The sequence below is a fragment of the Aquarana catesbeiana genome, linkage group LG01, assembly GCF_042186555.1.
Source record: "Aquarana catesbeiana isolate 2022-GZ linkage group LG01, ASM4218655v1, whole genome shotgun sequence".
Taxonomy (NCBI): Eukaryota; Metazoa; Chordata; class Amphibia; order Anura; family Ranidae; genus Aquarana; species Aquarana catesbeiana.
In genome coordinates, this window is record NC_133324.1 from 735,481,567 (window position 1) to 735,625,745 (window position 144,179).

Genomic DNA, 144,179 nt, shown 5'->3' on the forward strand with positions numbered 1-144,179 from the left:
TTAAGGTCAGGAGACTGTGTTGGCCACTCCTGAACCTTCACCTTTTTCTGTTGTAACCAATGCAGAGTCAACTTGGCCTTGTGCCTAGGGTAATTGTCATGCTAGGAAGTCCAAGAGCATCCCATGCACAGCTTTCGTACAGAAGAATGCAAATTGTCTGAGAGTATTTTCTGTTAACATGCTGCATTCATCTTGGCATCAATTTTTATAAGATTCCCCTTGCCTATAGAGCTCACGCACCCCCAAAACATCAGTGAACCACCACCATGATTCACAGTGGGCATGTGACTATTCTAGTCACTTTACGCCTTGTTGACCCCTCTTCAAACATAGCGCTTTTGATTGTGATCATAAAGCTCTATTTTTAGTTTCCTCACTCCAGATTACAGTGTGCCAGAGGCTACAAGGCGTGTCAAAGTGTTGTCGGACATATTGTAACAGGGCTTTTTTGTGGCCCTGGCGCAGTAACGGCTTCTTTCTGGCAACTCGACCATGCAACTAATTTTTGTTCAAGTATCATCGTATTGTCATCTCTGAAACAACCACACAGTCTTTTTCCAGAGCATTTCTCTTGAAGTTTTCTGTGGGTTTTTCTTTGGATCCTGAACAATTCTTCTGACAGTTAAACGAGATGATGTGGGATCCTCCGCTCAAAGAGGGGCTTAAACCAGAGTGCTTGTGTCTCATTACCTCCAGGAAGAGAAGAGCCCCAGATGCTGACTAAATGCTGATGCAAGTAGAAGACCTGGACAGCCGCACACCAGAATGGATAAATTCGTCTTTTTATTCAAAATACAGGATCATAGGGTACACAAAACACGACTGTGGGGTGGAACAAGAATATCTGATGCGTTTCACACTTACACCAAGTACTTACTCATAGCTATGAGTAAGAACTTTTTTCAAGCCAACTACTATTGCTTCCCTTGCTATAGGGATGAGTATGAGGGCTCCTGGGTGGTCTCACAGTTTTCCTCTGAATGAACATTAAAAACAATATCGTCTCTCGTATAAAGGAATCCAGCCAAAAGAACCTTCTGAAGAAAGAAGCTAAAATTGAACCTCTCCAAGTGGGCGTGGCTTAGCTGCTGAAGAAGATGGCAGCTTAACTCCTGAGCTCCCACTGACAGAGCCATTTTTCGGTCTCCTACGGAGGTATTATCCTTTCTTTCTTACCCAAAATAATATGGGAACATCGTCCAGGAGTTCGTCCACCCCAAGGTTACAGTCTCCCCGCGATTTAAGCGGAGGTTTGTCACAAACGATCCCAGCAATGTTCCTGTCACAAGCGGCCAGACGCAGGCGGGATTATCCCTCTCACAGACTCCTCACACGGACATTGTGTTAACGCAACATCAGCACCCCAGCCTTACTGATCTTCATTCAGTGGCAGCAGATATTAAAGAAACTCTAACAGCGGCTATTACTGACCTCCACATTGACATTCAGTCAATCACAGGAAGAATCCAAGAAGTGGAAAAAATACAGGAATTACATTCCACTACAATCCGTAAAGCCCACCAATCTATTGATACACACTCCCTTCAACGCTGGGAACTTAATAGACATATTGATGATCTGGACAATCGTGGCAGACGCCACAATCTGAGACTGAGAGGTCTCCCAGAAACAGTTGATGCTGACCACCTTATGGACAATGTTTTAGGCATTTTTAATAATCTCTTGGATAAACCCAGTGCGACCCCAATAGGGATGGAGAGGATACAACGTGCCCTCAGACCTAGAGGAAAAGACTCAGACCCTCCCAGGGATGTTATATGCCACATAATTGATTATGAGCTTAAAGAAGATATACTGAGAAAGGCACGTACCAAAAACCAAATTTCTTATAATGGTACAGAACTATGTTTATTTCAGGATCTCTCTCATATTACACTTTAGAGACACAGGGTACTTAAACCCATTCTAGAAGTCAATTCTCCGTACAAAAGGAATCACTTATAGGTGGAAATTTCCCTTTTGCCTGTCAGCTTCATCAATGGGACGCACAGCTCTCCTAAGAGTGCTGGAAGACCTGTGCCATTTCTGTGAAACATTGGATATCCAGATAATGGAAGTACCGGAATTGTATGCTGAATTTCGTCCAAAGGCTGCTAAATCTCCAACACCCAGAAGCAAACCGATGGAAACCCAGGAAGTTTGTTTCAGAGGACAAAGATCACCGTTGGAAACACGTCCTGATCGTACCACTTCAACTGCCGGCAGAGGTTCTAATCCCATGAGAGCACCTCAAACCCGTAGAGCTTTTTTTTTTTTTTTCTTTGTTTCAAGGACATATTAGTCCATTATTCTTACTTTAAACATTTAACCTTAGAAGACTTTCAAGGTTTCATAATTGTAAGATTTGGTTTTCTATTTACATTTATTTATACCATATATTTAAATAGATTTAACATCATTTAAACATACTTATCCACTGCACTTTGGAAGCATTATGGTATTATCTATAGTCTCTAAAATTATTTAATATGTATATAGCTATTCTATATTCATTCAAGGTTCTGATAATACTTTGTTCTTGAAGCCCTGTCTATCTTTTGCTTATATGTTAGCATATTACTCAATTAGTAGTTTATATTTTACTATATGCTGGAGAAGATTTTGGGAAATGATCCATAGATGCTTTGACACTCTGCATGTTATTCAATTATATAAATGTTATCTACATTATTTGTTAATTTACACAAACAAGTAACACATTTATCATCTTTATAACAGATGTGTTCTACACCCGACATGCAGTGCTCGTGCCCAATGCTCATATTCCTTCTTTTCATGATGACAAAAGAGTCTTCCTTTATTTATTATAATAAAAACTCGCTTATACATTGAGAGGTTTACTCCTGTGGATCATCTTCCAAAATCATTTCAACAAACAAGTTTACAGTTAATCTATTTAATTCATTTAGATTAATACCTGTTATTCATATTATTATATCACACCTTATCCAGATATTGTATTTTTTTTTGCTGTTTATTACTCATCGCATTCTTCACTTCTCACTAAATATCTTTTTCAGTTATTATATTTGCCTACCTGGAGATGTGATATTATATGGTTTATCCCATACTAAACTATGGGTTATTTTTTCCTCATGAATCTTTATGGTTCTCCATTTGTTCCTTTTTATTTCAATATGGTTGTAATCAATTTATTCCCCTTTTTCTAATTTTTTTTTTTTTTTTTTAAATATTCTGGATAAGGATTATTATACTCTATTAAATATTAAATTTACTGGACATCTTATGAATCTTATGACAAACTACTCTCTCAGTAATAATTGGTATAGTACTCGACATTGTTCCTCACTATACTCTATATTATTCACATCCCGTTAATTATCTCATACAATTTTTTTTTTCTTTTTGGGGAACTTTTCTCAATCTCCATCCTTGAAACAAATGTTTACACTCCTGTTGACACTTTATTAGGCCAAATATTCCCGGTCTTATACTCTCTACCTCCTCTGGTGTTCATTACCTTTTACTCTGTCTAGCGGGTAGCACCTCTTATTCCTATTATTCAAATATTCGATTTCTAGAAATAACTATCCATAACACTGACATTATCCGGCCTCATAGTAGACTTAGTGTCTACAGTTAACGGATTGGCAAGCATGTTCTTGTTAATCACCGTTTTTTCACTTACATTGATATACACTCATTGTGTAACCCTTTATTCCCATTCCATAAATTGTGCATTTATTGACTCCCTGTCCCTTTTGTCTCACCCCATATTCTTTTGTTTTATTTTCGTTAAACCTCCTTCCTTATATAACTACCTTTTTTTCCTATTCCCTATTCTTCCCCTCTATTGACTCCTGAATACTCTAACACACAAATTACCTGTTTTTTGACATAATATTACTACACAAAATGGACCTATCATGTCCTAAGACAATCTTACCCACTATAAAAATCATCTCCTTAAATATCAGAGGTCTTAACATCCCCGAAAAACATTCACAACTACTTTCCTCGATGCATAAAAACAGGGCAGATATAATCTTTTTACAAGAAACGCACTTCAAAACAGATTCCATCCCAAAACTTTCTAATACACGGTACCCGACCTCCATACATGCCACCAACTCGACCTCGAAATCTAAAGGAGTATCAATCTTATTTTCGAAACAATGCCCATTTCAAATTTCAGACACGTGTACGGATCTGAATGGTCATTACCTCTTTTTGAAAGGTTCCCTTCATGGAAAACCAATAACTTTTGCAAATATATATGTACCTAACTCTAAACAAGATCAGTTCTTTAGATCAACATTACGAATACTCTCCAATTTTCAAGAAGGTATCCTGATTTTAGGTGGTGATTTCAACGTTCCCCTTAATCCCCTTCAAGATACTTCTACGGGTACCTCTTCTATACCATACAAAGCATTACGCTCTATTAAAATTCAACTTCAGAACTTATCACTACATGATACCTGGCGTACACTTACCCCACAATGAAAGATTAAAAATTCTAGTCTACCCCACATAAAAGTTATTCCAGACTTAATTACCTTTTCATTTCACAAAGAGACCTGACTTTTCTCAATTCAGCTACCATGTTTTTGTCGGATCATCATCCTATCTCTATTTCCCTTACATTTCCTGACGTCACACCACGCTCCTCAATATGGTGCTTAGATCCTTCCCTTCTTACGGACAACAATAAAGTACCCGAAATTAACAAGCGTTTAAGCCAATACTTCATTGAAAATACTTCACCAGACATATCACCAATGATGTGCTGGGAAGTGCACAAATGCACAATTAGAGGATACTTAATCGCTATCTCCATAAAACGTAAAAGAGAAAGACAGTCCTGCATTACTAAACTGACAACTTGTATCCAAACTTTGGAAAGGGTACATAAATCTACACAAGCAATATCATCCTTACATGAACTTGTTCAAGCTAGGAAAGAACTACTAGAAGAAATAGACAAAAAATCTAAACGGAATTATGTTTTATCTCAAAAACTTTTTTATGAGTATGGGAATAAAGCAGGGAAATTATTAGCCAATTCTCTTCGTTCAAAGAAAGCACGTACAATTATCCATTCTACAGTCAACAGGACGCAAATTGGTTATTATTGATGATATTGCTAACAGATTTGGGGTCTTTATAATTTAGCATCTTCCAATACTCAATCTGGGAAAAGGGCCCGCATTCAATTGATCAATGAATTCTTATCAAAACACACCCCTAAATGACTTTCTGATCAGGAAGCAAATGAACTGACTCATCCTATATCTCCTGAAGAGGTTGATATTGCTCTAAAACAATTGATACCGGGTAAAAGTCCTGGTCCTGATGGCTTAACATCTGGCTATTATAAATCCTTTCAGGAAATAGTTCGCCCACATTTTCTAACAGCTTTTAACTCATTATCACCAGATAACTCTCCGCCCGAGATCTCCTTACAGCTCATATAACGGTTATTCCAAAACCCAATAAAGATTCTTCCTTGGTAACTAATTTGTGACCAATCTCTTTACTAAATGTGGACCTTAAACTTTATGCCAAAATTTTAGCTAATTGTCTTTTACCCCTTTTACCCAAATTAATTTCAAAGGATCAGGTGGGTTTCATACCTGGTAGGGAAGCAAAAGACAATACCACTAAGGCTATTAATCTACATAGATCGTTAACATCCACCCACCAATGCATTTTTTTTCTCTCCCTAGACACGGAGAAGACGTTCAATAGAGAGGCCTGGGACTATATGCTTGAATCCCTTAAAATGACTAAAATGGCTTGCCAGACCGTATGTTACATTTCATCCTGGCTTTATACTCTTCCCCAACGGCAAGGGTCAGAATTAATGGCCACCTAAGGAACGCCTTCCCAATCTCAAATGGTAGGGATGCCCCCTATCTCCTCTAATTTTTGTTCTCACCCTTGAACCCTTACTTCAACGTCTAAGATCTAACCCTGATATCAAGGGTATCACCATTAATCAACGCACCTACAAACTTACGGCCTTTGCCAATGACATTCTATTATTTCTCTCAGAACCTCACATTACTATTCCAAATATACTCAAAGGTTTTGATATGTTCAGGAATTTAGTCAATCTTCAAATTAATTTTAACAAATCAGAGGCATATGCTTCTCTATAACTTGATGAGATTTTTAGCTGCCAGTCTAATTTCCCTTTCAAATGGAGTAAAGAAACAATCACTTATCTAGGTCTCCAATTACCCATTTATTTATCTAAACTCTATTCAATAAACTACATCCCCATTCTTCATAACATCCAAAAATATTTGAAGTCATGGTCTACAGGTATCTTCTCCTGGTTTGGTAGAGTAGCTATAATCAAAATGAATATCCTCCCAAGAATTCTATATATCCTACAAACAGTTCCCATCAAAATACCTCAAGCCTTTTTTATTTTGATTCATACAGCTTGCTCTACATTTATGTGGGGCATGGAGAAACCTAGATTGAGCCATGAAAGACTGACCATACCCAAAATGAAAGGGGGTATAAGTTTTCCAGATATCACCAAATATTACTGGGCTTGCCAGTTGGCAAAAATGATTGATTGGAATGTTCATTTCTCTACCAAAGACTGGGTAAGCATTGAACATTCCTTTTCTCTACACCAACTACCTTGGATTACTCCTACTTACATTCTGCAAAATTGTAAACAACATCCTCTATTTGGTAATACTTTGCAAATATTCCGTAAGTCCTGTCAAAGATTTCAAATTTCCTCTACCCCAGGACCTCTTACACCTATTCTTAACAACCCAGATTTCCCACCAGGCCTTTCGGAAACATTCCTTGCAATATCTTGGCCTCATACCAATATGAGAGCTGCCTAATTTTTTCGAAACAATTCCTTTATGAATTTGACTGATTTATCTTCGCTGAACTCAGACCACCCCTTTCCTCCCTCAATACCACCTAACTGTTGGAGATGCGGAGATGCAGACAGTTCTTTACTACATATAATGTGGCCTTGCCCTCGTATTCAACCCTTCTGGAAGGAAATTCATCGTTTCACTACTCGCATCTCCGCAATTCCAATAGACTTCAGCCCAGCACAAATGCTTTTACACCATTCTCACATTCCAAAATACCGATACCATAAGTCATTGGTTTTGCATTTAATCAATGTAGCTAAAATGTGTATTCCAGCTCTTTGGAAAAAATGTTACTCCCCCCACTATTGGAGATTGGTTTAGTCGCATAAATAGAGTGGTAGATATGGAAGAATTGATTCATCAAGCCAGGGATACGTCTCATATATTCCAGAAGACATGGGCGTGTTGGCGCCTCTTTCAAATATCATCTGAATTCAAACAATTAATCTCCAGGTAATCCTTCAACTTACTTTTAGATCAGGTAGATGGAGGAAAAAGAAGTAATTCCCTCTCCTCATTTTTCTCTCATTACCCTTACTTATCCTTCACTAAAATATAGTTATATCTATAATAAGGTCGTTATTGCAGGACATCCTTAAATGCTTCTATCATCCCCTCTCTATCCCCCTTAGATATAAATATTTCTTCTTAAGCTTTGATCTCCCCCCTATTATACCCTTTACTTATAATTTCTGTTTTCTTGATATCTCCTTAATCATAGAACTAATTTTCCCAATTTGCAGTTGAGACGCATATAATCTTTCAGGTTAGTAAGGATTCGCTAGAGGTCCGGATCCGCAATCCTTTGAGTTCTCTACAATATTTACCATATGTGTCCCTTCATTGTTAAGATTACTTCTAAGCCGACCTATCCTAAGCTTTCATATCATTTATTTATAGTTATTTGGCTAGTTCCAGTACACACAAAATTACTTTATTTAATTTACCAGATTTAAGGTATTATAAAAAAAAAAATATATATATATATATATATATATATATATATATATATATATATTTTACTTGTGTACGATTTCCGCAGCTCATTTAGATTGCGTGAATTGTTATATAAAAGGTATAGGTGAAATTACAAATTTTGCTTTCACTTTTATTATCTTAACGTTATTATCCATAATCTTATTTCTTATAAGCTTTTTATAAGCATACTTTGACTGTTTACAATTTTTCAAAAGATAAGTGTATATTCATTGTATTATTATATGACCTTGTAGTACTGTATACTTTCTGTTCAATATACAATAAAACTCTATTGAAACAAAAATGAACCTCTCTGAGAGGCAGCAGGTGAAATGCTTTGCTGCAGAGATATAAGCGCCACATCAATAAAATACTTTTTGTGTGTCATATAGCATGTCCCCTGCTGTATGATTATCTTCAACCAGTACACCTACGCATCCCAGTCTTGCATATATTACCTAAAATACACTAGGACTGGGGTCGTGTCCAAGATGGTGACCTGTACATTTATTTATCGTCTGTTGAACTACACCGGATGAAGCCTCACGCTTTTAAGGAAGCATCTCTTTGTGGGAACTTGTTTTGTGTGACTAGACTCTGTGTCCCATGTTCCGTTTGTCATACACTGTTCAGGACTCCATTTTGTTATTGACCATGTTTAGTTTTAGGAGTAAGGTGCAACTTGGTTTTAATGGCTCCAAAAGACCGTCAAACCTCAGCGCTCTCTCTGTTGAAGGTAGTAATTTTAACGATGCTGCACTCCTTGAGCGGGGAGACTAGTGCATTACCTTAGACTCCTTAAAAATGTTATTAAAAAAAACCCAAAAGCATACTCACAAACATAAAAGGATAAAACGTATGCCATATACAACTCCAGTATCAAGGAGGACACATCTCTATGGTTGGAAATCGGAAGGCAAGCTCCCTTCCTCAGAGCTAATCCAACATGCTGAGAGCACCATTTTTATATGCTATAAGCATAGATCCATCCCCTCCATAGTATGCACTGGATGAGACCAAACACAAATGAGGTCATGGGGAGACATGTGTCCACCAACAACAAAGGAAAAGAAAGGCTGTCGGTCCTGTTTGGTGCTGGAAATATCCTCACCTTAACAATTACACTTTCCAACTCAACCATCCAGTTTTGGCTAGAGTACAGGAGGTGTCCATTCTTCCACTGGGATTTCAGATCATGCCCCGATGCTCTTGCGAATACGCACATCTGTGGCCTCTGGCATTTGTCATTTGTCTTGCTATTGGATTTCTAACAGCTATATTGAGCTCGTACTGGCCGGAGCTATACAAGAGTACTGACCGAGCAATCAAAATACAGCCAGCCCGGATGGAAAGGCTTAGGTTTGGGGCCAGTATCAGGCAACTATTGGTGTGGCTCGCCAGCAGTCTGAAGTAGCTCTATCTATGGCAGAGAGCATGTCTAGTGAGTTGGAGGCTCATTATTCGGTCGGTGGCAGCAAGGGGATATGTGGGGATTTGCAGATGGCTCTGGGAAGAATTAATGCTCCTTCATGTTGCAATGGTCAAAAAGCAGCTGCTGTACCAGCCTCAGAGGATCTTTGAGCAAGGAGTGAGGACTGGCACCTGCTGTCATGGTTGTCTAAGGAACAATCTGCCTCCACGCATATTGCGACCATCAAGGACACTGATGGGAGGTTGTTGACTGATCCGGAGGCTATCAATGCTCACTTTGCAAATTATTACAATACTCTGTACTCCTCTGCCTCTGCTCATGATTCCAAGAGACTGAACACCTTTATGGAGGTTATCGATTTTCCTGTTTTTTTCAAATCATTCCCGGCAGATGCTTTATGCTCCAATTACCCTGAAGGAGATTAAAAAGGCAATAGGTTCTCTTCAGACAGGAAAAACCCCCAGTGATGATGGTTTATCCCCGGAGTTTTTTCAAACTTACAGTGACTCTCTGGTGATGAAACGCCATGAGGTCTTAGTGTCTTCATTAGATGCTGCCTCTCTTCCGGCATCTATGCTGTGAGCCATTATAGTAGTGGTGCCAAAATCATGTAAGCACCCAGAGCTTTGCTCTTCTCATAGGTCCATCTCCCTCCTGAATATCGATGCCAAAATATTTACCAAAGTACTAGCATCAGCAACACCTTATTGCCACTTTCGGGGCTAGCAGGGACTCACTGAGCAAGCCATATAGTTCTTCACGGGCAGTATTGCTCCACACTATTTGCAGAGGCCCGATTCCAATGGCTTTGGAGGCTCAGACCTTTGCAAAGCCGCATAAAAAGTACTCAACCTATAGTCTAATTCAAAAGGTGTGGAACAAATCCAAGTACCTCCAGAAGGCAGATCGCTATACTGACCATAGTCATATTTGGCTAAATGCCACTTATACTGAACTTGCCAAACTGCAATCCATAGCTAAGTGGAAAGCATATGGGGTTACACACCTTAAGCAAATATTTCATAATGGGGAGCTCCGGACCTTCAATGCCTTACAGGGCATGTATAACTTGCCATCCTCCATGCATTTCCATTACCTACAACTCCAGCATGCAGTTACAGCACAGAGTAAGTCCTCGGAGTGGCATCTATCCTGACCCCAGTGTTTAGTCTCATGAGGGATGCAGACTAATCTAAGGGTTTTATTTCACAGTGCCACGCCATACTATTACAATCTTATTTGAAGCAGCATCCACTGAGAGTGCGGGAAAAATGGGAGAGTGATGTTGGTCAGTTGGATGGGGAGCAATGGGAGGAGGTATTCCAGGTGGTAGGTACCTGCTCAATGTACGTATCACAAATACTTACTCAGTTAAACATATTGTTGCGGATATACTATACTCCTCACAAACTCCAGTTGATGAACTTGCAATCTGAGTCCACATGCACACGTTGTAAATGGAAACGTGATCATGGAGACCTTATCCATCTCTTATGATGGTGCCCCAAACTGCACACATACTGGACTGGAGTGGTGACTACAGTTAATTCAGTATTTAAAGTTTCTCTACCCCTGGACCTGAGAGCTTGTCTGTTGGGTGTATTGGAAGAATATGATTGGGAGGTACACACTAGAAAGGCCATTCATAGAGTTTTATTCCAGGCCCAGAAATTGATTATGATTCATTGGAAATCTGAGAATCCCCCGACATTGGGTGAATGGATTAATAATATTGGAGAGGTGTTAGGAATGGAGAAGCATATCTATCAACATATGGGAAGGGCACTTAAATACGAGAGACTATGGGCACTGTGGTAGGATGTTCCGGGGCTAGCTCCGGTGGGTCTGATCAAGGATAGATTACTCAAATTTAATGCTGGTTGAAAGATAGTCTACAAGGGATAATGTGAACTCTTGGTGGTGATATCTGGTGTTTTTGATCGCTGTTGCTCTGCAATGTAATGTACTGTATTGTAAAGCTGAAACTGTTTGTATACTAATCTTTCAAAATAAAACCCTTTTTGTTGGATTAAAAAAAAAGTACTAGCTTCTTGTTTTAATAAAGTCATACTTTCCCTAAACCATAGAGACCAAATTGGCTTCATGCCTGAAAAGGGATGGATATCAATCTGCTTAGGTTGTTCACTATAATTGCTTATTCTGGGAGTTCTGGGACCCCAGGGGTGGTGGCCTCCCTTGACGCGGAAAAGGCTTTTGACTCGGTGGAGTGGGACTACTTGTGGATGGTGATGTGTAAATTTCGTATTGGTCTGAACTTTATTTCTTGGGTCCAACTTTTATACTCTGCTCCCACAGCTAGAGTAAGGACAAATAATATTCTATTCAAGTCTTTCTCCACTCCGCAGAGGTATGAGACAGGGGTGCCCCCTTTCCCTGGGCCTCTTTGCCCTGGCAATTGAACCCCTGCCGCTACCCTATGATTTCCTATGATCCAAGGTCCATTCTTCTTCTTCTCCAGTGCCACCCTTCACTTCTCTCCCTCCACCACCAGCTTCTCCTCCATATTCCTTCCCCTTTTTTTCCCAGCCCCCCTTCCCCTTTTCCCTCTTACCACTCCTCTACTGATACCTTTTGGGTAATTGATACTACGATACAGTCAGATATGCTTTGGTGACTGCACACATTTCTACTTTAGCCTTTGGTTTGATGTTAAACATTTTGTATAATTATTTAGTATTGCTCCTTCACTACTTGTTTGAGCTCGTTTTACACTGTTCAACCTACGTACTATTTTACATGTATAACGTTGCAAACATTTTAATAAATTATGTCTGTTTAAAAAAATAATACAAAAGGACCCTGTATCACCTCTGGGATGACTGAGCAGAGCTGGTTGTGATCCTATCTTTGTTCCTACATGCCACCTTTTCTAAAAGATATTTGCTTCATTAATATATGAAATTAGGGCATACATCAGAGATACTGGTGACTCCTTGGGAAGTTACACAGTCTCCCAAGGGCAACATAGGTCTCTATATTTCTATTTCTATTTAGTGGGATATCTCCAGTCTATATACCTGCCTGGATACCTCACTAGGAGGGGAGAGAGGCATTTATAAAGTTGATTAAAATTAGTGGTAAATACACTGATGCTCAGGTGGAGCTGTTCAGGAACCTTTTTCATTTGGTCTTGACTAACAACATTGCAGTGAATATTGGTGTTAATTTGACAATATTTTCACCCTGCGATGGGGCGATGTTGGAACCCTATGGAAGTTTCATGGAATGTTAAATGCATCAATTTCTTTCACTGAATTCAAAATGACAATTGATGAAAAATAAATCTCCTTTTTAAACATTTTGGTATTTCTGGAATAGGGACAGCTCAACACTAACATGTATTTAAAACCAACTAATCAAAACAATTTTAAAAATTTTGTAATTTCCACCCTCCAAATGTACTTCCCTCAGTGGTTTGTATTCAGCTATTGAGAGCTAAACAGATGGTTAGTGATAAAAGGAAATGGGAGTATGGCTTTGACAGTTGGTAGTTCAATTTCAGAAGTGAGGGTACCCTCAGGAATCGCTGGATTTTGGAAATGAATAATTAAAATAATGAACATTTTCGAATTACAGGTGGTCCCTATTCTGGCTTTCCATTGCAGCTTTTCTCTAATGTTGCCCATAAATGCTTTGATTTTATTATCTGATCGATGTGCATTTTGATCAAAATGATCAAATCCTCTAACTTTCCTTTTGAACAACTTGAAGAGATTTTATTCAAACTGAGTCCATCAGTCAGGACAGAATGTTATACTTTTTTTTTTACATCAATTGGCAGCATTGAGATACTTTATTCAAGAATACAATTGTATTTCCATTGATCAGATTAAAATGACTGCATAATGAACACAGAGATGCAATCAATAACTTACTATCGTATCTTAGCTATTGATCAAAATCCACCTCCCCATATGTGACATATCAATGATATGGGTTGTCGACTATATGTGGTTTATTCCTATAGGGTGAAATCAATCAGAAAATAAATTGATTCATTATCGAAGCAAGGAAGAGCACCATAACAGATATATTTGTTCAATCTGGTTTTAAGTCCCCCATAGCTAAAGTACCAGAGACATTTCTAGGTGGTAGAAGGACTGTGTCTTTTCCCTGCCTATCCCGCACCCCGTGTTCCCTTCTTTTGAAGAATTCTGAACATTGCTTCAGTCAGGTTACAAGCCTAGTGGATCTGGTTCCCTTTGGCTCCTCCAATCCTGTACAGAATAAAAAAAAAAAAAAAAACAAGAAATGTGGATGTGTGAAAGGTTTAGTTTTTATGTATGTAGCACCCTCCTAATTAGGCTGCTAGGTACATTTTTAGGTTAGGTGGGGCGTGGTGGGTATATGTGGGGGAGGTTAGGTTCACAATGGAAAGCTGTGTATTGTGGTGCTGTTCAATTTTTCAATAAATTACATTTGAGGAGATAACCCCTGGGTGTGCATATATTTTTCATTTTATTTTTTGTGACTGTTTGGTTTTTGTGAACACACCCTACTATTATTTATGGAGGTACACTCATGTTCTTTACCATTTTAGGCTCCCAGTTTGCATTTTTCTTTTACCTTTATATGCCTCCATCACCTGTCACCATCAACCCCTGCCTCCATCACCCCCTGCCACCATCACCCCCTGCCACCATCACCCCCTGTCAACATAACCCCCCTGCCCCCATCACCCCCTGCCTCCATCATCCCCTGCCACCATCACCTTCTGCCACCAACACCCCCTGCCACCATCACCCCCTGCCTACATCACCCCCTGCCAGCCACACCACCAACACCTCCTGCCTCCATCACCGCCTGCCACCATCACCCCCTGCCACCAACACCCCCTGCCTCCATCACAAACTGCCACCCACACCTCCTGCCTCCAACAACCCCTGCCACCATCACGCCCTGCCATCAACACCCCCTGCCTCCATCACAAACTGCCACCAACACCCCCTGCCTCCATCACCCCCTACTTCCATCACCCCCTGCCACCAACACCCCCTGCCACCAACACCTCCTGCCTCCAACACCCCTTGCCACCATCACCCCCTTTTGAAGAATTCTGAACATTGCTTCAGTCAAGTTACAAGCCTAGTGGATATGGTTCCCTTTGGCTGCTCAAAACCTGTACAAAATAAAAAAACAAGAAATGTAGATGTGTAAAAGGTTTAGTTTTTATGTATGTAGCACCCTCCTAATTAGGCAGCTAGGTACATTTTTAGGTTAGGTGGGGCATGGTGGGTATATGTGGGGAAGGTTAGGTTCAGGATGGAAAGCTGTGTATTGTGGTGCTGTTCAATTTTTCAATAAATTACATTTGAGGAGATAACCCCTGGGTGTGCATATATTTTTCATTTTATTTTTTGTGACTGTTTGGTTTTTGTGAACACACCCTACTATTATTTATGGAGGTACACTCATGTTCTTTACCATATTAGGCTCCCAGTTTGCGTTTTTCTTTTTCCTTTATATGCCTCCATCACCTGTCACCATCTACCCCTGCCTCCATCACCCCCTGCCACCAACACCCCCTGCCACCATCACCCCCTGCCACCATCACCCCCCTGCCACCATCACCCTCTGCCTCCATCACCCCCTGCCACCATCACCTCCTGCCACCATCACCCCCTGCCTCCAACATCCCCTGCTACTATCACCCCCTGCTTCCATCACCCCCTGCCAGCAACACCACCAACACCTCCTGCCTCCAACATCCCCTGCCACCATCACCCCCTGCCACCAACACCCCCTGCCTCCATCACAAACTGCCACCAATACCCCCTGCCTCCAACACCCCCTGCCACCATCACCCCCTGCCACCAACATCCCCTAACTCCAACACCTCCTGCCACCAACACCCCCTGCCTCCATCACAAACTGTCACCCACACCCCCTGCCTCCAACAACTCCTACCACCATCACCCCCTGCCCCCTGCCTCCATCACAAACTGCCACCAACACCCCCTGTCTCCATCACCCCCTACCTCCATTACCCTCTTCCACCATCACCCCCTGCCACCATCACCCCCTGCCTCCATCACCCCCTGCCACCAACACCCCCTGCATCCAACACCCCCTTCCACCATCCCCCTCTGCCACCATCACCACCTGCAGCCTGCCACCATCACCTGCTGTCACTATGCCTCCATCACCTGTCACCATCACCCCCTGACTCCATAACCCCCTGCCACCAACATCCCCTGCCACCATCACCCCCTGTCACCATCACCCCCCTGCCACCAACACCCCATCCCCTGCCACCATCACTTGCTGTCACTATGCCTCCATCACCTGTTACCATCAACCCCTGCCTCCAACATCCCCTGCCACCATCACCCCCTGTCACCATCACCCCCTGCCACCATCACCCCCTGCCACCAACACCCCATCCCCTGCCACCATCACTTGCTGTCACTATGCCTCCATCACCTGTTACCATCAACCCCTGCCTCCAACACCCCCTGCCACCATCACCCCCTGTCACCAACAACCCCTGCCACCAACACCCCATCTCCTGCTACCATCACCTCCTGCCACCAACACCCCCTGCCACCATCACCCCCTGCCTCCATCACCCCCTGCCAGCAACACCACCAACACCTCCTGCCTCCAACACCCCTTGCCACCATTACCCCCTGCCTCCAACACCCCCTGCCTCCATCATAAACTGTCACCAATGCCCCCTGCCTACAACACCCCCTGCCACCATCACCCTCTGCCACCAACATCCCCTGCCTCCAACACCTCCTGCCACCAACACCCCCTGCCTCCATCACAAACTGCCATGAAATGTGGATGTGTGAAAGGTTTAGTTTTTATGTATGTAGCACCCTCCTTAGGCTGCTAGGTACATTTTTAGGTTAGGTGGGGCATGGTGGGTATATGTGGGGGAAGTTAGGTTCACGATGGAGAGCTGTGTATCGTGGTATTGTTCAATTTTTCAATAAATTATATTTGAGGAGATAACCCCTGGGTGTGCAAATATTTTTCATTTTATTTTTTGTGACTGTTTGGTTTTTGTGAACACATCCTACTATTATTTATGGAGGTACACTCATGTTGTTTACCATATTAGGCTCCCAGTTTGCATTTTTCTTTTTCCTTTATATGCCTCCATCACCTGTCACCATCAACCCCTGCCTCCATCACCCCCTGCCACCATCACCCCCTGTCACCATCACCCCCCTGCCACCATCACCCCCTGCCACCAACACCCTCTGCCACCAACACCCCATCCCCTTCCACCATCTCCTCCTGCCACCAACACCCCCTGCCACCATCATGCCCTGCCTCCATCACCCCCTGCCAGCAACACCACCAACACTTCCTGCCTCCAACACCCCTTGCCACCATCACCCCCTGCCTCCAACACCCCCTGCCACCATCACCCCCTGCCACCAACACCTCCTGCCTCCAACACCTCCTGCCATCAACCCCTGCCTCCATCACCCCCTGCCACCATCACCCCCTGTCACCATCACCCCCCTGCCACCATCACCCCCTGCCACCAACACCCTCTGCCACCAACACCCCATCCCCTTCCACCATCTCCTCCTGCCACCAACACCCCCTGCCACCATCACGCCCTGCCCCCATCACCCCCTGCCAGCAACACCACCAACACTTCCTGCCTCCAACACCCCTTGCCACCATCACCCCCTGCCTCCAACACCCCCTGCCACCATCACCCCCTGCCACCAACACCTCCTGCCTCCAACACCTCCTGCCACCAACACCCCCTGCCTCCATCACAAACTGCCACCCACACCCCCTGCCTCCAACAACCCCTGCCACCATCACCCCCTGCCTCCATCACAAACTGCCACCAACACCCCCTGCCTCCATCACCCCCTACTTCCATCACCCCTTTCCACCATCACCCCTTGACACCAACACCCCCTGCCTCCATCACCCCCTGCTACCAACAGCCCCTGCCTCCAACACCCCCTTCCACCACCCCCCTCTGCCACCATCACCACCTGCAGCCTGCCACCATCACCTGCTGTCACTATGCCTCCATCACCTGTCACCATCACCCCCTGCTTCTATCACCCCCTGCCACCAACATCCCCTGCCACCATCACCACTTGTCACCATCACCCCCCTGCCACAAACACCCCATCCCCTGCCACCATCATTTGCTGTCACTATGCCTCTATCACCTGTTACCATCAACCCCTGCCTCCAACACCCCCTGCCACCATCACCCCCCCTGCCACCATCACCCCCTGCCACCAACACCCCCTGCCACCAACACCCCATCCCCTGCCACCATCACCCCCTGCCACCAACACCCCCTGCCACCAACACCCCCTGCCACCAACACCCCACCCCCTGCCACCATCACCCCCTGCCACCAACACCCCCTGCCACCATCACCCCCTGCTTCCATCACCCCTGCCTCCATCACCCCCTGCCAGCAACACCACCAACACCTCCTGCCTCCAACACCCCTTGCCACCATCACCCCCTGCCTCCATCACAAACTGCCAAGAAATGTGGATGTGTGAAAGGTTTAGTTTTTATGTATGTAGCACCCTCCTAATTAGGCTGCTAGGTACATTTTTAGGTTAGGTGGGGCGTGGTGGGTATATGTTGGGGAAGTTAGATTCACGATGGAGAGCTGTGTATTGTGGTACTGTTCAATTTTTCAATAAATTATATTTGAGGAGATAACCCCTGGGTGTGCATATATTTTTCATTTTATTTTTTGTGACTGTTTGGTTTTTGTGAACACACCCTACTATTATTTATGGAGGTACCCTCATATTGTTTACCATATTAGGCTCCCAGTTTGCATTTTACTTTTTCCTTTCCTTCCTATATGCCACCATCACCTGTCACCATCAACCCCTGCCACCATTACCCCCTGCCCCATCACCCGCTGCCTCCAACATCCCCTGCCACCATCACCCCCTGCCACCAACACCCCCTGCCACCATCACCCCCTGTCACCATCAACCCCCCTGCCACCATCACCCCCTGCCACCATCACCCCCTGCCACCAACACCCCCTGCCTCCATCACAAACTGCCACCAATACCCCCCACCTCCATCACCCCCTGCCACCAACATCCCTTGCCTCAAACACCTCCTGCCACCAACACCCCCTGCCTCCATCACAAACTGCCACCCACACCCGCTGCTTCCAACAACCCCTGCCACCTTCACCCCCTGCCATCAACACCCCCTGCCTCCATCACAAACTGCCACCAACACCCCCTGCCTCCATCATCCCCTACCTCCATCACCCCCTGCCACCAACACCCCCTGCCTCCATCACCCCCTGCCACCAACAACCTCTGCCTCCAACACCCCCTTCCACCATCCCCCACTGCCACCATCACCACCTGCAACCTGCCACCATCACCTGCTGTCATCGTCGGCTGGGCTGTCACTCCGTCCCCAACTCCCCATGGACTCTCTGTGAGCCTCTGTAAAATCCGCCCCCCCCCGCCGGCCGAATACAGAATCAGCTTGGGCCTGCTCGGCTTGGCAAGCTCCAAAACTGCGCGTGCACAGTTCCAAGCCGAACCAGTCACAGCTATATTTACTCCCAATTTTACGCTATTACTGGCATTTATTGGCGGAGAGAAAAGTGCCTGTTTTTTATGGGCTGCCTGTAAAAATACGGGCAGTTGGCAACACTGCTCCAACTGTGGATGGCTGTACTGTTCCAGCCAGCCTATTTGGGCTGCAAACTATCTTTTTATCTTCAGCTGCAAGAACTCAGATGCTTCCACTCCCTTTTGTGGGCGGCACTGTGGTGTAGTGAGTAGCATTCTCGCCTAGCAGTGAAAAGGGTCGCTGGTTCAAATCCCAACAATGCCTCACATTCAAAATGAATATGGGCACCACATCCCTACAATATACAAGAAAGACACATTTGGGATTTTAAAGGTGCAAACAGGGTGACACAAAAAAAAAAATTTTATGTATAAAATTTTTTACATTTTATTTTGAAAAATTGATAAAAACATGATTGTAAAAAGAGTTTACATGCAATGTACTGAAACAATCTTTAAATAGTGCAACCAAAGGATTAATTTCTCAACATGTTTCACCACATATCGTGACTTCTTCAGGAGAGTAGTATCAATCAGGCACTAAGAGAACAATACAGTAAGTTACAAAACACACAGGAAAGACAAAGAAAAAAACGCTATAAATACAAAGCAAAAAAAATATATATTGTACCGCACATCCAAACTGCCAATACAACATTTAAGCCAAATATGGGATCTGTTTACCTGTATGCAGGTCTTGCAAAAAATTGGAATACTGAATTGAATGCAAACTCAAGTGGTTAAGCTATTAAATCAGGAAGCAAACCCAGCCAGAGGATCGATTGATGACCATAGAGGGTAGGTAAAATCGTGTTTTTAACTGATGAAAGAGATCCTGAAATGTAAGTGGAAAAAGGGAATATAGTGATCTTTGATTTACGTTTCAATTCTAGTGAGACCCGTAGGAGAGAATAGACGGAGGGGATGCATGACTAGGGGAGGAACAGGGGTCAGGGAACGGTCAGTCAGGTCAGTGGTGGGTCACAGGTTCAGCTCTTACCTGATTGGAGGTAGAAGTTGGTGGGGGCTGGATTCAGAGGTTGGGGTCCGGTGTAGGGGGTGGATTCTGCATCACTCGGAGAAGTTTGGAGAGGAGACATCTTCTTGGGACATACGTGCTGGTCACCTGCAGGTAGACAGACAGGGAGATGAGTGAGCTAGAGGCCTTGTTAGCTCAGGTCAGGGCCGCAGCAGTCGAACGGGGCCCTCAGTGGCTGCAGCAGCAGCTGGCTGACGTGCTTGGGGGGTCGGGATCTTCTACTTCACCTGTCCCTTCTTCCCCGGGGAGGAAACGAGCTAGAAAGGTGCGCCCGCCGGAGCGCCTGAGCCCATCTCCTGTCCCTAAGGCTCATCGAGCGAGAAGGAGCCCCTGTCCCAGGGACCCTCCAGGGCTTACTGCGGGGCTGCCTGCTCATGCTTCCGGTGTGGGCCCTGGGAGGAATCCTACCCCACGGCGCTCTTCTACTGCTCGCAGCTCAGGCCGGAGCATGCGGCAGCCCTCCCCCTCCCCCCCCCGTGTAGATGTCCTGTGTGGGAGGGCTGCTCAGCGGGGGAGACGCAGCGGGATGCGCAGTGGGGGGCGTCCCTGCCCCTCAGCTGTCCAGAGAGAGAAGGATGCCCAGGCTTCAGGGAGACTCACTGGGGGGGTGCCGTCATCGTCCCCCGCCAGCCGCCGACACAGGGCTCCGGAGCGTTCGGCTCCCTCTGCCACTGCTGCGCAGAGCGGAGCTCAGCTGGATGAGATTGTAGTCACGAACAGCGGTGGGGTGGGAGCGCCCTCTGCTGGTTCACCATCCACATCGCAGGCGGGACGTCACAGCAGGAAGAGTGTGAAGGCCCAGGCTGGGGGACACCCCCCCTTAAAGAGACAGCGCGTCCCTGCTGCAGCTGGGGGTACTACTGTGCCCAGCAGCTCTTCCATGGAGAGAACTGAGCCCGGGGCTGAAGAGGAGGCTTCCAGGAGCCCTGAAGAGGAGCCGCTTGTGCAAATGAGGCAGGGGACGTCGCCGCGGCAAGATTCTTCGGCTGAGTCCGGTGAGCTCACCAGCGCGGATGAAGACGATCGATCGGTCGGGAGGCGTCCTGCTTTGCGGAGCCAGCTGGGATCCGGAAAAACGGCTAGTCGTGTGGCGGTTCGGCTGCAGCCTGGTAAGTCGCCAATTTTACCTTTACATACTAGTCAGATGGGGGGGGTTAATTTGGGGGTTTCCTCAGAGGTTAGTTCAGTGCCAGGAGTGGTGGGTGGAGATGCGGGTGCTGCGCCGGTTTTGTCCGCATTTTTTGCAGGCTTTCGGGAGTTATTGGCCCGTTTTGATCCGGCGGGGTCTTCTTTAGCATCTCAGGGGCCCGTTGGGGCATGGGCTCCCGCTGCCGCCGGCGTGGACTCTGTAGTTCCTAGCACACCCCCCCCAGCAGAGCCGCTTGCAGTTGCGGTATCCGGGGCGGGGGGGTCCTCCGGGGTTAGCGTGATGTCGGCGTCGCAGACGGAGGTGACTGGGGTGGACGCGAATAAAGGGAAGGAGTCCTCTGAGGATAAGGTGCGGTTGGCGGATGCGGCGAAGTGCGAAATTTATGTGTGCTTTGAGGGCCCACTGGGAGTGCATCTAAAGCAAGATGTACGAGAAAAGATCTGGAAAGGGGAATATGTTGAAATATTCTCTCTTTTGCCGTTAGAGAAATTTAATATCGACAAGGGTAAGGCAGACGAAAGCAAGAAGGAGGAGGAGGAGAAGCGACGCTGGAGGCTTATTCCTCGCACTTTTGGGAATTGGCTTCAGGCGTTTGCCATTTTGGCTAGCGTAATTGGCGAAAAAGCACCAGAGAATTGTTCTCCGCTTTTTTGTTATCTGGATGCCATTGGGGAGGCTTATCGAACTTATGGAGGAATTGCTTGGCTGCGCTATGACGAGCAGTTCCGCCAGCGCAAGGCTTTGCGTCCGGGCTTGCGCTGGGACCATAAGGACATTGGGCTTTGGATGAAGCTTATGTCATATGCGAGGGTTTCGGGACAGCCCTTTCTCGGAGGGGCCGGCGGTTCAGGTGCCGCTGGACAGTCGGCCACACAGCGAAAGGGAATTTGCTGGCAGTTTAACGAGGGGTCGTGCCGTTTTGGCGCAAACTGTCGTTTCCGTCACGAGTGCTCTGGTTGCGGGGGCTCCCACAGTTATGCCAAGTGTTTCAAAAAAGGAAAGTCCCAACCCGTTGAGTCGGCCTCAAAAAGGGAGGACGCCAGTAAACCTTCCCGAGATGGTACCGTATCTAGATAGATATCCACGACGGGAGGCGGCAAGTTTTTTGGCTGATGGTTTTGCCCATGGTTTTAGGATCCCGTGTTCGGGACCTGTGGCCCCGTCTCCGCGGGCTCAAAATTTGAAATCAGCGCGCCAGTTTTCCCAGGTTGTTTCGGACAAACTGGCAAAAGAGGTGGAACTCGGGAGAATGGCCGGACCATTCGCTCAACCCCCCGTTTTGTTTTTACATGTTTCTCCCCTTGGGGTGGTACCCAAAAAGGAACCCAACAAATTCCGGTTAATTCATCATTTGTCGTATCCGAAGGGGACTTCGGTGAATGATGCCATTTCTCCGGAGCTGTCTTCGGTGTCTTACACCTCCTTTGATGCCGCGGTTGGTTGGGTTCAACGGTTTGGCCAAGGTTCATTGATGGCGAAGACGGATATAGAATCCGCTTTTCGTCTGCTGCCGGTACATCCGGACAGTCAACATTTGCTTGGCTGCTGTTGGGAAGGGCAGTTTTATATGGACCGTTGTTTGCCGATGGGCTGTTCCATCTCTTGCGCATATTTTGAGGTGTTTAGCACTTTTGTGGAATGGGTAGTTAGGGAAGAGACTCAGTTGAGGTCGGTGCTGCACTATCTCGACGATTTTCTTTGCATCGGCCCACCGGATTCCTCTGTTTGTTCAGTGCTGTTACACACTTTGGAATCTATTGCGTCACGTTTTGGAATTCCTTTAGCGCCGGGTAAGACGGAAGGTCCTTCTACAGTCATGCAGTTTTTGGGCATTGTCATTGACACGCGTCTGATGGAATGTCGTCTCCCGAACGACAAACTGGAGGACTTGCGTCAAGGGGTGGCGGAGGCTGAGGTGGCGAGGAAGGTCAGGCTTAGGCAGTTGCAGTCGTTATTGGGTAAGCTTAATTTCGCCTGCCGCATCATGCCTATGGGACGCATCTTTAGTCGCCGCTTATGTGCTGCCACTGCGGGAGTACTGAAGCCGCATCACTTCATCAGGCTTTCGCGTGAGCTGAAGGCCGATTTGAGGGTTTGGGGTGAGTTTTTGTCCACATACAATGGCAGGTCTTTATGGATGGCGCCGGTTGTGGCAGCCTCTGACCTGGATATTTTCACTGATGCAGCTGGTAGTTCTGGTTTTGGGGCTTTCTGCCAAGGGGCTTGGTGCGCGGCGGTGTGGCCAGAAGAATGGAGTTCGGCGGGGTTCTTACGTAATTTAGTGTTACTGGAACTATTTCCGATTGTAGTGGCGGTTGAAATCTGGGGCTACAAATTTCGGGATAGGCGGATCTGTTTTCACTGTGACAATTTGGGGGTGGTGGAGGTTATAACGCGCTTGTCCGCTTCTTCTCCGCCAGTGGTGCGCTTGTTGCAGCACTTGGTTTTAAAGTGCTTAAGCTTGAATTGTTTTGTACAAGCTGTTCATGTTCCGGGGGTGTTGAATTCCATTGCCGATTCTTTGTCTCGTTTCCAGTGGGAGAGGTTCCGGAGGTTGGCGCCGGAGTCGGAGCAACTGGGGGTTCCTTGTCCCGACAGGCTGTGGAGACTGGCATTGGAGTAGCTGAGGAGCTGTTACGTCGATCGGTGACTGGGGGTACGTGGGCGGCGTACTCGTCGGTATGGGGTGAGTGGTCTACCCTGGTAAGTTCGGTTGGGGGGGATTTTTCATCACATGATCACGTGGCTTTGTTGCTGTATTTTATTGGGACGGGATTTACACAAGGCAAGTCAGTGTCCAAAATGAACAAGAGTTTAGCTGCCCTGGCTTTTCTATTTAGGATGCAGGGCCTGCAGGACATGACTAAGGATTTCAGGGTGCGTCAGGCCATGAAGGGGTTTCGGCGGGGGAGAGTACTGCCAGATACGAGGCGCCCGGTCTCGTTTGAGTTGCTTCAAGAGTTGGTGGAGCTGTTGCCCGGGGTTTGTACGTCTGTTTATGAGGTGAGGCTTTTCAATGTGGCTTTTGCGTTAGCATTTTTTGGAGCGTTGCGCATTGGGGAACTAGTTAGCAAGAACAGGTGTGGAGTAGGGGGGTTAAGTTTGAAGGACGTGACCCTGTCTGGGGATTGTGTTCGGATTCATATTGGCAAGTCTAAAACTGATCAATTGGGTAAAGGGGTTTCCGTGTCGTTGTTTCGGGTGCTTCCGGAATCGGTTTGCCCGGTTTCTTCGGTGCAACGATATCTTGGGGTTAGGGGGTGGAGGCCGGGAACCTTTTTGATGCACAAGGATGGCTCATCCTTGTCGCGTTTTCAATTTTTGTCAGTTTTTCGACGTTGTTTGGAAAAGGCGGGCAGGGAGGTTTCCCAGTTTAATACTCACTCCTTTCGTGTGGGGGCAGCCACAGAAGCGGCTAGGTGGGGTTTGGGTTCGCAGGTAGTGAGACGCATAGGGAGGTGGGAGTCTGATCGTTTTAAGATTTATGTTCGCCCTCATTTGCTTTGAAGTTGCATTGAGTATGCGGGTGTGGTTTTATGTTCCTTTTATGTTTCTTTCAGATCTTCCTCCTGGCCTGGTCTGGATTCTGGGGGATTCATACGTGTTCTGGGGGGCTGTTAGGGCTGATGTACGTCCTGAAGGGAGGCAACTGGGCATTTCTCGGAGTGAGGCTGTCTTAAAATGGTTGGGTATACGTGGAATGATGTGGGGCCAAGTCCTGCCTGAATTTCACTATTTTTCCAGAATTGACAGGCCCCCAGATGTTCTAGTTTTACAGGCAGGAGGCAATGATTTAGGGGTGCGGGCTGCCAGGGATCTGGTGAGGGATATCAAATTTGATATTTTGCGTCTGCTACGTGATTTTCCTGGCTGTATTATTGTGTGGTCAGATATTGTGGCAAGAAAAGTGTGGCGGTTCGCCCGCTCCGTAAGCAGGGTTAACAAAGCCAGAATTAAGTTGAATAGGGAGGTTGGGAGGTTTGTGGCCCGGCTCGGGGGCATAGTAATTCGACACAGGGAGCTGGAGGATCAGTCTGTTCGCTATTGGCGAGACGACGGTGTTCACTTAAATGCAGTGGGCATAGACATATGGTCCTTGGACCTTCAGGAGGGTGTGGCAAGAGCGTTGCAGGTGTGGAGGGATTCGCTTGAATGAGGTTGTCAATCAAGCTCTCGTGGCGGTTCAAGGGGTCTTTGGGTGTCAATACAAATTTTACATGGTCACAGGAGTAGTGGGGCCCATCTAAGGATGGCGCTTACATTTGTTAGCGGTGGTTCTCCCAGGAGATAAATCCCCTGGGGGAGGGGAATATGGAGTTAGTTGTGATGTCCGAGTGTCCTCGAGCCTGTTGGGGCACAGCTGAGGATGTAGACCGTTTACAGTTATAAAGTGTGCCTTTTTTAAGATACCCAAAGACCTCTTGCTGTTGGACATTATTTTGTTATTTGTTTTCATGTTCTTTTTGTTATTTATTATTTGGTTAATAAAATTGGCTGCTGTGGCCTTATAAAACCCATGTCACGCAGTCTGTGTCTTTAATTTAAGGGTAAGACCCAAGGTTGACGAATCCTTTAGTCAAGTGAGACCCGTAGGAGAGAATAGACGGAGGGGATGCATGACTAGGGGAGGAACAGGGGTCAGGGAACGGTCAGTCAGGTCAGTGGTGGGTCACAGGTTCAGCTCTTACCTGATTGGAGGTAGAAGTTGGTGGGGGCTGGATTCAGAGGTTGGGGTCCGGTGTAGGGGGTGGATTCTGCATCACTCGGAGAAGTTTGGAGAGGAGACATCTTCCCACCCTCCCGCCCTGGTGTTAGGAGTCAGCAGGTTGGATAGGTATGGGTTGTATTGGTATTTTATGAATACGGTTGAAGGGTTTGTGTCATTCAACTTTATTTTCAAAAAAAAAAAAAAAAAAAACAAAATATAATAAGGAAAACAAAGAATAATTAAAAAAAAAAAAAAATAATAATAATAATAATAATAAGTAAAATAAAAAAAAAAAAAAAAAAAAAACAAATAAAATAAAAAAAAAAAAAAAAAAAAAAAAAACAAAAATTTATAATTCTCGTTGTCTACGGTAAAATGTAATGTTGTGGTGTATTTTAAACTTGTCACAGCAGTTGGCGGTTCAAGGGGTCTTTGGGTGTCAATACAAATTTTACATGGTCACAGGAGTAGTGGGGCCCATCTAAGGATGGCGCTTACATTTGTTAGCGGTGGTTCTCCCAGGAGATAAATCCCCTGGGGGAGGGGAATATGGAGTTAGTTGTGATGTCCGAGTGTCCTCGAGCCTGTTGGGGCACAGCTGAGGATGTAGACCGTTTACAGTTATAAAGTGTGCCTTTTTTAAGATACCCAAAGACCTCTTGCTGTTGGACATTATTTTGTTATTTGTTTTCATGTTCTTTTTGTTATTTATTATTTGGTTAATAAAATTGGCTGCTGTGGCCTTATAAAACCCATGTCACGCAGTCTGTGTCTTTAATTTAAGGGTAAGACCCAAGGTTGACGAATCCTTTAGTCATGATTTTACTATATTTATCTTTTAGCTCTCTATTAGTTTTTCTTTTTCTTATTTTATTCCTTATTAAAATATATATATATATATATATATATATATATATATATATATATATATATATATATACATATATATATAAATAATAGAATCTGTACCTGTAAAAAAGGACTGACTTGAAACCAAGGAGTCCAGGTTAAACAAGCTGCTTTAATTCGTGTTCCTTCCAAGACAGAACCCCAAAAAAAGGGGGGAGGAAAAGGACAAACGAAAAAGCCTAGAGACAACAGAAATATTTCAGTCAGGGGACCCAAAATAAAAGCAAGGGTTTCCTCAAAAATTAGTCTAAAATTTCCTCAAAGTAACAAGAAATACCTGGATCAACTGGTAAGTGAGAAAAATGACATCCTCCTCCTCTCAGCCTGGATCTCTATTGAACCACCACCAGTGTTTAAATACCCTCCCCCTCTCCAAATTTGGCGCCATGTATAAAATGTACAAAATTTTATACATAAAAAAAATGTTTGTGTCACCCTGTTTGCACCTTTAAAATCCCACATTTCTCTTTCTTGTATGTTACTACCTGCCTGGAGTTTGCATGTTCTCCCTGTGCCTGCGTGTGTTTCCTCTGGGTATTCCGATTTCCTCCCACACTCCAAAGACATGCTGGTAGGTTAATTGGCTTCTGTCCACATTTGGCCTTAGTATATGAATGTGAGTTGGGGACCTTGGATTGTGGGCTCCTTGGGAGCAATGTATGTGTGGAGTGCTGCGTAAATTGACGGCGCTTGTGGGTACCTTAAATAAATAATGATATAATAGATGAGCATCTTAATGAGACACAATGTACAGGGATAGGGACAATTGTAGACACTCACTCAGGATGGACTGGTGTCTTTATTCAACCTTACTAACTATAACTATAACTAGCTTTCAATCTGCCCCTAATAACTGTCCACACCTATCCTGTAATCATCATCTGCGAAAAACGTAAGCTACTACACTCAACTTACATGCCCTACTCATGCTCTAATATTTTCCTGTCTACAGCTGGGGGTGAAACAATGTGTTGCTACTGCATAGTGGTGAGATGCCTCTGCCAATTATGTGCCTAATATTCTACTGGTCCATAACTGGGAGTGAAAGACTTTGTTGCTATTACCTAGAGAAAGTGTCCTCTACAAAAATTGTGCTTTGACATTTTGGAGTATCCTACACCCCATTGTCCACCCCAGTTACAAGTTATTTAGCAATAAACTTCAAAAATACATTCCCTAGACTGATTACTGACCCAGAGTAAATGGACTGTTGCTGTGTGCCTGGCTGCCTCTGCACTGTTAGCAATGTTCTTCTTTGCTTTTAAAGTGCCACATATATACATTAAATATGTGAAATATGTCTTCACTGCACAAGACTATGGTCAGGCTTCTTTTACAACACTACAGGCTCCTGCCAGCAAATTAAATTACACTACATGCCAATTTTCCTATGTGGTCTAGGTGGTGACCTGTCCTTGTTATCCAATTTATGTAGGGAAGACTACTCAACAAAATCAAAGACTGGGTTTCCCAGTATAAACATTCTATTCTCGAAAAGAATCCAGCATACCAGTTTATTTATTTTTTTTTCTTAAGTACAGTTTCTAAGCATTTTGCAGACAAGGTTTGTTTGGAGACAGATGTCTGCTTCATGGTTCTGGATGATGTGCCCAGACCAAGGAGAGGAGATGATTGTAATGGGACCGTATGCAGAACAATTACGTTTACAATTATAATAATTAATCAATAATAAACCGATACTACAATGGATTTGAATGGCCGGGGCCTTTTATTATTGGTATTATAATTTATTTACCAACTTATAACAATAATAAACATGTCCATTTTCTTTAAAACATAACACTCATTTATTTATACTGTAAACCATCACTATAACTCAGCCATGACAGCTCGAGTTAATACCAAGACATGTTAAACAGTTCCATAACTGTCCCTTTTCTTGAGAAAAGGACCAAACCACATAACAAGGGCCTCGATGATGGGAGGGAGGGTGGGATGCTTCTTCTTCTCAGCTGATCCTCCACAGTCTGTTGTTCCTACGCAGTATTAATTCCTTATATAAGGGTTAGCTCGTGCCACCTTAACATGTGACCTGCCTTTTTAGCCAATAATATTTAAAATATTTATTTAAAAAATTTACTAAATAACTGTCATTTTTTACATGTAGTCTGCCCCGGGCCCCATAGGTGGGCAGGGCAAATTCTTTTGCTCCTCCCTTTTCCTTCTATCACTTAAACAAACAGGAGGTCTGGTGGATTAAATATTAAAATTGTTATACCCAGTTGGATTGAACAGGGATTATTTGTTTCTATAGCATAGAGTGTTTATGTTTTGTATGCTATTATGGGTGGTTACACAACGGGCATGAGAGGACTACTGAGAAACATTGGGGTTGATTTACTAAAGGCAAATAGACTGTGCAGTTTGCAAGTGTAGTTGCACTCTGCAAAGGAATTTGCTCCAGAGTTTAATAAGTGAGGGAAAGCTCTGCTGACTTCCATAATCCAATCATGTGCAAGTAAAAATGCTGTTGAGATTGGGTATTCTTTGCAAGGTGAACTCGTTTACTGAGCTTTGTAGAAAATCCCCTTGCAGAGAACAACTGCACCTGGAAATGCAGTCTATTTGCCTTCAGTAAATCAACTCCACTGTTTTTCCTTTACTCTGCAAATGTGAATAATTTGTATATACAAAGTATCAGTGATAGTTCCAGTATTTAGATGTGTTAATTATTTGCTCTTATATATGCTTCATTCATCAGCATTTATCTTTAAAACTAGTATAACTAGTATAAGCAGGAGGAAGTGATTGAACTGCCGTGATTGTGTGATTTCCGCTTTGCATGTATAATTAACTTGAATTGTTTTTGAAGCCAATTACTTTTTCATCGGATGAAGAGCTGGGAAGCTCACAACTGTTGTGCAGCTTTGTACAGACTGATGGCCTGAAAATAAAGATTGCTGACTATGAGCAAGATATGGGCATAGGAAAACCTGTTTTCTTGATTATGTTATGTTCACAATTGCTTATCTAAAATGCTGGTCTAATTATTCCATTAACATAGTTTATAATTTATTGAGAAAGGAACTTCACAAATAGTTTCCCAAACCTTGGGGAAGTCAGTTGATGTTGGTCAGTAGAGAGCAAAAGACTGTGTGAAAGAAACCTGATAAGTATGTTTTGTGAAGCTAGACAGAAAACTCCAAAGCCTAATACACACAGCAATTTTTCACTCAGCCCATTGGGTTAAACAACAAAAAAGCTCACAGCTGTTCTATTGTGTTCTGACAGAGGAAAGGCCCCCCTCCAGAACACTCCGGTTAGCGCTCTCAGCCATTGGCTGATCAGTAGCCGGTCGGCTTCTGGTTTACTAGCATGCTCATCTGACAGAAGCAGGCCAAACAGCCGGCTTCTTTCAGACCAGCTGTCACACACACGGGTCGAATGTCGGCCGGTTTTTATTGTGTACTAGGTTTCACAGAGATGAATTTGATTGTATACCAAGTACTGGATGGGGGTCTACATGGGCTGATTCATTCAGTTGTATCAGTACAGAGTAGTTAAGAACAGACAGGTAAATGTGTGAGAAGAAACCTGAGCTCCACAGTTTGGTTGTAATTGTAATTATGAAATACCTGCTAAAAAATAAATTATTTTAAACATTTATTTTACCCTTACACTAAATAAATAAATAAACCTCAGTTAGTACAAAAGCACTAAAAATGTGCTTTGAGGAGTATTGTTTTCATTTTTATTGTATCTCTCTTAATGCCCAAATTTATGTAGGGAAATTCGATTGAATATGATTAGATCTTTTAAGGTAATACTGGTTTACTGAGCTATAGAAAACACTATTTAGCAAATAACCTCATCAGTTGCCTATCACAAATTGTTTGGCTTTGGTTTATTTGTTGATGACTCTACATTAACACCTTGATACCTGCAGTCTATACAACAGCATTCTCAACTATGTTTCCCCAAGCTCAGAGGATGTTCATCTATGTTCTATTTTAGAACTAGGAGCATGTCCATATGGTCCACTGGGACCACTAACATCTGGTCTACAGTAAAGATTAAAAACCAATTGGCCTTGTCAACAATCATGTAACTACCGTGACAGCAAATCATAGTGGCTACATGAATTTTGTTTGCAACAAATTTGCCTGTTTCAGCTTTCACTGAGGCACACAGAAACACAGCTGAAGCCGGTAAGCTACAACTGTCACGAAGCCATACAGTGAGCAAAACATTAATTTAAAAAGTTTTTACATTTTGTTTAAAACTGTTATTTGTAAAGTAACCAAAAACGTGTTCTGTTAAACATTTTGTCCATTTGTTGGCTTATGATAAAAAAACATGAGAAGGGTGTATATTAAAACAGTGTACCATTATATGTATCATTATATGTCCTTAAAAATACTGTAAAATGATTTAGGTAGGCAAATTATTCATAGTGTTATTCAGGGGCAGACTGAACATTCGGGCCTCATCTCAGTGGTCAGCCTCAGTAAAACCAGGGACAGTATGTAAAAAATCTGTGCTTTTTTACATCTGTCCCTAAAATGTCCCTTACTGACATACTTTTGATGTAAGAATCCTGAGATTGTAGCTGCCCCGCCTTTCCACTGCCTCCTCAGCCAATGGGAACACAGTGTACCCACCCCCTCCTCTAGCGCGGCTTATTTGAGATATGAGCAAGAGATGCCGACAGCTGTAGGAGAGGAGAGGTGAGGGAGGAGGGAGGGGACACAACCTGCAGTGTGGCGTGCACTGCTGCCTGATAGAAGGTAAGCTAACTGAGCTGAATATATTCTTATCAGTGGTTTACCCTGGTGAGGAGGGGGGAGGATGTGTTTCCTCTAGCAGGGCTCCTCCTGTCTTTGAAGCAGTTAGATCAATTTTCTGTGTGAGGGGAAGTGCACTGCTTCTGGAGGAAAGACATGTTCTGCATTTTTCCAATCTCTGCTACACCTCCCTACTAATTACCTGCCCATCACTACACAGTCCCCCTCCCCTGCATTACCACTTCCTGTGTCTGTGAGCTGCTGCAGTACTACAAATCCCAGCATGCCAGGAGATGGCGGTAGCAATGTGTTCACTCAGGCTGATTTTTGGGTGAAAAGTGCTGGTGTGTGTATACTGTGTGTCTGTGTTGTATACTGTGTATGTATACTGTGTATATTGTGACATTAGGAGATGCTGTCAAGGTGAAATTGATAGTTTGGGGGACACAGGGTATGCACATTTGCTTGGTGCAAGGCTACAGAGCATAAATGTGGACTGGAGAAAACTGCTTTTGCAGCTTTCTCCAGGTTTTGGTATTCGGTCATGGGGCTCTGTAGTTTGGAGATTCCATAGTGTCTTGGGTGGGACGGGATCTCCAACCCTGTGTCCAGACTTTGTAGATTACCAGCAGGGTGTGTGCTCAGGTGAGCACAGCACCTATAATGAGGCTATGGGAAGACCTCATGGCTCCCATTTGGAGACTGATCCACACCCAGAGAGACAGGAGGTCTTCAGGAGTCAGAGGGGCTGCAGGAGGCAGCCAGAACGTGTGACTGCAAGAGGCAGTGGAACGGCCTGAGGACTAAGTCCAAATCGGAGCTGTGGGCTCCAAAGTGAAGACATCCACATTGAGGAATCCTGTGGTCTGTGTGACCAGGATAAAGAGCAGAGGTACTGCTAAAGAGAGCCAGGTGGGCTAGCATTTTCTATTGTGTTTATTTGATGGAGATGAACCCCTGCGTGGGAACCCTTTATGTTACGGACTTTTATTTGCCTTTTTAATAAAAATGGGCTACCATGTCCTTAAATATAGTTCCTGACTGGCTTGAATTACTGATAAACGCATCTGTCCGATATTACAATATGTATACTCTATGTATGTATGTGTGACTTTGTGTGCATCTCTGTGTACTGTGTATGCGTGTGTCTGTGTGCACTGTGCATGCATGCGTGTGTCTGTGTTAGGGTTGTCCCGATACCACTTTTTTAGGACCGAGTACAAGTACCGATACTTTTTTTCAAGTACTCGCCGATACCGATTACCGATACTTTTTTTTAAATGTCACTTGACAGTGTTTTTTTTTTTTTTGCTTTTTTTTTTTTAACAGTGTTTTCTTTTTTTTTTTTTTGGGGGGGGGGGGTGAACGGTGTATGTGTGTGTGTGTGTTTTTTTTTTTTTTTTTTTACAATTTTTATTTTTTACAATAATATTTTTTTTATTCTTTATATGGTGTTTTTTTTTTTTTTTTAATCAGCCCTGTTGGGGGGCTTTGGTGAGATATCAGGGGTCTTAACAGATCTCTGATATCTCCCCCTTGAGACAGAGAAAGAGACGGAGGATAGAGATTCCCCAGTCCCTTTCTCTGCAGCCTCAGCTGCACTGAGAATGAATGGAGAGAAGACAGTGGCTCCTCTCCATTCATAAACTGACACATCGTAATCACAGGAGATTACAATGTTTCAGTTATGTGAATGGACAGAGTCAGCTGACTCTGTCCATTCACACAGCGGAGAGAGACAGCAGAACGGAGGGGACAGAGAAGGAGAGGGGAACGGAGGGGACAGCGGAGAGGCACAGGGAAGGAAAGAGGAACGGAGGGGACAGCGGAGAGACACAGGGAAGGAAAGAGGAATGGAGGGGGACAGCGGAGAGGCACAGGGAAGGAAAGAGGGATGGAGGGGACAGTGGAGAGACACAGGGAAGGAAAGAGGAACGGAGGGGGACAGCGGAGAGGCACAGCAGAACGGAGGGGACAGCGGAGGGGGACAGAAAAGGAGAGAGGAACGGAGGGGGACAGCGGAGAGACACAGGGAAGGGGAGAGGAATGGAGGGGGACAGCGGAGGGGGACAGAGGAACGAGGGGGCAGCGGAGAGACACAGGGAAGGAGAGAGGAACAGAGGGGGACAGCGGAGGGGGACAAAGGAACGGAGGGGGCATGGAGGAGGATGCAGTGACAGTCAGCGGTGAGCGATCACCGCTGTATGTCACTAAAGCTGCTGAAAGCCGCTGGGGGAGAATCTTGTAACTCCCCCACGCGCTGATCACAGCTGTCTTCCAGGTATCGGGTGAAGCATCGGGAGCATTTGCCCGAGTACAAGTACTTGGGCAAATGCTCGGTATCGGTGCCGATACCGATACTCGTATCGGTATCGGGACAACCCTAGTCTGTGTGTACTGTGCATGCGTGTGTGTACTGTGCATGCATGTGTCTGTGTGTACTGTGCATGTGTGTATGTGTGTGTACAGTGCGTGCTTCTGTGTGTAGTGTGCATGCATGTACTGTGCATGCATGTGTGTGTACTGTGCATGCATGTACTGTGCATGCATGCGTGTGTAAACTGTGCATGCGTGTGTATGTATACTGTGCATGCATGTGTGTGTATACTGTGCGTGTGTACTGTGCATGCATGTGTCTGTGTGTACAGTGCATGCTTCTGTGTGTAATGTGCATGCATGTGTGTGTTTGTGTGTACTGTGCATGCATGCGTGTGTAAACTGTGCATGCGTGTGTATGTATACTGTGCATGCATGTGTGTGTATACTGTGCGTGTGTACTGTGCATGCGTGTGTGTGTGTACTGTGCATGTTCATGCTTGTGTATATACTGTATGATCCATGTGTGCCCACTGCCGTTCAACATAAGTCGGTCTAACAATCCTGTGCCTGTGAAAAATGCCCCTGTTGCCATTCAGAGGCAGCTGAATGGTGAACTGCTGAGCTTGACTTCAGATCAGGCAGCAGGGCAGGTCTGGATGCACACCTGTGCAGTCATATTATTATGCACATCAAGCATGGCTTTTATTCACATGCCCCACTGCCTGATCTGAGGCTAACCACAACAGTTCACTATTCTGCTGGCTCAAAGACTGCACATGCGCAGTTCAGAGCCTGAAACATGTGTATTTTTTTTAAAGCCTTTTCCCACCAGCTGCCTACCACACCAAGCACTAAGGTGCAAAGGTGTGTGTAAGAGGATACTGATGGAAGGCGGCACACTGGGGGCTGTGCCGTAGGGTGTCACACTGGGGGCTGTGCTGTAAGGTGCTACTCTGGGGGCTTTGCCATAGGGTGGGACCCTAGAGACTGTGATGTATAGGGAGAATGTTGGGACTTTGATGTAAGGGAAGACTCTGATGTGAACGTGGCACTAATCCTGATTGCTGTACTCTATATGTTGTTTTGTTTGTTACTTACTCCTGACCCACGTACTCTGTACATTATACTGTACATAGACCTGACCAAGGTGTTCAATGTCTTAACAGTTGCTGGTTTTAATTAAGTTCTTCTGTAAATTTGCCTCAGTAAGACAAAAATATCCTTTATATAATATATGGAAATATTTTATTTTAAACACAAATGATCCTGACTGAGATTTATTTATGTCTGTCTGTGAGATTATCAGTTGCGACACAGTAATTAGAATTTTTATGGGTACAAGGTCTGTCGTAGGTTTGCATCGTATACAGCAGGTGCAGATTCTGTTCAATCCTCCTTTAAGACTCTTCCACTGGCCATGCCCATTGTTCGACATGGTGCACTATGCATGCCGCAGGTCATCATCTCCCTAGTAGGGGTCCCAGTGCAGTATTTTGCGCAGAGACCCATGATGTTGATAAGGTGGAACTGCCCATGAGAGGCTCCCGGTGCCTTTACTGGGTCATCAGCTCTAAGTTTCCTGCCACTCTGCATGTCGCTGAGTTTGGTGCCCCTCCCCCAAAAAGGATGGCTGCCGCCATCTGTAAGCCTGGGGGCCCCATAATCTCCTGATGCCTGGGGGCCCCGTACGTTGTCAGTCTGCTCCTGGTGTTATTGTCAAGTGTGCTGATGTATACAAAAACTGCTAAATTTGGTCTGGGCCTCTGGGCTACAATGACCCCTAATCATAAAGGGATTAACAAGTTTTTCTTCTTCTCCACTGTAAAATAGCCTACTTTATGAAAAAATGTAAGAACTTACCTACATTCTCTTCATTAGACAAAACATATTTGATTAAATTACCATGAAAAAAAAAAAAAAAACATTAAACAGGTGTTTCGAAATTCTCCTTTTTCACAATATATTCAGGAGCTGATGTTGACTTGTTGACTCTAAGTTTGAAATTTAAGAATAAAATGTTTTTGCTGATAACTTAACAAAACTATGGACAAGCAGCACAGTTACCCTTAAAGATCATTACAATGCCACAGCAGTGCTAAATTGCACACAAACAACAATTCCACATTATTCAACTCTTCCCAGAATACTGAAATAAAAATAGAATACAACATTTTTAATGGGTACTATTTTTGTAAGTTAGTAGAGCAGGAGTCTTTAAACCTCTTGTGTTCAAATCACACATGCATGCAGCATCCAGCCCGTAGCAAATGCTGTAGTGTAACAAAAGAACGAACATGCAAAAAATATATTCACATTCCACAGAATATGTGTCCGAAATTTTTGGGTAAGCAGAACACCTTTCAACCAAACATACCGTATGCATCTATATGTGTTCTGCACATAATTAGATATAAACCAACTCTCTGAACTACAAGACTGCACCCTTGGTCGGGCAACTAAGGGTGGTAAACAAGATGAAGTATTTAGGAGTATGGTTAACAAGGGACCCAGGTCAGTATATTGAGGATAATCTTGCTCCCCTTGTGCTTAAATTTCAGTGGAAGTGTGATATCTGGAGTGGTCTCCCCTGTCTTCCCTGTCAGCAGCTGGAAGAATTAACCTCATTAAAATGATCTGGATGCCCCAACTCTTGTATCAGCTACATAATTCTCCAGTTTGGATCGGAATGAGATGGTTAAAAAAAAACTGAAACATTGTTCCGGGAACCAATCTGGAAGAAGCGGCAGGCTCGTATTAGCTTACAGATACTGCCGCTACCAATAAAAGAGGGAGGAGCAGCAGTTCCACACCCACGCAGTTATTTTTTGGCTGCCCAGTTGCAGCATCTCAGGGGATGTAATATACCAGGGGAGAGTAATAAAAATGCACAAATGATGCTGCAGGGAGCCTTGCATAGCAGTTTGGTGGAAGTTCTGGAGGCGGACTCCCTACTCACTGGATGCCCCACATTCAAACTAATAACAAAAGTATGGCAGGCGGCCAGGGTAGTAATGGGATACAGGGGGTTAACAGAATATACCCCAATTTGGGACAACAAGCAATTTCCAGATTTGATCCCCTTGGGTAAAATAAATGAGTGGGAGGTTTGTGGTATCAGAAAACTTGCACAACTATATGATAGGAGTACATTGAAATCATTTGAGGAATTGAGGGGTGAGTACGGTATCCCATACCGATCATTCTACCCGTATCTTCAAATTAGACATGCACTGAATGCCCACTTTAAAACACAAAGGGTGGAATGGTGTAAAGTACCTCTTATACAAAAAATAGCTATGACAAATGCCCAAGGTGTCAAGGAATAGGGGATTTGATTCATATGATCTGGAGTTGCCCAAAACTATTCAGGTACTGGACAGAGATAATGGAGGATATTAATAGTACCTTTGGGCTTAAGTTAGACCTGAATGGTGCTATAGGTCTGTTGTGGAAAATAGAGGAAAATACTGTGCCCAAAAATAGTAAAATTACAGTAATAAGATGTTTATCCCAAGCTCGAAAGATAATAGCTCAGAATTGGCAATCAGTGAGACACCCGACATCATTGGACTAAAGTGATGGATGCCACAGTATGGAGGGAAAAAGTGGTATTTGTTAGATGAAGGAAACTGGACAAATTCTTAATGATGTGGAAGCCCTGGTTAGATAAAATGGGATGTCCCCTTTAAAGGGAATGACTAGGGAGAGGAGATCATATTCAAAGACTAGGAGGATATTATTGGGAAAATAAGGGGGGAGTGGAGAGGACAAAGGGAAGTGGCAAATAAGAGTGAGAAGAGAGAAATAAGAATACATAATATATCTGTTATTTAAATAGACACGGTGTATGGAAGGGACAGTTGCACTTTATTAAAAAAAGATTAGGGAGGGAGGAGAAGGGAGGGAGGGGTTACAAAAGGTTAGAGAACCATAGCGGAGAGGGAGCTGAGGTATTGGTAGTAGTTGTGTGTCTTCTAAATGTTCCTTTTTTTTTTTTCCCTTTTAACCACCTCAATACAGTGCACTTACACCCCCTTCCTGCCCAGACCAATTTTCAGCTTTCAGCGCTCTCACGCTTTGAATGACAATTACTCAGTCATGCAACACTGTACCCATATGAAATTTGCGTCCTTTTTTTTCACACAAATAGAGCTTTCTTTTGGTGGTATTTAATCACTAGTTGTTTTTTTATTTTTTGTGCCATAAATAAAAAAGTACGTAAATTTTGTGAAAAAAATGCCCTTTTTCTTTTGTTTCTGTCATAAAATTTTGCAAATTAGTCATTTGTCTTCATACATTTTGGCCAAAATTTATACTGCTACATATCTTTGGTAAAAATAGCCCAAATAAGTGTAAATTATTTGGTCTTTGTGAAAGTTATAGAGGCTACAAACTATGGTGCCAATCACTGAAAATTAATCACATCTGATCACACCTGATGTACTGAAGGCCTATCTTATTTTTTTTAGTTGTAATTTTTTCCCACAATTCTTTGCAAAATTAAGATTATTTTTTATTTTTTTTTTTTTTACAAAATTGTCATATTAACAGGTTATTTCTCTCACAGAGCATATGCATACAACAAATTACACCCCAAAATACATTCTGCTACTCTTCCCGAGTATGGCGATACCATGTGTTATGAGACTTTTACACAGCTTGGCCACATACAAAGGCCCCATATTGAAGTAGCATCTTCAGGCGTTCTACAAGCATAAATAACACATCTCATTTCACAACCACCTATTACACTTTTGAAGGCCCTGAAGCACCAGGACAATGGAATTGCCCCCAAAATTACCCCATTTTGTAAAGCAAACACCCCAATGTATAATCTATGAGGCATAATAAGTCTTTTGAACGGTTCATTTTTTTCCAGAAGTTTTTGGAAAATGTGGAAAAAAAATGAAAAGCATTTTTGTCCATTTATCAGATATTTCCAAAACATAGCATGTGCATAGCAAAGAGGACACCCCAAAATACATTCTGCTATTCCTCCTGAGTATGGCAATACCACATGTGTGAGACTTTCACACAGCCTGGCCACATACAAAGGCCCAACATTGAAGTAGCATCTTCAGGCGTTCTACGAGCATAAATGACACATCTCATTTCTCAACCACCTATTACAATTTTTAAGGCCCTTCATATTTCTAACACATAGCATGTACATACCAAGAATTACAATCCAAGATAAATTATATTGCGGAAAGGGTAAAAAAAAAAAAAGCATTACCTGTTATTTTAGTCGTATCCACAGAGGAGAGCACTGGTCCAGGCAGCAGGCAGGGATGTGCTTAGCGACAGCAATAGTAATTATCCAGGCAGCAGGCAGGAATATTGTCTATGGTCAGCACAAGGATATTGTCAGCACAGCACAGTCCATAGAAATTGTCCAGGCAGAGACATAATATTGGTCCAGGTACACTGTTACCTGCAGACACTCATTGTACCGCTCTCCAGCCCTTCATAAACATACTGCCTCTTGCTACAGCAAATTATTTGCATAGTCCAGGTAGCGGTGTGGTCCATTCATGCGGCAGGCAGAGGCATGATGGCAGTAAGTCAGCAGCAGGCTGAGGGCTGCAATCCGGTAAGACCTGTGCACAGGGGTAGAGGCTTCGACCCACCCAAATCTCTATGAAGCCTCCGGACTCCAGACCCTAATCCAGAAATTCTGAAACCTGGAGAAAACAAAAAAAAAATAGTTTTCTCCATCCGGAAAAACAATTCTGGAGCCCCTCACATATGTGAGACCCCAGTGTACTACAGTAGCAGGGCAACAGATCAGTCCAAGCGGTAGGCAAAAGCATAGACCATAAAACAGGCCAGGGTCAGTTCACGTGCAAGCAGTCCAAGTGGTGGCAGTAGCGTAGTTGATAAAACAGGCCAGGGTCAGTTCACGTGGAGGCAGTTCAAACGTTGGGCAGAGGCATAGTCACAAAACAGGCCAGGGTCAGTTCACGTGGAAGCAGTCCAAATGGTAGGTAGAGGCATAGTCAAAAAACAGGCCAGGGTCAGTTCACGTTGAAGCAGTCCAAATGGTAGGCAGAGGCATAGTCAAAAAACAGGCCAGGGTCAGTTCACGTGGAAGCAGTCCAAACGGTAGGCAGAGGCATAGTCAAAAAACAGGCCAGGGTCAGTTAACGTGGAAGGCAGTGGCATGGTTATTTGGGAAAGCATGGAAAATGGTCAGCACAGATGATGAAAATGGGGAATTGGTTAAAAATATGGGCTAATATTTTAGGGATGTATGATAAAGTTGGAAGCATTCACCAATGCAAAGGCCAGGTTGGGAGGGACACTGGGGACAATGGTAGCTGGTATCTTTTCAAAATCCTCTTTTGGTGCACACGCGACTTTTTTTTTGCTGTCTTCAGCCTGCTTCAGATGGTGGAATGTTGAAGGGGAAGTGGCACTCATGAAGTCGGCAAACAGCCACAGAGCGAAGGTCTTCTAGGGGGGGTCTTTGGTGATAGATGAGGGACCTAACAACTTCTATGAATTGTAGGAAGGGGGGGATTTCAGTGGATTTGGTGTAGACTAAATAGGAATTATAAACGGCCAAATGGATGAGATAAATTGCTACCTTCTTGTACCAGAATCGGGACCTCTTTATCGACAAATAGGGCTGAATCATTTGATCATTGAAATCCACCCCCCATGTAGAGATTATAATCTTGGACACATACTGGCTTTTCAATGGGACCTCTTCTCCTTTGAACCTCAATTGTAGTGTCATCATGGATGGTGGACATCATGTGCATGTCCCTTTTATCCTTCCACCTCAAGGCCAGCACTTTGTTGCATCGAAATGCTGCTCTTTCCCCCCTTCGCAGCTTTTTGTTTGCTAGAGATTGTGGGAAGCCTCTCCTATTTTTTCTAGAGGTTCCACATGCCAGGGTTTTTGCAATGTATAGGTGTTTGAAAAGGGGCAGGCCAGTGTAGAAATTGTCAAGATATATGTGATATCCTTTGTTCAGAAGTGGGTATGCCAAGTCCCATACAATCTTTCCAGTTGTGCCCATGTAGGCCGGGCACTCAGGGGCTGGGAATCTTTTCCTTCATATATGCGGAATGCATACAAATATCCCGTGGCTCTCTCACAGAGCTTGTATAATTTTACTCCATATCTGGCCCTTTTGCTAGGAATATATTGCTTTATTCCTAGCCGGCCTGAAAAGGGTACCAGGGACTCATCAACACATATATTCTGATCGGGGACATAGAGTTCTGCAAATTGTTGGGAAAAGCAATTTATCAGTGGGCAAAGTTTATATAATTTGTCGTAATTTGGATGATTGCGGGGAGGGCCCTGGGTGTTGTCGCTAAAATGAAGAAAGCGCATTATCATTTCGTATCGGGACCTGGCCATTACGGCAGAATAAATGGGCATGTTGTGGATGGGGTTGGTGGACCAGTAGGCATGTCCTTCATTTTTTTTGTAAGCCCCATGTTTAAGGTGAGGCCCATAAACAATTTAAACTCCTCCAAATTCAGATCTCTCCACTCAAATGGACAGGCATAGGATGATTGGGGGTTGTTGGCAATATATGGCTGGGCATATAAATTTGTCTGGTCCACAATGAATTGCAGCAAAGTGTCAGAAAAAACAGATAAAAAAAATCAATCGCTGTGAAATTGGGTGTTGGCCTGCACACCTGGCTGTGCTGTGAATGGGGAAATAATTGGTGATCCCGAGTCGGATGGCAGCCATGTTGGGTTGGCAAGACCATCTGGCATATATGTAGAGGCCCTGGCTCTTGGGGGATGTGACACTCCAGTAGTTGGGGTCTGGGCATTTGTTCCTGGGGCCTATCGCTGGCGGCAGCAACGGTACTGGGTATTTGTTCCCTGGGCCTATCGCTGGCGGCAGCGCTGGTACTGGGCCTGGGAATTTGTTCTTGGGGCCTATTGCTGGTAGCAGCGCTGGTACTGGGCCTTGGAATATATCCTGGTTTCCAGAGTGCCGTGCCCTTTTAGGAGGGACCCACTCTTCCTCTGAATCATTTGCCGATTCACTATTGGGTTTAAATGCCGAATTTGATTCAGAATTGGAATCTGATGAGAACTCCCCGTTGCTCTCATCAGTCATAGAGAGGTTCTGGAACGCCTCCTCAATGGTGTATAATCTTTTGGACATGACGCTGATGGCTGTGTGACAGGTGGCAGGTGACGGTCACTGATGGGCTGTGAGATGGGTGGCAGGTGACGTTTACTGATAGGTGATGACGGTGTGACAGGCGATGGTCACTGATGGGTGATAGGCCACGGATGGTGATGGGTGATGGTCACTGACGGGTGATGTTCAGACGGGTGACAGGCCACGGTCACTGATGGCTGATTGGTGCACCGCTGACGGTCACTGATGGGTGACGGGTAATGGCTGACGTCACTGTTGGGTGATGGGTAATGGCTGATGTCACTGATGAGTGACGGGTAATCGCTGATGTGTGATGGTCACAGATGGGTGACGGGTGACGGCTGACGGGTGACGGCTGACGGTCACTGATGGGTGATGGGTAATAGCTGATGGTCACTGATGGGTGATGGGTAATGGCTGACGGTCACTGATGGGTAATGGCTGATGGTCACTGATAGGTGACAGGTAATGGCTGACGTCACTGATAGGTGACGGGTAATCACTGATGTCACTGATGTGTGATGGCTGATGGTCACTGATGGGTGATGGGTGACGGCTGACGTCACTGATGGGTGATGGGTGATGGCTGATGGTCACTGATGGGTGACAGCTGACAGGTGACGGTTGATGGTCACTGATGGGTGATGGCTGACAGGTGCACCGCTGACAGTCACTGATGGCAATCTTATGTGACAGATGCACTTTATGTGGTGACTGTTGGGTGACAGATGACAATTGTGGGGTGATGGGACAAGTGTTGTACTTGTGCAGTACAATACAGACACAGATCGGTAACTCACTGCTTCTAGCTCTTCTCTCCTCACACTGGAAATGGTGTGTGAGGAGAGAAGAGCTGGTAACAGCTAGTTACCGCTCTGTGTTTACATTTAGTGATCGGCTGTGAAAAGATCACAGCTGATCACGTGGTAAACAGCCGCCGGCCAATGGCTGTTTACCATCGTCAGTGACGAACGGTGTTCCCGGGAACACGCCGCCACCGACGTGCACGCTCACGATCGCGCGCATTCTCTGTTTAAAGGGCAGGGCATATGACGCCCTCCCAGAACGAGAGCCGCACCGCCTGGCCATCATATGACAGACGGCGGGCGGCAAGCAGTTAAAGGAAGTAAATAAGAACTGGGTATATTAATGTATTGAAGGTTATTTAAGTGTGAATTTATACACGACATTGTAAAAATGTTATAATAGTATGTATACGAGGTACCTCTCGATCAGTGGTATATGTTTTTGTAAAAATTTATAAAAATAAATTAGTTAAAAAAAAAAGAAATAAGGTTTGGTTTTGAAGCCACCTTGGGTTCTAGGTAACTCTCACAGTTTTGCAGTTTGGAAAAAATTCTTTATTGACTTTATTGCCTAAAAATAGGTGCTTAAACCGATAATGCCCTGGAAAACCTGGTCAGAGGAGGTCATGTTCTGAAAGAATGGACAAGCCAGATCCCCCATTATAAAAGGGTTGGCTCCCAGCACCTATATTGCTAGAGTGTGTATGAGTTGGTTACAGAAATTTGACAAATGTGTGTAAAGAGATATTTTGTATTACAGTGCTATACAGCGCTATACTGTTTTAGACAGTGCTAAACTGTGCTATAGTGTGCTATACAGTGCTAAACTGTGTGTGACAAGTCGGGTTTTTTTAGCTCAATGGTAGTGCCAAAACAGTGAGCTTACTCCACATCAGATATAGTTTTCAGGGCTTTCCTGCCCTCTTTTATTTAACCACTTCCCGCCCGCCCTATAGCAGATTGACGTCCGGGAAGTGGTTCTGTTATCCTGACTGGACGCCATATGATATCCAGCAGGATAACATGCCGCAGCGCGCCCCCGGGGGCGCGCATCGCGGCGATCGGTGGAGCGGTGTGTCAGTCTGACACACCGCTCCACCGATCTTGGTAAAGAGCCTCCGGCGGAGGCTCTTTACCACGTGATCAGTCGTGTCCAATCACGGCTGATCACGCTGTCAATAGGAAGAGCCGTTGATCGACTCTTCCTCACTCGCGGTTGACAGACGCGAGTAGAGGAGAGACGATCGGTGGCTGTCCGGGCAGGGGGGGTCTGCGCTGATTGTTTATCAGAGCAGCCCCCCCGCAGATCACCACACTGGACCACCAGGGATCTCCACTAGGACCACCAGGGAAGGGGCAACATGTGGATGGCCAGGTATGTACCCCATGGCCATCCACATGTGCCCAGTGTGCCAAATCTGTGCCAATCAGTGCCCACAAATAGGCACTGATTGGCACCATTATGTTGCAGTGATGCCCAGCAATGCCACCCTTAGGGGCATCACTGCAAACAAGCAGTGCCATCAGTGCCACCCATCAGTGTCCATTCATGCCACCTGTCAGTGCCCATCCGTGCCCATCAGTGCCCATCTATCAGTGCCCATCCGTGCCCATCTGTGTCAACTATCAGTGCCACCCATAAGTAACCATCAATGCCACCTATGAGTGCCCATCAATGCCACCTATGAGTGCCCATCAGTGCCGCCCTTTAAGTGCCCATCTGTGCCACCTATGAGTGCCCATCAGTGCTGCATACCAGTGCCACCTATCAGTGCCCATCAATGCCACCTATCAGTGCCCATCAGTGCCGCCTATCAGTGCCCATCATCAGTGCCCGTCAGTGCCACCTCATCAGTGCCACCTCATTGGTGCCACCTCATCAGTGCCCATCAGTGCCGCCGTATCAGTGCCCGTCAGTGCCCGTCAGTGCAGCCATATCAGTGCCCATCATTGAAGAAGAAAATGTACTTATTTACAAAAAGTTTTAACAGAAACAAAGAAAAACTTGTTTTTTTTCAAAATTTTTGGTCTTTTTTTATTTGTTGCGCAAAAAATAAAAACCGCAGAGGTGATCAAATACCACCAAAAGAAAGCTCTATTTGTAGGAACAAAATGATAAAAAATTTGTTTGGGTACAGTGTAGCATGACCGCGCAATCGTCATTCAAATTGCGACAGCGCTGAAAGCTGAAAATTGGTCTGGGCGGGAAGGTGTCTAAGTGCCTGGTATTGAAGTGGTTAAAAGAAAGTCAAAATTCATAAAAATATGTCTTCCCACATAGGGGGTTCTCACCATCACTATGAATCAAACAAAACATTCTGCCTCCTGGCTCTCTTGTGGCAGCTTTAATGCTCCAAGTACCTCTTCAAGGTCTTCCTGACATGTAGTACCTTTTTGGTCCTTCTGACCATGAAAGAAAACCCAATGTTTATGCACAGACATTGCACCTCAGCTCTGTATCTTTCCTTACAGCTTCCTAGCTGTTCTGTCCCTCATGGACTCTCTCTACAGCTTCCTAGCTGCTCTGTCCCTCATAGACTCTCTCTCAGGCTTGGGCCTTGCTCTATCCTGACCTGGACACCATGGTACACACTAGCACCTATCACGGCTCCCTTCACACACTGACTCCTCAGGAGGGGGGTCCTGAGCCCTAATGCCGGCCATACACAGTTTGAATTTCAAAAGAATTTTCTTTCGAAAATTGTATCTAAGAATTTACGTACGAATTTTGCACCATTAGTGGGCTGCAGCAATGGCCGATTTTTGTGTGGCAATCAAATTTGAGGAATCGGACATGTTGCAAATTTTTAGAAAAATTAACAATTTTCTAATCAATGATGGGAGAATCATGTGAGAAATGTAATAAGAAAAGAAAATTTACGGAGAGAAAAGAAGATTCCCGGCCACAAATTCTTTTCTGTAGCAACATGAGGTGAAATTGAAGCTTGGTTGGCTGAATTTCCAAGTGTATCCCCTTTGTTCATGTTCCATAGACCTAACTGTCCTTCTTAGGACTCTTTTTCTGTATAAACAGCAGATGTGCTTGCTTGACATTGTTGTGGTTTTCCTATGCTGCATTTTTTTTCTTTAGTGATTCATAAGGGTTTCTTTTTTTCTCAACCATTTATTTTTTCAGTTTTGTTTCCTGCTAGGGTTAAAAAATATATTTTATTTTTGGTTGTTAGTCTCTCTATCTATCTAATCTATCTATCTAATCTATCTAATCTATCTATCCTCATAAGTTTACATACCCTGGCAGAATTTATGATTTCTTGGTCATTTTTCAGAGAATATGAATGATAACACAAAAACATTTCTTTCACTCATGGTTAGTGTTTGGATGAAGCAATTTATCATCAATCAACTGTGTTTACTTTTTTTAGATCATAATCACAACAGAAACTACCCAAATGAGTGGGTACCCAAACTACCCAAAAAAGTTTACATACCCTAGTGATTTTGGCCTGATAACATGTACACAAGTTGACACAAAGGAGTTTGAATGGCTATTAAAGGTAACCATCCTCACCTGTGACCTATTTGCTTGTAATTAGTGTGTGTGTGTAGGTCAATGAGTTTCTGGACTCCTGACAGACCCTTGCATCTTTCATCCAGTGCCGCGCTGACGTTTCTGGATTCTGAGTCATGGGGAAAGCAAAAGAATTGTCAAAGGATCTGTGAGAAAAGGTAGTTGAACTGTATAAAACAAGAAAGATATATAAAAAGATATCCAAGGAATTGGGAATGCCAATCAGCAGTGTTCAAACTCTAATCAAGAAGTGGAAAATGAGGGGTTCTGTTGAAACTAAACCATGGTCAGGTAGACCAACTAAAATTTCAGCAACAACTGCCAAGAAAATTGTTCGGGATACAAAGAAAACCCCGCAAATAACTTCAGGTAAAAAACAGGACTCTGAAAACATGTGGTGTGGCTGTTTCAAGAAGAGCAATAAGGAGGCACTTGTAGAAAGCACGTTCGAGTCACCAGAAGAAAAATTACTACACAAATGCCACAAAGTATCCCACTTACAATACGCCAAACAGCACAGAGACTAACCTCAAACCTTCTGGCACAAAGTCATTTGGAGTGATGAGACCAAAATTGAGCTTTTTGGCCACAACCATAAACACTACATTTGGAGAGAAGTCAACAAGGCCTATGATAACAAACACTCAACTCCCTAAACAAGGTATTACTACAAACAGCAGACTCAGTGGCGCCAAACCGCAGAACACTCGTCCGCAAAAAAAACTCGAGATGGTTTAATGGCACTCTCACCCTACTCAAGCAAGAACGTAGAAGAGCTCAAAGAGCATGGAGAAGAAATCCTACCAAGGAAAACCATACTAACTACAAAGCACTCACTGTGAAATACCACAAGGCAATCTTCAAAGCCAAAAAAGAACATTTCTCGGACACCATCTCAACTGCCTTAAACCGTCCGTGGGAACTTTTCAAAATAGTCGCTCAGTCAATGAACCCGACCTGCTTAGAGCCCCCAGCAAACGATACTCAAGAATTCTGCAATGAGTTATCAGATTTCTTCATCGACAAAATCAACAACATTCAGAAATCAATTCATCAGAAAATAACAACCAACCTCACTTAACCAAAGCAAAAAGAGGATATCGACACGAACATCATACAACCACCGAATTTCTCTTTGTCCCCAATCACCACTGACACGACTAAAAACATCATCAGAAGCCTTTGAGACAGCACATCACCAAACGACATCATTCCCACTAAACTTCTGAAAGAATGTTCCGACATCTTGGCCCCTACCCTAACACTCCTCATAAATCAATCATTCAAAGAAGGGACTGTGCCAACCTTCCTCAAGCAAGGCATCGTCAAACCCCTGCTAAAGAAACCCAATCTCGACCCTAAGGACCCTAACTGCCACAGACTGATAACAAGCCTCAACACCATCTCCAAGATTATAGAGAAAGCAGTAGTACAGCAGCTACAACGCCACCTGGACACACACCAACTCCTGGACCCTCTGCAATCAGGCTTCCACCCAGGCCATGGCACAGAAACAGCACTTCTCAAAATATGGGACGACGCCCTTGAAGCAGCAGATGACGGAGAATTGTGTGTCCTGGTACTGTTAGACCTCAGCGCAGCATTCGATACAGTGGACCACAATACTTTACTTGTCCGCCTCGCAGAAGTTGCAGGAGCTACAGATTCTGCTCTAAAATGGTTTGCATCCTTCTTAGAGAATCGCTCTCAGATAGTGAAACTAGGAACATTCACCTTGGAAACCCGGGCAATCTCCTGTGGAGTCCCTCAGGGCTCACCCTTGTCACCAACATCTACATCCGCCCACTTCTCAATATCATCAGGAAAACGGACCTCTGCTTCCACTCATACGCTGATGACACCCAACTCTACCTTCACATCACCGGACAAAAAGACCTTCATTAGCAATTCGAGAAATGCCTCACTTTAATAGGTGAATGGATGACCATTAGCTCCCTCAAACTCAACAGATCAAAAACAGAACTTCTTCTCCTACATGCTAACAAAAATTCCAAAATAAAGACTCCGTGGACACCTCCCACCATCCTCGGACAGACCATCTCTCCAAGCACCAAAGCCAAGAGTCTCGGAGTCATCTTTGACTCAGGAATGACAATGGATGCACAAATAGGATGAGTAGTTAGCGGATCCCACCATCTCCTCCGCCTGCTACGTAGACTCATTCCCTTCATCCCAGAAGAGGACAAAGCGGAAGTTGTGGGAACAATCATCAATTCCCAACTCGACTACACAAATTCGCTCTACGTAGGACTACCCAAATATCAGCTTGCGCGCTTGCAACTCATCCAAAACACGGCGGCAAGACTGTTAACAGGAAAAAAACCCTGGGAATCCATTTCCCCATCCCTAAAGAGCCTACACTGGCTAACCGTAAAGAATCGGATCACATTCAAGACCCTCTGCCTCACCCACAAATGCATACAAGGAAACGCTCCGCTATATCTCCGGGAGAAAATAAAACACTACACACCTAATCGCAGTCTTCGATCAGCTAACCAAAACCTCCTCATCATTCCCAAATACCGTTACAAAGCAAAGGGAGAACGAAGATTCGCAGTCCAAGGACCTCGGCTATGGAACGCTCTTCCAACCAACATCCTCATGGAAGAAAACCATCAGACCTTCAGGAAAAAAGTAAAGACCTTCCTTTTCTAAGAAGCTGAAAACAGAGAATGCATCTAGCGCCTTGAGGCGATTCAGTTCGCATTTGCAGTGCTTTACAAATCATTCATGAATTCATTCATTCATTCATTCATGATGAAAGGTGCACCATTCCTACCGTATAAAATCTCCAAAGACACTGCACTTACTCTGTACAATAGCAGCTCACACAACAAACAAGGAAATTTGTAAATAATGCAGGTGTATATAGTGTAGCGCTGATTAGGATAATGATTTTTACAGGTTTCAGAGAAAATCAATATATCAAACAATTGTTCCTAACACCATGTATTCCAAATTGAAAAGGAACTCCAATAAGCATCTATTGGATATAAAGTCTGAAAATAAAATGAAAGTCCCGCACAGGTAATGGAGTTATACACCCCGTGAATACCAAACTGAAAAGAAGTGATATGTAATAAATGGATCCTCCATATGGAAGCAATGCAGGCTTACCGGAACTGTGGGACTCAGAGGGAGGTATGTCACCTGAGTCAATAACGCTTGTATTGCCACCATGCAATGAAGTGGGGTTTCCCAATGGAACGTTATGGAATCCTGATGTTGTTCTAGAACTCTCTGCAAACCTCTTCCATATGTAACCCGATCTCGTAATGGCCCGTATAAGGTAAAAAAAGTGGCCACATAGTGTAATAACGTTTTTTTTTTAAAGTGAATTTATTGAAAAGTAAAACACTTACATTTTCCGTATTAAAAAAGCGCTTATAATAAAATGATGGCAGACAGTGGAGTCTTCCGACGCGTTTCGTCTACTCAGACTTCATCTGGGGTACCCTACCACTGCTGCCATACTCCCCTTTATAGGTATCAGGGCCCCCTATGATGAGAATCCGGATTGTTCCCATTGTTTACATGCACTTCCGGGTATCGCCAAAATGGCGGCCCCGCGTGCGTTCCAGGCCTCTTTCTAATGCCCAATGTGCATTCCAGCACTTCCTTATGGATGTTATAAAAAATAAAAAATAAATAAATAAATCAATTCGCCACAGAATTCCCAAATATTGTGAATAAGAAGTATCTAAATTGGTATGTGTGGTAAAAACCGTGAATAAAAAATATATAAGCTAAAGAGAGATCATCCGGATATTTCCCAAAGAATATGTGTAACAGGATGGTCGCTCCCCGTGACGTAAATGGCGTCATCTTCCACCTCAGTGGAGTGCAAGCTAGGCGGTCGTCTGCCACATGCGCATCACGCCTCGATGTAGTGGAGAACGTGGCGCGATGTCGTCTGACGACACGCCCATCATTGTGCAAGTGATGCGCTGTTATTTGACAGCTGCTGTGTACTATGTGAATCAAGCAATTACGTGTATAGAAATACCAGAATATTATCTGTGTGTATTTTAAAACAGAATGAAGTCCTTAGTTGTGAAACTAGTTGTGATGTAATTAGTAAGTTAAACAATCTATTATGTGCAAAACAAATAATGTTCTAATTATGTGTTGATTGGCTAGACCAATAATTCTGGTGTATATATTTCCACCAAGATACACTAAGTGCAATATGTTTGGACTAAAAAAAAGAAGACAGAAAGAAAGACCGTGGCTATAAACCATGGCTAAAAAATCAAACATAAAAAATATATTCTATGTAAAAAATCACTTATGATTCATGATTCTGGAGGATAAATAGCGAATCCTCAGTAATTCCTGGTCTAGGAGAATATAGGTCCAAGACGAATTCTCAATGGGTGATCGATGTTATACAAAATAGCATATATCATATAAAAAATGACAAAAAATCAAAATACATGTAAAAAAATCATGTGTAAAATACCTCCTTGCTTATAAGCATAAATCAAATCCCGCCAACTCATATGACCCTAAGATTCATTAATAAAGGCGTTAATGTCTAGATCTACATTCACACCCCATGCGTGGAGGGACCGTAACTCATGGATTCAGAACATTTCTAAACGAGAAACGCCTCTGGTTAGGGCCCCGCCTCTCCATGGGGGAGTGTATTTATCAATTATCATAAATAGTGAGCCGGTAGGGTCACTATTATGAAACTCTTTGTAGTGTCTAGGGACACTGTGTTTTGAGTCCCTACTTTTAATGAGACTGATGTGTTCACTCACTCGTATCGTAAAGGTTCTGGTTGTTCGGCCCACATATTGTTTGCCACATGGGAAAACAATTAAGTACACTATATATCTGGTATTGCATGTGCAAAAGGGTTTAATGGTGTATCTCTTCCCTGTGACAGTCGAGGTAAATTCCGTTAATTTTCGTCTTACCGGCACATTATGTCGACAGACGACACACTTTTTACAAGGATAAAACCCCGTCCAATCATGAAAAAAAGATGGACGTACTGGAGGGTTAATGATATTCGGTGCTACGTGTCCCTGTAGGGATGGTGCCCCCCTAAAGATAATCTTAGCTTGTTCCGGTAGTATCTTTTTCAAGATGTTGTCTTGTCTTAGGACCCCCCAGTGTTTTTTCATGATACTCTTAATTTGTTTATGTTGTATTGAGTACGTGGTTGACAATGCCCATTTATGTGTAGTGTCTGGTTCTCTCTCTGGTTTCGTTATTAAAAGAGTATTTCTATCTGTGTTGATCACTCTTTGGAGTTCCATGTCCAGGTCTGTCTGGTTATATCCTTTATCGATAAATCTCTGTCTCAAAACTTCTGCTTGGGTGATAAATGTATCAACATCGGTACAGTTCCTACGGAGCCTTAGGAATTGGCTCCGAGGGACAGCATTAAGCCAGGAGCTTTGATGACAGCTGTCTCTAGGGATAAAACTGTTTCGGTCCGTTGATTTAAAGTAGGTATTAAATTTAAATTGACCATCCACAATTTTAATTTCCAAGTCCAAAAAATGGATCCCTGTTTTGCTGGCTTCATATGTGAGAGAGATCCCTCTGTTGTTGGAATTCAAATCTTCAAAGAAACTTGCCAAAGTCTCAAATGTACCACTCCATAGGAGGAGGATGTTGTCTATATATCTTGCCCACAGCACCAATGATGTGGTGCAGTGGGCATAGACGACATCCTCCTCCCACTTGGCCATAAAGAGGTTCGCAAGGCTTGGAGCGAACTTTGCTCCCATGGCTACACCGCGCTGTTGAATATAATAGCGCTGGTTAAACCAGAAATAGTTATGTTCCGTTGCGAATTCTAGAAGCTCTATCACATAGTCACTCTGAAAGGATGTCAGAGACTGCTCTTGATCTAGGAAATGTTTCACTGCTTCTATACCTCTTTCGTGTGGTATACATGTATACAGAGATGCCACATCTGCCGTCGCTAAGATGTAGCCATCCCGCATACTTACACTCTCCAGGAGTTTAATTGTAGAACCCGTATCCTTTAAGAAGGAAGGTGTTTTCTTAACCACAGGCTGCAAATAAAAATTGATATATTTGTCAATTCGTGAGGTGATGGAGTTAATGCCACTCACGATTGGCCTACCTGGAGGGCAAGTCAGATTTTTGTGGATCTTCGGCAAAAAATAAATAGTGGGAATTCTTGGTGCTTTCAGTATCATGAATGCTTTTTCTTTTTTATTCAAAATTCCACAATCATATCCCTTATTTACCAGTTTTTGAAGTTGCTTTTTGTATATGTTGGTGGGATTATTAGCGAGTTCAGTATAGGTATCTGGATTATTTAAGATCCGGTACATCTCATCCTCATATTTATCTTTATCTAAAATCACTATACCCCCACCTTTGTCTGCCGGGCGGACAACTATATTTTTTCTTGAACATAAAGACTGCAACCCCTCTTTAGAAATTGGGGGGTGTCTAATACACTTCTCAGGTAATTTCGCAAGGTCATCCAATACCAGGTCTCTAAAGATTTTAACGGCAGGTGCCATGGGGACAGGAGGGGTGAAAAGAGAAGGGTTGTAAAGTCTGGAATGTACAGTCCCTGAAGTGGCTGCCGGATAATCCGTCCTCATAGGGTTAGTAACTAGATATCTCTGTATGTTGATTCTCCGTATATACTTATGGACATCTATGTATGTATGGAATTTATTTCGTTTGTTTGGTGGGGCATATTTTAGGCCTTTATCTAATACTGAAATTTCTCCCTGGGTGAGTGGCTGGGTACTTAGATTGAATATACCCTGCCCTACTACATTCTTTTTCTCTTTTCTCCTCTGTAGTTTCCTACCTCCCGGCATCCTCTCTTAGGTCTGGGCCTCGTTTTTTGGTGTGGCGGTCCTCGCGAAAACCCTGATTGCCATAGGCATTGGAATCATATGTATATGAAGGATCCCCATGGTCACCCCTCCTGTCATTAGAGTTATGTGTATCTCTAAGAGGTGAATAGCGGTTATGAGTGGGGAATGGAGAAGAAGGGTAACGATAATAAGAGTTATCTTCATAATAAGGATATTGCCGTGTCCCCTGTCCCCCTGAGGGGCGATGATAAGATTGATTTTCATAGTCCCGGTAAGGCAGATTCTTATAATTACGATGTGAGCGGGTATCAGAGTATTCGGTGTTACCTCTAAAGTTACCCCTATTTCCACGTTTCCCCCTATAGTTGCCCCTACCTCTTGGAGGTCGTCTGGGGGTTTGTGGACTAAAATGTCGTATTCTAGATTGTGATGAGTATGATACCCTTCTTTGTCTTTCTTGGCTTCTTGGTGTTCGATTCCTATTTAAATTAGATGGAGGGACCCGAGTAATTGGGGCTACCTGTGTATGTGATGGTAGATTAACTTCCATGTCACTAACTGAAGGTTCTGTGGAAGAGGTGACATTAAATAATTTCTGCCAATTAAAAACATTATTTGTTTTATAGTCGCCTATGTCCCTAGAATATTTTTTCTGTTTTTTGTGTTTTTGTTCCCTGTCTTCCTTTTCCAAATGATTTAGAAGATTGGAAGACAGCGAACTATATTCTTGGGAGTTTTTATGCATTGATAATTTGTCCTTAAGCTCCTTGATCTCTCTATCAAGAGAGAGGAGTCTATTATTTTTCTTAGAAATAAGGACATTTAAAAAACTGATACCTGCATCGTTAAAGTATTTAAACCATGTATCTAGGTCTGTTTCACCTTGTTGAGGTTGTACCTCCCAACGAAGGCTTCTGGGTACCATCTGTTCTGAAATGTACTGTTGTAAAAAGACCAGATCCCATTGAAGATGAAGTTCAGTTGTCATAACATTTTTCAACCTCAGAAATAGACCCCCTATTTCCATCTCGTTACCAGTAGCTATAAAAACTCCCTCAGTGTTGACCTTATGAGAGGCCCGATATTCAAAAACATCCATCATGAAGGGAAATAATTCAAACAAAATAAAAGCAGCAGCAGTGTGTGTTCCAATATGTCAACAGTATAAAATCTCCAAAGACACTGCGCTTACTCTGTACAATAGCAGCTCACACAACAAACAAGGAAATTTGTAAATAATGCAGGTGTATATAGTGTAGCGCTGATTAGGATAATGATTTTTACAGGTTTCAGAGAAAATCAATATATCAAACAATTGTTCCTAACACCAGGTATTCCAAATTGAAAAGGAACTCCAATAAGCATCTATTGCATATAAAGTCTGAAAATAAAATGAAAGTCCCGCACAGGTAATGGAGTTATACACCCCGTGAATACCAAACTGAAAAGAAGTGATATGTAATAAATGGATCCTCCGTATGGAAGCAATGCAGGCTTACCGGAACTGTTGGACTCAGAGGGATGTATGTCACCTGAGTCAATAACGCCTGTATTGCCACCATGCAATGAAGTGGGGTTTCCCAATGGAACGTTATGGAATCCTGATGTTGTTCTAGGACTCTCGGCAAACCTCTTCCATATGTAACCCGATCTCGTAATGGCCCATATAAAGGTAAAAAAAGTGGCCACATAGTGTAATAACTTTTTTTTTATTAAAAGTGAATTTATTGAAAAGTAAGACACTTACATTTTCCGTATTAAAAAAGCGCTTATAATAAAATGATGGCAGGCAGTGGAGTCTACCGACGCGTTTCGTCTACTCAGACTTCATCTGGGGTACCCTACCACTGCTGCCATACTCCCCTTTATAGGTATCAGGGCCCCCCATGATGAGAATCCGGATTGTTCCCATTGTTTACATGCACTTCCGGGTATCGCCAAAATGGCGGCCCCGCGTGCATTCCAGGCCTCTTTCTAATGCCCAATGTGCGTTCCAGCACTTCCTTATGGATGTTATAAAAAATAAAAAATAAATAAATCAATCAATTCGCCACAGAATTCCCAAATATTGTGAATAAGAAGTACCTAAATTGGTATGTGTGGTAAAAACCGTGAATAAAAAATATATAAGCTAAAGAGAGATCATCCCGATATTTCCCAAAGAATATGTGTAACCGGATGGTCGCTCCCCGTGACGTAAATGGCGTCATCTTCCGCCTCAGTGGAGCGCAAGCTAGGCGGTCGTCTGCCACATGCGCATCACGCCCCGATGTAGTGGAGAACGTGGCACGATGTCGTCATGGGCGCTCCGGTCTGACGACACGCCCATCATTGTGCAAGTGATGCGCTGTTATTTGACAGCTGCTGTGTACTATGTGAATCAAGCAATTACGTGTATAGAAATACCAGAATATTATCTGTGTGTATTTTAAAACAGAATGAAGTCCTTAGTTGTGAAACTAGTTGTGATGTAATTAGTAAGTTAAACAATCTATTATGTGCAAAACAAATAATGTTCTAATTATGTGTTGATTGGCTAGACCAATGATGACTTTTAAAAAAAAAACGTTATTACACTATGTGGCCACTTTTTTTTACCTTATATGGGCCATTACGAGATCGGGTTACATATGGAAGAGGTTTGCCGAGAGTCCTAGAACAACATCAGGATTCCCTAACGTTCCATTGGGAAACCCCACTTCATTGCATGGTGGCAATACAAGCGTTATTGACTCAGGTGACATACGTCCCTCTGAGTCCAACAGTTCCGGTAAGCCTGCATTGCTTCCATTTATTACATATCACTTCTTTTCAGTTTGGTATTCACGGGGTGTATAACTCCATTACCTGTGCGGGACTTTCATTTTATTTTCAGACTTTATATGCAATAGATGCTTATTGGAGTTCCTTTTCAATTTGGAATACATGGTGTTAGGAACAATTGTTTGATATATTGATTTTCTCTGAAACGTGTAAAAATCATTATCCTAATCAGCGCTAAACTATATACACCTGCACCATTCCTACTGTGAAACACTGAGGTGGATCGCTGATGTTTTTGGGATGTGAGCTACAAAGGCCCAGGAAATTTGGTCAAAATTGATGGCAAGATGAATGCAATATGTTATCAAAAAATACTGGAGGAACATTTACATTCATCAGCCAGGAAGCTGCGCATGGGACGTACTTGGACATTCCAACATGACAATGATCCAAAACACAAGGCCAAGTCAACCTGTCATTGGCTACAGCAGAATAAAGTGAAGGTTCTGGAGTGGTCTCCTGACCTGAATATCATTGAGCCACTCTAGGGAGATCTCAAACGTGCAGTTCCTGCAAGACAGCCCAAGAATTTACAGGAACTGGAGGCTTTTTGCCAAGAGGAATGGGCAGCTTTACCATCTGAGAAGATAAAGAGCCTCATCCACAAATACCACAAAAGACTTCAAGCTGTCATTGACGTTAAAGGTGGCAATAAACGGTATTTAGAACTGGGGTGTGTAAACTTTAGATCAGGGTAGTTTCTGTTGTGTTTATGATTTAAAAAGAGTAAACACAGTTGATTGATAATAAATTGCTTCATCCAAACACTAAGTGCTGGTTCACACAGGGGCGACTTGTCAGGCGACCTAGTCGTTCTGTACAATGGAACCGTTCTAATAAGAGCGACGCAAGTCGCTCCGACTTAGAAAAAGGTTCCTGTACTTCTTTTGGGGCGACTTGAGGCAACTTGCATAGACTTCTATACAGAAGTCATTTTGCAAATCGCCGTGGATGTCGTGTGCAGGTGGCCTCGGTGAGGCGACCTGCAAGTCGTGCCGCCCCTAGTGTGAACCGAGCCTAACCATGAGTGAAAGAAAAGTTTTTGTGTTATCATTTATATTCTCTGAAAAATGTTCAAGAAATCATAAATTCTGCCAGGGTATGTAAACTTATGAGCACAACCGTGTGTATATATATATATATATATATATATATATATATATATATATATATATATATATATATATATATATATATATAGGTGCATCTCATAACGTTAGAATATCATCAAAAAGCTAATTTATTTCAGTAATTAGATTAAAAAAGTGAAACTCATATATTATATAGTGGTGTTACACACAGAGTGATATATTTTAAGCATTTCTTTCTTTTCATTTTGATGATTATGGCTTACAGCTAGTGAAAACCCAAAATTCAGTAATCCAAAAAAATTTAATATTACATAATACCAAAAATAAAAGGATTTTTTAATACAGAAATGCTGGCTTACTGACATGGCTCCCCAAATCATCACTGACTGTGGAAACTTCACACTGGACCTCATGCAACTTGGATTCTGTGCCACTGCACTTTTCCTCCAGACTCTGGGACTTTGGTTTTCAAATGGAATGCAACATTTTCCACAATCTGTGTTGATCTGGGGAGCCATGTCATCTGCTGGAGTTGGTTCACTGTGTTTTATCAAGTCCAAAGTCAGCGCAGTTGTTGCGCTCCTTCTCAATAAACTACATTCCTTTGGCCTACGAGATTCTGCTCTATCCTGGTTCTCTGCCTATTTATCACAGCGCTCCTTTAGTGGCACCTACAACTCTGTCTCCTCCTCTCCATTGCCCCTTTTTTTGGGGGTCCCCCAAGGCTCTGTTCTTGGACCCCTTCTCTTCCCTATCTACACCTCCTCCCTTAGTCACTTGGTAACCGCCCACGGCTTCCAATACCACTTATACGCTGACGACACCCATATCTATCTGTCTACTCCTCACCTCACTCCTTCAGTCTCCTCTCGCATTACTAACTTACTAACTGACATATCAGCATGGATGTCGCACCACTTCCTTAAACTCAATCTCTCTAAAACTGAGCTATTAATATTCCCCCCCCCCGCTCGTGTCCCCCTCCATGACTTTTCCATCAAAATCAACAATGCAACCATCAGTCCCTCCCCTCACGTCAGGGTACTAGACTCTGACTTGTCATTTCACTCTCAAATCCAATCGTTGTCAAAAGTTTGTATAATTCACCTCCGTAACATCTCTAAAATTCGCCCCTCTTTAACAAATGAAACCACCAAGCTCCTCATTCACTCCCTTGTTATCTCTCGCCTTGACTATTGCAACTCCCTTCTCATTGGCCTGCCTCTCCATAGCCTATCCCTTCTTCAGTCTATCATGAATGCTGCTGCCAGACTTATCCACCTTACCAACTGCTCAGTGTCTGCCAACCCTCTCCTCCAATCCCTACACTGGCTCCCAATCACCCAGGGAATTAAATTCAAAATACTAACCACAACATACAAAGCCATTCACAACTCTGCCCCGAGCTACATTACCAATCTTGTCTCCAAATATCACCCAAATCGTCCTCTCTGCTCTTCTCAAGCTCTCTCGTCTCCTCCTCCCATGCTCGTCTCCAGGATTTCTCCAGAGCCTCTCCTATCCTCTGGAACTCGCTACCTCCACCTGTCCGGCTATCCCCTTTTGTACCACCTGCCCACCTGTATTATAACTGTATTGTCTCCCTTTTATATTGTAAAGTGCTGCGTAAACTGTTGGCGCTATATAAATCCTGTATAATAATAATTTCCAGCAGGACTTGACACCTGCCCACACTGCCAAAAGTACAAATACCTGGTTTAATGATCATGGTATCACTGTGCTTGATTGGCCAGCAAACTCGTCTGACCTAAACCCATAGAGAATCTGTAGGGCATTGTCAAGAGGAAGGAAAGAGACACCAGACCCAACAATGCAGACGATCTTAAGGCCGCTATCAAAGCAACAGGCTGATTGCCTCCATGCCACGCCGCATTGATGCAGTAATTTATGCAAAAGGAGCCCCGATCAAGTATTGAGTGCATTCTATACTGTACATGGACACACTTTTCAGTGAGCCAACATTTCTGTATTAAAAATCCTTTTTTTTATTGGTCTTATGTAATATTCTAAATTTCTGAGATACTGAATTTTGGGTTTTCACTAGCTGTAAGCCATAATCATCAAAATTAAAAGAAAGAAATGCTCGAAATATATCACTCTGCATGTGACGCATCTATATAAAATATGAGTTTCACTTTTTGAATTGAATTACTGAAATCAATTAACTTTTTGATGATCTAATTTTATAAGATGCACCTGTGTATATATACAGTATCTCATAAAAGTGAGTACACCCCTCACAATTTTGTAAATATTTTATTATATCTTTTCATGTGACAACACTGAAGAAATGACACTTTGCTACAATGTAAAGTAGTGAGTGTACAGCTTGTATAACAGTGTACATTTGCTGTCCCCTCAAAATAACTCAACACACAGCCATTAATGTCTAAACTGCTGTCAACAAAAGTGAGTACACACCTAAGTGAAAATGTCCAAATTGGGTCCAAAGTGTCAATATTTTGTGTGGCCACCATTATTTTCCAGCACGGCCTTAACCCTCTTGGGCATGGAGTTCAACAGAGCTTCAACAGAGCTTGCCACTGGAGTCCTCTTCCACTCCTCCATGACGACATCACCGAGCTGGTGGATGTTAGAGACCTTCCACTCCTCAAGTCTTCCATTTGAGGATGCCTCACAGATGCCCAATAGGGTTTAGGTATGGAAACATGCTTGGCCAGTCCATCATCTTTACCCATAGCTTCTTTATCAAGGCAGTGGTCGTCTTGGAGGTGTGTTTGGGGTCGTTATCATGTTGGAATACTACCCTGCGGCCCAGTCTCCAAAGGGAGGGGATCATGCTCTGCTTCAGTATGTCACAGTACATGTTGGCATTCATGGTTCCCTCAACAAACTGTAGCTCCCCAGTGCCAGCAGCACTCATGCAGCCCAAGACCATGACACTCCCATCACCATGTTTGACTGTAGGCAAGACACACTTGTCTTTGTACTCACCTGGTTGCTGCCACACATGCTTGACACCATCTGAACCAAGTAAGTTTATCTTGGGCTCATCAGACCACAGGACATGGTTCCAGTAATCCATGTCCTTAGTCTGCTTATCTTCAGCAAACTGTTTGTGGGCTTTGTTGTGCATCAACTTCGGAAAAGGCTTACTTCTGGGATGACAGCCATGCAGACCAATTTGATGCGGCGTATGGTCTGAGCACTGACAGTCTGACCCCCCCCCCCCACCCCTTCAACCTCTGCAGCAATGCTGGCAGTAGTCATGCATCTATTTCCCAAAGACAACCTCTGGATATGACGCTGAGCATGTGCACTCAACTTCTTTGGTCAACCATGGCGAGGCCTGAGTGGAACCTATCCTGTTAAACCACTGTATGGTCTTGGTCACCATGCTACAGCTCAGTTTCAGGGTCTTGGCAATCTTTTTATAGCCTAAGCCATCTTTATATAGAGTAACAATTCTTTTTTTCAAATCCTCAGAGAGTTCTTTGCTATGAGGTGCCATGTTGAACTTCCAGTGACCAGTATGAGAGAGTGATAACACCAAATTTAACACACCTGCTCCCCATTCATACCTGAGACTTTGTAACACTAACGAATCACATGACACCGGGGAGGGAAATTGGCTAATTGTGCCCAATTTGGACATTTTCACTTTTGGGTGTACTCACTTTTGTTGCCAGCGGTTTAGACATTAATGGCTGTGTGTTGAGTTGTTTTGAGGGGACAGCAAATATAAACTATTATACAATCTGCACACTCACTACTTTACATTGTAGCAAAGTGTAATTTCTTCAATGTTGTCACATGAAAAGGTATAATAAAATATTTACAAAAATGTGAGGGGTGTAATCACTTTTTGAGATACTGGGGTTGATTTACTAAAGGCAAATAGACTGTGCACTTTGCAGAGGGCAGCAGGTGCAATTGCTCCAGAACTTTGTAAATGAGGTAAGGCTTGACTTTGCAACGAGTACCCAATCCTGTGCAAGGAAAATAAAAAAAGCATTTTTGCTTGCACATGATTGGATGTTGGAAGTCAGCAGAGCTTCTGCTCATTTACTAAGCTCTGGAGCAACTGCTCTTGCAGAGGACAACTGCAATTTGCAAAGTGCACAGTCTTTTTCCCTTTAATAAATCAACCCTTCTGTATATATTTTCTTGGGTGGATGGATATTCTATTTGATTCTCTCTTGCAAGGGCATTTTTTAAGTTTTGGGTGTGCAGCATGCACTTGTTAAAACGTTGTTGGAACTGCCCTTTGCACACAGCATGTTACCTCAATGCTGTGTGGCAACTAGTGTGTACCACTTTAATCCCTTTAATTTTAATAAAGGCTAGGCACTCCATTCACCTCCCAAAAAAATACTACAATAAGGGACAGGTCTAAAATGAAAGGCAGAGGTGCTGCATGTGGTGAGAGTAGGGGGTAAGTAGTTCCTGCAGGACATAGTTCTGGAAAGACCACACAAACTGGAGGTAGGGTACATGAAGGCAAAGGATCCTCCAGGATCCTACCATTGCTGCCAGTCTACTACACATGCCTTGTCCCTCTGCACTGCTCCAGAGAGGCCCGCCAGCCACTAAAGGGAGCCTGTTGTAACTTTACCCAGCATGCAATGAAACTGTATGCTGTACCACAGATGAGAGATAATCACTGTGCACCAGGTATCTTCATAACACAAGGTGTCATTGCAACCCTGCTGGCTGCTCCACAAGTTAAAAAGAGAAAACAGAGAAATAGGCGCCACTTGAGTAAAACTGTATAAATTTAATAGACAAAGTGTATTAAAAGACTCACATAGAAGTATCTTTATGAAAGCACGGTGAAGTCCAGTGAGAGCGTCAGTCTCTGTTTCAGCTGGCAGAACTAAACTCTTGCTGTGGAGCCATGTGAAGCAAAAGCTGGTGTCCTGTCCACCAGGGATCTTCTGGCTCTCGGGCGGGAACCAGAATGAGGTCTGGAGTGCAGTCAGCAGGTCTCAGGAGAGGGCTGGAATGCAGCGTGTGGCAGGATGACGTCACGGACATGATGCAACGCGTTTCAAAACATGCGCAGTGGTGAGATGGTGACACTGTGCACTCCTTTTACAAGCTAATCAGAATAGGCTGAGAACAGCCTTTATATGAGCATCAGTGGAGCGCACAGTGGTGAGATGGTGATACTGCATGCTCCACTGATGCTCATAAACGCATTGCATCACATCCGTCACGTCATCCCACCACACGCTGTGTTCCAGTTCTCTCCTGAGACCTTTTGACTGCGCTCCAGACCTCATTCTGGTTTCAGCCCAAGAGCCGGAAGATCCCCCGTGGACAGGACACCGGCTTTTGCTTCACACGGCTCCACAGGAAGAGTTTAGTGCTTCCAGCTGAAACCGAGACTGACGCTCTCACTGGACTTCACCGTGCCTTCATAAAGATACTTCTGGGTATTGAAGACTGTCATCTCACACAAGAGCGATAAAGCTCAAAGGACTCTTGTATGGACTTACGTTTACATTTGTATACCACAGTTTGCGCCACTACCCCCTGTATTTTATATGCTCCACAAGTTAGAACTGCTGACCAGAGGTTGTCTAACTGAGCTCTGTAAAAGTAATAATACAAAAATAATAAGCTAGTGCTGCATATGTTATTATATTATAAATTGGGAATTTAATTTTAAATGCATAGTTTTATAATAAAATGTTTCATTTGTTTCAAATGTTTCATAAATGTTTCAAATGTTTCATAAAATGCTTATGTTTATGCAAGAGTGAAGTTTGAACCACTGTTTAAATATAGCTCAACCATTGGTTCCCAACCCAGTACCGAGAAGGCAGACTTTGTCTGCAAAAAACACTGAGTAAATATCTGAAACAGTGGTTTTCTAATATGATATAATAGTTATATGTTGGTGGTCATATGACCCTTTGCAGAAAAAATACATAATTGTATACACATGAAAAATTGCTTTTATGGATATAGATCCATGTAATGTTTATTCAGTTTGTCAATAAAACATGGACATATTTTATTTGAAAATGTGTCTTTCTGAGTGCTATACTGTATATAAAGTCCCCCCCCCCTTTTTTTTTTTTTTACCAAGATTTTTATTGTATGTTTTAAACAGCATACAGAGTAGAAATGCAAAAAAAAAAAAAAAAACAGGAAAGAATATCATTCAATGATCAACATGTCATGTACAGTAGCTAAAAGGAAAAAAACAATGCAGCGCCAAACATAAAATTCAGGGATGAGTGATCCATGTAAGTGGATACTGACTACTGGAACACCACCTCTGTGAACCACGTATCACCTTTGAGAAACCTCTCATTCATCCAACATTCATACTATTCACCTTCATTGAACATTCATATGACCATAATGTCCACATTATTGGTCGCTGATATGATCATGGACTCACCATAATATTATATTTGTTTTTTTGCATTTTTCTACATCTAGCTATACACTATCACGTTGCATAGTTGATAGTCACAATTATATGGATCACTCATCCCTGAATTTTATGTTTAGCGCTGCATTGTTTTTTCTTTTTACTGTTCACATTGTCACTACTTTGTTGATGCTGGCTGCTACATGTGTCAATTGACCCTTTTCTACAGTAGCGCAACTACACTGTTATTTTATATCATGTACAGTAGCTGCACGCACAAATGTAATGCTGTGTACACACTGTCAGACTTTTCAGTAACAAAAGTCCGACGGCCTGTCCGACAGACTTTCAATGGACTTTTGGCGGAGTTCCGACGAACTTTCTAAGGAACGGACTTGCCTACAAATGATCACACAAAAGCCTGACAGCCTAGTATGCGGTGACGTACACCAAGTCCGACAAGACTATAAAACGGAAGTTCAATAGCTCCTACGACACCCTTTGGGCTCCTTCTGCTAATCTCATGTTTATCTTGTTAGTAGAAGTTTGGTGAGAGATGATTCGCGCTTGTGAGACTTGTATTTTTCAGATAGTTTAACTGTTGTTCAGTTTGTGCTTGTGAGGTTTGTATCTGCTTTTCAGTGCATGTGGTCAGTTCGCATTGATTCATTCAGTGTCTTATTGTCCGCTCGTTGCTGATTTTGAGCTAGCTCTTCATAGGCCTTGCTGTTCTTCAATGCGTTCTGTTAAGTACGTTCTGACCAGCCGACCGTTTTGAAGCCATGTTGCGTGTACGTACTCGTCGTAGAGTTCATGCTTTGTATGTGCTTGGTGCTGTAGTTCATTCTTCAGCCCAAGCTCAGTCCATGGACAGGGTGAGGAGGAGTTCATGGATGAAGAATTGGTTGCTCCAGTGTGACCAATTCTGTCACATGCCTTTGCTCCGTGAGATCCATGAGAATAATCCTGAGAAATTCAGGAACTTTCTCCAGATGACGGACCCTGTTTTTGACCCTTTGTTGGCATTGCTGACCCCTTATATCAGCAGGCAGGATACCTGCATGAGGCAAGCCATCACTGCGGAGCAGAGGCTAGTAACCTTGTTGCCTTACTTGGCGACAGGGTGACAGGGAGAAGCCTGCAGGACCTTAAGTTCTCGACAGGCATCTCCCCCCAGGCTCTGGGGATCATTATCCCAGAGACCTGTTCTGCCATCATCCAGGTCCTGCAGAAGGACTATATTAAGGTAAGATTTATCCTTTAACATCACATTTTATTGTATTTAATGTTTGCTAATGTAATGTATTTCTTTATTTCAACACTAATTTCCAAGATTGCAATATAGTGTGAATGTCCCCTTTGTCCTCATGCATGCTGTAATTTCTGAATGCTCTTTTTTGCCCTGCATGCATATTTGCCTTCACTAACCTCCCCAGCATGCAATGCTGGGCCCATATCCACCTAGTATATTCAATTTAATGTATTTTGTCAGCTCCATTGTAGTACTTTACCCTAGATTTTATGCAAATGGTCTGTGTGTACTTAAGTTGATTAAGAATCCCCCCCTTAAAATTTATGCACCACCCCATTCGGGGTCATACTATTTTAATTATAAGGGGTTCCATAGTATTGTCTTAATGGCGGTGGTGTCGGCACAATATGAATTTCTGTATGTGGACATGGGGAAGAATGGCCGGATGGAGGAGTCTTCGCCCAGACGGAGTTCTACCAGCGTCTCCAGAGTGGTGGCCTGGGATTGCCACCTGATGTTGATAACATGGAAGGACTCCCCTTTGTTTTCATAGCAGATGAAGCCTTCGGTCTGAGCAAGCACCTCATGAGGCCATTCTCCCAAAGGACCCTCACCCTGGAGAGGAGGGTTTTTAACTTCCGGCTGGCCAGAGCAAGAAGAGTTGTGGAAAATACTTTTGGGATTCTGACTGCCTGTTTCAGACATCTATCCACATGGCGGAATACAAACTCAATCACATTGTTCTAGCGTGCTGCATCCTGCACAATTATTTAAACAAACATTCAACCAATTATATGGTTTCACTTGGGCCTGAGACCAGACTTATGGACAATCCTCTGACAGGCCTGGATACTGGCCATACTGGCTTGGCCCCCAAAGTGCCCGTCAAGTTCGGGATCAATATGTTGATTTTTTTATGGGTAGGGGGGCCATTGTATGTATATATATGTATGTGTGTGTGTGTGTGTGTGTGTGTGTGTGTGTGTGTGTGTGTGTGTGTGTGTATATATATATATATATATATATATATATATATATATATATATATATAGTCCCCTTGCAGTTTGATTGTGGTGTGAAAGTTATGCTCTGCTAGCTGTGTTCCTATTATGCCCTCTTAATTAACTGCCAGATTCTATCCACACCCAACACACAGTATAAAAACAAGGCCTTCTTTACGGGGGAACACATACAGGGGGCTGCACATACAGGGGTTCTTCCAAAGAAGTGGGGTTCTTTAAATAAGTGGCACTTCTGCTCTTGCACTTCAGCGATTTGCACAATACAAACTACAACAGACTGCAGATTACCTCAATACTAAATGATCTCACCTTCCTCTCTGAAACATGCTCTCCTTACCTCTCCTCCTTTTCACAATTGCCGCCTCTCTCCTCAAACTCTCTTTTCTTCACTCCTCTGCTCCACCCCAGAATATGTACATATCACCCTCACTTCTCCCCTCCCCCTATTACTGAACTCATCACCTCTTTCTAACTCTAAGCCCACTTGCTAACAAACCCCCCAGGGTATGAAGCATTTCCCCTCATACAAATCATATTCTCATATTACCTCCCTTACTCTTCTGCTTCTCCTAACCGCTGGAGATATTTCCCCATACCCTGGGCCTCCCTTATTTAACTGTGCCCAACACACCCATCACCCTACGCCCTCTGGCAGTAGTCGCAATCTACACAATTTAGTCTCCATTCGTCTTCTTCCCAACACCAGCCTCCCTCTCTCCTGCGCCCTCTGGAACGCCCGCTCTATCTGCAACAAACTCACTGCTGTTCATGACCTCTTTGTCACTAATTCCTTCAATCTACTTGCTCTCACCGAAACCTGGCTCCACGAATATGACACCCCTTCTCCTGCTTCCCTATCCCAGGGTGGCCTTCACTGGACTCACTCTCCTAGGCCTAATGGACGCAAGGGAGGTGGAGTAAGATTCCTCCTATCCCCCAATGCACCTTCCAGGTTATTCACTCTCCTCCTTCTTTTTCTCTCTCATCATTTGAAGCCCACTGTATACATCTATTCTCTCCTACTTCCCTAAGAATTGCTGTGATCTACCGGGCCCCTGGACCATTATCAACTTTTCTTGATGAGTTTTCTGCCTGGCTACCCTACTTTCTCTCTTCAGAAATTCTCACAATCCTTCTCGGTGATTTCAACATCTCTGCTAATACAAACACTCCTGCTACTTCTAATACAAACACTTCTGCTACTTTCTCCCTCCCCCTGTCTTCCACCACCTTTCCCTCCAATCGCCTAACCATCACCCGTAGAAATTTTCGCAACTTTAACTCCTCTCTCCTCTATTCTGCTACTGACCACCTCTATGACAAAATCTCTCCCCTGTCCTGCCCCAACCAAGCCACGTCCATCTACAATAAATCCCTGTCCTCCACCCTGGACAAGCTCGCTCCCCTCACTACACGCAGAATCAGGCCTCGACCCCTACAACCCTGGCAAACAGGTGACACTAAAATTCTCAAAAAACGTAGTCGCGCTCTTGAGCGTCTGTGGCACAAGACTAAGTCTCTCAAAGACTTCAACCAATACAAATCTGCCCTCCAAAAATACTATTCTTTCCTCCACACTGCCAAGCAAACCTATTTTATAGCTCTTATTAACACCTTATCATCTAGTCCCCGTAAACTCTTCTCTACCTTCAACTCTCTACTTTGTCCTCCACCGCCTCCACCCACTGAATCACTCACTGCCCAGGAGATCGCTAATCACTTCAAAAACAAGATTGATGCAATCCGCAATGAAATCTCTGCTCTACAGGTATCTCCCTCAGCTAACACCCCATGTCAACAGGCACAACTGACACTCCCCCTATTCAAATCTGCTACTACAGACGAAGTTGCAAAACTCCTTTCTATCACCCACCTATCCACCTGTCCCCTGGACCCTATTCCCTCTCATATGCTACAGTCGCCCTCTGACTCCATCCTGCACTCTCTAACCCACATCTTCAATCTCTCCTTTACCTCTAGCGTCTTCCCCAATACTCTAAAACATGCACTGGTCACCCCCATACTTAAAAAGCCGTCCTTGGACCCTACCAATCTTAACAACCTACGCCCTATCTCCTTGCTCCCCTTTTCCTCTAAACTCCTTGAACGCCTGGTTTACAACCAACTGAGTGACCACCTCATTAAAAACAACCTTCTTGATCCCCTTCAATCTGGATTTCGCCCTCAACACTCCACAGAAACTGCTCTTTTAAAACTCACAAATGACCTACTAACTGCAAAAACCAATGGACACTATTCTGCACTCCTACTTCTGGATCTTTCAGCTGCCTTTGACACGGTTGACCACCCCCTCCTCCTCAAAAAACTTTACTCCCTCGGTCTCCGTGACTGTGCTCTTCAGTGGCTCTCATCCTACCTATCCCAACGCACCTTCAGTGTCACTTACAATTCTACTTCCTCCACTCCTCTTCCCTTCTCTGTCGGGGTCCCCCAAGGTTCTGTTCTTGGTCCTCTTTTATTTTCAATCTACACCTCCTCTCTGGGTCAGCTGATAGCCTCTCACAGCTTTCAATATAATTTCTACGCTGACGACACACAAATCTATCTCTCCACCCCTCAACTCACTGCATCAGTCTCCTCACGCATCACTAACTTACTAACTGACATATCTGTATGGATGTCACACCACTTCCTCAAACTCAACTTGTCCAAAACCGAGCTTATAATATTTCCTCCCTCACTTTCCTCTTCCGCTGACTTGTCTGTCAAGAGCAATGGCACAACCATCCACCTGTCCCCGCATGTCAGGGTACTAGGTGTTATCCTGGATTCTGAACTCTCCTTTCGGCCCACATCCAATCATTTTCCAAAGCTTGCCACCTCAACCTCCGCAACATCTCTAAACTACGTCCCTTTCTAACCAACAAAACCACAAAGCTCCTGATTCACTCCCTGGTTATCTCTCGCCTCGACTACTGCAACTCCCTCCTCATTGGCTTACCTTTAAATAGACTATCCCCCCTTCAGTCCATCATGAATGCTGCTGCCAGACTCACAAACCGCTCAGTGTCTGCTACCCCTCTCTGCCAATCCCTCCATTGGCTGCCACTCGCCCAACGAATTAAATTCAAAATACTAACAATAAGTTATAAAGCCATCCACAACTCTGCCCCCAGCTTCATCACTAGCCTAGTCTCAAAATACCAACCTAAATCGCCCTCTTCATTCCTCCCAGGACCTCCTGCTCTCTAGCTCCCTCATCACCTCCTCCCATATCCACCTCCAGGACTTCTTCTGAGCCTCGCCCATCCTCTGGAATTCCCTACCCCAATCTGTCAGACTGTCTCCAAATTTATCCACTTTTAGGCGATCCCTGAAAACTTTCCTCTTCAGAGAAGCCTATCCTGCCTCCATCTAACAACTGCACTATTTTCTCCATTAGCTCATCCCCCACAGCTATTACACTTTTGTATAACTTGACCCTCCCTCCTAAATTGTAAGCTCTAAGGAGCAGGGCCCTCTGATTCCTCCTGTATTGAATTGTATTGTACTTGTACTGTCCTCCCTAATGTTGTAAAGCACTGCGTAAACTGTTGGCGCTATATAAATCCTGTATAATAATGTGTATGTGTGTGTGTGTATATATATATATATATATATATATGTGTGTGTGTGTGTGTGTGTGTGTGTGTGTGTGTGTGTGTGTGTGTATATATATATATATATATATATATATATATATATTTATTTTATATATGTATGTGTGTGTGTGTGTATATGTATAAATACAGTCAGGTCCATAAATGTTGGGACATCAACACAATTCTAATCTTTTTGTTTGGATTTGAAATGAAACGAATAAGATGTGCTTTAACTGCAGACTTTTAGCTTTAATTTGAGGGTATTTATATCCAAATCAGGTGAACGGTGTAGGAATTACAACAGTTTGTATATGTGCCTCCCACTTTTTAAGGGACCAAAAGTAATGGGACAGATTAACAATCAAACTTTGACTTTTTAATACGCTGGGTTTCATCCCTGGTGATGCTCTGGCAGGCCTCTACTGCAACTATCTTCAGTTCCTGCTTGTTCTTGGGGCATTTTCCCTTCAGTTTTGACTTCAGCAAGTGAAATGCATGCTCAATTGGATTCAGGTCAGGTAATTGACTTGGCCATTGCATAACATTCCACTTCTTTCCCTTAAAAAACTCTTTGGTTGCTTACGCAGTATGCTTCTGGACATTGTCCATCTGCACTGTGAAGCGCTGTCCAATGAGTTCTGAAGCATTTTGCTGAATATGAGCAGATAATATGGCCCGAAACACTTCAGAATTCATCCTGCTGCTTTTGTCAGCAATCACATCATCAATAAATACAAGAGAACCAGTTCCATTGGCAGCCATACATGCCCGCGCTATGGCACTACCACCACCATGCTTCACTGATGAGGTGGTATGCTTTGGATCATGAGCAGTTCCTTTCCTTCTCCATAATCTTCTCTTCCCATCACTCTGGTACAAGTTCATCTTGGTCTCATCTGTCCATAGGATGTTGTTCCAGAACTGTGAAGGCTTTTTTAGATGTTGTTTGGCAAACTCTAATCTGAGCTTCCTGTTTTTGAGGCTCACCAATGGTTTACATCTTGTGGTGAACCCTTTGTATTCATTCTGGTGAAGTCTTCTCTTGATTGTTGACCTTGACACACAAACACCTACCTCCTGGAGAGTGTTCTTGATCTGGCCAACTGTTGTGAAGGGTGTTTTCTTCACCAGGGAAAGAATTCTTCGGTCATCCACCACAGTTGTTTTTCGTGGTCTTCCGGGTCTTTTGGTGTTGCTGAGGATAGCGGTGCGTTCTTTCTTTTTAAGGATGTTCCAAACAGTTGATTTGGCCACACCTAATGTTTTTGCTATCTCTCTGATGGGTTTGTTTTGTTTTTTCAGCCTAATGATGGCTTGCTTCACTGATAGTGACAGCTCTTTGGATCTCATATTGAGAGTTGATAGCAACAGATTCCAAATGCAAATAGCACACTTGAAATTAACTCTGGACCTTTTATCTGCTCCTTGTAAATGGGATAATGAGGGAATAACACACACCTGGCCATGGAACAGCTGAGCAGCCAATTGTCCCATTACTTTTGGTCCCTTAAAAAGTGGGAGGCACATATACGAACTGTTGTAATTCCTACACTGTTCACCTGATTTGGATGTAAATACCCTCAAATTAAAGCTGAAAGTCTGCAATTAAAGCACATCTTGTTTGTTTCATTTCAAATCCATTGTGGTGGTGTATAGAGTCAAAAAGATTAGAATTGTGTCGATGTCCCAATATTTATGGACCTGACTGTGTGTGTATGTATGTGAGTGTGTGTGTGTGTGTGTGTGTGTGTGTGTGTGTGTGTGTGTGTGTGTATATATATATATATATATCGATGTTTACTACATTCGTTTAAAACGGTCTAAACTCGTACGTTAAATTAAAGCACATGCAAGGTAATAAACAGAATATGAACATATACCAAAAAAGGTTCTTTGTGGTAAATTTACGAAAAAAAACAAAAAAAAATACAAAATGGTTCTTTGTGGTAACTTTACAAACCAAAAAAATATATATATGGAGATAAAGAGAAAATAATTTTGACAAAAATCATAAAAAAAAGATCTTGATGAAATAAAAAAAAAATTGTGTAAACAATAGTATGGAGATATGGCTTTTAAAACAAATCCAATATCATTCATGAGATCAAGAGAAATAATCCAGAAATAAGTTTGGGAGAACTGTGTGAATAGGAACAGCAAAACAACTTCGTTCTTCTAGCATTATAAAGAAGACAATTAAAGCGCTGCATTCAACGATCACAGAATTTGCAGCGTGAGGAATGTGCTACCTACAATATGAACACTAGTTTTACCAGACCGAGCGCTTCCATTTCGTATTTGCTTCTGAGCATGCATTGTTTTTTGACCGTCGGACTAGCATACAGACGAGCGGATTTCTGGGTCCGGCGGAGTTACGACGTAAAGATTTGAAGCATGTTCCAAATCTAAAGTTCGGCAGATTTGTGACTGGAAAAGTTGAAGGTCCGGTGAAGCCCACACACGATCGGGTTGTCCACCAGATTTGGTCCGTTGGCGTCCGTCGGACCAGTCCGGTCGAAAAGTCCGACTGTGTGTACGCTGCATTACATTCACTGAGTAGAACAGACCATATAGAGTAAAAAACATACAGATTTAAACATACTAAATGGTATATAGAGAATAAGTCACTTCCTCTGAGTCAGCTTGGGTGATTATAGCAGCCTTATTGCTAGGGAATGTAACTGATTCTATTCTCCGTTATGGTGAAGCATCTGTTTGGAAGTGTGCCGAAACTATGAAAATACTGGATAACAAGAGCTAATCTAGATATATTCGTTTCGTGAGTGTCGGTGGTACTGACGATCAATGTTAGCAGTTCCATTCCTCTTTCTGCTCAATTTCATTTATATTAGTGCTTCAGGAGGTAAAAAGAAAAGACAGAAAGATAGAAGGAGGAAGATGAAAAAGAGCACAGGAGGTAGAGAACGAGAGGAGAGAGAGAGAAAAAAAAAAGGAGGGGGTATGGTGGTGGTGGTGGTGGGGTGACGGAAAGACAAGATACCAGACAGAGAGGGGGTGGAAACTCCCACCAGCTACCCTCTCCGTCTACATTCAGCACAGTACTATAGTAGACCAGATCTACCAGATTCTCAAGGTATAACAAAACAGGTTACACTGCCTCCAGACCAAGGGTCAGTCGCTATTCTGTATTAATGCTTGATATTGTTGTGATTTTTTAAAGGTGAACCACGCCTCCCAGATAGCTGAGAAAAAGTTCCCCTTTTTTCATGCTGTTTGTTGTATATTAATGGGATGATAGCATTAAAGGAATCATAATCATTTTTATTAATATCATGATTCGCCCCCACAGACTTCAGTGAGGTTGGGGAAAAGTTCAAATTTCCAAATTTTGAAGACATTATGTAAAAATGGCCATGAATTGACAGGGAAGATTCACTCAACTTTAAGGCAGCTTAGCAGCAATGCTTTTACGAGTTTACATTTTTCTTGTAGTATATTGGCTTCCAGTACACTATGATAGTATTTATCACAGTGATATTAGAGTGTCTGTTGCTGTAATATAAATGGCTATTGAAGTATAGGATTAGTAGGTTAGGTTTAGGTTAAAGTTTACGTATGAGGGCTAGGTTCAGGTTAAAGATTAGGATTATCGGTTAGGCTAAGTTTAAATATTAGACCTAGGGTTTAGTATAAAACCTATAGGAACAGTAATGCCACGTACACACGAGCGGACTTTTTGACCGGACTGGTTCAACGACAATTTGACCGTGTGTGGACTTCAGCGGACCTGCAGCGGACTTTTTTGTCGAAAATCTGACAGACTTTAGATTTGGAACATGTTTCAAATCTTTACGTCGGAACTCCGCCAGACCCAGTTCCTATTGAAAAGTCCGCTCGTCTGTATGCTAGTCCGAAGGACGAAAACCGACGCTAGGGCAGCTATTGGCTACTGGCTATCAACTTCCTTATTTTAGTCCGGTCGTACGTCATCATGTACGGATCCGTCAGACTTTGGTGTGATCGTGTGTAGGCAAGTCTGTTCATTGGGAAAGTCCGTTGGAAGTCAGCCGAAAGTCCGTCGGATAGTCCGTCGGACCAGTCCGGTCAAAAAGTCTGCTCGTGTGTACGCGGCATAAGTGATTACTTCATTGGGTATGAGAAATGTACTTTTTACAGTGTGATAAATGTATAGCATATGAAGTGAAAATTATATACCAAATATTTTTGTGATAAAATTTAACTTTTCTGGCACTGAAAATAGTTCATCATTATGTAGACATAATGTTCATTGATCTACTGCATAGTTTTAGTCCAATTAGCTCTACTCTTCATTTCCAATCTCCATCTTCTGATTCCCAGCTCTCTGAACTTCTCAACTTTTTTAAGATACTTTCTACTTTTTCCTTCTTAGGTTAGAAACAGAGAAACACTTGAGAAAAAAAAGGGAATGCTGCACACCCCGAGTGTGATCCAAAAAAGGAAATGGTCCCCCCAACTGGGAAGGGGTTTTCTAGGCAGCAAAAAATATGTATAACAGAGTGTGGAATTGATGAGCTTTAATAAGACATAATTGCAAAAGATGACAATGAGGTAAAAATATGAGCTGTGTTACAGGAGATAAATAAACAGCGTGATCACAAATGGGAAACTCAACACATTATTCAATGCAAATGTAAAATATTAGAGCGCTTGGTAGATCCTGATGCGTTTCGACCCCATCGGGTCTTCTTCAGAGGATAAGTATGCGCTGTAGGAAAAGTTGTATACATAAAAATACATCAATATAATTGCACATGAATGTATAAATATAAAAGTATAAGAGTAAAAAATGCTTTAGGCATAGTTACCAATCACTTGCGTAGGGCTGTTACTCCTAAACCCGATGTTCTCCAAGACCCCCCCACACACATACCCGGTCCCAGCCAGGATCCTCCCGGCCAGTCGACACCCCAACGGGGAAAGCCGAGCACAACTGCGAGACTTGCGGCGAGTTACACTTGTGGAATTCCCTGTGGTTGGCGAGAAGCGTGAGGGCAAACAAGCAGCACCTGCAATCTAAACATCGAGGAATAGCACTGTTAGTGCTTGTAAGGAGATACAATTAAAATTAAAGTAGGTAGGTAATTAAATGGTAGACAAGAGGGTTTACTAATTATGGTTTTTAATTAGTGTAGTACTAATGTATCTAAATGTTGCGACCAGCTTCATGGAAATGTGTGTTATATGATAAAGTAAAAATAATATGCTAATAAGAATGATAATGGTAACTAAAAATAATCAAATTAATATATATATATACAAAACATGTATCATAAAGGTATGATGGTAGGACTTGTTAAGTAGATGGAAAAGGAAGGGAAAAATGAGAGGGAAAATAAAAAAGAAAATGGACTGAAATGAAAAAAAGAAGGAAGGGGAGAAAAGAATGGTCAGACAGGTGAGGGAAAATGGGAAGGGGGGGGGGGAGAAGTGGAGGAAATGGGACGAGGTGGGGGAGAAGAAATGGAGGAATAAGGGGGTGGAGGAAATAGGACGGGGGGGAAGAAGTGGAGGAATGAGGGGGTGGAGGAAAGGGGGGGAGTAGAGAGATAAGGAAGGAAAAAAAAAGGCAGTGGAAAGGAAGAAGGGAGGATAGACCAGGAGCAAGAAGGAAAAAACGAAGAAGAGACAATGCGTGCAAAACGGACTGGTGCGTAAAAAACCGTGTGTGAAAATGAAATACAAAAAATGAAAAGAGGAATCTAAGGGAACACCAAAGATGAAGTGTTGTGTAGAAGGTGAGCTTGTGAAGGATGGGAGGGTATGTTGGAATGAAGGAAGTGAAGCTGAAACATGGTGAGAGAAGTAGGGCCAGAGAGACAGTGCAACATAGTCAATAGTGAAGATTGGAGTGTAAAGAAAATGTGTGCTGCTGTGATATGAAAACTAGTAAGTGGAGGATTGTAAGTAATTTTAGAGAGTTGTAAACGCCAACAGACATAAAAGGGATAAGGACCCAAGGTGCAAGATATGCAGCGTCAGGTCCAGACCATGAAAATGTAAAAGTATAGCCTGGTATTACCTGTCACAGGACTAGTTGAGAGTCAGCAGACCTCGTGTTGGAGCGATGGGGATCAAATGAAAGATCTCCCACATAGCTCCATCCTTATATGTGAAGAGCTGGACGCTAATAGATTGTCATAATGTGGTGCAGCTGCATGCCAGTCACTCCCACCTCACTCACCTAGGCAGAAAGAGTGCTGACTATGTTTTTTTTTTCCTTCTTAGGTTTTCCCCTATTACTTTTTCTTTTTTTTTCTCACCAAAAAATCTTTCCCCTTACACTTAACACTTTTTGTGTACATTTTCCTTAGTGCATGTGCAGTGCAGTGTATAATCCCAGCATCTGGGGAGAAGTAACTCCATTGTCCATGTGTAGGAGTTAAATCATCAATGGCAGCCAAAGAGAGAAAGCGTGAGTCAGAAGAAGTATTTGAGAGGATGACAGCAGCAGTGGATGATGCAGTGATGGGCATCATAGAGCTGGCAGTGCTAGAGGAGGGCAGATTCAGACATAAGTCTGCCATAATGTGGAAGTATGGTATGCCTACATGCACTTTATGGAAATAAATACTGACCCTTGGCCACACTACATTTCTGCTTAATTTTTTTTTTATTTTATTTTTTTACATTCTTTGTTCCAACCATATAACATTGCTATGCCAAGCCATCTAAGATATTGATTTCCTGTATCTGTTGCCGCAGTGGGCTATTATAGGATTCTTAATTTGACCTAATTTTCCATTCTCTGTCTATCAACTCCCCTCCAAAATTTTTCTTTAACATCCGTGTTTCCCATCTGTTAAGTCTATCCAGCTTTGCTTTTGTTAGTTCCCAGGTCTCTGCTGTGTATATAATATTATGTTTAAAAAATAGTTCTATAAATCTGAATTTAAGAATTCTGTGACAAAAGTCCTTGATCTCATAACTTCCTTTAGTGAATAATATCTCTCTCCAGCAACTCTTCTGGCTTTTATTTCTTGAGGTGCATTGTTGTGTTCATTTATCATGGAACCCAGGTAGCAGAATGATTTTGTGCTTTCATATCCATTCTCTCCATAGCATATTTCATCCATGTCTTTCCAATTGTTCTTTTTCTTGTCACGTTTATGTACTTATCATTCCCTAAGTTCACCTTTAAGTCAACTTTTTATTCTTTTCACTTAGAAAGTTACAATCTTTCCAGTTACTCTAGTACTATCAGCATAATTAACATCATTTAATTTTTTTTCTAAAGGTTGAACACCTTTAGAAAAATGTGCAGTTATACTTAGTGATGGGGAAAATTGTACAAAAGGTTTAAGCACCTGTGAAAAAAGTTTTTCACTGTAATGTACTGTACAGTATGCACTGTAAAGGGAGTTTTTTTTTCCAAAATGTTGTAATACATAGTTTTTACTTATTATATAACAATCTACAAAGTACATAAGGAGAAAAACCTTAATAAAATAACTATTTGCACCAACCAGGTACACTTGCACATAGTTATCCTTTATCTCAAACATGTATGCAACGTCTAAGAGTTGGGCCTTCTTCCATGGTGCCGCATGGTCTCATACTAACTATTGGGAGATGGGAGGACCAGTTTGCGATCACATAAGATATCACAGCAATCACTCCTGCCCCTGTATTTTTCCTTACCTTGAATAGAGAAAAAAAAACATTTTATCTTTTTCTAGTCCTCACTAGAAGACAAGAATGTGATTTAAAAGAAGTATATGTAAAAAATAAAGATACAATAGCTAGATTAGCCCTTGACCTAGGTTAGTGTCAGTGTTGGGGTCAGTACCAGGGTCAAGGTCTGGGCAAGTGTGTTTCAGGTAGGATTTAATTTTTTTTTTTTTTATTCAGTGTCAGCATTAGTGTCAATGTGTCTGGGTAGTATAAAAAAACAAAATGCCCACTATTATTTCTTGGTCCCTACTAAAGATACAAACAACAAATAAGGTACACATATGTGGTATTGCCAAGAACTCAGGAAGTAGGAGAAATGATTTGAGGGTTTTTAAGGTGGGTGACATAGTAATGGCAAGAAATATACAAACAAATGGTAACTGCCCCAATCTATGACTGGTTTGAAGGAGCACATGGAAGGGTGATGCATTTCAAGCAACAACAAAAAAAATTCCCAGCTTAATTTACCAGCCAGCCTGCAATAAACCAAAATGTCCTGTCTAATGACGTGTACACATGGGCAGATTTTTTGACCGGACTGGTCCGACGGGATGAATCCGTTGGATAATCCGACCGTGTGTGGGCTTCATCGCACCTGAAGTGGACTTTTTCGGTCGAAAATCAGACAGACTTTAGATTTGGAACATGTTTCAAATGTTTGCGACGGACTCGAGTCCGGTCGAAAAATCCGCTCATCTGTATGTTAGTCAGACGGACACTAGGGCAGCTATTGGCCACTGACTATCAACTTCCTTATTTTAGTCCGGTCGTATGTCATCACGTACGAATCCGTCGGACTTTGTTGTGATCGTGTGTAGCCAAGTTCGTTCGTTCCAAAGTCTGTCGGAAGTCTGTCAAAAGTCAGTCGAAAGTCCTTCGGAAAGACCGCATAACAGTTTACATTAAAAACAGGGGTTAAGTTTGCACACATTTGCACATATGTGCATATGCTGTAGAGGCCACATCATGACACCCCAGTATTATCTACATTCCTAACTCCATACATTTTGAGAGCCTCCATAGTAGAAGCACATATATAATAATGAATGGCAAGAAATCTATAGCTATTTTTTTATCTTTTTACTATTTTGGGATTTTTTGAGAATATTAATTTACCAACAATAGCCATTTACCACCAAATAAAGGCCCAGTTTATCCTGATAAAGACAAGGTATAATTTACCTTGATACGCTAGGTTGAAATTACATGTACAGCTTTACTAATTCATGCTAAATTTGCAAAACTGGGTTTAGACATTAAGGTTTGCCTTTCCTTCCATCATTAAACCCTTGTTTTTTAATTTGAACTATTAGACAGGACAATTCAGATGGTTGCAGGCTGGTTGGTAAGTTGAGCTGGGAATTTTCTTTATTTTTGTTTTCCACCATTAAGGGGCTAAAATCTAAGTTCACCTTTAAGAAAAAAATAATAAATGCACAAATTTTGTATAGAGAAATGCGCATTAATTATTTTTTCCACAGGAGCCCATAAAGCATTGCACCCAAGATCAGTGGATTGCAAGTGTAATGTCAGGCTCCTGCAAACTCTTCGACCAGCTCTCTGCCTATTCCTGTATGGGCTTTAAGTTAGAGAGCTGGTGAAAGTGTGAATAGACTACTAGTAGACCGATTACCACACTTGTGTTTCATCGATAAATACAAGTCTGCACGCCACAGTGGAAGATAGGACTAGTGGTTTATTCATTCAGAGATGCCCCGATTTCAAAAGAGAGAAACCCCCACACATTGTCACGGAGTAAGGGGAGGCTCTGAGGGTGTGGGTTGGGTGTATAGCAACATGTTACGTGTTACTCCCCAAATATGGGTGTAACAGAGAGAAGTAGATATTTTAATTTTAAAATAAAAATGACAATGGATTATGTCAGAGATACAAGGCAAAAACACACATTATGTAACCCCCTTTAGAATGCTACATTTGAAGAGGGAAATAAAAGGCATTTTTGATCCAGAAATAAAAATCACTTTTCATTATGTCAACGACAAAAGGCAGAAATATTACAGAGATGCTGAAAATAATGCAAGTCTGTTTAGTAGGTCAAAAGTGAAAAGGGATAGACGTGGCAGAAATATTACATAGACATGCTGCACATCATGTGATGTAGTAGGCCACATTTGAAAAAGGAGAGACTAAGCATTTTTATGCAGAAAAAAAAACTTGCATTGATTATGTTAGAGACACAAAGCTGAAATATTACAAAGGCATATGAAAGCCGTTTTTAGTAAATTGCATGTGAGAGACTAGGCATATTGTTTATTACGGAGATGCAAGGCAGAAATGTTGTATAGTCCGCATTGGATTAGAACTCATTTTGAGAGGGATACATAGTATGCAGAATATACAAATAAATGCTGTCCATACTATATGGATAACATTTTAGCTGTTGTAGTCTGCACATTTTAAAGTAGAACTATAGGCAAAACTTTTTCTTTCATTTTGGATAGAGTAAGGGAGGGTTATAATCCCTGTCAGATTTGTTGTTTCCTAGTTGTGTCCCAGTGCAGCAATTTCCCTCCACTTCCTGTCCAATAGCAAAACAGGAAGTGTGAGGAAATACCTGCAAATTAAGGGAATTCTTTGGAGAACCCCAGCTCACCAGAACTAGTGTCCCCATTGGAAGATTTCCCCCCATTACTTTTCTGTGGACAACCTAGAATTTGGGATTTTCTTTTACTTTTACTTTAACGATAATGGTAAACAGGACAAATAGAGAGGATGAATCCCCTTAATGGGGGCAAAGACAGCAATAAAAATCTAATAGGTGTTCTAATCCATCTACACGCTATCCAAAACTAAAAATAATATTTTTATTTTAGTTATACATTAAAGGAGAAGTACAGCCAAAGCTTGTTTGGCTCTACTTCTCCTGTGGATCACAGGAGTGCAGTTAGTTTTGCACTCCTGTGACCCGTTTTCAGCAGAGAGCGGGCTGAAGTCCACTCTCTGCTGACGTCACAGAAGTCAGTCCAGGGTCCGTGTCATCAGGACAATTGAAGTCAGGATCCGCCAGGTCCTTGGACCGAAACCCTGCTCAGCCTCTCAGCAAGCCGCTGAGAGCCTGAGCCGGCTACCCACTTTTACAGCCCAGCGCTCCAGTGAGAGAGGAGGGGGCAGAGCAGAGAGCTGTGACTGAAAGTCTGCAACTGAGTGATCAGTGGTGTTTGAGCATTCGGTTCTCAATGCAGAGGCGCCAGGGGACAGATGCACCACCTAGGTAAGTATGATTCTAAAAAAAAAAAAAAACAATAAAAAAAACACGTATCTTTTAAGTTTTACATAAAGCATGCAGCTGTTCAGGCCAAATATGTACAATGTGTATACACTGTACAACTAAGGGTAGTTTTCTCACTGTATAAAAGAAGGAATATTGGGCATAATGCATAGATTCTTATTGCCTTATTGTCAAAACCACAGTCCAATTTAGTGTTGAAGCAAAAAATCAATTGAAATGCGTTTTTCTTTTCAGATTACAAAAGAAGTAATATACTGTGATATTTCCACAATTTATTGTGGACTAAGACCCATCCACATTTTTTTGTAAGGACCCAAAAAAAAGTATAATAATTGATATTTCTAAAATTCTAATGGAAGTAATACACCACACACAGCATACATAGCATTTGTACAATTTCTTTTAGTTCATATTGGCTAACCACATCCCCATTTATCTTTAGAGAAATCCAGAAAAAATGTAAAATTTGTATCATTTTGATAGGAGTAAGACGGCACTCACAGCAAATGCAATCATTTTACAACTTTTTTTGGACCTCATTGGCTAAAAACATAAAAAATATTTATATAATTAAAACTAGAGGTATATGCTACACACTGCATAAGTGTCATTTTAGCCAGGTATGGTTCCTCATAAGAGATGGGCCAAACACCCCCCCCACAGCAGAACTCCCAAACAGGGGAAAAGTTCTAACCTGAACGGCGAACCCCATTGAAGTCTATTGGAGCCAAACAGGAAAAATCTAAAGTGCCCATTTTGAAGGCTTATATGCAAGTAATTGGCCACAAAAGAGATATAGGGGTCCGGGTACTGCCCTGGGGGACATGTATTAATGCAAATGAAAAATTCCTCTAAATATAGTGCCCGGGGGTCCCCGTAGTCTGCCTGTAAAGTGGTGCATCTGTACTGTGTATATAACATGCTGCAGAAAAATGTATTTCTAAAATTCATTTCTAAAGAAAAAAAATGAGTCAAATCCCATTTAATATGACTCGCAGTTGCAATTGCTGGCACCGGGCTATTAAAAAATTTAAGGAAAAAATGACATGGCCCCCCCCCATTCATGCCAGACCGAATCTGGTATGGATTTTAAAGGGAACCCCATGCCAATTTTTTTTCAACGCCATGGGGTCCCCCTAAAATCCATACCAGACCCTTATCCAGGCATGCAGCCTGGCAGGTCAGGAATGGGGAGGATGAGTGAGCGCCCCCCCTCCTGAACCATACTAGGCCACATGCCCCCAAAGAACCTTTTTCCCCATGTTGATGGGGACAAGGGTCTCTTCCCAACGACCCTGATCTGTGGTTGTTGGGGTCTGCCGGTGGGGGCTTATCGGAATCTGGAAGCCCCATAGTGGCCTTGGCTCTTGTGATGTCACTGGCCCAGCATGCACTTACCTATGTAAGAACTGTCAAAGCGCGTGGGAAGCATTCAACGTGCTACCGTCCTAGAAGGCAGAGCATATTTTTTGTGTCGGTGGTGCAGCAGGTGGCATGATTGACGATGGATTTACATTGAGGGACATTGTTTCTTTATTTTTTAATGAAGGATTTGTCAAAAACTCCTTTTTTTGTATACTTTGTTGGTGAATGGGTAGGGATACTATGTACCCTACCCATTCACATGGGGGAGGGGGGGGTGGGATCTAGGGGCCCCCTTGTTAAAGGGGGCTTCCAGATTCTGATAAGCCCCCAGGGCACTCACTTGTCCCCCCCTTTCCTGACCTGCCAGGCTGCATGCTCAGATAAGGGTCTGGCATGGACTTTGGGGGGGCACACACCGTTTTTTAAAAAAAATTGGTGTGAAGTTCCCCTTAAAATCCATACCAGACCCTAAAGGTCTGGTATGGAATGGGAGGGGGAACCCCACGCTTTTTTTTTATTCAGCTGTCAGTGGGAAAAACCCATTGACAGCTGATGAAACAGCCGTCAGTGTCAGTTTGCAGAGCTACGTTGGGATTGGATGTTGAAAAGAAGGAAGAAGCAGTGCTTGAACCATGAAGGGTTCTATTGTTTAACTGCACATATACTGTGACAGGCCACTCTGTACCATACCATGTACCTAGTACATGATCTGACACTTCCGGGTCTGGGGCGCGCGCACCCTGCCAGCGACCCGCTCCCGCTGTGATTGGACACAGCGGGAGCCAATTAGCGGGTCCAGCAAATGCAATGTCCACCTGGGACCCTCTGATTGTTTGGGAGAAAGGCAAAACGGCAGTCTGCCTATGTAAACAAGGCAGACCACCGTTCTGTGAGAGGGGAATGTACTGATCCTGTGTTTCTGCTAAACAGGAACACTGATCTTTACATTCCCCTAATCACAGCTAGGGATGAGCCCAATGTTCAAGTCGAACGTAAGGTGTTCGCCTGTTCACACAATAGCGAACAATTTGGGGTGTTCACGGCAAATTCGAAAGCCGCGGAACACCCTTTAAAATTCTATGGGAGAAATCAAAAGTGCTAATTTTAAAGTCTTATATGCATGGTATTGTCATAAAAAGTGTTTGGGGACCTGAGTCCTGCCCCAGGGGACATCAATGCAAAAGAAAAGTTTTAAAAACGGATGTTTTTTCGGGAGCAGTGATTTTAATAATGCTTAAAGTGAAACAATAAAAGTGAAATATTCCTTTAAATTTTATACCTGGGGGGTGTCTATAGTATGCCTGTAAAGTGGCGCAGGTTTCCTGTGTTTAGAATAGTCCGAGAGCAAATTAATATTTCTAAAGGGAAAAAAAGTCATTTAAAAGTACTCACGGCTATAATGAATTGTCTATGGGAGAAATCAAAAGTGCTAATTTTAAAGGCTTATATGCATGGTATTGTCATAAAAAGTGTTTGGGGACCTGGGTCCTGCCCCAGGGGACATGTATCAATGCAAAAAAAGTTTTAAAAATGGCTGTTTTTTCGGGAGCAGTGATTTTAATAATGCTTAAAGTGAAACAATAAAAGTGAAAAATTCCTTTAAATTTCGTACATGGGGGGTGTCTATAGTATGCCTGTAAAGGGGTGCATGTTTCCCATGTTTAGAACAGTCCAAGAGAAAAAAAGTAATTTAAAAGTACTTGTGGCTATAATAAATCGTCTTGCTGATATGGTACACAGATGATGCGCCCCTTTTCTGTGTGCCAAACACTGCGCTTATGGGATAAGCCCCTCCCTCTGAGCAGCTGCTTAAAATTAAAAACTCATGTGATATAAAATAAATGATACACTATATAATTACCCTCACAATAGTGTAATCAAATAGCAGCGCTGAAAACCTAAAACATACCCTAATTCAAAAAAATTTTTTTTGTATATACAGTGATTGCTCAATGTGATAACTAAAAGTGATAATATTATGTGTCCATAATAAAGAACCAAACAGTGTTTCTAATGAACACTCCTCTTGCAATTCATTTGTGTATGACAGCAGAAAAAATTAAAAAATCAATAAAAAAGTCCAAACATAAATAGTGACATAGTGAAGTAATGGTGACAATATCAAAATTATAATCTTCAATGATGATATCTTCCACCACACCGCTGTGAATGTGATTCCACTCCCCTTCAGCGAGCAAACTCACCAGCTTTTTTTGCCTTACACTCTCGTGTTTGGCTTGTAGGCTTTTCCCACACAGTGGGGGTAAAGTGATAACCTCCAATCAATATCCGTATGGTAAACCGCAGTATATAAGCAAATGCTCTCTCCACATGAAAGAAAGGAAAAGCGAACCAATAGTGCAGTAACGCAACACACTTTAATAAAAGTAACACTCTCCTTCACCATAAAACTCACATTTTCCAATTTTCAGTAACGCAAAACAGCACAGCAAAACTTGGTTGTCACCAACAGCACTTCAAACGGTAACCTGGACGTATGGTGGTCACGGCGGACCCAGGTGCTCGGTGAACGTGAACACTCTCACCCGTCCCTTGGATCCCTCCGTAGCCACTTCCCCGCTCCCTCGTATGGCGCCGCCTGTCACAGCGTCCTACGTCAAGCTTCCTCGATTGCCGTATAGCCACGCCCCGACATGTTTCGTCACACCGGACTTATTCATGGGATTGGCTAGACGGACTGGCAATCTTTCTTATATATCCTCCCCCCGCATGACGCGCAGGTAAAGGGAAATGCCAAACCAATGAATGGTTCTAAACTGGAGCCTAACAAAAAGACCGGTAGTAAGAGGAGTGATGATAAACATCAACAAGGAGTACTGGGACAGAGCAATCTTTACCCCCTACACAATATAGAGAGGAACAACAGAGGGATTATTATTACACTCCTAAACAGCCTCAACTAATAAGAGATGAACAGTACCCCAACTCTAATCAGAATGAGTGGAATGGTCCCCACATGGAGAATAGGAACTATGGAGGCGACCAATATAGACCACAGAATTATGGGGGGAATCAACAATACTCACCATTTAAATATGGGGAGGGGAGAAGCCCCATTCCGCTCCACAACAGATATCTACCCTTGGATGGGGATTACCATGTACCCCAATACCATCAGCAAGGACCACCACCTTTTTTAGGGTGGCGAGGGAGGAGGGGGAGGGGAGGAGGAACACCGAGAGGAATGGATCACCCAAGGAACAACAGGGAGGGGAGGAAGGAGCCACAGCAATATTCAAACAAGGGAATGGGATCATTCTCAAGAGGCGAAGGGGCTGCCGAGCAGGACGACGGCAACAACCCAAGAAAGAGAATGAGGGACAGGTAAATGTAGGCATTTATAATTTGAGCAAAATAACATTGAATGCTAAAGAGATGAATATTTTGAACTTGGGCCTTAAATGTGCCCCGAAGAAAGTTTTGAATAAGTTCGAAATATTCATTGATACCCACAAATATATCAGAACTCTGAACATTAAAAAATATTTTTTAAGTCACCCAGTAAGTTCTACGATTAAAGCCGGAACGCCTGGATGCAAAATTGATAGTGGTTTGAAGAACAAATCCATCTTTAATCCCCAGAACTCCAACAACCATTACGTGGAGGTATTCAAGAACTTAGTCTTGAAGGATCTGGATGCTATTAAAGTCAAAGAGGAAGTTAATCCAAAGTATATCAGGGAGGGCAGAAGAAAAGAAGAAGAGAAGAGCGGGAGCCTCCCCCCCATGCCATGGGTGCGGAGCGGCCCGAGGAGAAGAAGACAGAAGACGCCGCGGAGGAGATGCTGGACGAGAACGCCGGAGGAAGAACCAGAAGAGCCAGAAGAACCAGAAGAACCAGAAGATGAAGGAAAATAGAAGAAAGAAGAAGCATTTAAATAAAGGAATTGTCAAAAACTGTCTCTTGTCATTTTTAACATTTTTGACACTTTCTTCGTGAAATGGTAGGGGTACTTATGTACCCCCTTACCATTTCACACAGGGGGGGGCCGGGATCTGGGGGTCACCTTGTTAAAGGGGGCTTCCAGATTCCGATAAGCCCCCCGCCCACAGACCCCCACAACCACCGGCCAGGGTTGTGGGGATGAGGCCCTTGTCCTCATCAACATGGGGACAAGGTGTTTTGGGGGGCTACCCCAAAGCACCCTCCCAATGTTGAGGGCATGTGGCCTGGTACGGTTCAGGAGGGAGGGGGGGCCGCACTCTCGTCCCCCCCTCTTTTCCTGCGGCCTGCCAGGTTGCGTGCTCGGATAAGGGTCTGGTATGGATTTTTGGGGGGACCCCACGCCGTTTTTTTTTTTTTTTTTTGGCGCGGGGTTCCCCTTAAAATCCATACCAGACCTGAAGGGTCTGGTATGGAATTTAGGGGGAACCCCACGTCATTTTTTTTTTTTAATTTTGGCCGGGGTTCCCCTTAATATCCATACCAGACCTGAAGGGCCTGGTATGGAATTTAGGAGGACTCCCACGTCATTTTTTTTTTTTAATTTTGGTTCGGGGTTCCCCTTTGGGGAATTCCCATGCTGTTTTTATCAATGAACTTCTATGTGTATTGTCGGCAATGCAATAGCCGCGAGTAGTTTTAAATGAGTTTTTTCCTTCAAAATGTCATTTTGCTGTCAGACTGTTCTAAACACAGGAAACATGCGCCCCTTTACAGGCATACTATAGACACCCCCCAGGTACGAAATTTAAAGGGATATTACACTTTTATTGTTTGACTTTAAGCATTATTAAAATCACTGCTCCTGAAAAAACGGCCGTTTTTAAAACTTTTTTTTGCATTGATCCATGTCTCCTGGGGCAGGACCCGGGTCCCCAAACACTTTTTATGACAATATCTTTCATATAAGCCTTTAAAATTAGCACTTTTGATTATTCATGTTCGTGTCCCATAGACTTTAACGGTGTTCGCATGTTCGAACGAACTTTTTTCCTGTTCGCATGTTCTGGTGCGAACCGAACAGGGGGGTGTTCGGCTCATCCCTAATTCATACCAGACCCAAAGGGCCTGGTAATGGACTGTGGGGGAATCCCATGCCGTTTTTTTCAATGACTTTTATGTGTATTGCCAGGACCGACAGTTCATTATAGCCGCGAGTACTTTTAAATGACTTTTTTTTCTTTAGAAATGTCTTTTTTCTCTCGGACTGTTCTAAACACGGGAAACATGCGCCACTTTAGAGGCATACTATAGACACCCCCCAGGTACGAAATTTAAGGGAATATTTAACTTTTATTGTTTCACTTTAAGCATTATTAAAATCATTGCTCCCGAAAAAACATCTGCTTTTAAAACTTTTTTTTGCATTGATACATGTCCCCTGTGGCTGGACCCAGGTCCCCAAACACTTTTTTTTATGACAATACCATGCATATAAGCCTTTAAATTATCACTTTTGACTATTCATGTTCGTGTCCCATAGACTTTAACGGTGTTCGCGTGTTCGAATTAATTTTTTGCCTGTTCGTATGTTCTGCTGCAAACCGAACCGGGGGGTGTTCGGCTCATCCCTAATCACAGCACATCCCACACAGTTAGTAATCACTCCCAGGGAACACATTTACCCTTTGATTGACCCTGATGGTAACCCCTTCCCTGCCAGTGTCATTAGTACAGTGACAGTGCATATTTTTTAGCACTGATCACTATATTGGTGTCACTGGTCACCAAAAAGTGTAAAAAGTGTCAGTTAGGTGTCCGATTTGTCCGCTACAATATAGCAGTCACGCTATAAGTCACTGATTGCGGCCATTACTAGTATAAATAAATAAATAAATAAATAAAAAATAAATAAAAACATACCATAGTTTGTAGACGTTAGAACTTTTACGAAACCAATCAATATACATGTATTGGGTTTTTTTTTAACAAAAATATGTAGCGGAATACATATTGACCTAAACTAATGAAGAAATTTGATTTTTTTTACATTTTTTTGGGGGTTTGTTTTATAGCAGAAAGTAAAAAATATTGTTTTTTTTGTTCAAAATTGTCTGCCTTTTTTGTATATAGCGCAAAAAATAAAAAACGCAGAGGTGATCAATACCACCAAAAGAAAGCTCCATTTATGGGGAAAAAAAGGACATAAATTAATTTTATTTGGGTACAGTGTCGCATGCCCTCGTAACTGTCAGTTAAAGTATTGCAGAAAATGGCCTGGTCATGAAGGGATGTAAACAGTGATTAAGAGATTACTCTGTTTCTCTATCTGCTCTCTACTGGTTAGCTCAAAGTAGACCCTGTCACCTCTTCAGCCCCCCACCATTTCTTTCCTCCATCCCCTTTCACAAAACCTGATCTTTCTCTTATTTCTTCAATTGCACCTTTAACTTTAGTTCCAGGATTAAGCTCCTTCTTTTATGCAATACATTTTTGAAAATGCATGCAACGCATCCCTATTTAGCATGTTTCTTATTCTGTTTACTCAAAAAATTTCTCTGGGGACTTTATCATTTAATTATAATACGCATCAAACATTGAAATGTAGCTTTTTCTGCAATAGATAAAGATATTGAACAAGAAGAGGAGGGAGATGATCCTGATGACAATGCTCTGGCCTGAGCCTGGGAGAAACACATTAAAACACCCTGCAAAAAATTACAGTAAGGGACCACTGAATAGCACAGTGAAAACAGGCATGGGGAACAATCACTCTCTGTCAATGGCATATCATCCTTGTGTGTTGCTGCCACTCCGCCTATACTCCAAAATGCCCTTATCCACAATTAGGCGGGGGGCAGCACCAATCCCCTGCAGATGCTGGCTTATCTTCCTTTACCCTCCATCTTCTAGTGCTACAGGGGAGCCACCAGGGATTTAACTCTGAAAATAGATCCTCCTGCTGCTCTGACCCCCCCTTACTACTCCCCCCTCACTGATATCCTGGTGCCCCCTCCCTGCAGCGCTGCTGGATGTCTTCCCCTCCTCCCCCTGGCTGGGGTGGGAGATTAGTGTCAAGATGAAGAGTGGGGGGGTCACTCTGACTGACCTGGGGGCATTGTACTAAGGGACAGACTGACCTGGTGGAGATTATACTGGGGGACAGATTGACCTGGTGGGGATTATACTGGGGGACAGATTGACCTGGTGGGGATTATACTGGGGGACCGACTGGCCTGTGGGGGATAATACGGGGGGATAGTTTGACCTAGGGGATTACACTGTGGGACATATTGACCTTGGGGTTTTTACTGGGGAACAGGTTTACCTTGGGGGGAAGGATTATACTGGGGGACAGACTGACCTGGTAAGATTATACTGGGGGGGATAGACTGACCCTGGGGGAATTATACTAGGGAAAGAATTGACCTGGAGAGGGGAAGGATTATACTGGGGTACAGACTGACCTTGGGGACTCTACTGGGGAAAGAATTATGCTGCGGACAGACTGCCCTGGGAGGATTGTACTGGGGTATTTAACCACATCCCCTAAGCCCCCCTTTACCGTGCCGATGCACACTGCATTATTAATTTACTTGGTGTGCCCAAAGGTACCCCACATCTTTTACAATCCTAGCAACACCCCTGGCACAATGAAAACCATGCCTACTCTTTGCTGTGGTGCACTAAGCATTTTTTTATCAAGCAATGGGGCCCAACTTATGATCTTACATACAGGCCCCCTGATTTCATAAAATGTGTCTGCTCTCTGTAACCCAACACACTGCATTTTACTGTAGCAGTGGCAATATACACCACTGTAGGTAGTACGCTAGCACTAACACAGCTATTTCTCTCTAAGATCACTGTCAGCTGTCCCTTACTACTCTAACTCCAACATACACTGACAAAAGGCTAATGGAGAGCTCACATAAATAGGCAGGCATATTTTTCCAAGTCTCCTTATTGGCCATACTCTATCACCTGACCACAGTTCATAGTCCATGCAATGAACTGTGTGGGGTTTGCTTGAGCACTCAAGCAAACCAAACCATAAGTTCACCATTTGCGAACAATTAACAAGCAAATTGTTCCACAAACACAACCCAACAGCAAACCCAAACTTCATCCCTTATATTTATCTATCATGCAATACCATTAGGGAGGCATCTGATTGCTCCAAAATGCATTTTGTAGCAGGACAATAACCCCAAACATCTATCCAAGTCAAAAAATAGGGACAGATTTGATTCGCTAAGGGTTAAATTCTAAACTTAACTGCCATTGCAGTATTTGAGGTTTAGTGCTGTAAGTAGATTCTGGCAATTTTTAGGGATAATAGGCAAACTGCTGTAAATAAAAAGACATGGCAAGCTGGGTACTGCCATAGTGGACATGCACTAATGAAAACAAAAAACATACAAGGGGGGTCTTTTCATGAAGCTCCAGGGACAATAATAAGAAACGCAAATCCTTTAAATAACATACTTTATAGATACCTAAAATCTGTACTTGGTGTTATGGAAGACTACAATTTATACAGACAGTCTCAGTGGCAGTGTACACTGTCCAAGCAAAGACAGTGGGTACAGTTGAATACCTCAGCACCACATCCCCAAATGTAAGATTGTAAATAACAAAGGAATCATTGGGACTTTTTAAGTGCTAGCAAATCCACCCTCAGGAAGAATGACACAAAAACATCGATACAATTGCAAGTTTTTATTACATAATCATGTTAAAAGAGTTGGGGTAAGGTCCCTATAATAAAACATTACCAAATGTGATAACATCTATGATCAACAGTTCAGCAACCTCATGCACCTTTCCTTAATGTCTATGTTAAGCAATATGTATAAATTCCAGGAACATATACAGACAGATGAAAAAAAGGAAAAAACAAAAAAAGGTGCTTAATACCAACGTGTTTCACAGAGTGAGCTTCTTCAGGGTTTCGATGGGTTTAGCTGATAGTGCCTTTTCAAAAATTTTTTTACTATATCCCCTCTGTAGCAACCAATTATGTAAACATTTTGCTTGAACTAAAAAGATCTTCCTCTCTGGTTCAATTCCTTTTGATCCTAGGGTACTGACCATAAGGCATGCTTTACTTTAGTAGTCTAGGATGTGCCCCAGTTGCATAGAGAATTGTGTTTGCTGCAGAAGGTGTGTGATATAGGTCAGATATAAGGTTGCCATTGGGGCTGACTTCAATCTGGATGTCCAGGAAAGTAACCTTAGACTGATCACATGTTATAGTCAATTTAAGATTAAGTTCATTGTGATCAATCTGGTTCATGAACATGTCAAGGCCTTCTCGTGACCCTGTCTATATAATGAAGAAATTGTCGATGTACCTCCCCACGAGCCACCGACATGCTCCTGAGTTGGGGTTTCTGGTTGCCCCCCACTTGTTTCATCACCACCTTCCCCTCTGTATTTGCTTCTAGGGGGGTCTCCACCAGTGTATGAAAATGTCTTTTGGGGACATTTTTGGGTATGTTCTTTTGTAAGTAATTGTCATACCTCATTAAGCATTATTTTTATATAAAATTTTGAAATGTAGATCTACTGTATATACTATGTGTGATTGTACACATTATGATTTGTTGCTTTTTTCTTATCAGCTGCACCCCTTGAACCCCTCAAGAAACACACTCTGTGAAATGCGTTGGGATTAAGTACCTTCCTTTGTTTTTTTCCTTTTGGTTCATCTGTCTGTATATGTTCCTGGAAAGGTGCATGGGGTTGCTGAACTGTTGATCATAGATGTTATCTCATTTGGTAATGTTTTTATTATGGGGATCTTTCCCCAACTCTTTTAACATGATTATGTAATAAAAACTTGGATTTCATTGATGTTTTTGTGTAATTTACAAAGTCCCATTTATTCCTTCTTTGTTTTTTACAATGTGACAGTGTATACTGACAACACATATTTGGCTGTGGAATTTATATTTCTTTTTTACAATTGCACTACGTACATTGAATTTTTTCAAATATTAAAAAAGGTTTTTTTCAGGTACCTTCAGCAGCGATGCATGCATTTTTATCAAATGGTAAGAGACCTGCTTTGGATAGAAATCGACACTGTTTCTGTATATATTTTGCTGATGCACAACTGGCTTATTTCTATGAAGCTTATTAAGAATTTTTTTAGATTTGCAGATGATACAGCAGTGTAAAATTGCCTGGCAACGGTACATTTTTATTGGGGGTGTTACATAATGGGTTTATGTGGAATCTCCATTAACAGCTGTAAATAATATAGCAATTATAAATATATTTCAGTTAGAAGGAAATATATTTAAATTATTGAGTGTTGTGTTGGTGTTACGGTAATTGGTTCAACTTCAAAGCCTGGCCCTTTGTTTTCCCTGATAACATCTCACCTGGATAGTAAACAACAGCCTTCTTTGACTCATCCAATCAGGCTGTTCCCAATATACATTTACTAGGTACAGTGACCAATTAGGGAGAAATATATTAGCCACAGTACAGAAAGGAGGTTGGGGGATATAATGCTTTGTGACCAAGCTAACTCGTTCTTTGGTGTGGGGACAGAGAACAGTCACCATGGGCTCACCTGAAGTTAACAGGTAATCTTATGCCGCGTACACACGACCGGACTTTCCAGCAGAAAAGGTCAGACGGAACTAACACGTCAGACATTCCAATCGTGTGTGGGCTTCATCAGACCTTTTCTGTCAAAAAAATCTGACGGACTTTAGAAATAGAACATGTTTCAAATCTTTCCGATGACACTCCGCCGGAACCAGTTCATAACGAGAAAACCGCTCCTCTGTATGCTGTTCCTACGGACAAAAAACAAAAACAAAGACGCATGCTCTGAAGCAAGTACAAGACGGAAGCACTCGGTCTGGTAAAACTAGCGTTCATAATGGAGCTAGCACATTCCTCACTCTGCAAATTCTGTGATCGTTTAATGCAGCACATTATTGTCTTCTTTATAATGCTAGAAAAATGAAGTTGGACATCCAAAGAAATTCTGGACAGCCACACTCCAAAAAATTTATTTTGGCCTTTTATTCAATGAAGTGTCATCCAAACTCCATTCACAGCAGAATGGAACAAAGCTTACGCGTTTCACACTACGAAGAGTGCTTAGTCATAGCTATGACCAAGCACTCTTCGTAGTGTGAAACACGTAAGCTTTGTTCCATTCTGCTGTGACTTGTATTTTGGATGACACTTCATTGAATAAAAGGCTAACATACATTTTTTTGGAGTGCGGCTGTCCAGAATTTCTTTTGATGTCTAACTACTATGGCATTGCCAGCACCTGGGCTTCTAGACTGGAGGGAAAGCCCTTTACTTTGGTTTGACCCACCTGAAGCGGTGACACCTCCTATCTAGCTAGAAGAATAAAGTTGTTTTGCTGTTCACATTCACACAGAGTTCTCACAAACTGATTTCTGGATTATTTCTTCTGATCTCATGAATAATATTGTATTGTTTAAAAGCCCGATCTCCATAATAATGTTTACCAATTTAGTTTGAGTCATCTTTTATTAATTTTGATTTTATCAAAAGATTAAAGATTTTTTTTTAGGATTATTTTAAAATTATTTTCTAGTGATCTCCATATTTTTTTTTTGTGTGTGTCAAGTTACCATAATAACATTATAATTTTTTGTGTGTGTGTGTCAAGTTACCACAATAGCATTACTAATGTTTTATTTTTTGTGTGTCAAGTTACCACAATAACATTATAATTTTTTTTTTTTGGAACCTCAAGGTGGTTGGTGTCCCTTGTTAATTTCACATTGTCTTTTATAGAAATGTATTTGAATAAAAACACATAGGCAAGTATTTTCAGAAACTAAAATATTAATTTATTCTGGTTAACAAAATAAAGATGAAGGCAACGCTGGAGAAACTTTTGGAATTTGTGAAGCCTTTTGGCCCCAGGGCACACATCAAGTCTATGGAAAAGAAAATTGGGATCTTGAGGAGTCCATATAATAGGGAGCACAATCTGGTCCAGGAATCCCAAAGATCAAGACCAGCAGCAGATGACATGTATGTCCCTAGGCTGTGGTACTACACCAGCCTGCGTCTTCTGTCAGACCAGACTGAACCCAGGTCATCACTTTCTTCTCTTCGCTGCAGCCTTCCCTGCAGCCTCCTTGGAGGCTGTGGCTCTGGTGGTGGACTTGTGGCAGGAGGAGGAGGATGGGTGAGATCATATATGTGGATGTTCTCAGTTATCTGGCCCCTCAGCCCCTTCTGAAGGGCCTCAGCAAAAAGTCTCTCACAGAGGAGGCATTGGCCCTTCTCCAATTCTAGCAACTTGGTGACTAAATAGCAGCCATAGGCCTCTTTAGCGTCGGGAGGCTCCTCAGGACATCCGTTGCTTCCCTAATGAGGCGCAGTGATGCCTCCTACATCACCGTCCCCTTCCTGGGCCTTTTTGTTTGAAGGCAGAGGGGAGGCACCTATTGGGCCCGGCCACCTCCTGGCTGTCACTGGGCCCGGCCTCCTCCTGCCTGCCACTTTCCAGACCTTCCTCCTGGCTGAGCTCATCCTGTGTATAAAAAAGGGACATAGTTTTAGTTTTTGGTTCATCAATCACACACAATTTTCAGCTCATGAGGTACAAATTCAAAGTTAATACATATAAAAGAGTATCATTCTGACCCCAGCATTTTTTCAAGCTGGTGACAAACATTTTTGGCCACTACTGTCAATTGATATGTATACATAATTTTTTGGATAAAATCCTTAATAGGTAATCAATTAGAACATCTAGTTAACATCATTAATATTAGAACAATAAATCTGTTGAAAAATAATATACCTGGCTCTAGCTGGGCACATCTGGTTCTTCCAGGATGGAAGGGCCAGATTGTTCCTCGTCAGCCTCTGCTGGGGTGGAGGTAAGGCTGAAGGGAAGGGTGGAGGGAAGGGTGGAGGGAAGGGTCGAAAGAGATTCCCTGGCTTCAGTCTGGTCGTCAAGAAAACGCAGTTTTTGGAAATACCACAGTGGCTACTTCATGGTGGCTACTGCGGTCCAGGTCTGCACAAACTCCAGAAGTCTCTCCAGCGTTTTCTTCCTTACTTGTTTATTGTAATATAAACTGTGTTTGACCTCCCACAGATTCCTCATCTCCCTGTACCTGTCAATAAAATGGGACATAAATTCATGGTCCTTAAACTTATTCATTTTTTCTGTAAGACAATACAAAAGACAAAAACACTAATGTTAGCCTAAACTCTCATAATGTTATCCCAATATAGGCCTCAATCTTTAAGCAGTATAGGCCACTGATGTTCCAAATTTAATAAAATGTACCTTCGTTTCGGACGCTAGCAACTTCAGTTCCTCTTTCCTCCGTGCACAGAACGTATATACGACACATGCGTGTTAGCTTTATATACACTGCCCATGCATGAAACTCCGCCCGTATCGCCCACCCCTGATGTTCTTTTTCATGAATATTCCCCACCTCTTCTCTCTACGGTGCGCAGTAGGAGCAATGTGGCAGAGACACAGCAGGTGTTTGGAAATTCTTCCAGCAACGAGGAAACCCCAGAGCCCGAAATGTCCCGATCCGGGAAAAGGAGATTTAATGATATGGCCTTTGAAGAGATGGTGGAGATGGTGGACATTTTGCGGAGGAACGATTATGATGGGAAGCATGGACCATTAACCCAGCCGAATTTGCCCAAGGCCAAAATCATGTCAAAAGTTGTGAAGACTCTGCAGCAGAATTTTGGGGTACGCCGCTCCAAAGACCAGTTAACCACTTCAGCCCCGGAAGGATTTACCCCCTTCCTGACCAGAGCACTTTTTACAATTTGGCACTGCGTCGTATTAACTGCTAATTGCGCGGTCATGCAATGCTGTACCCAAACGAAATTTGCGTCCTTTTCTTCTCACAAATAGAGCTTTGTTTTGATGGTATTTTATCACCTCTGCAGTTTTTTATTTTTTGCGCTATAAACGGAAAAGACCGAAAATTTTGAAAAAAAATGATATTTTCTAATTTTTGTTATAAAAAAAATCCAATAAACTCAATTTTAGTCATACATTTAGGCCAAAATGTATTCGGCCACATGTCTTTGGTAAAAAAAATGTCAATAAGTGTATTTTTATTGGTTTGCGCAAAAGTTATAGCGCCTACAAACTAGGGTACATTTTCTGGAATTTACACAGCCTTTAATTTATGACTGCCTATGTCATTTCTTGAGGTGCTAAAATGGCAGGGCAGTACAAAACCCCAACAAATGACCCCATTTTGGAAAGTAGACACCCCAAGGAAATTGCTGAGAGGCATGTTGAGCCCATTGAATATTAATTTTTTTTGTCCCAAGTGATTGAATAATGACAAAAAAAAAATTACAAAAAGTTGTCACTAAATGATATATTGCTCACACAGGCCATGGGCATATGTGGAATTGCACCCCAAAATATATTCAGCTGCTTCTCCTGAGTATGGGGATACCACATGTGTGGGACTTTTTGGGAGCCTAGCCGCGTACAGGGCCCCGAAAACCAATCACCGCCTTCAGGATTTCTAAGGGCGTAAATTTTTGATTTTACTCCTCACTACCTATCACAGTTTTGAAGGCCATAAAATGCCCAAATGGCATAAAACCCCCCCAAATGACCCCATTTTGGAAAGTAGACACCCCAAGCTATTTGCTTTGAGGCATGTTGAGTCCATGGAATATTTTATATTTTGACACAAGTTGCGGGAATGTGACAATTTTTTTTTTTGCACAAAGTTGTCACTAAATGATATATTGCTCACACAGGCCATGGGCATATGTGGAATCGCACCCCAAAATACATTTAGCTGCTTCTCCCGAGTATGGGGATACCACACGTGTGGGACTTTTTAGGAGCCTAGCCGCGTACGGGGCCCCCGAAAACCAATCACCGCCTTCAGGATTTCTAAGGGTGTAAATTTTTGATTTCACTCTTCACTGCCTATCACAGTTTTGGAGGCCATGGAATGCCCAGGTGGCACAAATCCCCCAAATGACCCCATTTTGGAAAGTAGACAACCCAAGCTATTTGCTGAGAGGCATGGTGAGTATTTTGCAGCTCTCATTTGTTTTTGAAAATGAAGAAAGACAAAATAAAAATTTTTTTTTCTTTTTTCAATTTTTAAAACTTTGTGACAAAAAGTGAGGTCTGCAAAATACTCACTATACCTCCCAGCAAATAGCTTGGGGTGTCTACTTTCCAAAATGGGGTCATTTGGGGGGGGTTTGTGCCACCTGGGCATTCCATGGCCCCTGAAACTGTGATATGCAGTGAGAGTGAAATCAAAAATTTACGCCCTTAGAAAGCCTGAAGGCGGTGATTGGTTTTCGGGGTCCCGTACGAGGCTAAGCTCCCAAAAAGTCTCACACATGTGGTATCCCCATACTCAGGAGAAGCAACAGAATGTATTTTGGGGTGTAATTTCACATATTCCCATGGCATGTTTGAGCAATATATCATTTAGTGACAACTTTGTGCAAAAAAAAAAAAATTTGTCTCTTTCCCGCAACTTGTGTCACAATATAAAATATTCCATGGACTCGACATGCCTCTCAGCAAATAGCTGGTGGTGTCTACTTTCCAAAATGGGGTCATTTGGGAGGGTTTTAACTGTTCTGGCATTTTATGCACAACATTTAGAAGCTTATGTCACACACCACCCACTCTCCTAACCACTTGAAGACAAAGCCCTTTCTGACACTTTTTGTTTACATGAAAAATTATTTTTTTTGCAAGAAAATCACTTTGAACCCCCAAACATTATATATTTTTTAAAGCAAAGGCCCTACAGATTAAAATGGTGGGTGTTTCTTTTTTTTTTCACACAGTATTTGCGCAGCGATTTTTCGAACGCATTTTTTAAATTTTAATGCACTAAAATGCACTATATTGCCCAAATGTTTGATGAAATAAAAAAGATGATCTTAGACCGAGTACATGGATACCAAACATGACATGCTTTAAAATTGCGTACAAACGTGCAGTGGCAGCAAAATAAATACATTTTTAAAAGCCTTTAAAAGCCTTTACAGGTTACCACTTTAGATTTACAGAGGAGGTCTACTGCTAAAATTACTGCCCTCGATCTGACCTTCGCGGTGATACCTCACATGCATGGTGCAATTGCTGTTTACATTTGACGCCAGACCGACGCTTGCGTTTGCCTTAGCGTGAGAGCAGGGGGGGACAGGGGTGCTTTTTTTTTTTTTTTTTCTCTTTATTATTTTTTTGCTTTTTTATCTTATTTTTAAACTGTTCCTTTCATTTTTTTTTTTAAATCATTTTTATTGTTATCTCAGGGAATGTAAATATCCCCTATGATAGCAATAGGTAGTGACAGGTACTCTTTTTTGAAAAAATTGGGGTCTATTAGAACCTAGATCTCTCCACTGCCCTCAAAGCATCTGACCACACCAAGATCGGTGTGATAACATGCTTCCCCAATTTCCCAATGGCGCTGTTTAGAACGATCTGATTTTTCGACAACTTTGTGTGACCGTGTGTATGCAAGACAAGTTTGAGCCAACATCCGTCAGAAAAAATCCTAGGATTTTGTTGTCGGAATGTCCGAACAAAGTCCGACCGTGTGTACGCCCTATAACACTTAATGCCCTACCACACTAACTGTCACAAACTGACACCATGCAGTAATCAAAAAAAAAAAAAACTGCTTGGTGTCAGTGTGACGGGGGAAGGGGTGATTAGGGGGTGATCGGGGGGTAAAGGGGGGTGTAAAGTGTGCCTGGCATGTTCTACTGTGTGTGTTATGTTGTGCAACTCACTCAGATGTCTTCTCTCCTCGGCGCCGGAACGGAAACTGCCAAGCCCAGGAGAGATGACATCATTTCCTCTGCCTCTGTGTACTATACAGAGGCAGGGGAATGATCTCATTGGCTGGGAGCGATCGCGAGGGGGGGCCACAAATGGATGTCTCCCCCTCACCTCTCATCGCTCCCAGACCAAAGCCAACCGCCTCGGGCACCGGGGGGGTCAGATCGGAGCCCCCGCCCGCGGGAAGGCAATCACGTACCAGGTACGTGATTTTGCCTGCCCATGCCATTCTGCCGCAGTATATCTGCGTGAGGCAGTCGGCAAGTGGTTAAGGAAATGCTGGTCCGACCTTAAAATGAGGGAGCCGGATCAGTACAGAAGAATAAAGAAAGTGCTTCAAAAAAGTAAGTACTTGTCGTGTGTTCCTATTCTGATTATTAACTTGCATGCTGCTCCATGTGCTTTTCTTTACTTTTGTACAGTTTTAAATGGCTACTTTCATGTTCGTGAACACAGTAATCATTCGTAGGAAACATCGTTCATAGGAAACATCGTTTTAAAATATATACGATGTATTTAGTTGATACAGGGTTTTAACTACATTTTGGTCTTGCTAATTTGTCTTATTAAAAAACGTTTAGGACATTGTTGTCTAGATGTCTTTGAAATGTGTTTGCAAACTTGATTCAGTGGAATGTAAGAAGAGGACACTCAACAGCTGTTTACACATCTGGACTCAGGAGCACTAGTGTGGGACACCAGAGCACATTTTTTAGGGTAACTCACACAGGTGCTCCAGTGGATATGTGGGGTGTCTCCATCTGTGAAACTTGGCCAAAAAAGGTAATTATTCCAGCTTGGTAAAAAGGCAATTTTAATCATGTCTTCAACTTGGATCTCTGACCAAACAGACAATTGTACACGACTTCAAAGCAATGTTTCATATTCCTATTTCTGGACTCAAATATCTGTGTGCTAAGTATACCTTTTGTAGCCTTAATTTTCTAGATGTTGAAGTTTGTAAGTTCCAAAATTGTGTGTATGTTATGTTTTAAAACATGCCTGTTTGTAAAAAAAAAAAATAAAAAAAAAAAAAAAATAAAATATATATATATATATATATATATATATATATATATATATATATATATATATATATTGTTAAAAAAAGAAATATATACTATAAAACAAAAAATTATAAACACACATGTGAATGTGCACAGATTAAAAAGTTTGCTAATCAACAATGTGTGGCTTCTTCTTTCAATGCCCAATACCAGTTTTGTAAGTCATTTTGTGTTCACAATGGGGCTTATTTACTAAAGGAAATCCACTTGGCACTATAAGTACACTAGGAGAACCTAGGAGACAGCCAAAAAGAAAAGCAAGCAATAAATACATTTCGAGATTTTATCTGATCATTATTTTTTTATTAATGAAAATTAGACATTGTCTGGCATTACAATGGCCCCCCTACCTGTAAAATAATTAACATATTTCTCCCTAACTTCATGGGCGCTTTGGGGGGCCAAGCCAGTACGACCAGTATGCAGGCCCGTCAGAGGATTGTCTGTAAGTCCGGCCTCAGGCCCAACCGATGCAATATAATTTCTGGAATTTTTTCTTAAAAAATTGTGCAGGATGCAGCATGCTAGGATAATATGATTAAGTTTGTAGTCTGCCATATGGATTGCTGTCAGAAACAGGCGGAACCGGCTGGCCATTATTCCAAAGGCATTCTCCACAACTCTTCTCGCTCTGGCCACCTCCTCTCCGGGGTGAGGGTCCTTTGGGGGAATGGCCTCATCAGGTGCTTGCCCAGACCGAAGGCTTCATCTGCAATGAAGATAAAGTGGAGTCCTTCTACGTTATCCGCATCAGGTGCCAATCCCAGGCCACCACTCTGGAGACGCTGGTAGAACTCCGTCTGGGTGAAGACACCTCCATCCGACATCCGGCCATTCTTCCCAACGTCCACATACAGAAATTCATATTGTGCTGACACCACCGCCATTAACACGATACTATGAAACCCCTTATAGTTAAAATAGTATGACCCCAAATAGGGTGGTGGCACGATGTGGACGTGCTTCCCATCTATAGCCCCTCCACAGTTCGGAAAGTCCCAACGGGTGGCAAAATGGGATGCCACAGTCTGCCATTCCTGTGGCGTTGAAGGAAACTGGGGAGTCAAACAAGAAAAAAAAATATAAGTACTTTTGCACATAACAATGCAAGCAGATTACACAAAAAACATTCTTGCCCAACATCAGTATAACATTTATTTTAATTATTATTTAAGGAATAAAATATAAGGCCCACTTATCAGATTCCTCACACCCTCTGATGGCCCATTGATAAAATTTAAGAGGTGGGCTCGTAAATTAATTTAATGACACACATACCATTTGGGCACATTTTAAGGGGGGCTTAGAAATTCATTAAAGGACACACATACCATTTGGACACATTTTAAGGGGGGCTTAGAAATTAATTTAAGGACACACATACCATTTGGACACATTTTAAGGGGGTGTTTAGGGTAAAGCACTACAATGGAGCTGACAAAATACATTGTAAAGTGACTAGACTAGGTGCATATGGGCCAAAGATAGCATGCTGGGGAGGTTAGTGAAGGCAAATATGCATGAATTACAAAAAAGGAGCATTAAAAGATTACAGCATGCATGAGGACAAAGGGGATATTCACAGCATATTGCAATCATGGTAATAAGGGATTGAAGAAAGAAATACAATACATTAGCAAACATTTAAAACAATAAAATGTGATGTTAAAGGATAAATCTTACCTTAATATAGTCCTTCTGGAGGACCTGAATGATAGCAGAACAGGTCTCTGGGATAATGATCCCCAGAGCCTGGGCGGAGATGACTGTCTAGAACTTGAGGTCCTGCAGGCTTCTCTCAGTCGCCAAGCACCGCAACGTGGCGACTAGCCTCTGCTCCGAAGTGATAGCTTGCCTCATGCAGGTATCCTGCTGGCTGATATAAGGGGTCAGCAAAGCCAACTAACGGTGAAAAATGGGGTCTGTCATCCTGAGAAAGTTCCTGAAACCGTCAGGATTATTCTCACAGATCTCACGAAGCAAAGGCATGTGAGAGAATTGGTCACGCTGGAGCAACCAATTCTTGGTCCATGAACTCCTCCCCACCCTGTTCATGGACTGGGCTTGGGTCGAAGAATTAACTACAACACCAAGCCCAAGCAAAGCACGAAGTACGTACAAGCAACATGGCTTCAAAACGGTTGGCTGGTCAGAACGAACTTAAACAGAACGCACTGAAGAACAGCAAGGCCTGTGAAGAGCGAGCTGAAAATCAGCAACGAGCCGAAAAGAACGCAGTGAATGAACAAATGCGAACTGACCACACACACTGAAAAGCAGATACAAACCCCACAAGCACAAACTGAACAACAGTTAAACGATCTGCAAAAACACGAGTCTGAAAAGCGCAAATCGTTTCTCGCCAAACTTCTACTAACACGAGGTAAACACGAGATTAGCAGAAGAAGCCCAAAGGGTGGCGCACTTGCTATTGCACTTCCGTTTTATAGTCCTGTCATACCTGGTGTACTAGACGGTCGGACTTTGGTGTGATTGTGTGTAGGCAAGTCTGTTTCAGTGGAACTCCGTAGGAACTCCATCAAAAAGTCCTTCGGAGTTGAGACCGCCGAAAAGTACGCTCGTATGTACACGGCATTACACTATACTTGCATCTTATATTGTATTATAAATATGGTTGTTGTGTGTAATTTGTAAATATCATGTAAGCCAGGGGAGCTACATTGTATATTGTGTTGTAAATACAGTACAGTTTGGTGTGTAATTTGTATATATTATGTAACCCTATCAATAAATGTGTATTGCGGATGGAACTACCTCTTTTGTGTAAGAGCTCTCAGATCTAGATATGTATATGTCCACACTATTACAATGATTGAGCGGTGTATGCACATAATAACAGAAACTAGGCAACAAATGGCGACCGACGAAGGGATGGAAAAATTTGGTGGTCTCTTTCAGCAATATCTCAAGGAGTTGCAATATCTACAAAAGGCACACTATGAAAGGGTTTTTCATTTGAATGCTAAAAAAGAACATCGGGGGGGCGTGGTTTGCCTGTGGAGAAGATGGCTGCTTAATCCTCGAGCTCCGTCGGACCATAGCTCATACGAAGCACACAACAGGGGAACTCACCCGACAAACAGTCACCCAGCATGGGGACTTCCTCCCGTGGACCCTCAGCAACAAGATCCCGTTCACCGAGGGAATTCAGCGGCCGTATCAGCCAGAACATACCGGAGATTTTCAGGACCCAGAGAACCAACATGGCGGCTTCAGCTCCCACCTCATCCACCGCTCGAAGCCCTGAGGGGATAACACTGACCCCTACGGAACAACCCCCCGCTCCAACTGACAACAACCCAGCCCTGCACCAGCAACCAAGCCTGAATGATTTAAGAGCAGTTGCTGCTGATATAAAGGACACGTTATTTGCGGCCATAACGGACCTCCGTCACGAAATGCAGGCCATAGCGGGAAGAGTACAGCGCATAGAAAACACAACGGCCCAACATACCACCGCTATCCGGAAAATACATCAAAAGGTGGACATACATACTTTACAACTGCGAGATCTTCAGCGTCATGCTGAAGACCTCGACAACAGAGGGAGAAGACACAATGTGAGGGTGAGAGGCCTCCCCGAATCGGTTGATAATGACCAGATACTCTCTACAGTGTCAGATCTATTCAACCGCATCCTTGACCAGCCGCGCCACACGCCTATTGCCATGGAACGCATACACAGGGCCCTCAGACCTCGAGGCAGAGATTCCGACCCGCCAAGAGATGTCGTTTGCCACATCAACGATTTCGCCCTTAAAGAAGATATCCTAAAAAAAGCCCGTGATAAACAACAACTAACCTTCGAAGGCCGCCCAATCCACATTTATCAAGATCTTTCGGCGATCACACTCCGCCACCGTAAAGACCTGCGGCCCCTACTGGATGTCCTCAGGAACAAGGGAATCCGATACCGCTGGAAGTTCCAATTCGGCCTGCAAGCCACACACCAAGGCAACTCTGCCCTACTGAGAGTTCCTGAAGAACTGGAGAATTTCTGCGAAGTCCTAAACATACCCTATGTCGATGTGCCAAGTTGGTATGCGGACTTTACCTTCTCTAACCCAGAAAGCTCGTTCCGAGAAGAACCGATGGAAGCCCAAAACTCGACCTTCAGGAGGCAAAGATCCCCATCGGCTCACAGATCCGGCTCCAACGCTACACCGCAGCGACAACCGGCAAGTCCAATGTCTGCTCCCCTGCCTCGCAGAGCCCGTCGTGACTACTGAAATGACCCACACCACCGCCCTCCCTACGCAGTACTGGAATCCCGGCAAGAGGTTTTTTTTTTTTTTTCTCTCATCTTTCCTTCTTTGCCGTTATTTTTACTTTTAAATTTTTCTACCAGTCCACTCTGCTCAGCTCCTACCCCCTATCCTCTTGCACGCCACCTCACCAACGTAATCCAAGGAGAGGCTCTATGCTGAAGCGGTCCCTTCCCTACCTTTCACAGGAGTTGCGAACCCCAATGCAGTCCCCCATCTACACTCCACACTTTGCAGAGATCACAATATTCCCCACACCGGCGGACATTGCCGACTACGAGGAACGCGCAACAGCCACAGCTCACATCCATCCCACAATGCCTTAATTACACCAGATGATCTCGGTAACAATGAGACAACAACATCTCTCACAGCCTAATCGTATAACTGCAGGTCAGCTGCCCTGTAAACGATCTACCGTACCCGGGAGAACTCTGAGAGCAGATTTCAAGCAACCTCCCTTCACCGATCATCGCGACCACAGGACAAACACGAAGTTAATCTACCCCTCTACACGCAGTCTGGTTGACAGCACTTATCCTTGGATTGACTTCTCTTATTCACCAGACATTAACTGGGGTAATATACTTTTTGCTATACCTTCATGCATGTTTTTTGTTTTCAGATCAGTTCAGTTTACTAGTTAATCTTGCAATGCAAATTTTTTCTTGAAGGGTTTCCTCAATACTTGTTTTACATACCTAGCGACAGCAAGAGCTCAGAGGCGGTTTAGTTAAAGATCATTCTAACCTCTCCTCCCATGTTCCCTCGTGCTAACAACATAGCTGCCCTGATCCTGTGCAGACACAAATGCCCTAACTGAATACTCCCTTTGATACAGAGTAGAACCGCACACAACTTCTCTCTCCCCCAATTCAACAACGATGCCCGGTTTATCCCACAAATGTGCTTTCCCACACCTCTACCACTTTTCATAAATAATACACAACCGGGTTCCAAAACGTCAACATACCGCCTCACCCTTCAAAACCACCTCTGAGCTCTACCTATCTAGGCGTTCTGTGAAACATAGGTATATGACTGCCACTTCTGACTTCGGCAACTAGCTGCTCTGTTTATGCATAACAACACAGGCATTGCAGAAGGCAGATGAGTAAGAGGGGTAAAGTCTATATCATCACATAAGGTATGCAACACAGAGGAAAGGGAAGTTTACAAAACAAGGATGGCAGAACTCCCCCCTCCTCTATTACCTCTATCCCAGTTATACCATCCACTCTCGACAATAATACAGTTCCAGAGAGGGATAAAGTAACTAAGCAATTATAGAGTTGTTAAACTTAGATTTTATGAGTTTATTGTTCACAGGTTTATCTCTTATCTAAAAGTTCAGCAGTATACGCAACACAAGACTTCATCTATGCACCGTAAGCACAGGCCACTACGTTCTCCCCAAAGGGTTCCATCACTACGGCGCAGTAGAAAACACCTCCTATATACACTTTTTCTTTATCCCAAATACTCATACCCCGAGGCATAATCACTATCCCACCATACCACGTGTCCACCTCAGACACTTATACCCCAATTATTAACACATACGCCTGAATGGGCTATGAGTCCGATGGATCAGACTGTAAAACTTATTTTACATCCCTCTTTAGACAGACCAACCCCCACACAGTGGCATAATACGAGCTTACCTCCTCATATTTCAACTCAAATAACACTCACCACTGACACTTTCCGGATTATCCACACTTGTGGATCCCACCCACCCGGACAGGTGAACCATCTGTCACCTGTCTCCGGAACACCCCCATCCTTTTCCCACCTTTCCTTCTCCACCTGCCCTCCCCCCCCCCCCCCCCAAAAACAGAAACCAGCACACACATCTCAATTGCTCCCAGACCACCACAAACTTATTTACATTTACTACTCAAACCCACACTTAAATCTTCCAGCCTCCCGATCGCTCTGCCTGTCTCTCTGCCACAGCCCCTCCAACATACTACACGCTTCCACCAGCAGTCTCACTGATAAGTTGGCAAGATGTGCTCCCCGTTAAATTCTACAGTCATACCCACTCTTAAAATTATCTCACTTAACGCTAAAGGCCTCAACATACCAGAAAAACGCTCTCAACTTCTTTTAACAATGCACAGAAACAAAGCTGACATTATCTTTATACAAGAAACCCATTTCCGGTCCGACTCCACACCAAAATTATATAACCCTCAGTATCCGACAGTATACCATGCAACCAACCCACTCTCCAAATCTAAAGGGGTATCCATTCTCATAGGAAAAAATTGCCCTTTTCAACTAACCGACACATTGCCTGATAAAGATGGCAGATACCTATTTCTGAAAGGATCATACCTGAACCAGAAAATCACACTAGCTAACATATATGCAGCTAACAGCAACCAGGTATCCTTCTTTCGCAACATCACTGACTTGTTAACCACCTTCCAGGAAGGTATCCTCCTTCTCGGCGGAGACCTTAATATACCACTCGACCCAACACAAGACACCTCAACGGGAACTTCATCCCTTCCCTATACCGCCCTTCGAAAAATATAATCACTTCTTCAAACCCTGCTACTCCACGACGCTTGGAGAACGTTATACCCCAATGGCAAAGATTTCACCTTCTACTCACCGCCGCATCGTCGTTACTCCAGAATAGATTACATTTTCATATCACAAAAAGATCTGCCCATGCTCAAACACGCATCCATAGACGCTATGTTTCTCTCTGACCACCACCCTATCTCCATGACGTTGACCTTCCCTACTACCATTCCTCGCTCACAGATATGGCGACTGGATCCCTCACTACTCACAGACACCACCATCGCAGTTGAAGTCGAAAACCGCCTTAAACAGTATTTCCAAGACAATAAACCCCCCGACACCTGCCCACTTACTAATTGGGAAGCCCACAAATGCGTGGTCCGTGGCCTCTTTATCGCAGCAGCAGCGAAACGCAACCGTGAACGACAACGACAATATAAAACACTCAAAAGATTCAAAATCTAGAAAAAGCTCATAAGCACACACAAGCTTTAACTACCCTAACTGAACTTATTCAAACCCGACAGGAATTGTTGGAACTTCTAGGAAAACAAATACGTCGTAGATATATCCTATCGCAGAAAACATTTTATGAATATGGCAATAAAGCCAGTAAAATGCTTGCGAGATCCTTACAGCACAAAAAAGCTTCAACGACAATACACTCAATCACGGATACCTTAGGGAAAAAAATAAACTCGACACCGGACATAGCTAATCATTTCGTTAAATACTACACTAAATTATACAACATCTCCCCCACGACCCCAATAGCGACTGAAGGGACAAGAAAACAATTAATAACTGACTTTTTACGAAAATACAGCCCATCCCCTATTTCCGAATCCATGGCACAAGATCTTGACAACCCTTTGACCGTAGAAGAAGTTGCCCAAGCATTAAAACAACTTAAAACAGGCAAAAGTCCCGGACCAGACGGTCTGACTGTAGGATACTACAAAACATACGCAGATACACTTATCCCATTTTTTATATCCGCCTTCAACTCGTTCGCGTCCTCCTCGGAACCCCCTAGAGACCTCTTAAGCGCCCACATTACTGTAATCCCTAAGCCAAATAAAGACCCAAATATAGTCTCCAACTACAGACCCATCTCATTACTCAACGTAGACCTCAAATGGTACGCCAAAACATTAGCAAACAGACTTCTACCCCTCCTCCCCCAGCTTATACACCTCGACCAAGTTGGATTTATCCCGGGAAGAGAAGCGAGAGATAACACGCTCAAAGCCCTAAACGTCCACCATTGGCTGACCTCCACCAAACACCAAGGATTCATGCTTTCCCTCGATGCGGAGAAGGCGTTTGACAGAGTGGCCTGGGACTACATGACGGAAGCTTTACGGACTATCGGCCTCCCAGCAAAACTGCTAAGCCTCATAATGGCGCTATATGCTAACCCAACCGCAAGAGTCTGCGTTAATGGCCACCTGTCGGACGCCTTCTCCATATCTAACGGAACACGCCAAGGATGCCCCTTTTCCCCTATAATATTTATCCTCACACTTGAACCACTTCTGAGAAGACTAAGGGAAAACCCAGATGTGAAAGGCATAGGAGATTAAAAACCGCACGTATAAATTAGCGGCCTTTGCGGACGACATACTGCTTTTTCTTACTGACCTGCTCACCACTATCCCAAACCTACTCAAAGACTTTGATACCTTTAAGACTCTAACGAACCTCCAAATTAATTTCAAAAAATCTAACGCCTTAAATGTCACCTTACCTCCCGCAACACTCCAACATTGCCAAACAATATTCCCATTCACCTGGAACGACCGTGCAATCACCTACCTGGGCATACAACTCCCTAAATCCCTTTCTGACCTATACTCCCTAAACCACCTACCACTGCTACAAAACATAATTAAAGATCTAACAAACTGGGTTTCCGGGTTATTTTCCTGGTTTGGGAGAAACGCAATCATTAAAATGAACATTTTACCCAGACTATTATACCTGTTGCAAACAATCCCAATCAAACTCCCACCGGCTTTCTTTTCAACGTACCGCACAGCCTGCATAAAATTCGTATGGGGTAAGATAAAACCAAGACTTAACTACACCAGGCTCACATATCCCAAACTTAAGGGAGGAATAGGGTTACCCGACATAAAAAAATACCAACAAGCATGTCACCTCACAAGGATCATAGATTGGAACGTACACACTAAGTATAAAGACTGGATCCGACTGGAACAATCAATGTCACCCCTCCCGTTAGCTCAACTCCCCTGGACCACGCCGCAACACGTCCCCACAGAATGTAAATCTCACCCACTCATAAATCCAACACTGATCTCCTTTCGGGAAGCATGCAACAAACATGGTATTTCTTCCATCCTAGGTCCAATGACTCCATTAACACACAACCCAGAATTCACACCAGGAACATATCCTTCCTTTCTAACTGAAGGCTGGCCTCATCCAAACATTCGAGCAGAACATTTTTTTACTGATGGTCGCCTTTTGACCCAAGAAGAATTGGCCACCAAAATGAATGCAACCTCATTCCCTTCTGGACATATGTACAAATTAGACATTTTTTTAATAGACCCAAACCCCAACCAGAATGGGCAAGACATACCACTACTTTCGAGTCCCTATGCCTGACAGAGGAACCTCAAAAACACTTAATCTCTCTTACTTATACCATGTTATTCCCGAACCAGAACTCAACCTTACTAAAACACAACAAAAAATGGGAACAAGAACTGGCTATCATCCTCACAGAAAAAGATTGGGAAAACATATACACGCACATACACAAGGGAACCATTAATGTTCAAATACAGGAGAATGCATTCAAAATACTATCCAGGTGGTACAGAACCCCACTTACACTACACCACTTTAACATCGCTCTTCCCCAACACTGCTGGAGATGTCATACAGACGTTGGATCCCTCATACACATACGGTGGTCATGCCCCAAAATCCAACCGTTCTGGAAAGAGGTTCACAGAGTTATCAAACAAGTAACTACCTACACACTTGACTACACCCCAGAGCAATTCCTCCTACACCACTCCTCAACTCCAACACGCTCATACTTTCGCTCTCTTGCTATGCACATGGTGAACGCGGCAAAGATGTGTATTCCATGCAAATGGCGATCCCCCGACCCACCAACGGTAGCAGACTGGTACAAACGTATACAAAAGACTGCAGAAATGGAAGAACTCATACATCAAACGAAAGACACACCCACCAAATTCAACCACACATGGGCCTGCTGGCTACATTTCCTTACCACAGATAAATACAAAACGAGTAAACCCTGAAAGAGAGGAGGGGGCTGTGGTGGAGAGAGAGAGAAACGGGAGACCCCACAACCACATGTACCTCTACTCCTACTGACTCTACCCAAACCCCTTGTCCCTAACATATATAAATAAGTCAAGTACACAGAACCTTTTGGGATTTACATTCACCGAGGGTAAGGTTACACAGCAATTCTATCCCGTCTTTTGAATTCGGATACTTCTCTTCACCATTCTGACACCTTCAGATGGAATTACATTCTTACATCTACCAAGTGTACAATGACTGTCTACTTACTGAAGGCAGTCCACATTTAACCATATACTCTTAAATTCTGTAATAAGATATGTAAAATGCATTACCAAATATTGTAAGCTGAAAAATTTCCTATATTGTACGTTTTGCATAACGTGTACTGTATTTTCATTTTCAATTAAAATAAAAAAAACCTGAAAAAAAAAAAAAAGAACATCGGGTGCTCTATGTGCACAGTATAGAAATGGGCTATAAGAAATAGCTGTGTTGTACAGTGTGTAATCAATAGGGAGCCTACTGTTAGTATACTGAGGAACACATAACTTATGTTAAAAGCTAAATATAATATAGAATTTGTACATGATGAGCTTCGTGTTCGAGTCGAACCCATGTTCGACTCGAATATCGTCTGTTCGATCGTTCGCCAAATTGCGAACGATATGGGCCGTTCGCGCCAAATTCGTGTGGCGCGTCACAGCCCATAATTCACTGTGGCATCGCAGTGCATTGCTGGCTGATGATTGGCCAAGCATGCACTATGACCCGCATGCTTGGCCAATCACAGCACCGTCAGAGAGCTGTAATTGGCCAAAGCCAGGGTGGCTTTGGCCAATTATGGCTCATGGGGTTTAAAACACGCCCCAAACTATATAAAGCCGCCTGCACGGCGGCCCTGTGTAGTGTGTTCCGGCGTGCTTAGAGAGAGAGAGAGACAGTGTCATTTCATTTGAGTTAGCTAGATTAGGCAGGACAGTCAGTGAGTTAGCTGCACTTACAGTGTATTGTGTGTATATATGCATCCCAGGTGTTTTGTGTGTGTGTATATATATATATTTATGGTCGGAGCCCTCCGTCCTGAGAGATATGAAGCACATAAACACGTCACAAGACTAACAACATAAAATAGACCTGAAGTGTGCCCTGGCCTGCTGTATGGTAAACCCAGATCTGCTGGGTGGTATGCCAGAGAAGGGCGCATACCTTAAGAAAGTAATGGATGTTTCTGTAGAGAAATTGTTTGAAGAGAAGTACCCCAAGAAGGGGAATGGGTGGGTGGGTACCGCGCACTGGAACCGACACAGACCATCCTGGGTGGTCTGGTTAAATACCCTCCAGGCTCCTCCCATAACTTCAGGCCAGTAAACCGGCCTTCCTATTTATGGTCGGAGCCCTCCGTCCTGAGAGATATGAAGCACATAAACACGTCACAAGACTAACAACATAAAATAGACCTGAAGTGTGCCCTGGCCTGCTGTATGGTAAACCCAGATCTGCTGGGTGGTATGCCAGAGAAGGGCGCAAAAAGACTTGGTTAGGGAGGTAATGATTTAAGTTTACTGACATACTACAGGGCAAGCTTGCCAAAGGCTTGTGACATTTCTGTTTGTGGATTGGGAATGTATCGAGCGAAGCAAGCGAATTTCCACCTGTCCATCTTCTTGATGACGTGGTCCGGGACCCCGTTTCGTGAGGCTGCTGATGCTACTCCAATGCGAAAGAATTTCCAGAGAATTGTCCGGGGTCAAGGCCTAAGTTGGGCAAAAGATTTCTAACGTGTCTAGTGAACTGGTTGCTACTTAGAGGGCTAGTAGGGAACGGTAGTAATGGCTGCCCTCCGAGAGGTCGGGCAGATGAGCTAATAACTGGTCTAGAATGGCCACGGGGCACCAGGCGTTATGAGCCTGGGAAGTATGATATCTATACCGGGACCAGACAGTTGTGTTTCGGACGCCATGAGGTGCCGGATGAAGTAACTTTGGTGGCGTGTCAGGTGGAGTCTATGTAACATGTTACTGGGGCCGGTGACCGTGAATTCACTGGGGCATAAGAAACCGCAGAAAGCCAGGTAGATGGCTGCGTGAACGACCGGGCTGAAATTAACCCAAAGGGGAATGTGACAGGATGGTAGACCTGTCTCGGAATATGTCGCTGGTTGCAGGTAGGCGTTTACTGTTGATTTGGAGTTGTCTGTGACTACCGTGCAGTATAGACTTGACCGCATGGGCGGCAACCAAAGATGGTTTGGTAGGATTTTGTAAGGAGATGAAATGCTGGATGCCAGCTAAGTAGAGACTAATGGTATAGTGTGAAAATGCCAACTGTGTGTGGCAAGATGACATGAAGGCCAGGATGTGATGGAAATCTCCTGATACTGCCCCAGGGTTTGAGGCTAGGAACCTGTCATGGATTTTCCAGGCAGTACAGTAGGCCTTCAGGGCGTTGTGAGAAAATGATAGATTAATAAGGCGGGTAGCATTGTGAAGGTGTTTGTTTTAATCCGAGGTTAGCTATGACCAATGTGGGAGAAGAAACATGGTCGGGTCGGTTCCAGATCCCTGCGAAAGAATAACGCAAAGTTTAAAACGGGTAGTGCGTCAGCCAGAGTATTGCATTTGCCTGGGATGTAGATGCAGCGAACATTATTTGGTGCTGTGGGGATAGTTGCACCAGCCTGCTCAGGAAGGCCATGATGGCCAGCGAGTTGAACCTGCTTTTATTTATAATACTAGCTGTGGCTTGGTTGTCTGTGGTAAACGGCAGTGTTTGTCCTGCCCAGTTACTGCGCCAGACATGAGCTGCTGCAATAATGGGGTAGAGTTCAAACAAAGAAAAGGACTAACTGAAGCCGGGAATCGAAAGGATTTCTGATGGCCATGGCCCTTCAAACCAAAGATAGCCAAAAATTGACGCGAGGACCTGTGGAGGCTGCGGCGTCCGTGACTACCTGAGATGAAGAGGGAGATGCTAACGGAATGAACATTGACATACCATTCCAGTTGATGAGAAATTCATTCCATCTGGGCAGATCCGCTATTTCTGGCACGTCTAATTTAAGGATTTAGTCAGGAACTTGTACTTGGGAGAGAAACACTAGGAGGCGTGAGATAAGGGTCACCTCGAGTCTGGTTTTTTTTGTGCTACTAAAAAAGATGAAGTGGGCTGTATGAGCGCCACTGAGTGTGCTTGCAGAGATTGCAAGGAGTATATGTTGAGATGCATGTTTGCAGCGATTGCAAATGTGTATATGCTGAGATGCGTGTTTTTTTCAGCGATTGCAAGGAGTATATACTGAGATGCGTGTTTTTGCAGCGATTGCAAGGGGTATATACTGAGATGCGTGTTTTTTGCCGTGACTGCAAAAAATGGGTAAATGCTGAGATGCGTGTTTTGCAGCGATTGCAAGGAGTTTATACTGGGATGCGTGTTTTGCAGCAATTGCAAAAATGGGTATATGCTGAGACGCGTGTTTTGCAGTCATTGCAAGTGGGTAAACACTAAGATGCGTGTATTTGCAGCAATTGCGAGGAGTTTATACTGAGATGCATGTTTTGCAGTGATTGCAAACGGGTATGTGGTAAGTTGCGTGTATTTGTAGCAATTGCAAGGAGTTTGTACTGAGATGCATATTTTACAGAGATTGCAAAATGGGTATATGCTGAGATGCGTGTTTTGCAGCGATTGCAAGGAGTATATACTGAGATGCGTGTTTTTGCAACGATTGCAAGGAGTATATACTGAGATGCATGTTTTGCCGTGATTGCAAAAAATGGGTAAATGCTGAGATGCGTGTTTTGCAGCGTTTACAAGGAGTTTATACTGAGATGCATGTTTTGCAGCGATTGCAAGTGGGTAAACACTAAGATGCGTGTTTTTGCAGCAATTGCAAGGAGTTTATACTGAGATGCATGTTTTGCAGTGATTGCAAACGGGTATGTGGTAAGATGCGTGTATTTGTAGCGATTGCAAGGATTTTGTACTGAGATGCATATTTTACAGAGATTGCAAAATGGGTATATGCTGAGATGCATGTTTTTTTTTTGCAGCAAATGCAAGGAGTTATGATGAGATGCGTGTCTTGCAGTGATTGCAAGGAGTTATGATGAGATGCGTGTCTTGCGGCGATTGCAAGGAGTCATGATGAGATGCATGTCTTGCAGCGATTGCAAGGAGTCATGATGAGATGCGTGTCTTGCTGTGATTGCAAGGAGTTATGATGAGATGCGTGTCTTGCAGCGATTGCAAGGAGTCATGATGAGGTGCGTGTCTTGCAGCGATTGCAAGGAGTCATGATGAGGTGCGTGTCTTGCATCGATTGCAAGGAGTCAAGATGAGATGCGTGTCTTGCAGCGATTGCAAGGAGTCATGATGAGATGCGTGTCTTGCAGCGATTGCAAGGAGTCATGATGAGATGCGTGTCTTGCAGCGATTGCAAGGAGTCATGATGAGATGCGTGTCTTGCAGCGATTGCAAGGAGTTATGATGAGATGCGTGTCTTGCAGCGATTGCAAGGAGTTATGATGAGATGCGTGTCTGTGAATGTTAATGCTTTAATACACGTAAGGCTGAAGATCTGAATCCTAAGATCCACTGTATTCGTAAGCGCCGATGCAACTAGTTCAAACCGGGCTGAGGTGTAAGCACCGGTGGGGTTTATTTGTGAAAGATCAGTCGAAGAAGTTTTGTATTGCCCAGGATCCGAATCGTTGTGCTGGTGCTGCGATTTGGACTCGGATCGGTCGGTGGAGTTGTACGGTTGGTGGAGTTCGTATTGCCGAGGATCCGAATCATTGCACTGATGCTGTGACTAGATTCGGATCGGTTGTGGATGTGAGGTGACGAGGGGGCTTGTATGGATTGCTGGATTGCTGGATCCGAATCGCTGAGCCGGTGCTGCGACTGGACTCGGATCGGTTGGTGATGCTTTGTATTGCAGAGGATCCGAATCATTGAGCCGGTGCTACGACTGGACTCGGATTGGGAGGTGGGGTTTGTAATGCCGAGAATTCTGCATCATTGAGCCGGTATGGGACTGGACTCGGATCAGTTGGTGAAAGTTGGTTTGGGAAGGATCCGAATCGTTGAGCCAGTGCTACGACTGGACTCGGATCGGTCGGTGAAAGTTGTATTTGGCAAGGATCTGAATCATTGAATCGGTGCTACGACTGGACTCGGATTGGTCAGGGAAAGTTGGGTTGGCAAGGATCCAAATCGTTTAGCCAATGCTACAACTGGACTCGGATTGGACGGTGGGGTTTGTAATGCTGAGGATTCTGAATCATTGAGCAGGTATGCGACTGGACTCGGATCGGTCGGTGAAGTTGGGTTGGCAAGGATCCGAATCGTTGAGCTGGTGCTACGACTGGACTCGGATTGGACGGTGGGGTTTGTAATGCCAAGGATCTTTAATCATTGAGCCGGTATGCGACTGGACTCGGATCAGTTGGTGAAAGTTGGTTTGGGAAGGATCCGAATCGTTAAGCCGGTGCTACGACTGGACTCGGATTGGATGGTGGGGTTTGTAATGCTAAGGATCCGAATCGTTGAGCCGGTGTTACGACTGGACTCGGATCGGTCGGATGAAAGAAGCACACTGTTGGTGAGTGCTTGTGTATGCTGAGGATCCGAATCATTGAGCCGGTGTTGCGACTGGACTCGGATCGGTCGGATGAAAGAAGCACACTGTTGGTGAGTGCTTGTGTACGCTGAGGATCCGAATCATTGAGCCGGTGTTGCGACTGGACTCGGATCGGTCGGGTGAAAGAAGCACACTGTTGGTGAGTGCTTGTGTATGCTGAGGATCCGAATCATTGAGCTGGTGTTGCGACTGGACTCGGATTGGTCGGATGAAAGAAGCACACTGTTGGTGAGTGCTTGTGTATGCTGAGGATCCGAATCATTGAGCCGGTTTTGTGACGGACTCGGATCGGTCGGATGAAAGAAGCACACTGTTGGTGAGTGCTTGTGTATGCTGAGGATCCGAATCATTGAGCCGGTGTTGCGACTGGACTCGGATCGGTTGGTGATGTTTGTATTGCCAAGGATCCGAATCTTTAAGCCGGTGCTGCGGCTGGACTCGGATCGGTTGGTGGACTTCATTTTGTAGAGGATCCGAATCTTTGCGCTGATTATGCGACTAGATTCAGATCGGTTGTGGATGTAAGGTGACGATGGGGCTTGTGTTCCGAATCCGAATCGTTGAGCCGGTGCTGCGACTGGACTCGGATCGGCTGACGGTGTTAGTGGTTGAAGGGGCTTGTGATTTGCTGAGGATCTAAATCATAGGGCCGATGTTGCGACTACATTCGTTGTAAGTGACTTGTTCCCGAAGGTGGCATGTGCTTATTCATACGGTTCTTACCACCTAGTCGGTAAGATACCAGTGGTGCCGAGTGGAGGCTGTCATGAGTCGTAACATCGCGGATGCGACTGGGCTCGAATGAGGAACGGAGAAAGGCAGTAAGTACGGATGTGCGAATAACCGAGTAAGACCTACAAAGTTGTAGGTGGTTTACGAAGGGGAACATAAAGTAACGGTTCGGTAGCAGGAAAGCACAAGTGCTACCTGCGACAGTGAGTGTGGGACAATTGATGAAAACCTACGACCAATCTTGAAGGACATGCAGTGAGTTGGTAGAGTCGGCCTCTGCAATGCATCTGATATGAATCAGTTTGTAAAACGTATTAAATTAATCTGATATAAATCGGTAGTAAGGAGTATCTGATACAAATTGGTTGTAGAGTGTATGCCATCCCTTACTGTGAAACTGAACACCTATCAAGCACCCATCCCCCCAGGCTAATCAAGTGCAGAGAAGGCACCAGGTGGGCTCAACCACACCTCAATCAGCCACAGAAACCTATACAAACAATACATGCTGATCTTCTAATGAATGAGATGGCAACCCCATGGACCATGAATTTTATAACCAGTGAAGCCTATTGTGAGTGATATTGAGAACGACCTATAGTGACTGGAGGCTTGGGTCTACGAATGAATCGTATATTTGTCAGAAGGAACTTTACGAATGTACTATGCCTGTGCCGAATGATGTCGGGACATGAGCGACAACACTCCGGGGCAGGTTCTTTCACAAAAGGGGTGCAGGATAGGAAGCATAATAAACCGCAAGATTTTGCACATGACACGAAAGTTTGGATACTACCTGCGACCGTGAGTGGGAACCGCCGACGAAGACCACGAATGAAAAGCCGGAGTGCACCTGCGATTGAATGCACAGACTGTCGAACATGAGGTGAGCTGGGAAGAGTCAGCCCTGTGATGTGAACTACCGCACACTGGAACCGACACAGACCATCCTGGGTGGTCTGGTTAAATACCCTCCAGGCTCCTCCCATAACTTCAGGCCAGTAAACCGGCCTTCCTATATATATATATATATATATATATATATATATATGTGTGTGTGTGTGTGTGTGTGTGTGTGTGTGTGTGTGTGTGTGTGTGTGTGTGTGTATATATATACACTGTATTCAGTTTAGCTAGAACCGTTCCTGTTATCTTCCTACTGACAGGCAGGCTTGTCTTGTTACAGTATTTACAGCTACCTGAAGAAAATTGCTGGTGTTCTTTTGATCCTATTAGTACCACAGTCAGGCAGCTAGACTATTTACAGTTAGCGTAGTGCGTCCTCCTCACAGTGTTCAGTTAAAGCTACAAGTTAGTTTAGTGGTTTAGTGTGACCTCTGCACAGTGTTCATCTAAAACTACAAGTTAGTGTAGTGCGTCCTCCTCACAGTGTTCAGTTAAAGCTACAAGTTAGTTTAGTGTGACCTCTGCACAGTGTTCAGCTAAAGCTACAAGTTAGCGTAGGGCGTCCTCTGAACAGTGTTCAGCTAAAACTACAAGTTAGTGTAGTGCGACCTCTGCACAGTGTTCAGCTAAAGCTACAAGTTAGTGTAGTGCATCCTCTGAACAGTGTTCAGCTAAAACTACAAGTTAGTGTAGTGCGACCTCTGCACAGCGTTTAGCTAAAGCTACAAGTTAGTGTAGTGCGTCCTCTGCACAGTGTTCAGTTAAAGCTACCTGTAGAAGGTTGGTGTTGTTTTCCTGATCCTATCACTACTACAGGCAGCTAAATAAGCTACAAGTTAGTTTTTTGCGAGCTCTGCACAGTGTTCAGCTAAAACTACAAGTTTGTGTAGTGTGAGCTCTGCACAGTGTTCAGCTAAAGCTGCCTGTAGAAGGTTGGTGGTGTTTTCCTGATCCTATCACTACCGCAGGCAGCTAAATAAGCTACAAGTTAGTTTTTTGCGAGCTCTGCACAGTGTTCAGCTAAAGCTACCTGTAGAATGTTGGTGGTGTTCTCATACTACAGGCAGGCAGTTGATTTTGCTAGCTGCAGTATCAGTGTGTATATATATATATATATATATATATATATATATATATATATATATATATATATCCCAGCTTAGTGCAGCTACAGGCCATTAGTATGTCTGGAAGGCCAACAAGGAGAGGCAGACAGTCACAAGCCAATAAAAGAGGGCAAGCAGGCTCTGTGTCTAGAGGCAACAGTGCTGGTCGTGGAGACGGTGCATCCTCATCAGCACGTGGCCGTGGGACACGCTTGGCCGTTTTTTTTTGGCAGCTGGTCGTGTTGAGCCGCAACATGCGGAAGACTTGGTCGAGTGGATGACCAAGCCGTCCTCATCCTCCTCATCCTCTCTCACCCATGCTCAGGGTACTTTGTCTGGAAAAGCAGCTGCCAACATGGCCTCTTCCCTCGGCTCAATGGCATCAGTGACTCCTTCCCTAGCCCCACCATGTCCTCCTGAGGAGTCCCTCGAACTGTTTGACCACAGTGTTGGGTACATGCTCCAGGAGGATGCCCAGCATTTAGAAGGCTCTGATGATGATACTGAGCTAGATGAAGGAAGTAACGTGAGCACGGACAGAGGAGGTGCCCAAGAAGGACAGCTATCTGGGAGTCATGCTCCCCCTGCTGCAGCATACTGCCAGGTTTGCTCCAGTGATGAGGAGGGAGAGGATGATGAGGTCACTGACTCAACGTGGGTGCCTGATAGGAGAGAGGAGGGGGAGGAGGCACATCACCAACAAAGCAGGATGCCCTCCAGGGGCCAGCCTAAGGGCAGCACACTGACTGCATCACACCCCAAAGCTCCGCATGTGCAGGGTGCTGCTGTCTCTGTGCATTATTCCAAAAGTTCTTTGATGTGGGCCTTTTTTGAGATGAATGCTTCAGATCGCACCGCTGCTATTTGCAACATATGTCTCAAACGTATCTCGCGTGGCCAAAACATCTCCCGCTTGGGCACCACATGCTTGACCAGACATATGTTGACCTGCCATGCAGTTCGTTGGCAAGCGTATCTAAAAGACCCACACCAAAGAACAAAGAGGACCTCTCCTTGCTCCTCATCAGCTGAGATCTCCAACCCCACTATACCTTCAGTCCTCTCTGAGACCTGCACTGAGAGGAATGAAGGTGTAGAATTAGGTGTGTCACAGCCAAGTACTTGTGGGCAATCTGCTTTCTGTACACCGATGTCAGATTGTACCAGGCAAATTTCCCTGCCCCAGCTGCTGCACCGCTGAAAGAAGTTCGCTCCCAGCCATCCACATGCCCAGCGGTTGAATGCTAGCTTTGGCAAAATTGCTAGCACTTCAACTGCTGCCTTTTCAGTTGGTAGACTCTGCCCCCTTCCGTGAGTTTGTGGAATGTGCGGTTCCTCAGTGGCAGGTACCCAAACGCCACTTTTTCTCACGGAAGGCGATTCCGGCTCTCTACCGGCATGTGGAAGGCAATGTCCATTGCTCGCTGGACAGGGCGGTTAGCGGTAAGGTGCATATTACTGCTGACTCATGGTCCAGCAGGCATGGACAGGGACGTTACCTAAGTTTCACCACGCATTGGGTGACTCTGCTGGGAAGGATGCAGGACAAGGTGCAGTAGTGTTGGAAGTTGTTCCACCACCACGCCTCCAAAATGCCACTACTAATGATTGTGACACACGTCTCTCCTCCACCCCCTCCTCTTCTTCTTCCTCCATGGCCTCTTCCTGTGCTTTGTCCTCGGAACCAGCGGTGCTCCGTAGCCATTCAAGGGGCTACACAAGTACGCAGGCCAAAAGATGCCATGCGGTGCTTGAGCTGGTGTGCTTGGGGGACAGGAGTCACACTGGGGCAGAGGTTCTGTCAGCTCTGCAGGGGCAGGTTCAGAGGTGGTTGACGCCACGCCAACTTAAGGCAGGAATGGTGGTTTGCGACAATGGCACCAACCTCCTCTCTGCCCTCTGACAGGGACAAATGGCCCATGTGCCATGTTTGGCTCATGTCCTTAACTTGGTGGTGCAGCGGTTCTTGGGCAGGTACCCGGGCTTACAGGATGTCCTGAGGCAGGCCAGGAAAGTCTGTGTGCATTTCCGCCGGTCATATAATGCCAGTGCTCGGCTGGCAGACCTCCAAAAGGAGTTTAACCTGCCCAAGAACTGCCTAATCTGTGACATGCCCACCAGGTGGAACTCAACGTTGGCCATGCTGCAGCGGCTGCACATGCAGCAGAGGGCCATCAATGAGTACTTGTGCGACTATGGCATCAGGACAGGGTCAGGGGAGCTTGTTTTTTTTCCCCATGCCAGTGGGCCATGATCAGGGATGCATGCACTTTCCTGTCACCATTTGAGGAGGCCACGAGGATGGTGAGCAGTGACAGTGCATGCATCAGTGACACTGTTCCCCTTGTCCACCTATTGGAGCACACGCTGTGTGGAATAATGGACAGGGCACTTGAGGCAGAACAGAGGCAGGAAGAGGAGGACTTCCTTAGCTCTCAAGGCCCCCTTTATCCAGACAGTGTTCCTGCGTGCCCGCCGATCACACAGGAAGAGGACGAGGAGGAGGATTGTGTCAGTATGGAGGTGGAGCCTGGCACTCAGCATCAGCAGCAGTCTTTAAGAGATCAGTCCCAAGAAACACATGGACTTGTACGTGGCTGGGAGGAGGTGGCTGCGGACCATGTCATCCTTAGTGACCCAGAGGACTCCGGACCGAATGCCTCAGCAAACCTACGCTGCATGGCCTCCCTGATCCTGCAAAGCCTGCGTAAGGATCCTCATATTCATGGTATCAAGGAGAAGGACCAATACTGGCTGGCAACCCTCCTTGATCCACATTACAAGGGTAAGGTTGCGGACCTTATCTTGCCGTCGCAGAGGGAGCAGAGGTTGAAGCATCTTCGGGAGGCCTTGCAGAAAGGTCTGTGCAATGCGTTCCCAGAGACTGGGAGGTTACAAACTCCTGTTTCTGGACAATATGTTGCTGAGGCTTTGGTCAGTCAAAGAAGGAGCAGTGGAGAAGGTGGCCATCTGACCGATGCGTTCAGACAATTTTTTCGTCTGCAGCCCCAAGGTATGATCTGTTCCAGCAACCATCGCCAGCGTCTGTTTTACATGGTGCAGGAATACCTAGGGGCAAGATCTGACTTGGACACCTTTCCCACCGAAAATCCTCTGGGTAACTGGGTCTTGAAGATGGATCACTGGCCAGAGCTTGCACAGTATGCTATTGAGCTACTGTCCTGTCCTGCATCCAGCGTTCTTTCGGAACGCACATTCAGTGCTGCTGGAGGCTTTGTAACCAATCACAGGGTGCGTCTGTCCACCGATTCGGTTGATCGACTGACCTTCATAAAAATGAATCAGTCTTGGATCACCACCAGCTACCAAGCACCTGATGCTGATGTAACCGAATAATTTTTTTTGAAATCTCAGATCCCTTCAAAGACTGCCTATGCTGATGCTGAGTGACTATCCTGAGTAATTACCCTCTTCCTCCTCAATGATCACGCTGATAGCTTGTAAGAACATTTTTGGTTCTGGGCGCCGCCACCAGTGCCTAAGGCCCAATTTTTCAGCCCCTGTTTAACAGGGGCGTGTAATTACAATTTTTGCTGCAATACTTTGCAGCAGGGCTCGTTCCTGCGTTCCAACTAGAGTATCTGTGAGGGGTTGCAGTGTTGTAGCACCAGCACCAATGCATAAGGCCCAATTTGTCAGCCCCTGTTCAACAGGGGCATGTAATTACAATTCTTGATCTAATATTTCACAGCAGGGCCCGTTTCTGCACCCACCAAGAGCGAGTGAGGACTTAGTGTTGTGGCACCAGCACCACCACCACCAAAGGCCCAATTTTTCTGCCCCTGTTCAACAGGGGCATGTAATTACAATTCTTGATCTAATATTTCACAGCAGGGCCCTGTGAGGGCTTATAGTGTTGTGGCCACAACAACACCTAAGGCCCAAATTTCTGTTGATATATAGGGCAGGCCCCTACTTTCAAACATCCAACTTACAAACGACTACTTGCAAACGGAAGGAGACAACAGGAAGTGAGATGAAATCTACCCCTAGGAAAGGAAATTCTCTCCTGTAAGAGTTAATATGGGAAAAACATTTCTCCTTTCCACTGATGCTTTATCACCAATCCTTGTTTCACAAAAAAACCCAAATTTTCAAAAAACATTTGTCATTGGGACAAAAAGTGAGGTGAAATCTTCTGAAGAGGAGCACAGACAGCAAAACAAATGTCACAGGGGTGGTAATCCTTCCCTATGTTTTCCAAAAAGCTTAAAATAGATTTTTTGGCTGGAGCTAAACACGTTAAAAATGTACCAGTTCAAAATTACAAACAGATTCTACTTAACAACAAACCTACAGTCCCTGTCTTGTTTGCACCGCCTGTATACTGCTGTTCAGAGTCTATAGGGCCTGGTGGTCCCACGCCTTTCCTTTTTTTAATTTGGGTGCGGGGTTCCCCTTAATATCCATACAAGACCCAAAGGGCCTGGTAATGGACTGGGGGGTACCCATGCTGTTTTGTCTCACTGATTTTCATCCATTTTGCCAGGACCCAACATTACATTAAAGCTGCAAGCAGTTTTAAATGACTTTTTTTCCTTTAAAAATGACATTTTGTGCAGGGACTGTTCTAAGCACTGGAAACACACGCCACATTATAGGCATACTATAAACACCCCCCCAGGTTTAAAGGAATATTTCACTTTTTTTTTTTTTTTTTTTTTACTTTAAGCATCATTAAAATCACTGCTCCCGAAAACAACGCCATTTTTAAAAGTTTTTTTGCATTGATACATGTCCCCTGGGGCAGGACCCGGGTCCCCAAACCCTTTTTTGGACAATACCATGCAAATTAGCCTTTAAAATGAGCACTTTTGATTTTGAATGTTCGAGTCCCATAGACGTCAATGGGGTTCTAACGTTCATGCAAATTTTTGGTCCGTTCGCAGGTTCTGGTGCGAACCGAACCGGGGGGTGTTGTGCTCATCCCTATCCAGATGCATTAGAAGGAGATGTTGCCCAATGTGTTTCTATGCATGAAGATTCAGTTTTTTTTTTTTTTTTTGAAAGATGTTTCCTGCATGTATGCATATCAACAGGAATTGACAGCACAGCACAAAAGATGGATAGGGAGGAAAGACAGTCTTTAGAAAATGTGCTACTTGTAGCTAACAATATTGGCAAACTATTGCCAGGAGTGCACATAACATTTCATGCAGATAATGTCTTGCAACGATGTAAATTGCGGGGAGTTGCCAACTCCAGAGATCAAGTTAAAGTTTTACTATTAACAGTTAACTTAGACATATGATCTTCCCTACCAGACCAGGTTAAAGAAGGAAGAGCAGATTACAATGAAACTGTAGATGAATTGCTAAAAATATTATATCCCTTTGACCTAGGCTTAACAGCAGCGTATAGAACAAAACAGGAAAATAATGAAAATCCACTTCTTTATGCAAACAGGCTATGGTCAGCTTACTATGTAGGCAAATGGAGAAACGGACACAGAGAGGACCCAGAGTACAAAACCCTCCTAATATCTAATGCCCATCCAAAATTGAAAATTAAATGTGAATTTTTTATAAATCCTCTTAAAGATTCATATCAATGCATCGTGGACTGTATGCACAATTATTTTCATGTAGTCAGAAGGTCTAATTCTGTGTAATCAAAGATATATCACCAGAGTACAAACAACAATACCTGTTTAGCAAGTCATACTACAGGAGAATTGGCCAACTTTTTCAAACAGAAAGAGGCACCATTACAATTACAATGCCTCCAAAGATAAGATCTATAGGCATGGCCCCGCAGTTACTAGTCAAGTGCAAATAGCCTCATGCTCCCCTTTGAATGTAAATTCCATGGAAAGCAATTTCAGATTACAGCACAGGAGATCAGTTCTGAAAGAACTTAAGTTAATTACCACAATTACCTCTCTTGAAAATGAGATTGAACTACTGAAGTCACATATTCATAATTGGGAAAATACCAATAAAATAATGGAAACATCACAACATGTTCTTAAGGTAAAATATGAAGCATGCCATGCAGATGTGGTACAGTGTAGGGAAAAACTGAAAGAAATAAAACAGTCCTTTGATCTAATTGTTAAGGACCCACAGAAAACTGCCTGTTCCATTCAAACAGAAAATACAGGAGGGAGGCCCAGCCTATCTATGTTATCTGCTAGGATTTCACCTTACTGGCAACAAAACTTAAATATGGTGTCCTTTTATGAAAGTGCGGTAAAATACCGCTTTTCAGTTCTCAGGCATTCTCAGAGGAGATCGCTCTCCTCTGAGTGCCTGTTTATGAAAGTGTGTAGATCGCTTCTCATGTTGAGTTGAGGAGCGATCTACAAACGCCGGGAACTCCTGAGAATGGCTCCTCTCACTGTAATCTCGCGTGATATAGCGGGATTACAGTATGAGGAACCATAAAATACAAAGTGTAACACAAATCAGCACACATTATTCCCCAACATATTAATAAAATAATAAAGTTAAATTCCCCCTACACAATATACATTAACCTAATTATAAAAAAAACATTGTTTTTATCAATATTTAAAGATCATACATGTCCCTATTTAAATGTGAATGGTGTATAGTAAATGAATGTAATGCACATATGTAATGCAGCTATACACCATTCATATAAATGCAAAATACATTTATAATCATTAAAAAAATCATTTTAATAAAGTATACAAGTATAAATATTTATTAATAAATTAAAATAAAATATATTTCATAATTGATAAACATAAAAATTGATAAACTAGTGCAATGCGAGAACACTGCGAATCCACTGCGGGTTCCCGCATCGCACCGACTCGCATGTCAGTTCACACTGCCATATGCGAATCGCTGGGGAGTGTCAATACATTGTTAAGGACACCCCCAGTTCAGCTTGCATATCGCACTGCGAACTGGCAGTCCGGACATGCGATCCGATTCTGGTCCGAACAGAAAAAAGGGTCCTGTGCGTGTTTGCACTGAATGCAGTGCAATATCAGCCATACTACCTGTACAGCTGATATCGCAACGCACAGACATCGCATGTAATGTGAATGGCAGTGTGCTGCGAATTACATGCGATGCCTGTGCGATGTCCGGCATCGCACAAGTGTGAACTGGGCCTAAAAGTTAACACCCCCAAATCAGTTCGCATATCGCAGTGTGATCTGCAAACTCGGACAGTAATCGAATCACCCATGCGATCCGATTCTGCTGTGGACCAAAAAAAGGGTCCTGTAAGAGTTTGGTCCGAGTGCAATGCAAATTTAGCAATACTATCTGTATGGCTGAAATCGCATTGCACAGAGATCGGATGTGATTTTGCACTGCAGTGTGGTGCGAATCACATCCGATCTCAGACACCGCAGCAGTGGGAACTGGCCCTAAATCATATTGCATTTGCACCAAAATGGTACAGGACCCTTTATTTGGTCCGCACTGGAATCGGATCGCATGGGTGTGAACACCCATGCGATCCGATTCCTGCACCATTACATAGTTCGCACTGCGATCTGTGAAATGATCTGGGGGTGTCATTAACTTTACATTGACACCCGCAGTGGTGCGCAGATGTCAATGTAGGTGCGATGTGAAAACCCACTTAGGAATCACGCTGGTTCACGTATCGCACAAGTGTGAACCCAGCCAGAGACGTGAACATCTAAAAAATAAATATATACATATATCTATATATATATCTATATATATATCTATATATCTATATCTATAGATAGATAGATAGATAGATAGATAGATAGATAGATAGATAGATAGATAGATAGAGAGCTATATAGCTATCTATATATATATATATATATATATATATTATATATATATATATATATATATATATATATATATATATGTAAAAATATATATAATAGATGTATCTATATATAGATATATCTATAGATAGATATAGTCTATATATATCAATAAATATCTATCTATCTATCTATCTATCTATCTATCTATCTATCTATCTATCTATCTATATACACACACACACACACATACACATATATATATATATATATATATATATATATATATATATATATATATATATACACACACACTATAAATTTCACCAGTTTCAGGCTTCTCACTCTGATTCTCCACTTCTGAAATGGTGAATCAGAAAGTGAGAATTCTGTCACAGATCGCCAGTGAGGTGCTGAGATCGCACCTTCATAAACTGGTCGTTTCTGTGAAGTCAGTTACAAATTCTCACTATGCTGAGATAATCAGCGGAGAACATGTTCTCCACTGATTATCTCAGTTTCATAAACTGGTTATGAGCTGAGATTAGCGGTGAGACTCGGGATCGCTGCTGATCTCAGTTTCATAAAAGGACACCTATAAGCAATATAGAAACAGCGAAAGAAATACCAGATCTAATGTGTCATTCAGATGTCTATGATCTGAGTAATTTATTTTCACCAGATCCAAGTGTGAATGGCAGTGAACATATACCAATGTAAATATGTAAATGTAACAATGTGGCAGTGTTTGCTCTCTTTGTGTGTCAAAGAATGTGAAAAGGGTAATAACTTTTGTCTACAAGTTATATTTTCCAGGTGCAGTGAGCTTATGAAAAAGTTTTTACATAATAAGCAGGGGTATCTATATAGATGTATATAGACATAAATACACACACCTAACAAAGGTAATGTATATTAGGCTAGGTATTCAAACATGGTTATTATTAATACAGATGTTTATCTTCCCCAAAGGATCAGAATACTGCCATAAATATTTAATGGTATAGGGTACAAGTATTGCTTAGTACAGAAGCTTACTCTTGCTTTATTTTTTATTTATTTATTTTTTTTGGTGTTCTTGGTGTTTTTTTTTTTTTCTCCTGTTTGCAGAAACACATAGCAATTCAGTTGCAATTACCAAAGGTCTCTCAATCCAGAATGTACGGGATTCAATCTAAATGAATGTGTGTGTCTGAGTCGTGTAATGGATGTGTATGAACTGTCCATGTGTACACAAAGGGTTTTTTTTTTTTTTAGGGGTACACACCATTGTTGGATGGCCATCAATAAGATAATCTGATCAGATTAATGCGCATGCTCTGCGCAGATATGAGATCTCGATCCCTATAACTCTGAGAAACTGTAGGGATTTTTGTTTTGTTTTTTTTTCCTTTCCTGTAGCTTAGAGTGAAGTTTCTTTCACTCTGACACTCAGAAAGTACTTAATAATGCATTACTTTGCACCTTGTGGCATCTTATGGATTCAGCATGTGTTGTGTTTTGTTTTTCCTTCCAAATTGACTCACGTGCTGTTAATATATAAACAAGAAAATAACTAGCTCATTCTAGGTTTATAAGGGGGGGCCGTGCCACATCCATGAGATACATATTAACTAAAAAAGGAAATTCCCCTAATTGGATTTTTCCGGCACTTGCACAAGAAATTGTATAGATTGTGGTCTCATATAAGAGTAAAAACAGTATTTTTATTTAAAGATTATAAAAACAAGGCATTCCAAGCAACGGAAACATATATAATACATATAATTCAAAAACAGTACTGATTATATTCAACTAGACAATGATATTCCTACAGTCGAGGCTTTTTAGGCCCATTAATTATGTTCCACTACACGGTGGTATTTAAACGATGGAAATTCTTTGCCAGCCCAACGCGTTTCGGGATATATTAAAATTCAGTCCTTCTTCAGGGGCTTAATTGGAAAGAGGAATTCATCTGAATTAATTAAGAAAATGTAATAGGTAAATTACCATGCATATTTTTGTGTCAATATCTAACTGTATAGGTTGATCAATTTGATCACCTACCTGTGATGTTGACGTTGCTTGTTTTAGAACCAATGGTAAAAAGGGAGAACGGAAGTATTTGAAAATATGATAACAGATGGTTATAATTTTTATATATATGAAGTGCTGTTCTCTGGATCGTTCATCAATATGTTTCAATCCCTCAAATTGTAGATATGCAAAGTTAACCTTACACCTACCCTGTCCGTCCTGGATGCGTGCTGGCCGTAGCGGTACACTGGAGCAAAAACAGGGAAGAAGGCAAACCTATGGATAGAATTTAAATATAGATTCTCTTTAAAAATAAATATTTATTCAAAGTAGCTGATTGTAAGAAGAAAAAAAAAAAAAAAATATCTTGTATGAACATATATGCATGAATGCGTAGTACGCACACAGACGTATACGCACAAAAAATTCAAATGGGCCATTGTTGTTGCATCCTAGGAGTGGAAATGTAAAAGATAATAATGAGAGCTAATAAAGAGGAAGGACCTCTAGAGTATTGCTGCATTGAAGTCTTTTTTATTATCCTAAAAACAAATAGTAGTATTACCTATGGTATTCCTACACATAGGTCTTCTAAATGTTTTAAGGGCGTTATTATATAATTATAATTAGGGCAAAACAATACGTAAATATAGTAATAAAATATATACATATGTAAAAATTGTTCAATAGCAGAAGCAGTATAGACAAAACGATTGCCTTGCATAGTTTGTAGAGATAATTAACATATCGTCTCCACAATGTGCACCTAAATTGCACCTAAAGATATACCTAAATAAGTCAGGGAGCAGTCAATGTTAATAGGAAGCAAAGCTTAAGTATATGGTTGTAGATGAAGAAAAATAAAATAATTCGTTGCAGTAGAATAGTAAAAAATAATACCTGTAGTTGAGTGTTTTAAAGTTTTAGCCAGCCACAGATCCCAGCATCCGACAGACACGGTGTCTGGGCTGGGAGTGAATGAAGCTGGTTTTTAAAGTAAAATGAGTTCCCATCAGCTGGCGCGATAATCGCGCTCAGCCGATAAGTGGAACTCATCAGCTGGAGAGCCTTCCTATTGCTCCCTGGGACAGGGATGCGCGGCGCCGCCCCTACCGCGCATGCGCGAGCGCAGCTACGTTGGGACGGCGTCACGCACCTCCATCCCACCGGCACGGAATGCCTCATCGGCGGACTGCGCATGTCCGCCGGAGTGGCAATATGGAGAAGAGAGGGCGTGATGTTAAGTCGCCCTGATAACCTCCCAGAGCGCCGCCCAGACCAACATTCTGGGCGGCTTTCCGTGCCGGGTGACCGCCGAAGCAACACGCACCCAAAGCCGGACAGTAGAGGGCAGACATAAAGGGGCATATTTGTCATCATTTCCAAAATAATGTGTGTATCTTATGGTATAAGATAAAGTATAAATATTTCGATGTAATAAACAAGGAGCAACAGAGATATCAGCACGACACATATTTTTCAGTTAGAAATCATCATATATTCATAAAATAACATTATGAGGTGGGCAAAAGACTGGCACTACAAATATTTGTTTCTAAAAGAACATAAGGTAATAGACATGGAGGGAAAATACATTCCATAAATCTCTGTTAATTGCAACAGACTATGCTTAATTAGATATTGAACAGTATATAATGAGTGATACAGATGTAATTGCTAATTCGAATTCTACATAACAGTAATAGACAATTAATGTTAGTAAGTAGACTGATACAGCTCAAGGGTCATCTCACGAGTTTACAGCATAGATGTTAAATACATATTATTGCATAGTACTCACATGAAATCATAATACGAGAGACCTAAGCATCTGAGGGGACGACTAGAACAAGACCCCGATACATGTCAAATGTTTTATATATCATTCCTGCAAGATTGTGAAAAATCCTCTATTAGAGTAAATCTTACATTATATCTTATTTTTCCATTCCACCGGAGTTAAACCCTTCTAGAAATGGTTTAAAACATATAGCCTCATTAAGGCCTGGAGGCGAGGTAGCTTTTAATAAATAGATCCATTTAAGCTCTTTCTGGAGCAAGATCTTGTTCCAGTCGCCCCCCCTAGGGCTCGGGTGCACCCGATCTAAGATTAGAAATCTGACCTTGGGAAATTTGCCCCCATGTACTAGGGCAACATGGCGACCCAGGGGAAGCTCAGGATCGGAAGTTTGCATGGACACAATGTGTCTGTATGCTCTTTTCCAAAATTCTTGTTTTGTTTTCCCTATATAAAAACAACCGCAGTTGCACTGGAGTAGATAAACCACTCCAGTGGTTCTGCAGTTAGCAAAATGTTTCGGATATAATTTCCTTCCATTGGGGAGGATAGGGTTCTTCTGTGTGAACATATATGCACAATAACGGCAAGAGCCGCACATGAATGTTCCTTTATATTTACAGTGTACCTTTGTCGATTCATTTCTAAACTCACTGTTTGTTATCTTGTCGCCAATAGATGTCGCTCTCCTAAATGTAAACTGGGGTTTACTTGGCACCAGATGGCCCAGAGATGGATCATGGGTCAGTAGGTGCCAATATTTCTCAACTATTTTTTGTACTTGACGGTGTTGTTGATTGTATGTGGTTATAATACGAAGTGGATTGGTATCTTTTCGTCTAGGGGCCTGAAAGAGTGTATCTCTGGGTTTACTCATTACTCTTTTAAAAGATTTTTTCAGGGATTTATGTGTATATCCTCTTGCTAGTAATCTATTTCGTAAGTTCGCCGCTTCTTTCAGGAATGTATCATTATCAGTACAATTTCGTTTGATTCGAAGAAATTGTGAGTACGGTATAGAGTCTATGAGAGGCTGTGGATGGAAACTCGCAGCATGCAGTATAGTGTTTCCTGCAGTGCTTTTTCTAAACAGTTTAGTGGACAGTTTCCCTTGTTCTTTTCTATAGATTTCTATGTCCAAAAAAGTAATTTGATTTTGATCGAAGGACATAGTGAATGTTAGATTGAAGTCATTTTTATTCATTCTTAACAAGCACTGCTCGAGCACATCCTGGGGGCCGTCCCAAATGATCAAGATATCGTCTATATATCGATACCAGCCCACAATGTGACTGGTATATTGGGTAAGGCCATCATCAGAGAGGAAGGCTTTCTCCCACTCCCCCAGGTACAGGTTGGCATACGATGGGGCACAACATGTCCCCATCGCAACCCCCTGCACCTGGAGGTAGTGGGAGCCATTAAAGGTGAAGATGTTATGAGTAAGGATGTGCTCGAGCAGTGCAACAATGAATTCATTATAAATAGGGTCCAACTGTGGATTTTGTTGTAGTATGTGTCTGATTGCTGCGAGTCCACGTTCATGTGGTATCGAACTGTAGAGAGTTTCTACGTCGATTGTAACTAGGAGAGCTTGGTCTGGTACATATAGGAGATCCAAAATTTGTAGAAGATGAGTCGTGTCCCTTATATATGATGTTAGGGCAACTACGAAAGGTCTCAGGTATTCATCGACCAGCTTACTAGCATTGTCGCTAATCGAACCAATGCCTGAAATGATAGGCCTGCCAGGTGGATCTGTCAGGCTCTTATGTACTTTCGGGAGTATGTAAAATGTTGGGATCCTGGGAAAATTATTTCTTATAAATGTCCAGGTGGATTTATTGATTGTATTGTTCAAATACGCCGAGTCTATTAAGGTGTAGAATTCTCTATTATACTTCTCAACAATGGAGGCCGGCATACGACGATACCAGTCTGCATTGTTGAGGATTTTGTTACAAATCTTAACATAATGGTCATTATTTAGGACAACTATATTTCCTCCCTTGTCTGATGATTTAATCGTGATTTTAGTATTGTTAGCTAGGGAGATTAGTGCCTCAGATTCTTCTGGCCTTAGATTAAGGGGTCCCTTCATCTGTACTTTGAGTTTATCTAAATCACCATTGACGAGTTTCAGAAAGGCTGCTGCATTTGGGCACGTACTCGGTGGCGGACACATATCGGATTTTTTCTTAAGTTTAGATATTATTGGATAGGTACAATCAGCCATATCCAATTTTTCCACTGATTCCAAAATTTGAGGAAGATCTATTCGATCGATTAGATCAGTTGTATCATTCTCCTCAAGGAGGGCGATTAATTGGTCCAAAGCTTGATTTTCTTGGAGAGTGTATTTGGATGTAGTGTCCTGTTTTTGATAAAGTTTTTTAAGGATCACTTTACGAATAAATAACTGAAGATCTTTGTAGAGTTCGAATTTGTTTAGATTATAATTAGGACAAAAATTTAGACCCTTCTTTAACACCGATGTTTCAGCCATGGATAAAGAGTGTGAAGATAGATTAATGATACTGAGATCCAAGTTTGTAGATGTCAGTATCTTAGTATGGTCTTCTATAGTGTCATTTGTGTGTAAGTGTTGAGATTGAGTGAAGGCGGTTTGACGCCTGCCAATATTTGATCTAAAAAAGAGGAATCCCTGTGACTTGAATCTTGTGTGTTAGTGATGTCTTGATTTGGAGGAGGTATGTGTTGATGTGATGCATAGTGCAATGTGGACAAATTAGAGGGTTTCTCAGAAGGTGCCGTGCTAGTGTGTGAGATAGTGGGTGTCCTTTCTGAAATTTGTTTTTTAGGTTTGTGTTCTGGTGTTTGATCACCTGAGAATTGTCGTTTTGTGCCAAATGTGGGTTTGTTTTTTGAAGAAATGGGAGGGGGATTGTGAGGTAAGTCTTTGTTAGAACGAGAATTGACTGATGCAATAGAATTTCTTAATATGTTTCTATTCTGGTTCCATTTGTATGCTTTACCGGTTTCGAATGCATTTTTATCTCTTTGAAATTTTTTACTCTTTTTAATAAGGATGTCTTTATTGAAAGATTCCAAATGAATCTTAAGTTTTTTCTCTTTATTCATGACTGATTGGTGTGTTCTAAATCTTTGTAAGTATTCGCAAATTCTTGAAATTTCAGTGTCCAGTGTTTTAGTCCTTTTTGTATACTCGTCAATCAGTGTTTCCATAAGGCTACGTGAGCATGTTTGTAGTATATTTTCCCATGTTACTTTGAAATCAGTGTCCAGATCTTCCAAAGTAGGGAATATCTGGACACGAAGTCCCAAGGGGTTAATGTTGTTTCTTATGTAGTCCTGGAAAGATTTAATGTGCCAAAAGAGGAGTGACTTCTTCTCCAAGTTTTTTGAGAGTTTAAAAAACAGGGAAGAGATCTCTGCTTCGATCTGTTCCTTGTCCCCAAATGTATCTAAATACTTTTTCATTAAGCATTCCCAGTCTTGGCCCACAAACATGTTTGTAAAATCTACGTTCTCCATTTTAAAGATGATCAAAGGTTCAAACTTTCCTTCAATAACAGAGTTTTAAAACTACAACTTTCCCTTTCTTAAGGTGTTTATTTCGAAATAGTGATAAAACCTAGAATTGCTTAGTTGAGCGGGGAGGGGTATTTTCTACCCAAAATTATTTAAACAAGAAAATAACTAGCTCATTCTAGGTTTATAAGGGGGGGCCCGTGCCACATCCATGAGATACATATTAACTAAAAAAGGAAATTCCCCTAATTGGATTTTTCCGGCACTTGCACAAGAAATTGTATAGATTGTGGTCTCATATAAGAGTAAAAACAGTATTTTTATTTAAAGATTATAAAAACAAGGCATTCCAAGCAACGGAAACATATATAATACATATAATTCAAAAACAGTACTGATTATATTCAACTAGACAATGATATTCCTACAGTCGGGGCTTTTTAGGCCCATTAATTATGTTCCACTACACGGTGGTATTTAAACGATGGAAACTCTTTGCCAGCCCAACGCGTTTCGGGATATATTAAAATTCAGTCCTTCTTCAGGGGCTTAATTGGAAAGAGGAATTCATCTGAATTAATTAAGAAAATGTAATAGGTAAATTACCATGCATATTTTTGTGTCAATATCTAACTGTATAGGTTGATCAATTTGATCACCTACCTGTGATGTTGACGTTGCTTGTTTTAGAACCAATGGTAAAAAGGGAGAACGGAAGTATTTGAAAATATGATAACAGATGGTTATAATTTTTATATATATGAAGTGCTGTTCTCTGGATCGTTCATCAATATGTTTCAATCCCTCAAATTGTGGATATGCAAAGTTAACCTTACACCTACCCTGTCCGTCCTGGATGCGTGCTGGCCGTAGCGGTACACTGGAGCAAAAACAGGGAAGAAGGCAAACCTATGGATAGAATTTAAATATAGATTCTCTTTAAAAATAAATATTTATTCAAAGTAGCTGATTGTAAGAAGAAAAAAAAAAAAAAAAAAAAAAATATCTTGTATGAACATATATGCATGAATGCGTAGTACGCACACAGACGTATACGCACAAAAAATTCAAATGGGCCATTGTTGTTGCATCCTAGGAGTGGAAATGTAAAAGATAATAATGAGAGCTAATAAAGAGAAAGGACCTCTAGAGTATTGCTGCATTGAAGTCTTTTTTATTATCCTAAAAACAAATAGTAGTATTACCTATGGTATTCCTACACATAGGTCTTCTAAATGTTTTAAGGGCGTTATTATATAATTATAATTAGGGCAAAACAATACGTAAATATAGTAATAAAATATATACATATGTAAAAATTGTTCAATAGCAGAAGCAGTATAGACAAAACGATTGCCTTGCATAGTTTGTAGAGATAATTAACATATCGTCTCCACAATGTGCACCTAAATTGCACCTAAAGATATACCTAAATAAGTCAGGGAGCAGTCAATGTTAATAGGAAGCAAAGCTTAAGTATATGGTTGTAGATGAAGAAAAATAAAATAATTCGTTGCAGTAGAATAGTAAAAAATAATACCTGTAGTTGAGTGTTTTAAAGTTTTAGCCAGCCACAGATCCCAGCATCCGACAGACACGGTGTCTGGGCTGGGAGTGAATGAAGCTGGTTTTTAAAGTAAAATGAGTTCCCATCAGCTGGCGCGATAATCGCGCTCAGCCGATAAGTGGAACTCATCAGCTGGAGAGCCTTCCTATTGCTCCCTGGGACAGGGATGCGCAGCGCCGCCCCTACCGCCCCTACCGCGCATGCGCGAGTGCAGCTACGTTGGGACGGCGTCACGCACCACCATCCCACTCTCCAGCTGATGAGTTCCACTTATCGGCTGAGCGCGATTATCGCGCCAGCTGATGGGAACTCATTTTACTTTAAAAACCAGCTTCATTCACTCCCAGCCCAGACACCGTGTCTGTCGGATGCTGGGATCTGTGGCTGGCTAAAACTTTAAAACACTCAACTACAGGTATTATTTTTTACTATTCTACTGCAACGAATTATTTTATTTTTCTTCATCTACAACCATATACTTAAGCTTTGCTTCCTATTAACATTGACTGCTCCCTGACTTATTTAGGTATATCTTTAGGTGCAATTTAGGTGCACATTGTGGAGACGATATGTTAATTATCTCTACAAACTATGCAAGGCAATCGTTTTGTCTATACTGCTTCTGCTATTGAACAATTTTTACATATGTATATATTTTATTACTATATTTACGTATTGTTTTGCCCTAATTATAATTATATAATAACGCCCTTAAAACATTTAGAAGACCTATGTGTAGGAATACCATAGGTAATACTACTATTTGTTTTTAGGATAATAAAAAAGACTTCAATGCAGCAATACTCTAGAGGTCCTTCCTCTTTATTAGCTCTCATTATTATCTTTTACATTTCCACTCCTAGGATGCAACAACAATGGCCCATTTGAATTTTTTGTGCGTATACGTCTGTGTGCGTACTACGCATTCATGCATATATGTTCATACAAGATATTTTTTTTTTTTTTTTTTTTTTCTTCTTACAATCAGCTACTTTGAATAAATATTTATTTTTAAAGAGAATCTATATCTAAATTCTATCCATAGGTTTGCCTTCTTCCCTGTTTTTGCTCCAGTGTACCGCTACGGCCAGCACGCATCCAGGACGGACAGGGTAGGTGTAAGGTTAACTTTGCATATCCACAATTTGAGGGATTGAAACATATTGATGAACGATCCAGAGAACAGCACTTCATATATATAAAAATTATAACCATCTGTTATCATATTTTCAAATACTTCCGTTCTCCCTTTTTACCATTGGTTCTAAAACAAGCAACGTCAACATCACAGGTAGGTGATCAAATTGATCAACCTATACAGTTAGATATTGACACAAAAATATGCATGGTAATTTACCTATTACATTTTCTTAATTAATTCAGATGAATTCCTCTTTCCAATTAAGCCCCTGAAGAAGGACTGAATTTTAATATATCCCGAAACGCGTTGGTCTGGCAAAGAGTTTCCATCGTTTAAATACCACCGTGTAGTGGAACATAATTAATGGGCCTAAAAAGCCCCGACTGTAGGAATATCATTGTCTAGTTGAATATAATCAGTACTGTTTTTGAATTATATGTATTATATATGTTTCCGTTGCTTGGAATGCCTTGTTTTTATAATCTTTAAATAAAAATACTGTTTTTACTCTTATATGAGACCACAATCTATACAATTTCTTGTGCAAGTGCCGGAAAAATCCAATTAGGGGAATTTCCTTTTTTAGTTAATGTGCTGTTAATATATGTGAAGGTTTTATGTCTACATGTTGTCTTCTTAGACTTTACTTACAAACTCACCAGGTTTTCCTATAATTTTTTGTTTGTCAGAGTATAGATATGTGGGTGTGTCTGTACATTTTTGACTGTACTTACTGTTGATGGACTCATTACCTCGGCTGGAAGTCTGTTCCAAGCATCCACTACTAGTTTAGTCCATTAGAAACCTCTCAGAGAGGTACAGTTAGGTGTTATTAATGGTTTTTGAGTTTTGTATTTTAGGGTAAATACACAAACATGGATGGATAATCCAGAGCAGACCCAGACTGGGCAAATTATTTTGAAACACGGAGGACCTTAAAGCATAGGTTTTATGTTTGTTTTAAGGAGAAGCCTTGAATGGCATTAATTGCAGTCAGGCCTAACTAAATTCTAAAACATTTTTTTTTTTTGGTGGTCTGTTTCATTAAACAGTTTTGGCTCTCTCTCTAATACAACTTCTTGTGGCCTGCTTGATTTGCAAATTGATTTTCACTGAGAATCAATTAATATATGTTAATCACTACCAAGAGAGGGTGTTGCCTTTCGTATAGCTGCAATGTTTGACGGCAGTTTCAATTGTTCTTTTTTTTTGTTTAACAAAATACAGATTCAATACTCTTTAACAATTTAAAGAGAAAGTATTATTATTTTCTATTATTATTGGACTGTTGAGAACAAGGATCCTCATGGTTTTTTTTTCCTTCTTGTTTTTTTTTTTTGGTGCTGTCTCTTATGATTTTTATTATGGACTTATGACATCCAGAACAAGTGATGACTACCGATACTGGGATCCAGAAATGTGGACTGTAGACATGGAAGGCAAAGCAAAAAGCTCCAAATATTTAAGGAGATTACCCATAAACCATTACTTTATGTGTGGCCTTAGTTTTCACTGGCCACAAGGGGCAGACTGTTACATAATGGGTTTATGTGAAATCTCCATTAACAGCTGTAAATAATATTGCAATTAGAAATATATTTCAGTTCGAAGGAAATATATTTAAAGTATTGAGTGTTGTGTTGGTGTTACTGTAATTAGTTCAACTTCAAAGCTTGGCCCTTTGTTTTCCCTGATAACATCTCACCTGGATAGTAAACAACAACCTTCTTTGACTCATCCAATCAGGCTGTACCCAATATACATTTACTAGGTACAGTGACCAATTAGGGAGAAATATATTAGCCACAGTACAGAAAGGCGGTTGGGGGCTATAATGCTTTGTGACCAAGCTAACTCGTTCTTTGGTGTGGGGACAGAGAACAGTCACCATGGGCTGACCTGAAGTTAACAGGTAATCTAACACTATACTTGCATCTTATATTGTATTATAAATATGGTTGTTGTGGGTAATTTGTAAATTTAATGTAAGCCAGGGAACCTATGCTGTACATTGTGTTGTAAATACAGTCTGGTGTGTAATTTGTATATATTATGTAACCCTATCAATAAATGTGTATTGCAGATGGAACTACCTCTTTTGTGTAAGATCTCTCAGATCTAGATATGTATATGTCCATACTACTACAATGATTGAGGTGTATGCACATAATAACAGAAACAGGGGGTTCATTGGCAAAAACGTACTAAAGAAAAAGAATACAGGTCAGTGTTTTACTACAAGTTATAAGACTGCAGATAATACAGCAGTGTAAAATGGACAGCAAGGCTAGGCCCAAATTTGCTAGGGACAAAGAGCACAGGCTGGGGCTTTACTACACAAATTAGAATACTGCAGAGGATAGAGCAGTGTAAAAGTGGCCAGCAACAGGAGAGTGTTAGTAAGAAACCTTTCACACAGGCTTGTCCGCTTGGCAGACCCCGCTTGCTCAGCAGGGGATTGATCTCGTCTATAGAGAGATCAGATGAAAACGGACTGATCGGATCGGATGAAATGCAAACCCCAAAACATCACCTCCTGAAACAAAAATCTATTTTTTTTAAATAAAAACTTACAGCAGCCAAAACTATTTGCCATGGACAGGGCAACAGCTAAAAGAGGCAGTCTCAAAACCACACTCTATCTCTGAAGCCAGGCACAAGGCTGCCGCCTGGGAAGCATATCTCCAACAAGAGATAATCCAAGATAGGAAGGCATGCACATGACATATGTCCTTGATAAGACATAGCTTTTCTTAGCATAACCAATAAAATTAAAGCAAAAGAACCTTACATGTTTCAGCAAACAGCCTTAATCATAGTATAAAACAAAATACAATCTTACAGGAGCACATGATCCAAAAATATTATTCAGGTGTATCTAACCAGTAAGACTAAAAGCAGGCATGGAGTACAGAAATACCGGTGGATGTGGGATAGCCTATGATAATGCTAAATGTTATAAGAATAATACAATATTCATCAATATATTAATAATAACCAGCACCAGCAATAATAACCAGCACCTTATTGTTAAGTGTATATTACAGGAGCACATGATCCAAAAATATGATTCAGGTGTATCTAACCAGTAAGACTAAAAGCAGGCATGGAGTACAGAAATACCAGTGGATGTGGGATAGCCTACAATAATGCTAAATGTTATAAGAAAAATACAATATTCATCAATATATTAATAACCAGCACCTTATTGTTAAGTGTCCATTCAGATAACAAATTATATATTAAACACATGCAAACGCTTGCACATTGCTATGCATTCCTATGTTGTACTGCATTAAATTTTAAAAAGTATTATAACAATTAACTTCCATTAATTCTTTTTATTCTCACACTTATATGTATTACAGTGCGCTCGCACGTTTTAACATGTGCTACATTACTTAGATTTCACTATATATATATGTGTGTGTGCTGACATGTGTTAATTAATTTTGACATGTGTTAATTAATTTGTGTTAACGTGCACTGCATTATGTAGATTTCACAGTATATGTGCCGACACGCAGTAGTAAACATGTGTTAACATGTGTTGCATTGTGTAAACTTGACAATATATATGTGCTGACACGTTAGCAGACATGCGATAACATGTATTACAATGTGTGGATTTCACATTTTATTTTTATCTCTCTCTCTCTCTCTCTCTCTCTCTCTCTCTCTCTCTCTCTCTCTCTCTCTCTCTCTCTCTCTCTCTCTCTCTCTCTCTCTCTCTCTATATATATACACATCTATCTATATATCTATACACCGTATATATGCTGACATGTGTTAATAGACTCATCATATTCAATTTAAATGGGCACTTAATGTACATGGATAAAAGATTATTTGATAAAAAACACAAACAATGCAGAACTACAGAATCAATATATTAAACAGAGACATGGAAAAGCAATCAAACATGTAACTCCAACAGGAAAGTAGGATATGGCTGGAAAAACCTCAGAGGGCACGGCACCTCATCCCAAATATTAAAATTGGTAAATAGAGGTCAAGGGGGATTATGGCGGTGCCAACAGATACAATTAAGCAAAGGTGCTAAAATTTACAAAATACTTTATTTACATATATTGACAAGTAACACAGACAAGAGATATACAAGCCTACAAAAATAGAGATAATGCAGTACATAAATAGATGATATAAACCGACTAGGCCTGGTGTTAGCGGCCAGTGATACAGGTAATTAATTCCTACATGTTTCGCCAAGACATTGGCTTCCTCAGGGTACTGATATGAGCCTGTGCCAAAACTGAAATTTTCTCCCAGCCCCCAAAGGGAACCGAAGCAGGGGAGGACACCCCATTCTAGGTCACAGAAACTGTACCACATCTATGGCTGTAGGGGGCAGACAGACAATTTTATGAGATAAAATCAGTATGACCAAATACGCCTGGAAGGTGTAGGGCAAAAAGGTTTTTTGAAAAAACGATTGAATATTGATCGTTGGAATGTTTGTAACTAGATGGTTTAGAAAAAGGACAAAAAGGCCCAAAAAAACGACATACTCTCTTAAGGGTATAGGAATCACTGAAGATGGGATAAGCGATAACGCTCTGCAGCAGGAGTTTAGAAGCTCCAACAGCCTAATTAGTGGAATGTAGCCCTACTCAGGGCCTAACTGCAATGTCCTGAAAATTTTTTTTAATGAATTTAATAATGTGGTAGGTCTTTGACTCGTTAAAAAAAAAGTCTAACAACCACTCAGTGGTTCAAATCCTGGGAAATCCACCAAACCTCACACTGAAGAAGTCTTTGATGGTGGTTCCCTTCCCAAGGCAGGGGAGCAACATATTCTATCCCATGTAAATAAAAAGATCTCATATTGCCACCATGTATGTCTTTATAGTGACAAGAGACATCAGAGATATTTTTGACATTAGGGTTGTCATAAACATAACAACACAATAACAATATACACTATATTACCAAAAGTATTGGAACGCCTGCCTTTGCACGCACATGAACTTTAACCACTTGTCGACCAGCCGCCGTCATTATACTGCGCCAGGTTGGCACGATCCCGCAAATCGCCATAGGTTATTGTCGGCACCTTTAAGGGCGATAACAGGTGCATCTGCACCGCCGGAGTTGGGGGACCTGATGCGCGTGGCTGGTGGCTGTGATGTCCGCCGGCCACCTATGATAGCAGGCCCGAGAGCCAGAATGAGGATGTCTGTATGTAAACACACAGATCCTCATTCTAACAGGGGTGTAATAAGAAGGGGGAGTTTGGGACTTTAAATGAGGTGCACTAGTCGCCTCCATCCCGGTATCAGGTATATGCAAAAGGGGAGTTGGGACTTTAAATGAGGCAGTTGGAATGCGGAGGATTAAAATTGTAATTTTATTAATCATAGTAGAAATAGTAGAAAGATTTCATATATGAACATACACATTTACTTGGTATAAAAAGTGCAGGCATACAAAATGGAAGAGTACATGCAGTTGAATGCGTAATCATACTAAGTAGGTAGTAGTCAACATAGTATTGGTACAAAACAGTAGATAGCCTGCGGATGCCAGAGGTGGCATCTCCGGTAACTGGAATAATAATCGCATAGTAGCAATAATGATAAAAATAATGACATCATCAAGGTGCAGTAGATAAAGGTAGTAGCATCAAATGTAGCTCAATGCGTTTCGTGGATGATTTACTCCACTCTTCAGGAGCTGATGCGACATAATCCTGTGGGATATATACATATGGTAAACCTCAATCTATGTAGAGAGGAATTAAGTAAAAAATGCTAGAGATGGTTGGTCAAAGAAAGACACACTTACCAACCCTAACACTGGGTGCGATGCGTGGCAGATGGCACGGAGCGGGCCGGAGGCAATAGACCTCGCAGCGGGAGCTGAGGCAGCATGTTATGTCTGGATTGCATCAGGTAATAGAAAGGCAGTGTCTAGAAGGTAGGGTGATCTCCATGTAGCACCAATGGTAGTATAGAACTTGTCAGAAGAGAGGGGATATCTGGGAACAAAAGTTAAGTATCAGTATATATAATTAAAATCAAATGATTATGTAGAGTAATATATAAAAATAATGTACCCCAAGATACCCAAATGTGGAGTATTGGTAATAATACAATGGAGATTATGTGGTGAACGGATATGATTGAAGGAGTGACTAGTAAAAAAAATCAAAATATGTGTAGGTATTAGGGATGAGCTTCGAGTTCGAGTTGAACTCATGTTCGACTCGAACATTAGCTGTTCGCAAGTTCGCCAAACAGCGAACAATTTGCAGCAAATTCGAATGCCGCAGAACACCCTTTAAAAGTCTATGGGAGAAATCAAAAGTGCTAATTTTAAAGGCTTGTATGCAAGTTATTGTCATAAAAAGTGTTTGGGGACCCGAGTCCTGCCCCAGGGGACATGGATCAATGCAAAAAAAGTTTTAAAAACGGACGTTTTTTCAGGAGCAGTGATTTTAATAATGCTTAAAGTCAAACAATAAAAGTGTAATATCCCTTTAAATTTCGTACCTGGGGGGTGTCTATAGTATGCCTGTAAAGGGGTGCATGTTTCCTGTGTTTAGAGCAGTCTGACAGCAAAATGACATTTGGAAGGAAAAAACCCATTTAAAACTACCCGCGGCTATTGCATTGCCGACAATACACATAGAAGTTCATTGATAAAAATGGCATGGGAATTCCCCACAGGGAAACCTCGTACCAAAATTAAAAAAAAAAAATGACGTGGGAGTCCCCCTAAATTCCATACCAGGCCCTTCAGGTCTGGTATGGATATTAAGGGGAACCCTGGCCAAAATTTAAAAAAAAAAATGACGTGGGGTTCCCCCTAAATTCCATACCAGACCCTTCAGGTCTGGTATGGATTTTAAGGGGAACCCCGCGCCAAAAAAAAAACGCCGTGGGGTCCCCCAAAAATCCATACCAGACCCTTATCCGAGCACGCAACCTGGCAGGCCGCAGGAAAAGAATGGGGGATGAGAGTGTGCCCCCCCCTCCTGAACCGTACCAGGCCACATGCCCTCAACATTGGGAGGGTGCTTTGGGGTAGCCCCCCAAAACACCTTGTCCCCATGTTGATGAGGACAAGGGCCTCATCCCCACAACCCTGGCCGGTGGTTGTGGGGGTCTGCGGGCGGGGGGCTTATCGGAATCTGGAAGCCCCCTTTAACAAGGGGACCCCCAGATCCCGGCCCCCCCTGTGTGAATTGGTAAGGGGGTACTTACCCCTACCATTTCACTAAAAAACTGTCAAAAATGACAAGAGACAGTTTTTGACAATTCCTTTATTTAAATGCTTCTTCTGGCTCATCCTCCGGCATCTCCTCCACGGGCCGCTCCGTACCCATGGCATGGGAAGAAGAAAGAAGAAAGAAGAAGAAGTTGCACCCACAAAACGTGTACATAGCACATGTTGACACACTGTGTGTTTTGTGGCTTTTGAAAAATAGATGTAGGGAAAATACACACATTTTAGGCATGGGATCATGAGGGAAATCAAAATGTTGAGTCATAATTTGTGTGCATCGTCAAAATTTGGCTTTTACAAGGGTGAGATCACATCATCTGATGAAAGCAAAATCAACACAATTTTGAAATACTAATGTCTCATATGGCCTTCACTTTACCAAAGTTGAACTTTGTAAGTTCCTGAGTTGGGGATGTGTATGTTATGGTTTTAAACATGCTTGTTTAGCCACAAAAAAAGACTATATACTGTAAAACATACATGTTATACACCAAGATGTTGGTTTGTTAAAAAACCCTTTTATAACACAAATGTGAATATGCTTGGAGTAAAATGTTTTATGCTCAACAATGTGTGGCTTCTTCTTTCAATGCTCAATACCAGTTTTTTTTTTTGAAGTTAGTGTAGTTACAGTGACAATGGGGGGTATTTACTAAAGGCAAACTCACTTTGCACTACAAGTGCAATTTCAGTGCACTTTCACTGCAGTGCACTTGTAGTGCAAAGTGGATTTGCCTTTAGTAAATAACCCCCACTGTGCTGTAAAATTTGTCAAAATCAGGCCATTTTAGGGATTACAAGCAATGAATTCATGGAGTTGAAAAGGATGATTATTTTTATCATTAATGCAATACATACATTAACAACAAAAAACATTGTGTGCATGTAGCAGACCCACAGCACAACATAATAGTTAGCTGAAGAAGAGATTGTCACTTCATGTATCAAATAAGTTACGTTTGCACTATTGAAGAAAATGGCCAAAAATAAAAGGCCATTGGAGAACCTAGGAGCCAGATAAGAAACACAAGCAGTAAATCAAATGAAATATGAGTTTAATTTTGCAAAAAAATTATATTAAAGAGCTTCCAGATTTGCTGGTAAATCAATTGCCCCCCTACCCATGAAGTACTCCACATACTTTTTCCGTACTTTGCTGGCGCTTTGGGGGTGCAAGCCAGGACGGCCACTTTCAAGCCCTGTCATTTGACCTGGTGAAAAGTCGGCCTCAGTCGCAACTGAGGCCAGATAGTTGGCTGC

General features: G+C 42.7%; 1 long non-coding RNA gene across 1 annotated transcript; it reads right to left on the minus strand.

Annotated features, from left to right (window-relative positions):
• Positions 1–19,890: 19,890 nt before the first annotated feature.
• On the minus strand, positions 19,891–20,667 carry LOC141121653 (uncharacterized). Its single transcript, XR_012240585.1, has 2 exons — positions 20,530–20,667; positions 19,891–20,016 (listed from the first exon to the last, which is right to left on the minus strand). It is a non-coding gene; the product is annotated as an uncharacterized lncRNA (long non-coding RNA).
• Positions 20,668–144,179: the final 123,512 nt, after the last annotated feature.